The following is a 113,837-nucleotide window of genomic DNA, read 5'->3' on the forward strand; positions in this document are numbered from 1 at the left end:
GACCGAGCGAGGAGGAGCTGCAGCGACGCTGCTGCTGCAGCGACACCGACACTGCTGCTGCAGCCGAGAGGCTCGACGCACCGACCGCTCCTTCATCAGTCATCAAGTTTATTTATATGTTTTATTTATTAATTCTTTGTAATATTTCACTTGGTTATGTTTGCTTTGTTCTGGACATTGTTTTATTTTATATGCACCCCAGGAAGAAGTCAAGCATCCACTTTATGAAGTAAAGAATTTGTTATTTCCTACAGTCTCACTTCACTGATGGTAAAGAAGCTGTAAGTATTCACTGCAGACCACAGATCACACAACAATTAAAGCAGGAAGGATTTTCTACATTTAAACAACCTGCACTAAATGACTTGAGAACATCACAGCAGCTTCACGTGACTTAAAACAGTCACTAAAACATGTTAGATCCTTTAAAGATGCAACATTAGCGACATGTGGACCCCTGCAGCAGTCTCCAGAGGGGTGAGCTGCCTGGTTTGCAGCTGGCTTCTCTCTGAGCTGCAGGAGCGTTCAGATGTGGACTTTATGTTGGCGCTCTGCGAGGAAACAGATAAAGCATCGTTCAGCCGTCCAAACATCCCTGCACGCTGATTATCACAGCTCAGATGGCCTCGAGCTCACATTTATCTGCCTCGGTGGGAGCTGCTGCCTGAAGAAGGGACACGACGAGGACCGTCTGCTGCAACGTTGACATCTGCTGGCTGCCGGGCTGCAGCACAGGACGGCCGGACAGGTGTCAGAGCTGCAAGCTGCAGGTGGAACACAGAGAGGAGAGGATCTACGGAAGCCCTGAGGGACAAATGAGAATTCGTTTATTTTCTGGTGATCTATTTTCTCTGATCCAAACTGTTTTCTCTCCTGTGTTCATGACTTGAGGTGCCAGATAATCTTAATCTTTCTAAGATCCTTCATGAATTTTCCATCTGTGGAAAAAAAAAAAAAATGTGAGGAGAAAAACAATATTTTTTCATGTGTGGACCTGAGTTTTATTTTCCTCTAGAAAAAAAATCTGTCTCACTTCATAAAAAAAAATCTCCTGGCAAGTTTTTTTTCCACACTGAAAAAAAATGATCATGAAAAAAAAAAAGACTTACCCTAACCCTGTTTTGTTTGGGGGTTTTTTTTTACAAACATGGTAACGGTTGGTTGGATTTGTTGGCTGGTTGGTTGATTGGACTTTTTCCACATTCTTGTTATTTCCTCTGCGTGCATGTCTTAATAAAAAATAACAGGCATGTTCAGGTGTCTGGTATCTGTGTTTAATGTTTTTTTTATTGTCGTGTTCTCGTAGCTTTATTATTGGACAGGTGGATGGATGGATGGATGGGTGGGTGGATGGATGGACAGGTGGATGGGTGGATGGATGGGTGGGTGGATGGATGGATGGATGGATGGATGGATGATGGATGGATGGACGGATGGATGGATGGATGGATGGATGGATGATGGATGGATGGACGGATGGATGGATGGACAGGTGGATGGATGGATGGATGGGTGGGTGGATGGATGGACAGGTGGATGGATGGATGGATGGGTGGGTGGATGGATGGATGGATGGATGGATGGATGGATGGTTGCTCGTCTCTCTGCCTGTTCATGAGATCATGTTCAATGATGTGAGACAGAGCGAACATCTCCATCCTTCGGTCTGAACGTCGCCTGCAGCCTTTCTCTCTCTCAGATCCAGTTTGGTTTCCCTCCCAACCCCCACCAGCTTCCCCTCATCCCTCCACTCTGCTTCTATTTATAGAGCTGGTGGAAACACGTTATAATGAACAGGATTCCCAGCTCCCCCTCTGTGTGTGTGTGTGTGTGTGTGTGTGTGTGTGTGTGTGTGTGTGTGTGTGTGTGTTCCTGATCCAGAAACACAAAAGAGGAAGAAAATTGTGGGAATTACACAAAATATGTCGATGACTGTGTTCTGTCTGTCAGTGAGGAGACATATAAAACCATGTGTTTGGATGTGTGTGCTGTGTATCTCAGCTGATATTTGACTCATTCTGACATTTCTCTTGAGAGGACAGTCTGGTCTTGTTTCATATTAAAGGATAATTTCACCTAAATTACATAAAAACCATATGATCTCATTGACCTCTGACAGCAGATGGTTATATTTTAATTTGCTTGTATTTTGCGGCACGTCTCGCTGAGGTTTCTGCGTCCTTTATGCTGTTGTGAAATAAATCCACTTTACCTTCGCTGTGTTAGAGTTGCAGTAGAGCTCTTCGATTGATCCGTCACTATCAGTCACGCAGCTGGAAACACCAGAGTCAAACAAGAAAATCTGAGTTGTTGTGTTTTGGGTGAACTGACAGAAGTCGTATTCATCTCTCTCTTTTTATTTTTCTCCTTGAATAGCCGACAAATGAGTACGAGCTGACAGAGAGTTGAACATCTTCTCCCTGTTTGGGTCAAACAGTGACAACAATGAAAAGACGAGATTATATTTTATAATATTTGTATGTTTGAATTTGTGGTCTGACAGTTGGTTCAGTAAATCTCCAGTCCCCCCTGACTATAGATCGCGGCGCTGTTTATAATCTATCTTGCAGATATATTCTCAGTCACACAGCATGTGGAGATGTCAAGTATCTGCTGCCTGTGATTAAGCTCATCAGCATTCTTCTCCATATTTGGGTCACATCGTCCCCATGTACTCTCTTCATTTGCATAATCACAAAATACCATATCAAACCCTCTTTCTTTAGTGTTTCACCCTCATGCTCACAGACACATGGTGGTGTGTGTTTGAGTGTGTCTGCAGATTTAAAGCTGGAGTGAAACCATCAGTGAGTGTTTATCATCATGAAAACATACAGCGAGGAGCTCATAAACATCTGTGATCTGTTGCATCCAAGAGATTACCAGCAAAAAATAATAGATTCATGGTCCATCAAGAGTTAACTCAACTCATAAATCAACAGTATATTCAGTCATGAACATGAACTGGAGCTCTGTTCACTGTTGATCATCAGCCTAGTCAGCATTAACAGAAGTATCGTCAGCTGCTCTTCTCTTCTGTAGTTGTATTGTTATCAAACACAGACCTGCTGATCTTGTAGCAGCTCCAGCAGCAGCTGCCTCTGCCTGAGGTACCAGTGGGCCGAGCGCCGGGCCCTGAGGCGCTCCGGAGAACACTGTGTGATGTCATAAAAGCTAAAACACTGAATATGAGCACTGCTTGTTATCTCAAGATAACAAGAGGAGTTATAAGGACACGACAACAGTTTGATATCTTGAGATGAGATCAGACTCACAACAAGCAGAAGAAGCTGCAGCAGCCTGAAACCTGGTTTCATCCAATCAGCTGTGAAGAAATCTTAATCGCCTCCTAATTAACTCCTGTATGAACAATGACATGAAACTGACTCTGCTCTGATTTCACTGATATTGATGTCTTCAGTCGGGTCCCTGCCGTCTCCCTCCCTCTTTGTTCAGTCCTCTCAGTAACGCCGCCGGCTTCGGGCCAGAAGACAAAGACTCTTTCTCCGAAACGTCTCCCCGCAGAGTTTGTGCCGGCTTTGCATTTAAATTTGTTTGCGTGTAAATCCTCCCTGCAGGACGTCTTTCTCACTCCGACGTCTCAGCAGGAGCCGTCAGACAGCGAGACGCAGGAGACGCCTCAGATCTGAGTCTGACAACTCAGTATTAAAGTTAAAATCAAATTCTGACAGAGATACCAGGTACAGGATGAAACTTCACTGCACGGTGGAAGAAACAAAAGAGCCCACTGCATCTGAACGTATGAACATATGAACATATGAACATATGAACATGTGAACGTATGAACATATGAACATATGAACATGAATCACTTGTGAAAATGTAACTTTGTTATGTGGACATTTAAAAAACAGACTCGGTGTTGATTCAACTTCTTTACTCAAGTAAAAGTTATAAAGTACAGACACCTGAAAAAATCTACTTTAGTACAGTAATCAAGTATTTGTACTTTGTTACTTCTCACCTCCACCACCAAATCCAAGAACTTCTTCTTCTTCTTCTCCTCCTCCTCCTCGTTCTTCCTCTTCCTCTTCTTCTTCGTCATCATCACAGACTCGGCTGGAGACGTCCTGATGTCAGGACAAAAACCTCCTGACGTCTTTTCATAAATATTCAGTGATGTCACAGGTAAAGATGCTGACACAGACTCAGGCTCCTCTGACTGAAGGTTTAAGGACGAAAACATTGTAATTAAAGTGAATAAAACATGAAGTGAAGAGATTCTTGCTTCTCTGCTGTTTGAAAACACCTGTGGATTATATTTTCAGTCCAGTTTCCAACGTGGTTAAATTGAATAAAGAGTTTTCAGGCATCAGCGTTGCTGCAGCAGCGTCTGAACTCCAGCAGATGTCGGTATTTCACATGTTTCCAGCCGTCTGCTGATCTGCTGAGAGGAAACACTGAAGGGTTTCTTTTGTTCGACTTCACGAGTTTTCATCTGAAGATAAATCCGATTAAGTTTATTTTCTGCTCCGAGCAAAGAGCCGATCTGAGACACAACTTAAAAGGAAACAAACTGAACTTTTGATTTTGTCTGTAATCTCCTCCTGGTTTCTTCATCCTGCTCTCTGCTGACTGTTTGATTCTTTAAAGGAGATCTGAGACTGTTGCTGCAGTTAAATCCTCTAAACCTCTGAAATATAAGAAACAAGGTTAGAAATGTATCAAAAAACACAAAAGAAATCACATTTTCTACACAAAAAACACAATAAAATCCCCAAAGCAACTGTTATTTATTCATTTATTCTATGATTTGAATGCTGAATCTATATTTGTGTGGAAAAATAATATAAAAATCTGTTTCTTCTCTGGTCTAAAGAAGACAAACCTCGGCTTTAATAGAAAATTCACCTTGTTGTCTCCTTCAGTCCGGCCTGAAGCTTCACCTGCTGCTGCTGACACACTCGTGTTGAGGGTTTTGAGGCGAGCTGAACGCTTCACAGAGCTGCACTCAGTCTGCGTCAGCCCGGCTCAACCCGAGTCCCTGCAGGTGAGACGCCGGCAGAATGACAACACCTGGACTGAGTGAATCCAGCGAGCTGCAGAGGAAAAGATGCCGCACAGCTGAGGTTAAAGTACAAATACCAGACTGTGACATTACTCACTACAAGTCTTCTTTCAGAACCTCGCTTAAGAGATGTGGACTCGAGACTCGACTTGATGAGTGAAAGACTTCTGACTGTAACAGAGACGTGATGACTGGGACACGGTGCTTCTCTTTTTCATGAGCAACATTTGTTTACGAAATGGTTTGATTTTCATTATCTAGTTCATATAATAAAAAATAAAAATCAGTAGAAAACAGATGAATAACAGCCTGTTTTTTTCATATTCTCTGACTGGAGCTGCTCGTCCTGTAACAGTAACTAACAGAAGAAAGAAAGAAGAAAGTGGACTAAAGAAGAAAACTATTTGGACCTACTTGTTCATTCGGCAAACATTATACATGATTTTATTTCTTTCTTGTGTAAAAAAGAAAAGTTTCCGTTCATTCCTCTCTGGGTCAGAACCCACCTGTTAATCTCTTACATTATATTTTATAATATAGATCATTTATCTGTCTCGCCCTGACGTTAGTTGGGTTTGGGTTCGTTATTTTAGACTCGTGCACATCTCAGATTATAAAGCTGCTGTGGAGGACGAGTTATAATGAAATAAGATAAATGAGGAGGGATGTAATTAAAGATATAAACTGATATCTGGTCTGATCCATCAGCTGGCTTCACTTCCTGCATCTCACATCAAACATCTCGTTTTGCCCCTCAGAGTCTCCCTACAGGAGTGTGAGCTGCGCATGCGCAGTCCGCCTGCCAGCCGGCGGTGGTTTGAGGAAGTTTGGATCCACTTGTACCTGTCGGGTTGATCAGTGCGAGCTGAGCTGCGGCTACAGGTGAGTGAGAGGCGCCTCGCGCTGCTGCAGGTGCTCTGAAGCTGATCAGACACCAGATAATGTGTCTGGAGCTGAATCGATCACATTGAACCGTGTGTTTGCGCCGCGTGCCGCTGATGAACGCGCGTTCTTATCATCAGTGAATCAGCGCAGGTGTTGCTAAGATGCTAATTGTAGCTTTTTACCTGTTCGCTGGCAGCATCACCTGTGCGTCAGCTAGCTGAAGCTAAACTCTGCTGAGCGACGTCATGTTGTCTTAACTAACTTTATCAACGAGCTCAGGTCACTTCTGTCGTTTTATCTCCTCATTATCTGGTTTATTAATCCGATAATTAGCGTTAAATATCATGGAGCTGTGCGTGATGACGTCACGGGGCTCCTGTGTGCAGGTACCATCACGTAAAGCAACAAAACTGTTAATTTTTGGGTTTTAATTATTGATGCATTAATATTTACATCACTTTGATATTTACTTTACCTGACTGAAGCGTTTATTTTGTAAATTAATGCCACTTACATTTAAACATGTCTTTTAGTCCAGTATGAGGCACATTTCTTTACATATTCCTAATTATAGAAGTATTTCTATAAATATATAGTTGTTATTTATTATAGTTTAAAGGAGCAGTCTGTAGTTGTGTTGAAGAAATGTTAATGAGCTTAGAAAGATGTTCATTGGCTGATTGTTTTCTGTCTAACCAAACTAAATAATCAAACTGTCTTTGTGTTAATTTTCCAGTGAGTTGTTCAGGTAAAGAGACTTTAACTTCCAGCAGCTGGTTACTGGTGTTTAATGATGTTCAGGCAGCCGTGGATAATAAACTGCAACTCACAAGAGATACAGGCAGTGGGGGTATTAATTAATTAATTAATTAATTAATTATTAAGGATCATATTAGTGTGTGAGCGCTCTCCCTGTCTGTTGTAGCAGCTCGATCATCACTGAAAGTGTCCTGGAAAACGATCTCTAGAAAAGAGTTATGGTTTTATTCAAACACTTTATTTCTTATCTTCTTTATTTGATATTTTTCTTATAATTTCTCTATAATGTGACATTTTATTCTCAAAGGAGAAAATGTCACATAACTCAGTTTCTCTCTCTGGGATCAATAAAGTGTTTCTGATTCAGATTTATCTGCTGGTTATCAGTCAGTCCAGAACAACACATCATCTTTTATTTGTTGATTGTGTTTTGTATTGATCCGACTGCACAGTAATTAAAGTTATCACACAAATGTGGTGAAGTATAAAGTAACATGTGGAAATGTTCGAGTTAAGTACAAGTACCTCAAATGTGTACAGAATAAATGTACTCAGTTACTTTCCAGCACTGAAACTCATCTCATATTGATTATTGATTTCTTTCTTCCTCTGGTTTCCTTCGTGAACGACTGACATCGATCAGAAATGAGCTCGACAGCAGATCTGGAGCAGCTGGCAGAAATTGGTGAGTTTAACACTCAATAAATAAATAAATTATCATTCAACGTCAAAATGTTTGGTTAGTTTTGGTTTATGAACTCGTGAACTCAAAGTTTGAGAGCAAAATCAGCCTCAGTGGAAATTTGAGCAGTTTGAACTTTCTTATGTTTCTAATATCCAAAACATTTAAATCACTATTCAAAATAAAATGGAAGAAATGGATGCAGCCTCCAAAATCCAGTCAAAGCAGTTTTATTTCTACAGCCCACAATCACAATCACATTGCCTCAGTGGGCTTTACAGTCTGAAAGTGAGAGACCTCCTCTGATCTTAGACCCTCGAGTCAAGTGAGGAGAAACTCACTATACTGAAAATAAAGATGGAGGATCCCCGTCCCAGGATGGACACACAGGGAATAGATGTCAAGTTTACAGAACAGAACAACAAACAGTTTGAAAAGAAAAAGAAAAAAATGACAGTTTAAGAGTGTGGAGCTCCTCTCCAGTATGGGGACCTGGAAGAGGCCACACAACATAATTAACCATAAAGATGAAACGTGTAAAGATTTAAATTCTTACAGATATTAGGAGTAAAATGATAGTGAAGTTTAATCAACATCTCTGAAACAGATCATACAGAAACTGAAAGTTATAACCGTCATGAATGTGGCTTTGATGCAGCAGTTTAGTCTGAGCTGGTGTGTTTACTGTGTTCAGTTTATTTAAATGGAGACTGTTGTTGTTGGACCTCCGTCCCGAACAGAAGCAGCATTGTGTCCAGTTGTTTACATGTGGAATGAATGTAATCCAGAAGTCGAACACTTTCCTGGAGAAACTGTGGTTTTACAGTTTCTCCTCTCTCATTGTGAGTTTTCCTCCTCCTGAGCTGAGCCGAGCCTCTGAGCAGATCATTTCCTGTCTGTTATCAGAGCCGCGTCGTGTTTATAGAAAACTTCCCTCGCTGCTGCAGGATAAACATCGCGGAGGTTTCCACCCAGGCCTCCGGCTCGCCTCTCATCGTCAGTATGTTTAGGAGCAGTGAAACAGCAGATAAGGACGTAATGTGGAAGCTTTGGGTGGTGAAGAGGACGAACATGTGACTGAGCTGATGTTTCCTTCACTGTCATCATGTTTATATTTTAGACACTAAACTGTCATTATTAGACTTCATTCTCTCACCAGAAGCATGAAACTTGGTATTTTTGTGTAATTGTGACAGAACTTGTGAAGGAGGACGAGGAGGCTGAGGTGGATCAGAGGTGTGTCACAGACGCTCCCTCACTTCCTCCCAGCAGCACAGTCAGTCCTGACCCGTCTCACCCGTACTATGACGTGGCTCGACACGGCATCATCCAGGTCTGCGGTCAGTAGTCTGAACCACTTCCTCGTTTTAAATAAAAATCCAGTCACTTTTAGCTTCTGGTTCTGGTTCCGTCTCAGCTGCTTTCATGAAACCTCACCTGTCTCCTCTCCAGGTGACGACAACTACGGCAGGAAGCTGATCATCTTCAGCAGCTGCTGTCTGCCGCCGTCACACCAGCTGAACCACCGACGGCTGCTGGAGTACGTTCACGCTCGACCCTCGTTCGTACAGCGAACACGTGACGCGGACCTGCAGTCAGCGACTTCACCTGTCTGTGTTCTGTCTGCAGGTACCTGAAGTTCACGCTGGACCAGTACGTGGAGATGGACTACATCCTGGTGTACTTCCACCACGGGCTGAGGAGCAGCAACAAGCCGTCTGTCAAGTGGCTGCGAGAAGCTTACAGCGAGTTCGACAGGAAGTACGACACCGCGGTCACTCTTCTATTACTTTATTTAATTAAGTATTTACATAAATGTACTTAGTTACATTCATCACTGTAACTGTGTGTGTGTGTGTGTGTGTGTGTGTGTGTGTGTGTGTGTGTGTGTGTCAGATACAAGAAGAACCTGAAGACTCTGTACGTCGTTCATCCGACAAACTTCATCAGAATCGTGTGGAACATCTTCAAACCTCTGATCAGGTACAGACTCACCTGTCAGACTCACCTGCTGGTACGGAAGCCCAGAGGGGTCAAAATCTAAATTATTTTGCGTCTTGTGTTTATGACTTGAGAACCGAAGGGAAAAAAAGCTTTGCCATCTGTTTAGTGTCTTTTATTAGTATTATTGCAGGAGGAATCATTCATTCATTCATTCATTCATTTATTTATTTATTTATTTGTTTGTTTGTTTGTTTATTTTCATGTGTGAAACCGGAAAAAAACAAAGTCAGAAGGATTTTTTTACCCGGTTTAACACACTAAACACAGAATCTTCCTGGAAAAAGAATAATCTTCCCAAAAACATTTTTCTATCAGGTATCACACATAAAAAAAGACATTTTGGCTCAGCAGAAAAACGGCGTCCTCACTGGCCCCTCCGGGCTTCCGTACACTGGAGCTCAAACGGTCACATTAAAACAACTTCCTGTTTCCTGTCAGTCACAAGTTTGGGAAGAAGCTGACGTACGTGAACTACCTGGCTGAGCTGAGAGATCACCTGAACTACGAGCAGCTCGTCGTCCCCGCCGACGTCCTCAGGTCTGATCTCTGTTCTCGCTGCTAACGCCTCACACACAGGAAGTCATCAGCTGACGTTTGTGCGTCGTCTCTCACAGACACGATGAAAAGCTGCGAGCGGCTCAGAAAGGCGGACCCCCTCCCTCGGTGAAGACCCCCCCGCCTCGACCCCCCCTGCCCACACAGCAGTTTGGAGTCAGTCTGCAGTAGTGAGTGTTCACCGACGCACCAAACTCCACTTAAATTATCATCGTTTTAAGAGTTCATCAGACTGAAAGCTGTTTGTTTGACAGCATCAGAGAGAAGAACAGAGAGGCCGTAATCCCGCCGGTCATCTCTCAGACTGTCGCCTACCTGAAGGAGAAAGGTGAGTGTCACCTGATCCATGTGAGTCATTAAGACACACACACCAAGATAACAAGGATGAGACTGTGGAGGACAATAAATAAATTAATCCATTTAATTTATCAATTTTATTCATTCATCTTGAAATGAATTTATATCTGTGTTCTCTGTGTTCCTTACAGAGGCGAATTAAAACACAAATGTCAATTTATGTCACATTTTATAAATAAATGATTACATTTATTTTTCATTCTATTTTTGGTGCATCTAACGGCACATTCATTCATTTATTGAGCCACTTTTTATGTCTTTATTAATGATTTTGGCAGTTTGAGACCAAAGCAGAATTAAAAATGACTAAATAAAAGTGTTAAATGTTAAACTAATGACGACAGGAACAACATTACCTGACATTACTGATTGTTTTAGTGGTTTAGCGTCTCTTCTGGTGACAACCAGACAGTTTTCTAGACATCATCTTGAACTCTGGGAAACTGTGATGTCATCTGAGCACTTTTATAAACCGAACAGAGAAGATTATTGATGCGTTAATGTTGCTGCATCATCAGGACAGTAAGATGAAGGATGATGGATTATTTGTTTGTAGAAGGTAGTTTTCTGTCAGTGGGCACAGATGTTCCTATGGTGGTGTCTCTGGTGAAGTCAGAGAGTTGTGTGATGGTGTGTCTTTGTGTGTGTGTGTGTGTGTGTGTGTGTGTGTGTGTGTGTGTGTCAGGTCTGAGGACTGAGGGGATCTTCAGACGGTCGGCTCGTGTTCAGCTCATCAAAGATGTTCAGAAACTCTATAACCTGGGTGAGTGTGTGTGTCTCAGTGGCAGGAAATGGAGATCTGTGTGTGTGTGTGTTTCAGGCCCTGTACACACCTGCACAGGTACGTCTTCAAACAAAGCTCTCTCCTGGGTGAGGGAACACAGACTTGTCAGTGTTCACGTCTGCACGGACAGAAACAGATTTTTAAAGATGAAGTCATCACTGAGCTGTTTACATGTAAACGAGTTACCAGGTTATCGGTCATGTAAACATCATGATGTGATACACTATCAGATAAAAGCTGTTATCGGATTATGAAAAAAGTTATTCTGGCCAATATTTTCATTAATAATCGAATCATTTTGTCTATAAAACGTCACAAAACCTGTTTGTGTGACGACATTTCTGAATCTGAAAATGTTTGGCCTCTTTAATTATTAGATGACCTAAAAAAAAAAGCATTTTTGGGGCCTAATTTGTATATTGATTTTACAGAACATGATGCTGAAAAGATGTTTGGCATCATTTGTAATTATTAGTTATTAAATTATTGTTCATTTAGTCCATAAAGTTCATTGTTAAACTGCCTCTGTTACATGTCGTATGTGTGAGGATCAAAGAATGTGAGTTTCAGCAGATGTATTTGATATTTTCAGCATCTGTCCGGACTCACTGATGGTCAAACTGATTATTTCAGCATTAGTCACTGCAAAGGTTTTCAGTGGAATATTCCTTTAATGACCGACGATGTGACGCTAATAAAACAAGTTACAAACATGACAGAAATAAATAGACAGCGAACAAAACACCTGAGAATATAAATCCAAGAAATAAACCTTTTTAAATCTCTTCACTGTTTCTGTTGATGTCCGTGTGTCAATAAAGATTTGTCTCATTTGAACGTGTCCAGGGAAACCAGTGGACTTCGATCAGTACGCTGACGTCCACGTTCCCGCTGTGATCCTGAAGACGTTCCTCAGAGAACTTCCTGAACCTCTGCTCACCTTCAGAGTGTACAGCCAGGTGCTGGACATCCTCAGTGAGTACACGACGAAGGTCGACGACGTCATGGAGACAAACTTTTCATTTCCACTTCTGATAATTCATGATTCAAGTCAAACATCTCCTTCATTCAAGATGATGATGAAACTGAGACTCCTGTTAACTTTCGTTCTGCCTCGTCAGACTGATCACAGATCTTTGACTGAGTGAAATGACGTTGAAGTTCTCTGTGTGATGTCAGTCAGACGCTGCAGATCTCTGGTTGTCTCTCTGACTTGTGTCCTGTGAGTGTTGTGGCTGTGTGTGACCTGTGTTGTGTCGTCCTGTCTGTCAGCTGTGGAGAGCAGTCTGAGGGTCAGCAGGTGTAAACAGATCGTGGAAAGTCTTCCTGAGCATCATTTCATCGTGACAAAGTTCCTGCTGTGTTTCCTCCACGTGGTACGTCAATATTTCTGATAATGAAGCTTTTTCTCTGTTTCAAAGGAGATATTTATTTTCTGTGTCACAAAACTTCTCGTGTTCGTGTGGAGTTCAAACGTTCATCTCATCTCAGGTGGATTTTGTTTGAGTTTGTCCAGCACCTCAAACATCAGCACTGTGAGTTTTATCTTTTAAACACTTGAGATAATAAGGAATATAATAATAAACTTTATGTATACAGCACCTTTAAAATCTGAGTTTACAAAGTGCTTCAAAAATCAAGCATCAGCAGGAAACTCAGGACGACGATGTCACAGAATAACAGTCGAGCAAAACAAGTAAAAACACAAAGATACGAGTCATTACAAAATACAACTTCAACAAACAGGAGAGTTAAAATCTCGACAAAATCAAACATCACCAGATTTTAAAACTAAAACTGTAGAAAAATGTTGGTCAGCGACCTTTTTAAAGTGACGAGACGATGATGTCATAAAAACTAAGACATGTTTTGTTTTCAATGACGAGAAAAGACTAAAATGTTCAGACCAGGCGCGAAGAAGATATTCGTTACTGGTTAGTGGCACGAGTTTGATCGAGGTTTTTAATTTTTATTGGTGTTACTGGTGCAGCACCCAGCTGGGTGAATTTCAGCATCTGGAGCAAACAACTTTTAAGATGTGAATGCTGAGACATTATTGTCGGGATGACTGTTGCTGCTTTGACAAAATATGAAGAGACTTCTGATCAATAATCATCAGTAATGTGGATGTAATGACTCGGTGTGTGAAGACGAGTATGAGAACAGTCTAAGTGTAACCTACAGTCGATGTAATATCCACATCCTGCAGCTGAGTTGTTGTGGTGAGTCCTTCATGTCTCTGCTGTCTGTTGTCTCGGGTCCTCGGCAGGTGTCTCAGGACAGCATCGTGAACAAGATGAGTCCGTCTAATCTGGCCTGTGTGTTCGGGGTGAACCTGGTGTGGCCTCGTCACGGCTCCATCTCTCTCAGCGCTCTGACCCCCATCAACATCTTCACCGAGATCCTCATCGAACATTTCCACACGGTGTTCGGCTCCCGCTGCCCGGCTGCACAGGTAACACCCTGAAGCACCGACACCTGGAGCACACTGTCGCTCGTCCTCTGGACGTGCTGGTCCTGCTCCACCGGCTGATCGCCCTGCGACGCTCTGAGTAAAATATCTCGACCACAGTGCCTCGAAGTTTTCTGTGGATGTTTTCCGTCTGAATCTCAGTTTCTACCTGTGAAATATCCAAATCTAACAAAACACATTCCTGCTTCAGAGGATGAAGCTAGCGCCACCTTCAGGACAGTTTGTCCGTCAGGTTTCTAAAAGATCAGTATTCAATAAATGGTTTATAACACGTGTGATGTGGCTGTAAACACATCTGATCCTTTATTTATTTGTCAACAACTACAACAGATGATGAAGATAGTAATAAAGTTGTAATAATAAAAATATAGACGTTTATTATATTTCCTGACAAACACGGAACATTACACATTTAAAATGTCTTTAAATCTACAGACAGACACATTATAATCTGTTATGAACCATTTATTACAATAAAACTGCTCATGAATGTAGATATGAAGTGTTTTTATATAAGTGATGTAACGATGCTGAAGACGGTCGGACTGTACGGAGGACTGATGAGGCCAACATTAGAAAATAAATTGAGCAATATATAAATGTTACAATAAATGAATCAATCAATCAAAAGGCTGTTAAATGCACCAGAACTTCTACAAAAAATAAATCATGGTAATAGTTAAATTATAAAATGTGAAAAATGTGATATTTCTGTTTTTTTATGTTAATTTTCACATTTGTTTTCCCATTTTATTGATTAATTTTAAATGTATTTCTAGAAAAATGTTTTATTCTTCAAAACTCAAAGGGAAAGAACACAGAAATAAATGTATAATAAAAACATTTTGAAATGAATAAAATAATAAATACAAGTTAAATGGGAATTAATGTAAATACAGTAAATTAAAACAGAATTATCACTTTGTCACATTTGATAAATGAATCTCTACGTTAATTTTTTATATAATTTTTGTTGTTTTAATATCAAATGTTTATATTTGAGTGATTAAATTGATTGATTTTGGCAGCTCCAGGCCTCCATACGACAGTCTACGTTCACCTGCCTGTTTCTATATTTTGTATATTTTGTTTGGAGCTTCACTGCTGCAACATTATATTTAAATTCTGACTATAAAACACTTAATGAGACTTTTCAGATTAATATGGTTTTAATCTGCACAGATTTAAAAGACGTGTTGTTTGAATGTTACGGACAGGAAGTGATGTCACAGCTTCTTGTTACAACGATTCTTTGTTGATCTCGATGCAAAATGTAACAAGAGGAATCAATAAAGTCTTATTTTATACATTTAACTTAAACTTAAGTTGTTTTTGAAGAATTATGATCAGAACATTATAAAGTGTAAAAACAAAAACACTTCAACCAAAAATGGACTTTTTATTTTTTAGCATATTTCATTTTATTTGGATTTCAGACGTCTGAAGGTTAAATAATAAAAAATAATCACTTTTAAATGTAGAAAGCAGCTTTGTGTTGCAGAAATGTTTTTTATTCTTTCTAAATGTTTTATTTATATCACAACTCCAACAGAGTTTTATAAAGTATCCAAAAAAGTAAAGATGTGGTGTTAAAATGTTACTTTACTGGAGTTAAAGTCACTCCTATGAATGGTACTTGAGTATCTGATATATCAAAAGTAAAATCGGTGAAGTATCGTGTCTGACATCAAACATATTTCTGATCATCAGAATCAGGTTTCTATCCGGTTGTTGATAAAATAAATTTAAGAGACAATTTAAAAAAGTGACACTTTGGCTTTGATACAGCATGTAATCTGTAAAGTAACTTGTAACTAAAGTTATCAGACAAATGTAGTGGAGTGGAAGTGTACTGTGGCAGAAAATGTAAATACTCGAGTTAAGTACAAGTACCTAAAAGTTGTACCTGAGTAGATGTACTTAGTTACATTCATCACTGGATGCAGCATGTAATCTGCAAAGTAACTAGTAATTAAAGTTCTCATAAAATAAATGTAAAGGAGTGGGAGTATAAAGTAGCAGAACATGTTAAATACTCACGTACAGTACAAGTAGTTGAGTAAATGTACTCGGCTACATTGCGTCCCTGCTCCTGGACATTAATGAGACGTGCTTGAGGAGGAAACAGACGCTGGACTCGGACTCTGGTCTTGATTTTGTTTATTAATGATTCCATTTTTCGTAAGAACTCGGTACAAAAAAGTGAGACTACTCTTGAATCATTTTACCAACTTCCATCGATCAACTTTTTAATGCATCATAAAGAAGAAAAAACTACATTGGCATATTTAAGACAAACACTTTCCTATACACACTATCCACTGGACAGCCCCCTTATTAATGACAAAGAAAAGAACTTCTACTTCAACAGCCAACACACATTTTCATTTCATCTAAACGTGTCGTCGCCTCCTCGTGGCAAAATAATACATCGAACGTCGCAAGCTAGAAGTCAGAATGCAGAACTGGCAAACGATAGAAAATCCAAATGTTCTCTTTTCTTTTTTTTTTGCTCCTTGATAAAAGAATATAAAAATGTTCTTTTTTTTCTTATTTGTTCAAATGTTGTGTCGTGTATTAAAATAGATCTGTTTAAGCACTGCACAGTTTCTCCCGGAGAAGATCTCTAGAAACGGATGAAGAGGTTTTGGGGGGAGGAGGGAGGTTTGTTTCAGGGAGGTCTGGACGCGGCACGGAGCGCTGATATGGTTTCCATCCATCCTGCGGCTCTCGGTGAGGACTGGATATGCATCACGTGGTACACTCTCCACACTGATCATGATTTTATTCGTTTTAAAGGCAAGTCAGGTAAATGTTAACGCATATCTGCTGTTTGTGTTGCAGAGCCTGGAGAGCGTCTGTGCTGCGCTGTCTGTCCGTAAGTCTGTGTTTTATATCCTCTCCTAACACCTTCACACGACTTTATATCACCTGCATCAGGTGTCTGAACTCTCCTGTGAGCAGACGAGAAGAAAGGCTCAATAAATAAATGTGACGCCGTTAAATCCACCAAATGATATGAAAAATAAATGTAGGCATTAATTAACTCTAAATGTGACATAAACCGACATTTCTGTTTTTATTTATTTACCTTTTGTATCAAACACACAATCTTTTTTTAACTTTCCCATTTAATGTTTCATTTATTCATTCATGTTTCTTTTCTTTGTATTTTGCAAGATAATACATTTAAGTATTAACTAAATTTCCTCCTGTATTAACACGACTCAGAACTATTTAGGGATATTTTCGTGTTTCACTTGTTTATTCGGTGACATTCTGAATTTGTATTTTGTGTTTCGTGAATATTTTTTGTTCCCAAAAATAATGCGACACGTTTCATTTGACTTTTATTGCATTTCCATGCACATGCATATATTCACCCATATCCTATATCCCTAACTCATCCTGAGTGGTGTCGGTACCGTCCTACTGTTCCACTGATTTATTTATGTGTTATTTTGCAAAAAGGAAAGAATACAGAAAATAAAAACAGAAATATCAATTGATGTCACATTTGATAAATGAATATTTTTGGTACATTTAAAGGCATAGTTACTCGTTTATTGGGCCTTTTGTATTTAATGTATTTGACATGTATTGAACAGCCGTCCTCCTCGGACACCGACCAGGCTCTGAACTCTGATAAAGCGCATTATAAGTATATTTTAAATATAACGTGTGCAGCAGTGACACGACTTCATGACTGCGAGCAAACAAAACCACTTCTGAGTTTACTGTTAACAATGTTTCTCAGTCACATTATTGTGAAGCGATTTTCTTTTCGAACCTGATTTGAATCAAACGTTAATTTCTTCTTTATTAACTTTTATGTTACATTGATTCCCTCCGAGTGGAACTTGTTTGCTGCCACTGATGCACCGATATATTTGAGCGTTTTGTGCCGTACAGACGATGACGGATCTCTTCGGTATCTGTGATACTTCGGAGAGCGAACACAGGCGACCTGGATATGATTCAAACTAAAATAAATCCACCTCTTCTCACTTCTAACTGGACAGATTCCCTCGTTTTTGTCTTTTGATAAAAGGCATTTTTCTCTCTGAATTATTTGTTCATGTTTGTGCATTAACAGGTAGCAGAGAGCTGCACCTCGACTGTGTGGTGAGTACAGTATGATAATAAATAACAAATGGACTAAATCTATGTTGTAACACTTAAACTGAACCTTTCTGGACCAGCAGGAAGACTAGTGAGACAAAAGGACCGAGCGGGACAAGATGGCGCCGTCCTGGTTTCGTTCTCCGCGTTTGCTTTAATGACTTTAAACCAGGAGGACGCCGTCTTCAGCCCGCAGGTCCACCGACAGTCAAAAAGTGTTGTTGCAGTTTGACAGCTGTCCCGTTTCTGATTGACTGGTGTCTATAAAATGACGCAACAAAGACGAAAACCCTGGATTTGAAAGGATTTGTACTTGAGGCAGTGTTCATCTGTCAGACTAACAGGCTCGTCACCGTTAAAACGTTCATAAAACACGAGAGTAAAAAAAGCTCCAAAAGCGAAAATATAAAATAGGCAGGGAGAAAAAAAAAGCGCTATAGACATTATTGATAGATGAGCGATCCCAGTACAAAAACAAAGAAAAGTTTTTGGCATATTTTCGATACTGGTTGAAGAGGAACAGGGACTGAACGGATGCATCACACACCGACTGACGTGTTGTGTTTGAGTGCAGCTGTGAACAAACACTTCGCTCCCGTCTTTAGATTCAACTGTTCGTTCTCTGATCAACGACTGAAACACAAACGAGAATCACTGACTTCATTTTCTTTAAGATGCAGAAACAGAAACGACAGGAACACAGACGACCACGCTGAAGTGCTCACAGCTGATCGCTTCTCAGTCTCTGATATTTAGATTTGTACTTACTCAGCGTTTATAACAGCAAAATTCAAATGAACTTCCGAGCTCTACCATCCCTTCAGACAGCTGTTTCACATGAACCTGAAGCCGTTGTATTGGCTCCCTTCAAAGCCACCAGACTCCTTTTAAAAAAACAGTAATTTTACCTCACAGGAACTGTGGCTCTCCCGCTGCCTCGAATGTTAGTTTGTTTGTGTTATTGTGTAACGTCAGTGAATTTGAACTAAACTTTTAAAATACTGAAGTCACACTGACACAAAATCACTCACAGATTGAAGCTGCAGTGGAGCAGAAACTCTGGTGTTCTGCAAGATAAAATTCATGTTTTTTTCAAAGGAGTCTGGTGGCTTTGCAGAGAACGATACAACAGCTCAAGGTTCTTGTCACGACGAGCTGTTAAAAGCATCTGAAGAGGTGGAAATATTCTGAACGTAGCGAAAACCTCAAATGATTTCTTTAAAGTTTTCGTTCTTGTTTCTGCACCTTCCTAAAAACACACAGTCATATTCTGGTTTGTGTTGCTGTGAACAAGGAAACAAACAGTGAAACTGTCAGGGACTCACCTGGTCTCAGATGTGTGACTTCAGTAAAAAACAAAAAGAAACCTGCGATGATGATAATAATAATAATAATAATAATAATAATACAACATATGTACAGTGATCCCCTTGAATACTCCAAACTTACATTTATCAACAGGCATCAGCATGAAAATACTAAAATCTCCACTAGAAATGCTAATTTCTGTAGTTTTATCTTAAATACTTTTTTCTTTGACTTTAACTCTATTAATACTGAAAAAAAGTTATTCTCTGTTTTTGTTTGAAGGCTCGTATGCGTTTACATACACGATGAAAACATTTTCCTGAATTATTATGGCAAAAACATTGTTCATAGGAGAATGAGAACAAACATCTACTCAGATATATCATCACTGTACAGTCCGTCCCTCCATCGATCCTCCGGTTTCTCAACTACGACTACTCTACTGTTCTCTCTCACTATATGCAGAACAATAATTATACCTGTGTTTAAAAAAGGGAAATATCTTTTGGACCGCGCACAAAAACTCCCGTCGAGTCCCTGCGGCAGCTCTGTCGTCTAACTTTTTGTAATAAATACATTAAGGCCAAGAACATTAATAAATAGAAAAGAACTTAAAAAAAGAAATCTCGTAAGCACTGTAGGTGTTGGGTTTTAAAAAATACTTGAATCGAGTGGAGGATAGAGGCTCTTTTTTCTCAGTTTGTTGGAGAAATCATGGTTAGATATTATTCAGACAAAAAGAAATCATCACCGCCCCCGACAGCTAGTTGTTGGCGTCATCCTGGCTGTGGGCGTGGCTCTTCTGCAGGGGCGTGGCCGAGGGGCCCGGGATGGCGGCGGTGGCGGCTGCGGTGGCGGCTGCGGTGGCGGCTGCGGTGGCGGCTGCGATGGCGGCGCTGGTGGGTTTCATCCAGGACTGGGAGAGCAGGGAGGCGGTCATGGTGACCTGGATGAGCTGGTCGCGTTGAATCAGCCTGATGAGAGCTTTGAGGCGTTCGAGCGACGCCTGAGTGTCTCTCTGCTGCCCCAGCAGTCGCTCCCTCAGGTCCATACACTGCTGCAGACACAGAAAACACCACCGTCAACTTCTGCCAGCGACGTGTCGCCAACACTGATTCTTAAGATCCACGGATCGACCTCGTGTTTGTGCCAAAACAGCCGTGATCAGAAACTTTTAGAGCGCGGAGCGTTCTTCAGTGTGTTGTGTGTGTGTTGTGTGTACCTTCAGTGTGTTGTGTGTGTGTTGTGTGTGTGTGTGTTGTGTGTTCCTTCAGTGTGTTGTGTGTGTTGTGTGTACCTTCAGTGTGTTGTGTGTACCTTCAGTGTGTTGTGTGTGTGTGTGTTGTGTGTACCTTCAGTGTGTTGTGTGTGTGTTGTGTGTGTGTGTACCTTCAGTGTGTTGTTGATCTTCTTCTCTTGTTCTTCCAGGTGAGCACACTCGTTCTTCAGCTCGTTGTTTCGTCTCAGCAGCCGTCGCTTCTCCTCCTGCCTCACTGCTCACACACACACACACACACACACACACACAGTCAGCACATGTATGGACGTCATAGTAACACACACACACTCATGAAGACGTCAGCTGGTTCTCACCCGTCTTGTGTGTGACGTAGGACTGAACGAAGTTCTGCGGCCACGACAGGTTTTCTTTGTTCAGCACCTGCAGGTCAGAAACAACGAGTCAGTCACTGAAACTACAACATGTTGCTGAGTCCGACTGTCCCGACGGTCAGCGGTGGACGTCGTACCTTCTTCTGGCACTTGGGGCAGTACCAGGGTCCTCTGGGGGGGGTTTTGAGCGGCGGATGGAGGCAGTTGGGGTGGAAGGCTCTGGGGCAGTTGTGGCAGGGCTGCAGCTCGCCGTCCTCCTTACAGACGGCACAGTGCTCGTCATGCTCCAAGTCCTCCTGTAACAACAGCGGCAGCAGCGTCAGTGTGAGCACAGTCACCGAGGTGAGACGTTAAAGGGACACTTCACTGTTTCTCGCGGTTCATTGAGAGGATAAAGCTGTGAGAGCACAGCAGCAGTGGAGTTATGTTTTAATGGATTTTACATTTTTAAAGTTTTGTGACATTCTTTTCACATTTGTCCGAATCTACAAATGAGACTAAACTACATCATGTTTTAACCCCTCAGATGGTTCAGACACGTGTAACAGAGGCGTGACATCATCAGTCATGTGACCTACCTTCCAGCAGAAATCCTCAGTGTCTAGCATGTGAATGGAAGCAGAGCAGAGGTTAGTGGCAGCACACACACACACACACACACACACACACAGTGAGAGGTGAACCAGTCGGGATGTGGTTAGCTTAGCTTAGCATACAGACTGGAAGCAGAGGGAAAATGCTAGCCTGGCTCTGTGAACAGCTCTAAATCTCACTGATCAACATTCAAAATGTTTCTGTCAGAATAATCAGGACTGTGTGAACATGAAGATGTTTTTGATGTGAAGAGTTGTCTTAAGATTTGTGATAAGATGATTTTATAAACAGAAGAATTTAAAAACAGCTCAACTTTATCAGAAATCTGTCAGTGGTTCATCTTTCCCTAAAACTCTGAACTGTTCCTTTTAATAGAGTTTGACCTGATGAGCAGATTCAACAACACCAGGCGGGAAAACCTTCATGAACTGAACTGGAGGAGCAGGAACAGTTCAGATCAGCTGGAAGGTTTGTGTCATGTTGGTCTGTGTCATGTTGGTCTGTGTCATGTTGGTCTGTGTCATGTTGGTCTGTGTCGTATTGGTTTGTGTGGTGTTGGTCTGTGTCATGTTGGTCCGTGTGGTGTTGGTCCGTGTCGTATTGGTTTGTGTGGTGTTGGTCCGTGTGGTGTTGGTCCGTGTGGTGTTGGTCCGTGTGGTGTTGGTCCGTGTCGTTGGTCCGTGTGGTGTTGGTCCGTGTGGTGTTGGTCCGTGTCGTTGGTCCGTGTGGTGTTGGTCCGTGTCGTGTTGGTCCGTGTGGTGTTGGTCCGTGTGTCGTTGGTCCGTGTGTCGTTGGTCCGTGTGTCGTTGGTCCGTGTGTCGTTGGTCCGTGTGGTGTTGGTCCGTGTCGTGTTGGTCCGTGTGGTGTTGGTCCGTGTGGTGTTGGTCCGTGTCGTGTTGGTCCGTGTCGTGTTGGTCCGTGTGGTGTTGGTCCGTGTGGTGTTGGTCCGTGTGGTGTTGGTCCGTGTGGTGTTGGTCCGTGTGGTGTTGGTCCGTGTGGTGTTGGTCCGTGTCGTGCTGGTCCGTGTCGTGTTGGTCCGTGTGGTGTTGGTCCGTGTGGTGCTGCGGTGTTTTACCTCGTGCTGACAGGAAGAGCGAGCTGTTCAGGTAATGTGACGCCAGACGTTTACGCTGCAAACAAACAGAGAACAGTGTGTTTACAGGCTGAGCGTAGAGACGTGTTACTGCAGCTGCAGTCGCTTTAAACCCTCAGAGAAGTCAAAGTGAGTCGCGTCGTGTAATTAATAGGAAACTTATTTAAACTGGTAAACTGCTGGATCTGTGATCAGACATGTAGACGTCTCAACTGGATCAAGTTCTGAGTTGAGTGTTTTCTGACCTCGGGTTCGAACAGGCCGCTGTAGGCCGGGTTAGCTGTGCTTCGTCTCTTCCTCTCCTGCCTCTTCGTCTGGATTTCTGTTCAGAGAGAAAACAGCTTCAGGTTACAGACAAACATTTCACTGCTCTGATGTTTAACATCAGTTTTCTTTTGAACTCACCTTCCAGATGTTCTGTGGTGACGAGGCCGAGGGCAACCATGAAGGCAATTTTCTGTCAGAGACGAGAAGACGTTAAAGAGGAGGAGTAAGAGGAAGGGTGAGGAGTGAGAGGAAGGGTGAGGAGGGGGGAGAAGGGGTGAGGAGTGAGAGGAGGGGTGAGGAGGGGGAGAAGGGGTGAGGAGTAGGTTGGAGTAAGAGAGGAACGGGAAGGAGGAGGATCTGATGTTCTCACCTCGGGGTCCTCGTCTTTCTTCTGGGAGGGGGACTTGGGGGCTGGTGGGGCCTCCTGAGACGGGAGGTCAGCCTGGGCCCCCGGGGACCCGTCGGTGCTGCTGGGGGCCTGAGGCTGGATTATTATCACCTGTCACACAGAGAGGAAGTCAGAATACAGCTGATCAGCTTCATGCTGGATTAACTCCAGATGTGTTTTGTGTCGTACTGAATCTTCTAATCTGATTTCTGAACACAAACTTGTTACAGGATTAATAATCTGTTAATCTGATCTCAGTGTGGGCGGAGACACCAGCCTTGTTATCAGCGCTGAAGAGCAGTGGCTGCACCTTAACAGCCTCGCTGACGGCGGACACCCCGTTCCCGGTGGCTGGCGAAGCGGCGATGATGGCGTACGCCACGCCGGGACCCGCGGAGGCAGGGCCAGAGTCGGGGCCTCCCGACGGGCCGTGGAGCGGGGCGGAGGGCGGCGAGGCGTCGCTCTGGCCGTTGGGCTGGTGGTCGGGGCTGAAGGTGCTGTTGGCGGTGGGCAGGGTGGGGCCCTGGCTCTTGGGACTGACCACAGCTGTGGCCCTCTGCAGGCTGAGAGGCTGCAGCTCCTGACACGGACTGTGAGGGAGGCTGTCGGGGATCTGGGTCTTTGGCCTGACCTGAAGGAGACGAGGAGGAAACACCTGTCAGAACTTCAGTCACTTCCTGTCACCACCTTCATCCTGACACGTCGTTCTACAATATTCTGGTACTTTTTATAAGAAAAACAGATTCACAGCTCAATTACAGACAAAGAAATAAAGTTCTTCATTTTGAAGTCCATTAAAACTGAAGTCAGCTGGACAGTTTATGTTTCAGAGCCAATCAGAGGACAGAGGATCCCTGCCTGTCATGAGATCAGTCTGAGGGTCTGATGTGGTTTGTGCTGCCACCTGCTGGACGTCTGCAGACACAAACAACAACTCTAAAGTCCTGATGAGACTTAACACAAGTGACGGAGCGGAGCTGAGCCTCAGATGTCCCTCAACAGCCACCGTACTGACTGGTTTGGGGAACAACATGAACTTTCCTCTGGCGCCACCTGCAGGACAAAGTGTCCACGTCAGCAGCAGCCGGAGAGGAACGTCCCAGCCTCACAGGAAGTGTCTTCATTCATCAATCAGTTGTTTGGTCAATAACATGTTGATCAGTGTTTCGTCTCGTTTTATTTACATTTAAGAAGCTGGAATCAGAGTTTTAACTCTTTTTTTTTTTACCCCAAAAATGATTAACATTGATTTTCCAAACAGTCAAAATGTAGCTGAGTCATCAGTAATATCATAAAAATATCTTCATCTTATTGATCACTCAGATTTTATTTAGTAAGTTAAAGTTTAAACCGAGCTGATGAATGAAGACCTGATGTGAGTATTGATTTATTATCTGTGTGTATTTGTCTGTGTTATATGATATTTTTGTTAATATTATTTTTTGGACTTCCTGTTTTGTTTTGTTTTTTATTATTATTTCCCCGGGGAACCTTTTTGTACTATAATCATTATTGTCACAATAAATATAATTATAATGAACGATGTTCTGTTTTATTAAAAAACGTCACGTTGATTTTCAGAATTATTGGCGATTGATTTAATCGTTGACAACTAATCGATCAATCGTTGCAGTTTAGCATCTTAATACATTTCTACAGTATGATTATTGCTGAAGGTGGAGAACAGTAAAGACATTTAATGTCTTAATTTACATGATTAAAAGTTAATGAGTTAATATTTTCCTTCTTCCTACAAACCTGCCAACATCTTTCACTGATCAACAACAATTTAATTTAGTTTAGTCCACAACTCAAAGATATTAAAAAATATAGTTTTCATGTATGAAACAGTGAAAACAAAATGTCTGTGTGGATCCAGTGAAAGAAAATTTCATTTTTCAGTGTTTGTTTCTGTAATTGTAAAAATTGACCACTAGAGGCTGAAGTGCAGACTCCTGGTGTCCTGAAGGAGATGGAAAGCATCGACGATCCTCCAGGAAGTTTCATTTCTCTCTGCACTCTCAACACAAGATGCATCTCCGACGAGTTAGCAGGTCGTGAAACACGGCTGGAGTCTTTATTCTGGAGATGAATGTGTCATACTGCTGCTAATCTGCTGTTAGTGTCCCAGGTGCATATCTGGCACAGAAAACAGCTGTATGTGTCTGAGATGGAGGCTTCAGGTCCACACAGAACATTTTACGAGGGTTTTTTTTTGCAGTTTTATTCACTAATTATTTATTTTCACAAGACATTTTTTTCATTCGGTTCCAGAGTTTTTTTTTTCACAAGAAATATTTTTTTCTCCACAAAATACGTTTTTTCACTCAGTTCAACACATTAAAATATTTTTTTAGAGCTTTTAGAAAAATGGGTCACCAGAACTTGCCCCTCAGGACTTCCATATTTTTCTCATTTTTATTCTATATTTTAATATCACGTATTTTTTGGACCCTAATCCGATAAATGTTTCCGCTTCGGAGGTTTTTGTGGTTTTGTTTGGTTAACGTTACTGTATTATTATTATTGATATTATTATTATGATTGATGATGTTTTGTCTGTTTATGTTGTTTCTGTCGTTTCTTATAAAAAGACTCAAACTGATCAGTCGATTATAAAACGAATTGAATCCCAATAAGATTTCTACGTTATGATGATGAGCTGAAAGTGGAGAACGTTCATTAAATACCTTCTAATTTAATGAATGATTGAAATACATTTTTAACTCAGAACTATTTGGACTCAACTGATAATTTTTTCTGCTTATTTTTGTTTTGTTTGTTTGTTTGGTTAACCTTATGGTACAACTACTATTATCATTATAATCATTATCATGGACGATGACGTCCTGCTCTGTATTTGTTTTTTAAATACTCAGAACAGGTAAATTGATTATTGAAATCGTCGTCAACGATAATTGAAGTAATCCCTGGTGATTGATGGATGGATGTTCGCAGCTCTCAGTCACAGACTGCTGCTGTGTGATTGGCTGACTCCTGGATGTAAACAGGTCGGTGTGGTGATGTCACCTGAGGTAGCACAGTGGCTGCTTGTCCTGCCAGCCGGTGCAGGGAGCTGACTTGAGGTACCTTGATGGGCACAGCAGTGAGAGTTCCCAGCATCTGAAACACACATGAACGCAACACTTAGACCAGGACTCACTCACACACAACATGTGTACTGATGTTCATTACTTTATCATTGTGTACTGACAGGAAGTCACATGATGCAGCTCACACTCCTTTTATCACCAGTCAAACTGCTTATTCATTAACAGATTAACTGTTGTGTTTCTAAAACTTCTCATCAGTTTTCTTTTTTTCCCATTCTCTTTGATTTCTTTTGGTTTTACATGTTTGAAATATATATTAAAATAAAAAAATATATAAAAATATATTAAATCAACCAACAGAAGTTCTTCAGCTGTGACCGACAGTCACAAACACACAGATCGTTTCTCTACATGAGCCGACGAAAACCAGCAAATCCTTGAAAAATAACTTCCCTCATTAAAAGGTGACACAATACATTTATTTTCTGTTGATTGAGAAATTGATTGATGTGGACCACCTTAAAGGACCGCCGGCTCAGCTGACGTCCTCTGAAGAAGAATAATGAAACGCTGTTTCAACTGATCCAACCACTGAACTATTAACCACAACATCACCAGACTCCATTATCAAATCGTCTGACTTTAAGAGTTGTTGAGTTGGAGAAACTTTATAAACTTTCTCTGACTAATTCTTCATTATTTGTTCCTTCTTGTAAATTCAGCAGATGTTCTATATGAACTTCTTTCTGTCTGAGTGAAAACATGGTGTCTGTTGTCTCAGTGTTGTTCGTGTTTCAAACTCAATCCAGTGACTTATTTTCTTAATTTCAGTGCTGAAAGACGGTGACAGTGATTCTTAAAAACTGCCGCGACAGTCGAATGAAAGCAGAAACAGTTTCCCTCTCAGCGGCTGGACTGTAATGAGAACCTCCACCTTTTCATTAAATCACAGTCAGCTGCTTCACACACAGGAAACCTGAGCTGTAATTCACCTGCACCTCGCTCTGCTCTCATTAGACTTCAGCTTAATTAAAGCTGCCGTCTCTTCCAGAGTTTAAACGTCTCGTTAGTCACAGAGCGTCTCCGTTCTGTCCCGTCTCTCTGACTAACGAGGATGTTTCTGTTTCTACACGCTGAGGTTCAGGCTGTGGATCAGCTCACATTCACTGCAGCTTCACTCAAGGTCAAACCGGCGCCGACGTCAACGGCTGACCAACACGTAAACTACGGTGGAGGGTAGAGGACAAACGACAGCATGAAAATACTCACTTCCACATCTGACACTGATTGTTAAAGTTGTGTTTTCCTGTGTATTGTTTGTGTTCTGGCACCTGATTGGCTGCCGGGATGGTTTTCTCAGTGACTGCATTTCTTTCTCGTCTCGTATGGATGCTCTCAGAAGTCAAATCAAAATGTGCCTCAACTCGTCTGAACATTAAACCGTTTTCAACCTAAACTGCTGCGTCGAGTCACTTCCTGTCTCTGTGAGTCGGTCCGTCCACAAATACTTCCCCAACCTTTAGCGGAACCGTTTTCGCCTGAAGAGGCTGAAATTTGGCGTGGAAACGATAAAAGATACCGATAATTATCTCCATATTATTTTCTTTGACAGAATCTTAACAAATGCTGATAAAAGTTTGATATAATTACTTTAAACATTTGTCTAATAATTGTTTGAGTCATCTTCAGTTACATAATGTTTCTGTTAGTTTAATTCTGTTGAGAATAAAAAAGACTGAAAACAGGATTTTATGCATATTTTCATGTTGAAAAGTTTAAACTGTTTGCAGGAGCAAAAATCCTTTAAACAAGAAATAATGATGTATTTCTTCTCCCTCATCTCCTGCTGTGCGTCTCTCTACACACTTTGTTTTAAGTGTTTAAAGTAAAAATAACACAAAGTTGAGATGAGTTAAAACATAAATCAGACCCAGAGGTTAAAAACAGCTGCTGTTCTCAAATCTTTAATAACCTCTGAACCTGTGATCCTCTCCACAGCTTTACAATCTCACGTGAAGTGAACTTGTTCAGGTTGTTCAGTGGCGTCACACACTCGTCTTGTTTGGGCATTCAGGGGCGCCGTAGTGAACCTGATGACATCATCACGTTCTGCAGCAGTTATTCATCAAGAAAACCCAAAACCCATTTGTGTTTACTGTCTGAACTGTTTTAGACACATTAACATGGTCAGTAAATGAAATCACTGAAAAACACAGAGGATAATATTATAACATCCAAGTTCATCTTTTTAATTAAAACAACTACATTTCCTGAGTTCACATCAAAGAAACTACAAATCCTGACTCTAAACATTCTGGTGAAGTCCTCCACGCTCAGACAAAATAAATGATTCAGACTGAAACTTCAGCTCCTCCTGAATCAAACGATGGACGACAGCTGATGTTAATAAACCAGGACAGACAGAAGCCTAAAAACTGCTCCATGTGCTTTAAGGGTTAAATCAGGAGGCTGTGTAGATAAATGTTGTCACTGTAAACGCTTTAAATAAAGTTCATTTGAACGAGGCCACGGTTGAAAAATGGCAACCCCGTCAAACTGAAGTGAAGCTGGACGTTAAATGAAGCGTCTCTCCTGTCAGCGGCTCACAGATCAGAAGAAAGGGAGAAAGTTTCCTCCTCCTCCCCCTCTGGAGCTCAGCGGCCTCCCTCCTTTCTTCTTCTGTGAAAATCCCTTCGTTCCGTCGTATTGTGCCGCAGCTCGGCGAGGAGGAGGAGGGGGGAGGAGGCCGAGGCCTGTTCCCATGGCAACTGCAGAGATGAAAATTCTTGCAGTGCGAGGGCTTTCATTTTCCTAATTGCTTCCTCTTTTCTCCAAACCTAAGCACCTTCTCTTCAGGGGGCCTCGTCCTCCTCCTCCTCCTCTCCAGTGTGAGCAGTGAACACAACCTCGGACCAGTGATTTCCTCTTTTTTTAGTTAAAAAAAAATGCTCAAAATATTAAAGTCAGTAGCGTCGGTGAGACAGACGACAGCTCTGCAGCAAACACTGACAATCTTCCTCCCCCAAGTCTCACAAACTGCTGAGATCAACCAGGCGGGGGAGGAGGGGGGAGGAGGGGGGAGGCTTCGCTTTGTCCTCTGAAGATGTGAATGTAAACACTGTGGGAGTGGAAGAGTTTCCCTCTGCGTCCAGGCTTTGTGCTAAGCTAAAGCTAAACACTTGATCCTGTATCCTGGGTGGCAGCGTAAGGCGAAGATGGACGAACAGGTGAATTTAATCCACCTCAGAAGAAATGTGATAAAACATCAGATGTCTCCATACAGAAAACAAGAAACAGGAAGTTTCAGGAAGAAGGTTTCAGGACAGTTCTTCCTCACACAGAGACTCAAGAGACTAAAGAGCCTCTCAGCAGAGTCCATCCTCGGATCAAGACCAGACCTGGGACACACGTTTGGTCGAGCACCACTTAGATTCAGTCTGATCGGGTGGTGACATGAGGTGACCCACTCAGACTTCCTATCAGACGTCTGCTCTGGATCAGACCGGCTCTGACCGTCCTCAGCTGCCTTCCGGTCGATCTTGGTAGCTTTTCTACCGCTCAGTTTCAGAGTTTGAACCCCTGAACTCTTGTAACTTCTCAGTCTTCTGGACACACAACAGGAGGATTCCCTAAATTGTTGATTTGTTCCTTTAATAAACGAGGCGCTCTGTGATTTCCGGAGGAAGGACAGAGAAGCGAATGTGTCAGACGGCTAAAAATAACTTTCGAAACCAGATTCACAGAGTGACAATAAGCCGAGGAAACGGCAGCGTTAGAGATACGAATTCATCATCACATCAAAGTCAATCACTGAGCAGAAGTCTGAATGTTCTGAGCATCTGATCCCACACGTTTCAGAAAACAGTATTCTCAGAGAAGATGTCAGTCGACTTTGTGAGAGGATAAAAGGAAGTCAAGGTGGTGACAGAGAGAGGGAGGAGACGGAGGGATTATAGAGGAAAGTGGATATGAACTCGTCAGCTGAAGGTTCTGAGGCTCTCAGTTTGCCATCATTTGTCCTGTCATCACAGCAGCAGGAGGACGAGGACGAGGAGGAGGAGGAGGTGGAGGAAGTGCACACGCAGCAGTCGAGGACAAAACACAGCGACATGTTTCATCTTTTTCTCTGCGACTTCTCCGTCGTCTGAAACGTGAAGTCAGCAGCAGAGTCGACATGAAGGCAGCTCAGATTCAAGTTCATCAGAGTTCATGTTTCTATTCTGGATCACTTCACGTTTCCTGCTGTTTCACAGGAATGTACTGATCCGTTTTGTCCAGCAGGTGGCACGATTTCTCAGTTCTCTTTCAGAAAAACAAAAAAAGTCCAACTGAGGAGAACGAAGATAAATCACAAACAAAACAACATATTTCATCAGGTGTCCTGTTACAGCCCACTGAAGCCAGATGTTAGGAGGTGTGAGTGGGTTTTTATATGGAGGACTGAAACTGCCAAAATTAAAGATTAAATAAATAAATAAATAAACAAACAAATGTCGCACTAAATGCCGTCAAATGCACCAAAATCAATTCATTAAAAAACAGAAGGCTATTAATTTATGAAATGTAACATCATTTTACAAATTTATGTTTTGATTTATCTTTTTTATTAATTCACGTATTTATTTACTTTCTTTACTTTACCATTTTATTTTATAATCTTTTAATTTAAGTACTGAAGAAATTTATACAGATGTAAATAAGTAAATACCTTCATTTCAAAATGAATAAATTAAATGGGAAAATAAATTTTAAAAAATAGGGAGAATTATTACAAAAGTAAATAAATACAGACGCCTTTTTGGTGCATTTATATTATTTGCGTCAATTTTTTTTTACTCTTACTTTTTTCTTCGTACATTAAGAATTTCAGCCGTTTCAGTCTTCTGTAGATTTTATACACTTATTTATGTATTTATTTACATTTGTATTAATTCCCATTTATTTATTTTTCCTTTGTTTTACCATTTGATTAATTTATTTTTTTTTTGTATTTATTCATTATCTTACGATATACAAAAAGGAAACAGATACAATTACGTAAATAACCAAATTTAAGTTTTAAGTTTTTTAAAGTAAATAAAATAATAATAAAAAAAGGTAGAGGAATTAACACAAAGGTAAATAACAACAGAGGCAAAAAAGAACAAAAATACAAACAATGTCACATTTTATAAATTAAATAATGACTACATTAATTTTAACATATTTATGAAGCCATTTCTTTTTTTCTATTTTTATTTTGGCAGTTTGAGTTCTCCATAGCTTAATGCACTTATTTATTTATTCATTTATTTACCATTGCAATTCTCCACCTATTTATTTATTACATTAATTAAGTATTTATTTAAGTATTATAATTATAATACAAGTAATAATAACACATAATTATTATTACTGGTGTTGATCATTTTTGGTGCATTTAATGGCATATAACTTATTTATATAACTTATTTATAGAGCCTTGTTTTCTTTTCTCTCTCTTGATGTCAGCAGTTTCAGTCCTCCATAGATTTGTGCAGAAAATAAGCGACTCAACAACTCAGCAGTGAAAACTCGTCGTCTTCAAACAGAAGTAATGTTGAGACTTCAGATGTTCTCCTGTTTTAAACACGTCACACGTCGGATTACAGACATGAACTGAGCAGACGTCACCGTGAAGCTGTTGTTCCTGCAGCTGCCAGCAGAGGGTGCTGTCTGAAGCCCCGTCAGCTCGGTCATCTCCACCATGAAGAAGCTTTTCATTTCATTCATGCTCTGAGCTGTGAGAGATGAACTGTGCAGGATAATGAGGTGCTGCTGTGAGGAGACTCTGCTGAGTGTAAACAGTTCAGTTTGAATCCTCTGACTTCTTTTATTCAGTGTTTCACAATCAGACCTGATCCTCTTCACACAGCGTGGGTTTGAAACCAACCTCCAAGCATCCACATTAGAAAGAGGCGAAGAGCCGCTGCATCAGTCAACTTATCCACCTCTGACACGTCTTTCATCGCTGACTCTCTAAATATTGATGCTGAAAATTCATCTTTTACATTCACAGCTGCAGAGTGGCATGTTTTTATATTTTCATTCTCGTTAACTCTGATGATTATCTTCCTGGAGTCATCGAGTCGTTGTCAGAAATGGTGAAAAATGTTGATCTCAAATAACTTGTTTGGACCCAAAGATGTTCAGTTCCAGAGGAAATATTCACTGCAACAAGCTGCCGTCAGAGAAGTTCCTCTTCCTTTTCTTAGATAACTGCTCCAACCTGAACCTCTTCTCCTTCCGATGGAACTTCCTTACTGGAACATTATAAAAGGACCCTAACAGAACCCGTTCACTGTGAAGAACCCATAAAACCTCCTCTCCAGGACCACCAAAATTATTTTCATGACTTTTGTTCTACAATGCTCAAAACATCCAGAAGGACCTCCAGAACCTCCTCAAGGACAAAAAGAACCTCCCCAAGAATCCCTAACACCCTCATATGGACTCCTAGATTCCTACAAATAGAACCTTGAGTCCTCAAAGACCTGTAGAACCTCCTCGAGGAATCCTGGAAAACACTGAAACATGATGGCTGAAGCATCCAGACAATCCAGGGATTCATCAAGAACAACTACAGTTCTCTCCAGCTTCCTTCCAGAAACTCAAGAACATTGTCCACAAGCCCAAGAAACCTGGAACTTTCCCTGCGAGCACTGGAACTTGACTCTTGAAAGTTCACCAAAAACACAAAGTACCTCAAGACCAGAACTTTCTCCAGGTTCTCATACATCCTCCATAATCAATAGAACCTGTTGAGTGTAACGAACCTATAGAACATCCTCCTGAGGACCACTGAAATCATTTTCATGACCTGAAACATCTAGAAGGATGTTCAGAACTTCCTCAATGACAAAATAACTTCCTCCTCCTCCTCCTCGATTATCCTCAAAGACATTTGAACGTTCTCCAGGACCTGTAAAACTTTCTCCATCACCTTGAGAACCTACACAGGACAAGGAAAAATAAGCTTCCTGATTTTGTTAGATGCTGACCCCTAAATATCCTGGAAGTACTCTAGAACCAGAACTAGAGCCGAGTCCATGTGTACAGTGTTTTCTCTTCCTGTCAGAGCAGCAGATACAAGAACTCATAATTCATCTTCATGTTTTATTTCACTGTTCGTTGTTCACAGCTCTGAGAGGGAACGAAAAGACCATCTACCTTCCCCCGGCGTCGACGAGACTTGGAGGCGGATGTCGGAGATGACCTTGGCTGCTGTTTAAAGAGGATAAAGATGTGTTTGGAAGGCGGTGGTGAGATGGAGAGCCATGAAAGAGGCAGGATCAGCGTTAAAGCAGCACCCTGCCTCCTCCTCGCTTCTTTGTTCCTCTGCTTAAAGGCGCTAAACAGAACCGAACCTCCAATCAGTGGACAGGATTTTAACAACAGACATCTCATCTACCTCAAGGTGCTCAGTTATTAATCTCCAGCTCAGGATATCACCGTGAGTGTTTCAGGAAGACTTCTGCTTATTTGTTTCAGTTTATTTTATATCATAACCTTCATATTTCCATCTTTGACAGTGTGAGTATTGTTTTATTGTTTAGGGAGACGTCATGACTAAATCCTCGTTAGGCCTTTTTGTTGATCACGTGCGTAAGAAACAGGATGTTGTGAGCAGCTGTTGATTTTTTTAAATAATTAACTTCAAGGAACTTGAACTTAACTTTTATTTTATGGATAATTTCCATTTTTCGTAAAAAGAAAAGTTATTTCAGGAAGTGCTCTTTATAAACTTGATTTTCTTCAAATTAAATATTTAATGCAAAAAGATAAACACCTCACTCACTTTGAGTTATGGATCAACTTTCAACCAAACTCCATTGAAATTTGTTACATTTTTGGGGAAATTTCTGTTAACAAATCCTCTGAAAGCTGTAAAAAGTATCCAACAGTCATACTCGAGTAAAAGTAAAGATATGGTGTATTGTGCTACTCCGGCTCTGACACAGCATGTAATCTATAAAGTAACTAGTAACAAAATTTACCAAATAAATGTAGTTGAGTAAAAAGTACAATATTTGTAAAAGTGTAAAGTAGCAGAAAATGGAAATACTCAAGAAACTACCTCAAAATTGTACTTAAGACCAGTACCTGAGTAAATGTACTAAGTTACATTTTATCACTGGAAACCTTTTAGCAGATATTAAAAAAGACAAATATAATAAAGAAAAGTTGAGATAAAGTGTGAATGTGTAGAGCCAGCAGCTGTGTGTGTGTGTGTGTGTGTGTGTGTGTGTGTGTGTGTGTGTGTGTGTGTGTGTGTGTGTGTGTGTGTGTGTGTGTCCTCTCTGAAACAATGCAGCTATAATGTGTGCACTCATGCAGAGCAGCAATCCCATTACACCTCATTATTGATCTCCAAATTAGTGGCCAGGTGGTCTGAGGGACCTGCTCCCCCTCCACCCCTCCTCCCCCTCCTCCCCCTCCTCCCCTCAGTCCACACCTCTGATTGGCTGAGCCTTTATGACTCTCGATTGATGGAGGGGAGAAAAGCGTGGAGGCCTGCGAGGGGTTTTTCTTTTTACAGCAGGCAGCTGTGTGAAGAACACCGTCGGCCATAAAGAGCCCGGAGACAATCCTGCTGCCGCCTGACCCCATCACCTCCACCGCCACCTCCACCGCCACCGCCGGCAGGAGGGTGGAGGAGCAGAGGGAGGAGGGAGGAGGAGCAGAGGGAGGAGGGAGGAGTGACACGGTGATGAAACGCGGCAGCGTTATCGCAGCAAACGTCTGCGTTTGTGTCGGAGCCTCAGACCTGTTCTGCATCCCAACCAGGGACGAGACGAGGAATCAGCCAATCAGAGAGCTCCGAGGGGCGGCTGGCTCCTCCCTGAACCTCAACAACCATTTAAATACACAAATACTGTCAGAGTACTCTCCTCCACTACTACTACTAATACTACTACTGCATACTGTGTATACTACATACACTGCACACACACTATATACTGTATTGTGTATATTGTACTGTATATTAATCCTACCAATGTATTTATACTTTATATCAACATGGCTGCCAGAGATGATACTACTACTACTACTACTACAGATACAGATACTACTACTACAGATACAGATACTACTACTACAGATACTACTACAGATACAGATACTACTACTACAGATACTACTACTACTACAGATACTACTACAGATACTACTACAGATACTACTACAGATACTGTCTGGTTCTCTCCTCCTCTGCGACAGTAAACTGAGTCTCTGTGAAACAGCAGAACTTCTGAGGACGTCCATGATCAACATGTTTTTCTGACATATTACAGACTAAACTAATCGATTCATTGAGAAAATAACTGACAGGTTTTTCTTGCACGTGTAACTGAAGGAGTATTGATCGAGCCCTGTTGCTACCTGCTGCTCATTGTGACGGACTGTGAAGATGTTTTGGTTGAAACCTCTCGGTCACGCTCACAGTAGAACTAATAAAGAGAGATCAAGCGCCGTCTCTTCATGGAGGTTTTAAAGTTCACGAGTCTCTGCTGAGGATCTGTCTGGAGGTGTCATGCTGACAGACATGTTCCATCTTCTTTAAGACATGTTGATGGACGGACAGACAGAGGAATCATAAAGCCGGAGCCCGAGGGCCCCGCGGCTCGGCCCTCCTCCCTCTATGGGGCCGTGCAATTACAGTAATAGTGTGGAGGCTGCCAGTGTGGAGCGTGAAGCTCTGATCCCCGGCTGTGTGCTGATGGAAGTGATGGTGCTGAATACAGAGCGTGGAGGAGACTGTGGCCTGAATCCTAACAGACACTCAGAGGAGACGGACTGAAAATACAGCAGCAACCTGCTCCTCTGTTACAATACACAGCAATACACAGCAATACACAGCAATACAGTATGTGTTTCACAGGCCACAGAAAATATACTCCACTACTAGTACTGCTGATACTACTACTGATACTAAAGATACTTCTACTACTGATACTAGTACTGTTTATATTACTGATACTACTACTACAACTATTACAACTACTATTACTATGGATACTACTACTTTTTACAACTCCTGCTACAATAATCAATAGTTACTAGTGTGACCTCTCCAGTACTACAAACACTATGTCACTACAAGTATTCCTCCTATGACTATGTTTAATATTACTGCAAGTTTTTTTACTATTACTGCCGCAGACAGCTACTACAGACTTGTGTTTTTTTTTATAAATAGCTTAATTGAATCTATAATGGAGAAGGAATGACTAAATTAAACAAATGTACGGCCCCTGAATCATGTAGAAGCTTGTGTATCTAGAGGCGTATTGGATCCAATCAAACAACAGCACAACATGTGTTTCACATGTCAAAGAAAGTCCAGATTTATGCTCTCAGGCAAATAAGGTTTTTACAGTTGACACCTGGAATCAAACACGCTTCACTCAACTATATCAAACCATTTCAAACCGAAGAAGAAAGGTACAGGAGCATGAAGAAGACACCAGGAGGTCTGGTCTGAAAGCTTGTTCATCAGAGAAACTGCACTGAACTTTATCGTCCTGCAGTGCTCTCACTGGCCCCGCCCCCCACACAGGTGTTCCAGGTGTTGTGATGTCAGAGGTTTTTACCTGAGAGGGAGGCAGCTCTCCAGCTCTCCTGCTGCTGAACAGGTGGACTCCGGCCGCCGCCGCCCTGCCGCCCGTCTGGAGGTTGATGGGGGACGTCTGCAGCGGCTCCGAGCTCGCCGCCTTCTGTCCGTTAATATGTGCCGTCACCATGGAAACGGGAGCCTTGGCCGGCACCACGGAGATGGCGATGCCCTGGCTGGGAGGCTTGATGAGAGACAGCGGCTTCGTCGTCCCTACAGGACAACTTCTGACTGCCAGCTTCTGCACGGAGACATAGAGAGACGTGTTGACAGTATTTGTACACAGAGCACACTTCACTGCTGTAAAAGGACTAAAGGACTACAATACCCATCAGTCATCACTCCTGTCTGTTCACAGGAAATAATAAAGTTTGTTTTGAAGCAAAGAAAAAACAACTGATGAACTGAAACCAACGATCAATGAATGAAAAGAGAGAAAGACGAAGACGAGGTTAACTACTCCTGATATTATTACTACCAACAGTACTTCTACTACTGATACTACTACTACTACTACTGTACATTACTACAACCAATACTACAGTATACTACTACAACTAATACTACTACAACTAATACTACAGTATACTACTCCTGATACTACTACTACAACTAATACTAAAGTATATTACTCCTAATACTTCCACTATTGATTCTACAACCACTACTAATAATTCTCTTACTGATATTACAGCTAATACTACTGAAACCACTACTACTACCACTACTACTACTACTACTACTACTACTACTGATACTGCTGCTGCAGATACAGCAACTACTACTATTACTTCAGATGATATTCCTATTACGACTACTTCTGATACTACTGCTCATACCACTGGTCCTGCGGATACTACTGCTGATACTACTGAAGTTACTACTGTTAATACCACTAATACTTCTTACTATTTCTACTTTAAAAACAGACTAATTAGATGAGTCCTGCCTTTATGAACATGAACATGTGTCAACTGAAACCACAGCTGATGTCACTGTTTCTTGTGTCAACGCTGCAGTAAGAGAAGCAGCTCTGCTGTCTGTGATGTGATGTGAAACACAATCAGACACACTGCTGCTGCTCCACTTGTCCTACAGTCCTCCCCACCAGACCGGCCTCATCATCATCATCATCATCACACACACACACACACACACACACACAGTCAGACCCCTCCCCCACCAAGCCATCCTCCTCCTCAGCCTGGAAAAGAAAAATACATCTTCCAAAGCAGAGATAAGTACATCTCGCTTTCCCCTCCGCTTCACCCTGGCACTACTGAAAAGAAGAGGCTCTCTAAATATTTTATATTCCATCCCACTGCCCCTTCTCATCCCGCTGCTGCCTTTTTCATGCTCTTCTGCGGACTACACTGGGTCTGTGGGTGAGGGGAGGGGGAGGGATTTCTTTTTCTCTGGCAGAAGCAGACAGTTTGTGCATCCGCTGAAGAAGAAAATAAAGGATTTGTGTTGTGTGCAGGCGACGTGGCTCAGTTAGAGTGTTTTCAGACCTCAGTGTCCCTCCTGGCTGCAGATATTATCTTTAAATGCATCAGCAAAGAGTCGCTTTGATAAACAACATCAAATGTGGAGGAAAAAGTAGAGTTTAAATATGATTCTCATCACAAAAAGTTTCACAATCTCGATACGATTCATCCAAACGAGCTGAATTTATTTTTCCTGAGAGGAAACAGCCTCACAACCGGAGCTCCCCGTTATCCACCCAGAGTGCTGAGAGGGGGTGAGGGGGTTTACACACTCATTTAGAGACACTGCATTACCAACAAGGAAGTCCTCCTTAAAACACAAGCTGGAGACTGCAGCTTTAAGGTGGACTGGAGGTGTTTGTAGAGGAGGTGGAGTTCATTCAGGAGCCACAGTTTTCTTCTCTAAGGACAGTTTCAGTCATGTTCCTATCTACAGGTTCCTGTTCCTCAATTCATCACGGCTAACATGATAAGTTCATGTCAGTTTACTGAACGCAGTTTATAAAGGATGAGGTTGTCTTGAATAACAGCGTGCTCTTATTCTGAAATAAAGGCAACACAAGTAAAGAGATTAAATCATTTGACTAAAGTATAATTCAACTCTTCTCACCTTCCTGAACGTATTCCAACTATGACTTGATGCTCTGAATCAAAAGATTACATTTATCAATATGATTTTAAAATGTTTTTACAATCCCAGAACTAGTAACACTTTATGTACACCAATGTGTACTTGTTTTATAAAACAGCTGCCAGGAGTAGCTGCCAACACTTAGGGAGTCTGGGGACTTTCTCCACGGGGACAAAGAAGTCGCCATGTTTAGACACATTTGACAAGTTTAGTGTCAATAAAATGTTTCTTCTTTCGATGCTGCCACAAACTGTCACTTTTTACAAGGAAACAAACAACTTCATGTTTTGATTTAATGCTGAATTTACAAGAAGGAGACAATGATTTAGAAAATTTGTGGTGAAGATCTGATATTGTGACAAACTCTATAACTACTGCTGACTTCCTGTTAGTGCTCTCAGCAACAAGCCCATTGGTTCTTACTGAAGGTCTTTAAAAATGCCTCAAATATAAAGTTTCAAGTAATTTCCTGAAACAGCTGCTCACTGTAGTTTGTATTAAACATACAGGAAGAAATAGTGCGTTTGTTGGGGACTATTTTCAGCAGTGGATTAATTCACGTGGCGTTCTTGTAAAGATAAAGAAAAAGTCCAAATAAAGTGACAACAGCAGTCGGTTTTTGGTTTCCAAAGCAACTATTGGCTGATGTATCACCATCATCAGCCATCATACGACTCTTTAGTCACACATCTGAACCTTACGAAGGATTTCTTCATGTACCCGACTCGGACAGCAGTCCTGCTACATGGTAAATGGTTATATAAGTGTGTCTGTAAACCTGCTGACTGTGTGAGAAGTAAAGTAACCCAGATTCTCTGACAAAAGAAGGGGAAACTCTTTTATAACTGAGCAGACGACTCCACAGTTCAGTATTAAACCCCCTGCATTTATTCCCATGTTGTTATTTATTAATTCCCCTCAACAATGAGCGTGGTGGGCCCCATTGTTTCAGGGGATCAATGTAATCCACAGGCAGCCCGAGCAGCCGCCTGCATCAGGACCCAGGGGCCGCCGCTCGCCATTCAGCATTTGTTCGAGCCGGGGCACCTCTGATTGTCTCAAAGGTCACTCATTTAAAGCCTCTCCAGGCTGGAGAGCTGAGACTCGTCCCTCCTGGAGAGAGCCGAGGAGAAAGTGAATGAAGGGGGAGACACAGAACGAGATGACAGCAGGTACCAGAGAGCGCAGAGAGCTTTTTAAAACCACCTGGAATTAGAATAAAGGAGGATTTACTGAGAAAGACAGAGAGTATGCACCAAGATTCACCAGAGCTGCTCTGAAGCAATTCTTTCCTCAGAAAATTCAAAGAAGTGATGCATGTTACTGCCACAACAAAGCAGAGAAAGGATGAGAAGCTTCAAAACGTCACAGAAAGTCCAAAGAATCTGCTCACACGTCTAATTGAATATCTAGAGCAGGAGGTTCAGGGCACAAACAACCCTCAGCACCGAGGATGGAGATGAAATAAAACAAGGTCTTCAAAGATTTACAGGTTTAAATAAGTCAACAAACACTGAACACAGAGCTCAAAATCCAACCAGTCTCTCTCTGAGGTTTGATTTTGTTGAAGACAGACGTTTGCACAGGAGCTATAGGTTAGAGCTGATAATGATGTCATTAACGGACTTTTACAGGATAATTAATGGACTAATAGATGGATGTTAGTTTAAGGCTGTTATTGCCTACAGTAGTGTGAAAGCGATCCGTTGATTTATATTTTAAAAGAGTCTTAACTTGACTAAATCCTAAAAGGTTTCTGCCTCTTATCCATGCTGAAACCCCTTTAATACATTTGATTAATTAACCATTCATGGAGGTTCAACCCCAAGGAAAAAAAAAAAGCTGCTAATTAATATTGCACCTTAATTGAAAACATAATTTAAAAGGGCAAATTCAGAGGTGTTTTTCATGGTAATCGGGGGGGGGGGGGGGGGGGGGGGGGGGGGTGATTTAAAGCCCTGATTGTCTTCAAAAAACAGAAATTTCTTGGATCTTGATCAAAAGTTATGTATTCATGTCAAAAAATGAATATCGAACAAATGATTTAAATACTATCAGTCTCAGATACTCAGTGTCCGTTTGGAAGCGGTCACAACTGGTCAAACCGGCAGAAAAACAGTGTTATTGTGCAGCTTGTGCAGATTTTTTTTTTTTTTCATCTGAGTGGCTAAAAGAGCCTTTGAGGATCCTGGAAGCCGACAGTAAGTGCTGTTAAATGACCTTCTGGGATTTTCAAAGATAGTCGGGACTCATCTGGAAGAAAAGTGGACAGTAAGGGTCTGTGAATGTAATGGCATGTCTCTGTCCATGTCTTCATGTCAGTCTCATCTGACTCTGGGTAAGATGGCTGACAAGAGTTTTCTACAAAATGTCTGACTGGTATTAACCTGCGTCTGAGTGACCACACCGCTCTACATGCAAATAAACTTCACTGTTACAAACAGACTCCATGTTTCTACACAAAGACAGAAAGAAGTTCATGTAGAACATTTGCTGAATTTACAAGAAGGAACAAATAAGTCAGAATCAGTCAGAGACAGAGTTTCACACAGTTTATAAAGTGTCTCCAACTCAACAACTCACTAAACTGACACATTTGTTAAGGGAGTCTGGGGACAAAGAAGTCGCCTATACTGGTTACTGTTTAGTGTATCTGTAAAATGTGACATGTTTAGATCAATAAAATGTTTCTTCTTTCATAAATTGAGTGTAAATGGTGAAATCAGTGTAAACAGTGTGTTCAAACAGCTGCTAAATGTTGGCAGGTCAGACTTTAGCACTTTAGACACAGAAGCAGACAGGCTGGTGCAGCCATGCTGCCACAAACTGACACTTTTTACAAGGAAACACACAACTTACTGTTTTCATTTAATGCTGAATTTACAAGAAGGAGACAATGATTCAGAATCTGTCGCAGCCATTTCACAAAGTTTGTTGAGTTTCTCCTCATGAAACAACTCTTAAAATCACTGTATTTGTTAAGGGAGTCTGGTGATGTTGTGGTTACTCAAGGTTACGCAGAGGACATCAGTTGAGTATGCGCTCCTTCAATGTGGCCACATGTGCGAACACACTGCTTAAAGAAAGAAACGTCCTCAGTGCATCTTGGGGACATTCACACCTGTACTTAGAGCTGTCCACTTGTGATCGGATCACTTAGGTTTTGATGACATTCGGGCCGGCTGCCAAGCAGTGTGGTCCTCGTCACCTCCAGGCTCACACAAGTGCCTCTGAGGGAGGAGCTGATTGCACATAACGTGCCATTAAAGCCCCTCAGGTCTGGATTTCAGAGCCTCTAATGCACACAGGGTGCTAAAGAAAACACCACGGAGACAAACAGAGTGCCTCTAATTCTGTAACACCGACAGAGGAATCGGTTAAAAGGTGCCTGACAGATAAAAGACTCAGGTCCAGGGGAGCGGTTTTATATATTGTTGAACAGATGTGGAGATTTCTCGTCCGAAATCAATCCACATGAAGCTACAAGGACGGCAAATGACTTTCATTCCAGAGCTTCTCCACTGGTGGATCACACTGACAGACTTCGGGTCGACGGTTCCACCAGATGGGAAACAATCTTAATGACGTTATAAAGGGCAGCGTCTTAACGAGCTCTTTCCTCCATATATCTGAGTTAAATTAGACGCAGGCAGCGGTGGCTTTCATCAGCGTCCGCTCGCTGCTCACCTTTCATCCTCAGATGCTCTAATGACGGCCGGACACCGTGATGATGGGAAATGGGTTTTCTGATGCATGCCCAATTTTCTGCAAATACACGCGTTAACCCGGCTTTGAGAGCTGATGATTCACATCGGCGTATTGTCCGACTCCGAGCTGGTGAACATCAAAGTGGAGCAAATCACCTCCAACTGTGTGTACATGAGTTTCTAAGATCATTGTTTTGTAGTTAAACTGTTGGTAGATGTCTTTACTGTACAAATACCAATCTAGAAAAGCAGAGATCTTCCAGAAAAATGTCTTAATTTTTATTTCATTTCTTCAGTTTCAATTTGCTAGAGGTTGGGTTTATGAACTGAAGTGGAAATTGAAGGGTTTTTTAAAATGAGGGTTTGAAAGGTGAGTCAATACGGCAAAATCTTAAAGGAGCAGTGCATCCAAAAATATAAATCCAGTCATTATCTTCTCCCCCTATGCTGATGGAAAGTCGTAGTCGTAGTCCACAAAACATTTCTGGAGCTTCACAGTAAAACAGCATTCTGCTAAACAACTGAAGTAGCTGGAGACTTGATTTAAAACAGTTATCTGCTGTAATCCAAGCCGCATTTACAAGAAGACCTCACATTTTACAGAAGGCTCATGTTTGATGTTCCACTTGGTGTTAACAGTTAACAATCAACAAAGAATCCTAAAAATGCAAGATTATTAAATGGAGTTTGGTTAGATGGCCCCCACACAACAAATCAAAGAAAAAGAAAGATCAAATTTTAAAGATGAAAGCAGAATTTTTGAAGAAACATTCTGGGGAAGATCACGTCTGGTTTCTGCACTTTGATTTGAGGATCGGAGTGGGAAAGAACCGATCATTTGTTAAAGTGAATTCAACCTAATTCCAAATTAAACTGTAGAATTCAAACTTTGTTTAATGTTGTCATCAAATGTCTGTTTGTGTTTTTCTGATCGTTTAGTTTCTGATTTAAATAACCCATTAGTTTTCTGCTGTGTTTTATTTGTACGGCAGCTTGTTTAGCTGCTAAGCTAAAAAGCATTAGCGTGCAGCGACTGCACATCCAGGGTGTAAATAACATCAGATCAGGTTGTGACCTCTTCTCTCCTGCAGACTGTGATCACAGCAGACGAGCTGTATGGAGACACCCGATGTTTAAATCAAGTCTCCAGCTGCTTCAGGTGTTTAGCAGAATGCTGCAACTCTGTTTCACTGTGAAGCTCCAGAAATGTTAAGCAGTGTTAATGAACTTTCATTTTTGGGTGAACTGCTCCTTTAAGATGCTTTTCTTTATAAATGTTCTTCTCGTTGAGTGGAACACATATCAGAGGATCTGTGAACTCGTCTGGCAGAATTTAATTGAGAACGCCGCCACCGCTTGACGGCCACCGTTAAGGTCATACGTCCGCTGTTTACTGCAGCTCCAGCGAGTGGACAGGATTATCCACACTCATTATGTACTCTGTTTTGATAGTGTGCCTTTGAGATAACGGGGCCGCTGGAAAACGCATTAGTAGCTGTTCAGATTTCCATCAGTGCAGCTGCCAGACGTTTTCTTTGTTTACACTCCATTTACCAACGAGGCCCTTCAGTCCTGAAAGGTGCCGAGGAGACGGACGGCTGCAGTTTGTCCTCTTTCCTCCCAGTGATGGAAGAGAGGCTTAAATCCTTCATTGTAGTAATACGACAATAAAGAAACGCTCCCTTTAAGGATTTTACCTCGGTGAAAGGAGTGAGCTGTGAAGCATACTCAAGTATTCAAGGTGAGAGTACGATGAAAATCTTTCCTCCGAGCTGACAAAATCACTCCAAAGGTCCTTTTAGTAGCAGTTCTTCATGATCGATGGATCTCCTGGAATCATTGGTGTTCAAATTTACATTTTTAAGACATTTTAAGAGCTTATCTACAATTTCATAAACATGAACAAAGTGCATCTGCTGAGGAAGATTCTGGAAGGTGAGAGCAGCCATGAAATGGACCGCGTGGTGAGATTGTTCGTCAACGGCTGCTTTCAAAGCTGACAAAGAATTTTGAATCAACTTTTATTGTCAGATTTGAGAGTTTTCAAGAAGTTAAAGTTAAAAACGAAAGATTTTGACTGGACAACAGTCATATTTATCAACCATTCTCTGCAAAGAGGAAGTTTTAAGTTTCGCGATAAAAAAGAGAAATGCAATTTAACTTCCATTTTGGGCCGATATCATTACTGTTGGTGTCTCGATTTGGATTGTAAATCGACAAACAATCAAAATTAGCTTTCAGTTTTGATCATTAAACTCAGTATCAATGATAATAAGACAGTTTACTTGTAGAAGAAGAACTAACATGATAACATTACCAGAGATCCTTTATTGATTTGTCTGTGAAGAGGGTTCACTCTGGACAGAATTGAGAAACAGAACTTTGAAACAAACTGAATTTCCATCTTTATTTTAGGTGAATATTATTTGACCTGCAAACAGCCACCAGGATAAAGTCGAGCTGTTGTTGTAAAATCGTATCCCACCTTTTATTCAAAGAAGAGTTTGTCGGGACATAAAACCAACCATCTGTTGATCTTTGCTGATTGAGATGTGTAACGATTGCAGAGCAGAAAAACAATTAAATCAAAACTCTAATTGAATCATGGATTTGGGAATCGTCACCTCTTATTATAACCATATCTTGGCACAACAGTTAAAAAAGCTGATAATAAACAACCAAAAAGCTAACTGATAATAAATCCAGAAAAAAGGTGAGCTTTGATGTTCTCCACACTGATTCTTCATTTAATCTGCTGATAGGAAAACCTCTGCATGGAGCATAAAATCCAAGAAAATGAGCAGAAAGTCTCAATAAAAGAAAATATTCAGGTGTCAGAACAACTGAACTGATGTTGGGTGACAGTGTTTGACTGAATGGACTCTTCCCAGTTCTGTGCCAGACTCGTACTGGCCTGCTGTAGTCTGGGACTGATTTCCTGCGGAGGTGAACCCCCTCTGGCAGAGAGACAGCTTATCAACAGGGGCACACAGGACAGAGTCTGGCCCCTCGCCCAGTTTGGCACAGAGGGGCCATGAGGGACCGAGGCCTCGCTGCCCCACATGTGGAGGTGGAGGTTCAGCATGGAAACACACTGTGGCTGTGAGCCAGCAGGGAGACTCTCCAGAGGTGTTTCTGGCTTCTGGGGACACCGACAGACTGTCGCATGTGTCATTGCGACAAAACCTGCAGTATCCATCCATCCAGGATCTGATTGTGAGGCAGTGCAGGTTGGAGGATGATCTAATTGTGACTGTGCAGCGGGACGCTCAGATCGAGTTGATGCTGAGCCTCCTGGGACAGAGACGAGCTCAGGAAGACAGGTGTGATAAAGTCAGATTCATGTCCTGAACTCTCCTGAGCTCAGATGAATGTTTCAGTAATGCAGCAGAGAGATATCAGCCTTTTGTTAAACACTGGATATCAGCTGCTGGCCGGAGCCACGCTTCTGTGGGTCTGGACAATCTGAATTTCAAGACTTCAGCAAACATGAAGCTACAAACTTCTGTCAGACTTCAAACTTCGATCAAATAAACTAAGACTGTTGAAATTTCCAGGTGCTTCACTGTGATGTCAATGACATGTTAGGTCTCTGTTAGCCTGCCAGTGTTGGCAGCAGATGTTTGTGAACACACCGTCTGTTTCATTGAACTAGTAACCTCAACATCACCAGACTCCCTTCACAAATGTAGTGATTTTAAGAGTTGTTGAGTTAAAACAAACTTTATAACGTAGTGAAACTCTGTCTCTGACAGATTCTGAATCATTGTCTCCTTCTTGTAAATTCAGCATTAAATGAAAACAGTAAGTTGTGTGTTTCCTTGTAAAAAGTGTCAGTTTGTGGCAGCATGGCTGCACCAGCCTGTCTGCTTCTGTGTCTAAAGTGCTAAAGTCTGACCTGCCAACATTTAGCAGCTGTTTGAACACACTGTTTACACTGATTTCACCATTTACACTCAATTTATGAAAGAAGAAACATTTTATTGATGCTAAACATGTCACATTTTACAGATACACTAAACAGTAACCAGTATAGGCGACTTCTTTGTCCCCAGACTCCCTTAACAAACGTGTCAGTTTAGTGAGTTTTTGAGTTGGAGACACTTTATAAACTGTGTGAAACTCTGTCTCTGACTGATTCTGACTTATTTGTTCCTTCTTGTAAATTCAGCAAATGTTCTGCATGAACTTCTTTCTTTGTGTAAAAACATTGTGTTTGAAACAAAATGCAGCGTTTCAATATTTACGCTAAAAACTCACTGACTTGTTTTACTTTCAGATCTCAAAGCATCGAGAGAAATTCGTAAAAATAAGTTTATTTTCTGTAGCAGTAGTGAAAGCCTGAATAATCAGCTGCAGTAAACATAATGGACAGGTTCATTTGCTGAATCTAAACAGTCACCTGTTGGTAACTTCTTCATATAAATTCAGAAATGATATGACACAGAATCAATAAAGCTCAAAGCTTCAGACAATCAGCTCTGTGTTGTGGGTATTCAGCCTCTATATGAAGTGTTAATTGTTAGTACTGCAGCTGCTTTGCTTTGTCTGACAGCAAATAATGATCACATTAAAATGTTCATTACGCAGCCAAACAAACACACGAAGGCGTCCGGCTGAACTTTGCTCTCACTGTTACATTCAGGCAGCAGAATTAAATCCTGACTCCTCATTTCCTCTCACAGGAATAAATCTGATCATGGTCAGTCTCCGCCCGTCACAATAAATCCATTTAAATGCAAATCAAACGCGCCCCGAGTCTAATTTTCTTCATGTGAAACAGAGTTCATTGGAATGTGACACACGGCGTCAGCTGCTGCATTGAACCAACGGCAGGAAATGTCCACGAACCAGCACTGAAACGATCAATCGATTTATTGATTAGTGGATAGATGACAGCTCGGATAGGTCATTAAACATTTAACAGATGTTTAACTACAAATAGCTGATGGATACAGATCAAATGTAAAGATAGTCTCTGTTTAATGTCACTGTTTTTGACTATTAGTTATGCTTCACCTGAAAATGTATGAAGAATGATCCTCAACGTCTCTCAGTCCGGACAAAGTGAATTCAAAGCTGTTGTTGAAACATTTGGAGTACAGACAGGGTTTGTTCTTTAAGTGCTCCTGTCATTAATCTAGAGGAGTTTGAACACACTGAAATATTTATTTTTTTAATGAAAATAAAGTTGGAAGATGAGCTGCAACTGCCTCTATTAGCTGGAAAACACAATGAGTCCACATCATGTCGTCTGACATGGTCCAAGTTCAAATTTAACAACAGTATCACTAAAAATGAAAGTTTTTCTGAGGAAATATTCAGGCGCCTGGTAAAAAAAATGTCATGTTATGTCCTCAGAGTCTTCCTGCCTGAGAGTAACAGCAGCATTAAACTCATTACAGTTCTTTATTTCCTTATTCACAGTAACTTTGTGGAGATAAAAGATTCAGAAACAAGAGCTGAGCTGGAAAAACAGACTATTCAAAGAGCAAAACACAGAAAACTACATCAACCTGCATCATTTTCAAGTTTAGACATTTGAGAACTCAATTATACTTTATATTGCTAGTTTTTAAATTTTATTGTCTACAAGCGCCAAAACCCAAAGAGAAAACCTGCTTGGTAGAGTATTCTGTCTTCAAATTGGCAGCCAACAAACCAACCAACCAACCCAACAACTACCAACCAACCAACCAACCAACCACCAAACCAACCAGCCAACCAACCACCAAACCAACCAACCAACCAACCAACCACCAAACCAACCAACCAACCAACCAAACAACTACCAACAAACCAACCAACCAACCAGCCAACCAACCACCAAACCAACCAACCAACCAACCAAACAACTACCAACAAACCAACCAACCAACCAGCCAACCAACCACCAAACCAACCAACCAACCAACCAAACAACTACCAACAAACCAACCAACCAGCCAACCAACCACCAAACCAACCAACCAACCAAACCAACCAACCAGCCAACCAACCAACCAACCAAACAACTACCAACAAACCAACCAACCAACCAGCCAACCAACCACCAAACCAACCAACCAACCAACCAACCAAACAACTACCAACAAACCAACCAACCAAACAACTACCAACCAACCAACCAACCAGCCAACCACCAAACCAACCAACCACCAAACCAACCACTTGTACACGAATGAGAACACATCCTCGTCCTAAAATTAAATGGCCTCTACTTTTCCGTACATCAGTGTTTTCATCACATTTGGACTGCGACTCAGGTTTTGCCACTTCAGAAAAAAGTGAAAATTATCTTCTAAAATAACTGAAATGATGTTTATTATCATTTCCTAATGTTTCCAGAGTCAACAGTAGTCTGACTGCACACAAAGAGATAAAAAGCAAAGCTCTGCTGACTCAAAGACACAAACTTTAATTACAAACACAGAATTAGTGACAATGCTCCTTCAATCGATCAATGCCCTAATCACTTGTTTGTTTTTCTGCTGCCTTCAGCTTCTTTGATCATTTTTGGAGGAGAGGATAACACAACATATCACAGCAGCAGCATCAAACTCCCGTTTGTTTATCATCAATTAACTTTTCAGTAAAGTGCCCAGAAGAGATCTCGCCGCCTGAATGCCAAAACAGAAACAAAACTGCCTCTGAGCCGAGCCTGCTGCGACTCTCCAGCTATCATCGTCATCATCGCCCAGATCTCAATCGCCAATCTATGCTAATTAGGTTTTCAGAAGTGACAGAGCCGCCGCGCCGCTTGGATGAATGGAAGTTGATAAAAGATGTGAGTGTGGGCTGGAAGGGTTGAAACACGTCTTTTTCTACATCTCCAACCTGTTTCAGTCCGTGCCGCAGAGCCAGGACGTGTTGATTGGTTGCGAAGCTGAAATGTAATGGAGGGTGTTGTGACACGCTGACACTGCCTGCTGTTCTCACCGCAGCTCCTCTCAATAAAAAATAAATGATCAAATGTCCCCTCCTCTGCTTTTATTACCAGTTTAACAGCGAGTCAGCCGGCTCGTGTCTGAATCTGTGATTAGAGACTGAAGTGATGTTTGCTCAGAGGCTGAAAGGACGAGCCAGAGAGGGACGTCTGTCTTTATTTCACAGCCTCACAGAGGAATGTTGCTATAGAGACTCCATCACAGTTGCAGCTCGCAGCCCACACAGCAGGAGAGCCGCTACGTAAATGAAAACAAGCAGAGCAAAATAAAACCAGTGAAGAAGAAGAAGCCTGATTTGACACAAGCCTCTCGGGGTTTGTCATTAAAAGCTCAGTTTGTGTTCCATGTGCACGCCACGGCCGCTTCCTGTCACTTCCCATCAGCCTCAGGGAGAGAGGCGGGGATTCACCTCGCCATCGACAGCCAGGAAGAGGCCCAGCTGATGCTTTTACACTGAAGGGAGGGTTGGTCTTCCTGTCTGAGCAGGCTGCTGTCCTGTTTGATTTCCTGGATCAATACAGTGTAAAAGCTGCGCTCTTCTGATCAGGTTTCACACAATTCTTCAATTCAAACATTTATTCATCTAAATGAAACTACAAAAATCTAAATATGTTTTACTCCAGAGAGGAGGGTTTGTATGAGAATCAGACATTTACATTCAGATAACTTTTAACCAAATTCAAAAACTGTTTTGATGTTTTTGCACGATGACGATTAAAGACTTGAATCTTGAAAAAGGCAGAATCAGAAACTCTGATTCCAGCTTGTTAACTGTGAATATTTTCCTCCTCTGAGACAGTAAACTGAATATCTCTTGAAGTTGTGGGCAAAATGTTTCACCATTTTCTTACTTTTAATGCTTTAATTTTAGAAAACTGTGTTCGTACAACTACAGAAGAGTCTGTGTATTTCAGTGTGTGGTGTGGATACTTTGGCAGGTACATGGAAGGAAAGGTTGTGTGAGAGTGGATATATTTGGGTTGTAAATAATCTGGGGTTGTTATTTATTTAATTAACTGGGTGGCAAATAAACTGTGGATAGTTGTTTGTATATTAGTTGTAAATAAATTTGAGAATTTGTTGAAATAATGAGTTTAAAGAAGAAAAGTGAGAGAGGGGGCAGGTTTATCAGTTTTACTTCTACCTACACCTTTTAGGACACCAATTAGTTTTGTTTTGTTTGTTTTTTATTATGTTGTTTTCATTTTTGGTTCAAAATAAAGTCATTCATTCATTAATAGTTGAGAAAATAACCAACAGATTAACTGACAGTGTAATTAATCGTTAGCTGCAGCGATAATCTCTAAAAAGTTTGATCTCAGAAAATCAGTTTCAGCTGCAGGTGCAACAGAGAGAGATGTGTGTCAATGAGCAGGTCTGAAAGCTCGTCTGGTGTTCATTAAGACATCAGAGACGACGCGTGGAAACAGGCAGAGTGTTTTAAAACTTCTCTTTAGTGTGGACGTGGTCGACCGGGCCGACCGGGCCGGCTGGGTGTCAGCGCGCCAACCATCCATTTAATCAGCACCAATAACGTCTCCCGCTGCTCTTTCTGCCATTTTTCATCCTGTGATTATCTGCGATTAGGAGACGAGAGTGGAGATGATCAGTGCACGCAGCGGCAGCTCTATAATTTCTCCTCCACTCTTCACTTAATATAGAGTTTGACCTTTCAGCAGCTTGTGATTGTCGCCGCCGCTGGTCAATATTCGCCGCTCTCGCTGAAGGTGTGTGAGCCCGTCGGCTCGGCAAATAAATGTCTTCATTAGAGCGGCGGCCCTGAGCCACGTTCCTCTCCATGATGTTCACATCATTTCTGCTTCAGCCGGTGATTTGGTTTGGCCTCAGATAAACGCTGAGGGAGCGCCATGTTTCTCAGGCGAGGACAGATTAAAGACGCAGGTGAGCGATTTAAAGCAGCTCTCTGAGTCCGTGAGGGGAAATTACTGCTGCCTTTATTTAAAGGGAGACACCAGTGTTTTTCAACATGGACCCTATTTTCTCATGTTTTTGTGTTTAACTGATACATGGTGAGAAAAAGTTTTGAACAATGTCTTATTGTCTTCTCTCATTGGTCGGATTACTGCCACCATTCACTCAGCTTCTGTCCTTTAAGTCTCTGTTTTCACTAATAATGCATCAACATGTCCGGATGATGTCACCGTGTCGTCTTTGGGACGCAGGTCGATGTTTGAAATGAGTATTTCTTTAATAAATTATTCCTTCATGTTATTCATTCAGCTCTGTGCTCAGTTAATTGACTTTGATTCCTCAATTTTGTGGTCTTTACCTTTAAATTATGTACCTGATCTTTAAATAATTGGTGCCATCAAATTTAATTAATTCCTTCAAATTAAAAGTGTATGATATAACTTTCAGTCCATTTGTCCTTGTCCCCTCTCGACACCCTCGCCTTGGGACTCTGATTGATTCTGACTTTACTTCTATTTCAGTGGGTTCAACACTGAGATGTATTGTTGACACGCGTTAAAACAGCGTTAAAGGATAATAGATGGTGATACTGTGATACATAAAAATCTCAGCTTCAAGGTTTGGATCTCATCATGGCTGAGAGGAGGAGGACGAGGGGTAAATGAAGTCATTCCAGACCATGATTTAGTCATCTGAGGGCACAAATTATTAATTTGAGGGAACGAATCCAGTCATTTGAGGGTATGAAGTACTAAATTGAGGGAATAAAAAGTTATTTAAGGGGGTGATTTAAAATTTGAGGGGACAAATTACTAATCTAAAGGAACGATTTATCACCTACAGGGCTCTGTTGTTCTCAGACGACTGCACGAGTGTAAAACAGGGATTTTACTGAAGGTCGTAAATGCTAAATGGTCATTTCTGAGCAGCAATCAGAGCGGTGGTTTACACTGGTGCAGCCATCGTGACGAAAGAGAGATGGATTATGGGCCTGAACCAGACCAATCAGAGGAGAGACCATTATTTTGAAATTCATCCATTTAGCGTGTTTTCCTGACGGTGTTAGACGCTGTAGAAGGAGCCATAAATCTAAAAAGTCAGTTCTCCCTCCGTCATAAAGAGCCTCACATATGGCCGCCGAAACAGACACTTTATTAATTCAGCCTCTTCTTGGCAGAGTGGCGCGGAGCTGAGAGCACTAGACCAGGACCAGAGGGGGTCTAAGGGAGTCCAACTGGCCTGTGGGAAGCCTCGGTGCCAGGGTCGGCGCCCCACGCTCGCTGCAGAGAAAACAACCGTTTAACATGTTGGATTAGCCGGGATTAAGGACATCTGTTGAGCAAAACGAGACGCTTCTGTTGGTTTTATCTTTCCTGCTGCGACGGCGAAGAGCGAACCAGGAGGCACGAGGAACGAGAAGTCAAAGTCTGGAAGTCACCGGGGGGGAAATATTACAGCTGAGGGAGATTTCAGGAATTAGTTTCAGTCGAGTTTTGAGTTGTGTGAGAGTTTAACTTCTACTCTCTTATTCATGTGAGACCTGTGTTTTATAATAGAGTTGGTATGTTAAAAGATCCACAAATAGAAGATGGGACTTGAGTTTCAGCTGCTAAAATGCAAATCAAATCATATCTAGAGTTGACTTGAGTACTAATAACTTCCCCAGGACTCCCAGTCATTGTTTATGTTGAATATTTAGTGTTTTATTTGGTTTAGGAGGATCCCACTGGCTTCACTGACACAGAAGTTAATCTTCTGGGGTGTGAACGACACAAAATGAGATGCTTCTGTTGGTTTTATCTTTGTGATGACAAAGAACGAACCAGGAAGTCATTAAAGTCAGCAGGAGGAAAATATTACAGCTGAGGGAGATTTAGTGACTCTGGAGGAGGTTTTAGGACAATTTAAACAAAATGTTTGGTTGTTTGAGGGTCTAAACTTCTACTTCACAATATTTCTTGAAGGGAGCAAATCATCTTTTGCTTCTAGTCTCAAAGTTTCAACTGCTAGAAAGCACATGATTCACAAACTGAAGAAAGTACGATAATCGTAGTCCACAGAACATTTCTGGAGCTTCACAGTAAAACAGAGTTGCAGCATTCTGCTGAACACCTGAAGCAGCTGGAGATCATTTAAAACATCAGATGTCTCCATACAGCTCGTCTGCTGTGAACACAGTCTGCAGGAGAGAAGAGATCACAACCTGATCTGAAAAGATTTACACCATCGATGTGCAGTCGACACTTTTAGCTCAGCAGCTACAGTGAAGATTTTAGCTTTAAAACGGTGTAAATAACGTCTTTTTGAACCAGTTTGGGATCTCGGGGCTTCTGGTTAATATTAATGTTTGAACTCAGTATTGTGTTTCAGTGGCTGCACCAACAGTGAGGTGTGACTCTGGCTCGCGTTGTTACAACAGAAACTGCCCCCACCCATCACTCAAAACCCCCCCAGAGGACCCAGAGGACCCAGAAGAAGGTATGAGCTCTGATCCAAACTGAAATACACGCATTTTCTTTCTGAGAGCTGGATGAGAAGAGTGATACGACTCTTAGCTTAGCTTAGCTTAAAGACTGGAAACAGGTATTTTACGACATTTTAACACCAAACATTTACAACAATAAAGATTAAAATGCCCAAAATGATTCCCTAAAGCCTGAGATGATGTTTTTAGGTGTTAGACAGTGTGGCGACGTCAACTCGCACTTTATTTTTTTACTTTTTTATTGTTGTAATTGTTTGGTCTACTAAATTAATTAAAAAAGGGCCGAAGACAATTCACCAAAGTAGGAGTTGAAGTCACCAAACTGTCCAAAGCCAAAGAGTAATTCAGTTTATAATCAAATTAAAACCAAACATGATGAACTCAGTTTCTCATCTTGGGTTTTAGAGAATTATTTGGATCTTTGTAAACTATTTTAGAACAATAACAAGTGAAAACGGACCAAACAACAGTTCCCTAAAGCGTGAGCTGAAGTCACCAAACTGTCCTGAACCTTAAATATTCAGTTTACCATCAAAGAAAGCAGCAAATCGTCACATTTGAGAAGCTAAAACGAGGAGTTGTTTGACATTTTTGGTCTTAAATTAAGTAAATTAATCATCAGTCAACTTGAAATTTCTGCTGCAGATTTCAGACAGTGAAGGAACCTCTGTCATTTCATTCACCTCTCTGGTTATATTACTTTCTACCCCCTCTGGTTAATTTATGCACATACACAATGATGTTATTTACTGTGTGCAGTTAAATCAAATGTAAACTGGTGACAGAAGTAGAAATAAACAGAACTCACAGCTCAGCAGAGGAACCCGGCGTGTGTTGATCACTGACGTCCGATCTAAAGTGAAGTGAACTAAAGGCCTCGTCACCTCTGATCAACCAGCAGCCTGAACACTGAACATCAGTGATGAGGAGGAGGAGGGGGACAGCTGGAGAGGCTGGAGAGGCTGGGGGAGGAGGGGTGAGGCTGGGGGAGGAGGGCTGAGGCTGGGGGAGGAGGGCTGAGGCTGGGGGAGGAGGGCTGAGGCTGTGGGGGAGGAGCTGAGCTGGAGGCCAGCAGATGGACCCCCGCAAACAATAGAGGCAGACAGATGCAGCCACAAAGAGCAGCGACCACACACACACACACACACACACACACACACACACACACATCAACACACAGAAACCGAGAGACGACCTCTGAACGTGAGGCTGCAGTTCATCAGACGGCCACCAGGAGCTCAAACACAAACTGAAAACTTCCACCTGAATATTCAAAGTCAGCTGATTCAAACTGCCGATACGGCCTTTAGATTATATCTTCATATTTTCAGGCTGTGTTGCATCTTTCTATATATTTTGACTGGGCGACAAATCAAGCATCATGAGATTTTTGACCACATACGGACCAGGTGCTCAGAGAAATCAACTTTCTTGAATCAAGAAAGAAAAGTGCAGAATTACAAAAGTAAGAGCTTGTTTTAAGAGGAGACCCGACAGGTGGAAACATTATTTTGACATTTTGGGCTGTTTTGCTTCAGGAACACGTCTGTGTTTATTTGAGTTCAGATTTCTCTTCTGGAGATTTTCATATCTAAACATAAAACTTGTAATAAAGACATTGTTATTGTGATATCTACTAGCTAAAGATTTAACCCAAATCACCATTTGTCTGGTTTGTTTGGTGTAATTTGTAAAAAAAAAAAATGGCCAGAATTTTAAGGTACCTACAGGAGGCAGCATAACTGCTAACTGCTGCTCACTGTACTCTAGCTGCCATAGCAAGTAGCTCTGATAGCTGACTGGAGTCATGATCCCATGTTACTTACATCTTTTGTTATGTTCTGATTGACAGTGCTGGTAAAAGGTTAAAAACCGTCCTCTTGTTTTAAAAAATGAACCTTTCACGACTCAGTTAAAGAGAAGCTGATCAGATATTTGTATGCAGAAGCAGGAGCGTCATCAGTGTGAACATCTGCTCTCACCACAACCTCGCTGCATCTCTTCTGAGATATTTGAGAACTTCCTGCAGGCGCTCAGGGGGCTCTGAGGGGACAAAGGGAGGGTGTTTCTGTCCCTCCCCTCCTCCCCCTTCAGTGGAGGGGCGACGCAGCCCGAGGCGGAGAGGAAACATCCCAACACACTCATCCGTGCAGGAGGAGGAGCCTCGTGATGTAACATGGAGGCCTGGCGCTGAAACACCGCCACAGTTCACATGAATCTCAAATCAAATCCATTTTATTGATAAAGCCAAAAATCACAGTCACCTCACGTCAGTACAGTGAACCACATCCTCTGGATCAGGTGGAATCAGGAAAAACTTCCCTTATTGGGCAGAAGAATAAAAAAGATGGAGGAAACTCTCCAGGGACGGACGGACAGACAGGAGGTAGATGTGGTTGGTACAGAACAACACAACGTGAGGGAACATCCTGCAGCAGCCTCGAGCCTTCAACGCTCCACAAAGTTCACCTTTGTTTCAAACTCAGCGCACCAGTCAAGCTGCTGGAGCTCTGGCACCAGGACACAGGCGTCTCAGCGCTTCTGGACTCTGAGCTTCTGGATATCAAGTGTCATAACCTCATCATTTCATCCTGTCAGACATTTGAGTCAAATTTTAAAGTAATTATCACATGAAATCTTGAGTTAAAATGTGTTGTGTGAGGTCACAGTGGCCCTGACCTCTGACCTCTGATCACTTCTCATCAGTTCATCCTGAGTCATAGAGGACATTTGTACCAAATTTGAAGAAATTCCCTCAAAGGTGTTCTTGTTTTCCTCCATCTGTCCACTGTGATACAATTAATTTACAGAACAAAATAATTATCTGATACTGTATCTCATGTCCAGAAAAGTCAATCAAATCCTCACCTCATGCTCAGGATTGAATCATCGTGACGACAAACGGCTCATTTCTGATTAAAAAATGATTTAACATATTACTCATCGAAGCTTCACTTTCCTCTTTTCTGACTCGTCAGTTAACCGGCCGACAGCTCCAGCTCGAGGTACGATCAAGAATAAAAGATGTGTAACTCCTCATGTTGGGATAAAGGATGGCAACGTATATTTTAACGACACTAAAACTCTTTTCTTTCTTGAGATAAGAGGAACATGGAGCCTGAATTCATTCTCAGATTTGTTCATAAACATTCAACAACAGAAGATTAAAACACATGAGTGAGACTCCAGACAGCAGACCAGGACCAGCGCAGCCAGAGACGCTGTCCACTCCGTGTTTTAAAGATGTATATTTATGCAGCCTGTCACCGCTCTTTGTTTCCTATTTACTCAACCACATCTTACAATAACCTCTGACCGCCGGAGCCTGACTGAGCGCGCTCCGTGCCAGGATGTGTTGAGGACAGATAGTCGAGCTCACGACGGCCAAAATGTCCGTCCAAACGGAGAGACGGCGGAGTAATTTTACACCGAGTCAGAGAAGAGGCTGAGGACCTGAAGACACCTTTTCTGTTTCTGTCATTTATCCTCATTTCTTTGGTGATCAATCACTGGATTGTAAATACTTCCCTAGTTTTAAAAACAATATGTATCATTTACTTTGAAAGAAACAGGAAATCCTCAAAGCCAAGACAACAAAGAGGAGACACAACAGGTGAAACATTATTTTGACATTTTGGGCCGTTTTGCTTCAATAACACGTCTTCAGTTTTTCATATATAAATATAAAATAATAATAATATAGAAATAACATAATGTTGTTATAGTGATATCTATTAGCTGTCTGGAACTGTATCTTTAAAGGTGTAGTTTGTAAGAAATGGCCAGAATTTGAAGGTAGCTCCAAAACACCAGGGGGCAGCATAACCACTAACTGCTGCTCACTGAACTCTAGCTGCTGTTAGCAAGTAGCTCTGTTAGCAGGGGAGCTAAGTGGCCCTATAAGCTGACTGGAGTCTCAGACATCCATCAACGAGAGACGAGTCGTCCACCACAGGATCAGTCCAAGTCAAAACATCTGAGTCCGAGTCAAATACGTAACGTCAACACTTGTTTCTTCACGTCAGACACCAAACTGTCCAGTTGTATTCCTCTTTATGTTCTGAAGGGTTTTACAGAGCGCTTTGTTCATGTTTCATTCACAGCCTGATTTATAGAACAATTTATTCCTAAAAATGACGGCTGTTGACAATATTTTCTGATTTATGGAGCAAGATGTCCAAAATAAAACAAGGATTTTGATCCTGGCTTTACCCGACGTTCCTGTTCCTGTTCCTGTTCTGGGAATGAATGTAAAGTAGATTTCTAGAAAATGTCTCATTGAAATACAAAAAATAACTGAATGTCAGTAATCAGCTGTTGAGGTTTCGTGTTGACGTCCATGTTCACCTGTAGTGTCTCCTCTTATGAAACCTCCTCATCACAGTTTATGGAGGAGGTGTGGAGCAGAGCGGCTCTCTCTCCACCTCCCTCCTCCACCTCCCTCCTCCTCCTCCTTCTTGCCTCGCCAAGTGTGACGACTTTCAATATCAGTGTATTTGATTTGAGGCCAGCGGGTAAATATTGACAGAGTGGATCTGAATGGAAGACGCTCTGTTTCTGCAGCGGTGCGTCTGAGATGAGTTTTCCTCTGCCGTCGGAGGAGGTGGTGCATCGCGGCGGGGCTCGCCGGAGGAGGATGGAGGATATTCGGGCGGCGGCGTGGGGCTCTGGGAGGCTGCCGGGGCCTCCCGTCAACACCAGCCATTTTCTTTCATTTATTTCCCCTCTCTACATCCATCCCACTGACTGCTGCCGCCATCAACTCAGCTGGTTGTGAACCATCAATTCCTCTCTCTTCACTCCGTCCTCTCTCTCGTCTGGTTCGAACACGACGCTGCAGCTGCAGCTCTGATTGAATCATGAAATACAGGAGCGAGCACACAAAGTGACCCTGACTTCTGCTTAAACTAGTTCCCTCTCCAACTCAATGATTCACTCCATACAGCCAATTAAAGGCGCCCTTAACAACGACAGCCATCAAAGCTGCCCCCCCACCCCCCACCCACCCCCGACTCTTTTCAGCGCCATTATTGCTCATCCGCAATCACTTCAAATTAGATCTACAAGTCAATACCAGAAGTCAATATTTAATTTGCTCATAGCAGGTGGTGATTCAGTCAGAGACATGGTGGATCGCCGACACAGAAACCGTGTCCTTCATACAAAGCACTGACTGGGCTGAGAACAACAGACAGGAAACTGGAGCTAATAGTTTTATAGTTTCCTCTAAAATACGTTTATATATTAGTGAAAGCAGTAAGTTACTTTGCAGTAATCAGTACTGTCTGAGTAGAGTTGTGCGTTACTGATTACACTACTTTTGATCACCGCAGAAGTACGACTAGCATGTTGTTGGCTTGAGTCTTGGACTTCAGCCCACAACAGATGATAATAACAAACACAGATGTTTTTGCTAATATCTAAAAATCACAAGAATGTATCCTCTGGGGACCATGAATGTCTAAATCATAACATCCATCTTTACTCAACAGCATGTCGCGTGTTTCACTCCATACGTCCTGAAGATGATGGTACATTTCATAGACAGACAGTTGTATCTGGACCTGTAGACAGCAAAGACTGCAGCTAACTTGGAAAAACTTTAAGGTTGTTTTTTGTACTTTGTTAACCAGATAAACATGTTTATATTTTCAGACTTCAGCTCTTTATGTGGCAGTGAACACACCACCACAACTATGTATGAGTAAATGTAACTATATGAATCTCCTACAAAGACTCTCTCAGGACCAATCAGTGTTTAAACTGTTCTTAATGTGATCGTCTGTACATCCGTCCTGGTGTCTCAGTGCATGCTGGGACTTACTGTGACCCGAGGATGAAGCAGGGTCAAGAGAGCTCGCTCCGTCCTAAACGACTGTTTTTAAGGATGAAGACGGCGGCCTGCCTGCCTTGATGTTGACTGGCTGTTAAACACTTTAGTGAACCCTCCAGAGAATAATCGAACAGCTTCACTCTGTGTCGTATTATGATGTTCACGATTGATCTCCCTCTTCGGCTCTGTCTAATTATGCCTCAGGGAGGTAACAAAGGAAGGTGTTGCTCAGCGGACTCTTCATTACTTGGCTGGAGGAGGACCTCGGCAGCGACTCGCTGAGCAAAAACTGGTGAGGACTCGTGTTTATCTGGTGTGCCAACGTGGCCGACGGCGGTTTGTTTCCACGTCAACGCCTCTGGGGATGTTTTTGTTCTGCAGGAATCACTCAGAACTTTTGTGGGTATCGTTGAAACGGCAGCGGTCGACTCTGGAGGAGCGGTTTTAATTAGCTCCTCTGGTTAACAGCAGCAGGAGTAAAAGTACGCTGATAGAACACGTTTTACAACATGACCGTCATGCCGCGTTGAAAGCTGCTCAAACTGACAAGAGTCCTGCCAGAACCAGCTGAGGAGGGAAAAAATGCAAATCTACCCATTTACAAGGTAAACCTGTAAAACAAATTCAGCCTCAATTACACACGCTGATGCCTCGCAACAATTATCCACCCATCACGGAGCGCACAGTTCATTTTAATTAGGTTTTTTTTTTGTTCAGGGCTCTTCTGCATCACATGCACTGTGAGGGCCTGCAGAAAGAAGAGCTGCCACCATCGACTTCCACTCCGTAATGAATCGCAGCTCTGAAATTAAACTGACGTGTAATGAATCTCCATCCTTCTCTCTGTTTTACTCCTCTCTCTTCAACTCATTTAAATTCATCAGCATTTTCCTGCAGCCACAGATGCTCACTGTGAGGCTGCCCCAATGCAGTTTCACTGAGAATGTCCACTATATGCTATACTTTCCTCAAGCTTGTCAACTTGGGCATTCGAATCTCACTTCCTGCTCTGTATGATAAACAAACCCGTCCATCACTGGGACAAACAGACTCCATGTTTCTACACAAAGACAGAAAGAAGTTCATGTAGAACATTTGCTGAATTCACAAGAAGGAACAAATAAGTCAGAATCAGTCAGAGACAGAGTTTCACACAGTTTATAAAGTGTCTCCAACTCAACAACTCACTAAACTGACACATTTGTTAAGGGAGTCTGGGGACAAAGAAGTCGCCTATACTGGTTACTGTTTAGTGTATCTGTAAAATGTGACATGTTTAGCATCAATAAAATGTTTCTTCTTTCATAAACTGAGTGTAAATGGTGAAATCAGTGTAAACAGTGTGTTCAAACAGCTGCTAAATGTTGGCAGGTAAGACTTTAGCACTTTAGAGTTGATCAGTTTCTCCTCATGAAACAACTCTTAAAATCACCACATTTGTTAAGGGAGTCTGGTGATGATGAGGTTACTAGTTCAATGAAACAGACAGTGTGTTCACAGACACCTGCTGCTAACGTTGGCAGGTTAACAGAGGAACAACCTGTCATTTACATCACAGTGAAGCACCTGGAGATGAGACTGTGTGTGATCCATTCTGCCTGTCGTTGGCGTCTTCATTTTTATGTGCACAGGTTTTGAGACTAAACTTTTTCAGTGACCCAAAGTTTCCCTCCTCTGTGTGTGTGTGTATATATATATATATATATATATATATATATATATATATATATATATATATATATATATATATATATATATATATATATATCCCATCATCAGTGTGCTGTACACAGAGCTTCTCCTCACCTGTCCGTTCTGAAGTTCGTTGAGGCCTTTGCACAACGTCTGATTCTGCAACAGAGAGGAAAAGAAAACAGAGTAAATAAAACGTTCAGGCTGAAACTGGAATCGTATCAATACAGACTCTTATCGACATTTTATACATCAGTGCGGTGACATTTGTGGAAGTTCAGAAATCCTGATTCAGATGACTGTTTTTGGTTAATCCAATCATTAATAAACCTGATAAATCAATAAATCTCATCACACTGACTGAAAATTCAATGAAGACGCTCATTGATTTGAAACAGTGACCTTATGAAACCACAGAGAGCAGAGGGATTGGAGGGACAGTATCGATGGTAGCTGACACATTGTTATGGTCTCATACAGAACAGGGTTACATTATTTTACAAAAGCATATTTACACTGTGACATAAATAAACAAATCACTCAGAAACAACCTGCTAACACCTGAACAACAGCCTCAACAATGACAGCAACGTCTGAATTCCCATAAGAAAAATGTGGATTTGAAGGCAGCGATGGAAATGTAGATTAAAAGTTTCATCCTCTGGGATCATGAATATCCACAGCAGAGTTCATGGAACTGGAGTGTAACATCTTGTCACACAGTGGAAATTTTGTTTTGAGTTCGTAGTTTCCTCAATGGAAAGGGTTCATCCTCTGGGGACAATTAATGTGCTCAGTGAAATTCATTATAATCTGACCTGAATTTATTTTTAGTAGAAATTTTGGGTAAAGCTTAAGAAATTAGTAAATTCATCAAGATTTATCCCCTGGGGTCACCCAAATCTTTGAAAATTGTCCTCTTGGGACTATGAATTACCACAACAAATGAAAATGTAGTAATAAGCTTTTAAAATATCTTGTCATAAACCAAAATAACAACTTTTTAGGCTGAAAAGGGCACTACAGGAATGGTCAGGGTTCAGCAAAATGTTATTGACTCATCCTCTGGAGACCATGAATATCCACAGCAGATTTAATGGAAATGTAGCAATTAGTTTTAGTATTTAGTTTTTTTCTTGTCAGATAAAAATGTTGGTCCAGCAGAAATTTTCACTCTTCATTGACTTTCCACAATTAGTTTCCAAAATGGAAAGGGTTCATCCTCTGGGGACAATTAATGTGCTCATTGAAATTCACTATAATCTGCCCTGAAAAAAAATCATCAAGAGTCATCCTCTGGGGGTCACCATTTTTTTGGATTCATCATCAGGGGACCATGAATATCCACAGCAGATTTTATGGAAATTAAACCGTTGTATTGTATTTTGATGTAGCACAAGTAGAGTAAAGGTTACGAAACCACTAAATTCATCAAGATGTATCCTCAGTGGACAACGCATATTCACAGGAGATTTAATGGATGAAGGTGGTGCAACAGAAAAGGTGAAGGGTGTTATTCATTAATCAACGTCAGCAGCTGGTCGACTTCATGCTGCAGCGGATGCTTCTCCTCGCCCACCCTGCTCTTTAACAAACACCAGTGAAGCCTCAGGAGACACTGACAGAGGCATGCTATCACAGCTGGACCGATCCGAGCCGGCAGAGGAAGATCTGCGCCTATTTGTCATCTGTAATCTAACATAGAAGAACGTCTGGGGACTGCAGCAGAAAAACTGAAGCCCGGTCGCGAATCTTGATTTTTTAATTTCCCTCCAGCAGGGCAGGTGGTTCGGTGGAGTGAGGAGTGTGTGAGGATACTCGGATAGATAAATAGAGGCGGATTCATTCGGTATGCATTGCTTTTCACGCTGGGGAAATTTATAAGCGGAGTGCTGATAGTTTCCAGATCAGGTGCACTCGGGAGTTGAGCGGCGTTGCGTCAGAGAGAGATTACTGCACCGTTTTACAACGCTGTGTTTGACGTTTTACTGTGTCACCATCACCACCTCCGCCTCAGACACTTCAGCCAGTGTTACTGCAGAGCATTTCTGCACAGATCAGTCTGAGGTTACTACAGCCATCAGCAGGAGGAGGAAGTGAGGACGATGACCTCTGCTGTAACAGTACAGAGGCTGGGGAGGAAATATTCAGTGTTTCAGAGAGATTAACAATTTAAACACACTAACAGGTTTTTCAGGAGAACACTGCTGCATGAATAATGTCAGTGTTTTTCCTCGGTTTGTTCAAGGTCTAGCTGCATGTATCTGGCGTGATGTTTGGGGGTCGTCCCTGGAGAAAATTAAATGTTTTTCAATGAAAATAGTATTAACGCCTCTCGATTATACATGTCTGTGTACCGGTAAAGTTGTTGCAAGTTGCAAGTTTAGCAGAACATGATGTCACAGTGCATTTAACCTTTTGGATATCAATCATAACGTCATGAATTCTTGAGTTATGGCCAAAAATGTGTTTTGTGAAGTCACAGTTCACCAAATTCTGATCACTTCTTCCCCGAGTCCAAGTGGACATTTGTTCCAAATCTTAAGAAATTCCCTGAAGGCGTTGTGGAGATATGGCGTTCACAAAAGTGGATGAACAGATTATCCGAAATATCATGGAAAAAATGGATCATAAATAATCTCCACCCATAAATCTTAAAGGAGCGAGTTGACCTGACTTTTGTGAGGAGAAAGTCAGGTCAATATTTTTCGGGTGAAGTCTCGTAGTCCACAAACATTTCTGGAGCGTCACAGTAAAACAGAGTTGCAGCATCCTGCTAAACACCTGAAGCAGCTGGAGATGATTTAAAACATCAGATGTCTCTGTACAGCTCGTCTGCTGTGATCACAGACTGCAGAAGAGAAGAGATCACAACCTGATCTGAAAAGATGTGGGAGTGGGTGCACGCTAACAATTTTAGCTTAGCAGCTACAGTGAAGATTTCATCTTAATAAAAGGTCGTAAATAACATCTTCTCAGATCAGTTTGTGATCTCAGGACTTCTGGAGACTTGGATCACAGCAGACGAGCTGTATGGAGACATCTGATGTTTCTTTGGTTGTTTTGTACGCCAAGTCTCCAGCTACTACAGTTGTTGCTATGAAGCTCCAAAAAATGTTTTTTGGAAACAAAACTTCACTTGACGACTGCTCAAAATGACAAAAAAAAAGCTTTTGCAACAGCACCTTGTACTGCTGAATTCCTCTTCAGTTTTGTGACTTGCTTATGAAGTTATGAGAAGAAAACTTTTATCTAAACCCATTTTCTGACATTTGAAAATTGCATTTATGCAGAGTTATTTTGTCCGATAGTGAAAGTGAAAAGTGAGTTGTGAAGGGAAAACAAAAACAACAAGGCAAGAAAAAAACCTCGTGGTTGTTCCACAATGACTGATGCTTCTAATTTGTTCGATTTAAATGAGCAGAGTGAAACTAAAATTCTACTTTTCTGAAACAAAAGTGCACATCAAGGTCATGACACACTATAAGGGAAGATGCTGATTGGACACAAATATAAGGCGCCGTGCTTATTGGCACATTTATGCAAAGTTTCTGTATTAAAGCCGGCCCACTGTTTGCCCTTCATTCCTAAAATACAAATATTTGGTTCACAGGATAAAGATCAGCTCGCTCAGAGAAAAGGACGGACTGAATTTGCTGCTGACTGCATGTGAATGACTGTTTTCTCTCAACACATAATCCTCCCCCTTCCCCTGAATGCAACAAAATGAAAACAAATGGCATTCCCCCCCATATTTACAGCCAGAGCATCTGTTCAAAATGCACACAAACACAGCCGGCTTTTGCTTCCTTGTTAGCATTTGGATGGGGAGGCTTTCTGGGGAGAGCATTAGCGCTGTTTGGCTAACTCTGACGGGCTTCATCTCTCAAAGCTGCAACCGTGGAGCCTCGTGGGAAACGACGGCCACCTGCCCAGCTGCCTCCATCGCAACACTCCCAACTCTCTACTGTCAGCTGCAGCCCAGCCCCAGATTTAACAACCGCCAAATATATGAAAAATATGTCTTCTGTGGTTTAATCAGCACGCAGCAGCTGCCAGAAGTAGTTAGAACTTTTTAAGGTGATTATGTGTGAAGGTCAGGGTCAAAGGTTACAGAAAATTTAAATAAAATCAATCGTGACTGAAAACAGAAAGATAATTTTCAAATATGGTGACACAGCACGAGGTCACCTTGTAAGAAATGTTTGAACAAGATTAAAAAGTCAAGAAAGGCAACAATTATCCCAAAATGAGCCTGATGATGGCGAGAGCTATAAGTGTGGAAATGAAAAGGGTTCATCCTCTGAGGATATGAATGTGTTTACAGTCAAGTTGTTGGCAATCTGAACTTTACTTTCTTTTAATTTAGAGTGGAAGCTAGAAGAAAGAGAAGAAATGTTGGCCTATTTGTGGTGCTAAAGGGAAACGTAAATTTATAAAGATTCATCCTCTGGGACCATGAATATCCAGAGCAGATTTCATGAAAATCCAAACATTTGTTTGATGAATATCTTGTCATAGTTAAAATGTTGAGCTTTCAGTTTAATGCTGACGCTAGAGGAAACAGGTTGACAGAAGTTTTGGGGAATCATCCTCTGGAGACCCTAAATATCTGAGGCAGAATTCATTCAACTCTGGCCAGATGTTGTTGAAACATCTCGCTGTGGACCACAAATTTGGTGACAATATTTCTGCATGTTTATTGTTTTGGCCAGAGAAGAAAATACTCCTGCCAGGTAGCCTGATATTAGGACACTGGCTGGAGTGTTAGAGAAGCCAATCACAGGAGACTGGAGGTAAAAGGAGCAGGAGGAGGTGTGAGGAGGCAGAGGGACGGAGGTCCGGAGGAGGAGGAGGAGGCCTGGTCCCGGGTGTGACAGCAGCTGATGGCAGCGTGAGGCTGAAACATGCTCCGACATGCCAGTGTTCAATTAGAGGTGTGGCTCTCACATATTCACAGCTCCAGCAGGAAAACAGCCACTTAGTTACAGTGAAAATGACTGCTGGAGCATCATTTAGGACGCCTGTGGATACTGTTTCTACATGTTAATTAAAAGAAGCTCTTGGAAGCTCGATTTACCAGCTGTTCTGTCGTTTTTAGAGGAAAAAACATTTTTCATTGCAGCAGTGCTGCTTTTTGACCAGGCGGGATTCTCAAACAGCAGCTGCTCCACGTTCAGGTCCCACCTTCTACTAACAAAGTGCACAAGTTGCTACTGCTTCTGAACTGTTCATATAAAGATCAATAAGTAGACCAGCAAAGAAGTTTTCACAACCTTGTGTTTAAGTTAGACATAAAGCATTAAGGGATAATTTATGAAACATTAATGAAAGACATTTACAACTGATAAAACCTGTTTGAACTATGTTAAATAAAAGAGGACCAAGCTTGATGCTACATGTACAAAATATGTCCCTTTATCTGGATCCACACCAGAAGTTAATGGGATCTATTCTGGGCCGACCAACCAATCACTAAACTAACCAAACCACCAACCAACAGACAGACATGAGTGAAAACCTCACCGGTAGAGGTAGAAAATCAACGAGCATATTTATGCAGATGACACTCAAATGTACGTTGTTATGTCACCAAGAGAAAACACATCACAAATCAACAAATGACTGGATTTTACTTTTCAGGTGAACATTTCCTTCGACTAAGATGATGTGCTGGTTTCTACAGTGTGGCAGATAGAATCTGATTTACTGCCACTTCTATAAATCTCAACGGTTCAGGATCGTGAACTTTTCCTGCACCTGACTGGACGAACAACAAACAAGCGGCTCGCTGGGCTTTTATTGCTTTTTACTTTCAAAGGATAAAAACATGGCAGCTCTTCAGAAAACGTCCGACTGAAAGTGCCTGCACAAATGTTTTATTACAAATTTAATATGATAAAGAGGCCGTGAATCCTGTACATTTAGAGCAGCAGCCGTTTATCTTTCTTGTTTTCATCCTCACAGTTTTCTGATTGGCTTCCATTTTTCACCATCACAAACTGAGCTTTGGAGGCCGACACTGAGAGAGACTGTTGATAGTCGGTCTCTAACAGGTCACTGTGGAGAAAATGATTGAGCTGCAGACGTGGCGTGGCCTCTCGCTTTGCCTCTGGGAGCTGCCGGCGACACGGCGTCATCCATTTCTGCAGGCAGCGCGAGTGTGTGTGTGCGCGTCCCACTCCATCTCCATGCGATCACACAACACATTGCCTTTTCATTAGATGCAGGTAAATGAAATTGTCTTTCGTCTTCTGCGGCTGCACATGTGAGAGGAAGTCGTCCATGTACAGACACAGAATCTAATCCTCAGCTGACGTATAGAAACAGACTTAAACAGCACCAACAAATTCATGTAACCATTACATAAAGAAAGCCAGACTAAATGTCTACATGCGACTCCTCTTCCTCCCTCTCACCCTGTCACAGTGACTAACGCTCCACCACACAGTACCGAGGGGAACCAGCAGTCCTCACATTTATTTGGACGTGAGCAGATGAATATAAAACGCACAATCGACTCCCAACACACCCACCTCGTCTGCTGCTCAGTCTGAGAAGAAAATCCTGTTCTGTGTCTTCAGGGTCTCGATTTATTTTTGTGCAACATAAATTCTTTCACTTTTTAGCCAAGTTACCGACACTGACCGTGATATAAAAAAACAAAATAGATACTGGATTGTGCTAAATATACACGTGAGATAATATCATGGACATCGAGCTGGGGTTGGGTACCGACTGAATTAAATGAAATCAAACGGTTGCAGTTATCAGTGCTTGAGAGTTCATCTTTAGAGTAGCGTTAGATAGAAAGAGAGCAAACGAGATGTCACAAAGCTGAACAAACCTGAGGAATCACCGGTTCAAACATCAAATACATCTAAAGGCTGAAGAGTGTATATGTTTGACAGCCTGAAAGCTAGCTGATGTTAGGGCACCTGCAGCCAGCACTGCGCTCGTTAACAGAGAGTTGAACCCTCCTCCATGAACGACGAGGCATCAGCATCTTCATGTAATTACTTATCTGGCTGGAGGAGTTGTTGTAGATAACTGTCTTGGTTCACAAAGACATTACAGACGAGACAAACCACTTTATGCAATTTGAAGAGAAAAGTCCGTAACGCCAAGAATGGCGGTTGTGCGACACACATCCCATCACATCACTGGCATTGCTGCACTGACGCCAGCGCACAGTTGAGATTCACAACAGGTTAAATTGATTTGGTGCAGACGGGTCAATAATAAGCTGTGTTGTGTATCTGTGCACATGTGCAGTAGAAGCGTTTTCAACTTTATTTGTTAAAAAGTCATCAAACTTTTGAAGCGTTTCTTATCTCATTGAACAGGTGAGTCTATACATGCAGTTTTTATGTCCTGTTGACCACTGAGAGGCTCTCTGCACTCATTTAGACGGGGGCTGGTCTTGCCAAGATGGCTGCCGAGTGGCAAGACTATCCTAAAAGGACTTTGACGTTATCTTAGCATTTTTACTGGTGTCAGCTAAAACTCTGTACTGTATGAAATTCCTTACCAACATACTGTTGAGTACACTGAAACACTGTGAGGTTTTTGTAGTTTGTCCCAAACCTCATTATGTGAACTGCATTTTATCTACAGGGAGATATTACAGTAACCTGTTGTAGTGACAACATCATAACAAAAATGCTGTTTCTTCTACTTTGGATGAGACAGTAGATGCTGTAACATTGTATTGCTGCCCTCTACTGCTAGTTTTTAATGTTCCCTTTGACAGTTATTTATATACGTTTATATGGTTCAGTACTGGTTCAATACAGTAATATTCCATCAGTTTCTCCAGGTCCTACTTGAAGCACTGCCGGTTGTATTTGCTGATTTAATTCTTACAACTGTAATAACAAAGAGAGTGAAGTACTGAGGAAAGGTAGCATTGGATACCTGTGCTAAATTTACCACCACCGGTATAGGTTCACATGTGAATGGTACCAAATCCAACTGATAACATCTTTTTTAAATTTTCTACAGATATCGTGATATTATCATTATCGCAAATTTGTTTGGTGTCGTGAAAATCTGCTATCATGCAGCCGTCCTATGTAGTAAAATCGATAAAGATATCTTCACCTCTGCTGCTTTGATTCAGGTTCTTTCTCTTTGAAAGTCTTGATGGAAGTGTTAAATTAAATCGACGTCCACACAGGAGGAGCACAGCAGAGGTCAGCGACGCCTGTGCTGTATGTTTCGTTCACCTCTGAGCTGATAAAGGAAGAAAAAACAAACCCAGCCTCACGTCTGTGTGAAGCAGCATCAGCCTTCATTTGAACGACATGCTGTAAAGACTGAATACCGTCAGAGAGCGAGATCAGGCCGGAGAACAACCTCAGCAGCGCTGTGTCTTTATTTGTATGTGAGCAGAAGCCTTGTTATATTTGGCATGTTGCTAAGGAAACTGGCCTTCATTTAAGAACTATTGTTGCCTCTTCCACGAAGGGTGGAACAAACTGTGCCGAGGCTTTTCTTTTCATTTCTGAAGTATCCCTTTGACACGGAGCTCAGGTACAGCAGAGTTTAGTGCCACGCTAAAGAGCATGAACAAAAAAAAAAAATCTGTGGCAAGCAAGTCATTATTTTTCATTAAGCAAAGCCGCACAGTAATCACTCTTCAGTTCAGGGCCCAGATTCAGCTGACCGCTGAATAATGTGGAGTGAACACACACACACAGAAACACACACTGGTAGCCAGGAGCTGTGGAGAGACATCATGGATATACAGTCCTCAGAAATAACACAGCGCCTGTGGGCAGCAGCAGCACTTCAGCTCGCTCCGAATAATTGGGTTAATTTAGCCGTTTAGTGTGATGACGCCCCAGGACGGCGCCCAAAAAAGTCCACAGCAGCTCCAACAGTTGTGACAAAAATAAAAAATAAAAGCAAGGCAGCAGCAGCAGCAGCTAACAGCGTCCGTACCGTTTCTGCCTTTATCTCTTTCTCTGGGGCACTTCTGTCCAAACCCCATTTATTTTTAATTGCTTTTGTCCGCATCTTTGTTTACGTCTCTGCGGCCTCCGATAAGCAAGGCAATAATGGGAAATTAATTTGAATACATTTACAGAGGTAGCTAAAATGTCGGCCTTTAAAATAAAACTCATTGCTGCAGAGAGCAGCACGACATGAACCTCATTCTGCTGCTTTCATTAGCTTCCTGGGCAGCGCTCAGATTTCCATACGCGTGCTAACAAAGCAGCTGGTGTCTCCGACAGGCGACATGTAAACACAATGTATGTCAGAGGGCAAGGAAGACGTATCACAGCCGTCTGGACGGAGGGTGAAATCAGTCGAACAGAGGCTGCAGAGCGGTTACACAGATACTGATAGCAGAGTCAGACTGTGTCAGGGCCGAACATTAAGAGGAAAAATCTTTTGTGGATCTGTGAGCACCAGTTTAGTGCTTATCAGGAAGTGAGGAGAGCTGAACTGAGGCAGCTAAGAGCTGGTTTCACTTACAAACACCTTCAGAGAACTGAAAACATGGCCGACTGGCTCCCTTCTTATAGATTCTTTTGAATTTTGTCATTCTTGTCGTCTGAAGGCCCAGTTTTAAAGGACAAACTGGGAGTAATGTAGTAAGATTAAAGATGTACTGTATGTTAGTTTGTTTCCAAAACAGAGACCGAACAAGGAGAAGCAGACCAGACCAAAGGTATGCCAGAGTAAGCATAAAAGGGGTGTCCACATACTTTTGGCCACATAGTGTATTAAGATAATAGTCTTGTAAATCTCCCACAAAGCGTCTTTTTAATCACGTGACCTAAACTCACTCCCAGCCTCAGAAAATACTTAAAAACTACAGAAAACTACGTTTCTGCTAAAGCCTGCTTTTTTTAGCTGAGGTTTGGTGTGTCGGATTGCTGTTAATACTACAGCACCCATAAGCCTTATCTGCCTGTTGCCATGGAGACCACAGAGCATCTCAGCAGCAGGTCCTTCTCGTCTTCAAGCCTTCTTTCCTACTGTCTCGATGCATTCATGTGCAGTAAAATAAAATCAGAAGAACGACTCTCTGAGCAGAATCACCTTGTAGATTTGCCGTTTTTAGCCTCTACAAACACAGTGGCGTAAATTGAGGCCGTTATCGTCCCCTCGTCACATTTCCCTCCTCTTCACTCCAACCCTACATCCCGTAGCTGCCTTTCACCCATCACTCACGGCGACCTTGTCGAGGAAAAACAAATTAAAGTCCCATTTATTAAACGGTGCTCTTTGTTAGCGCCTGACTGGCAGCACAAGGACGGCCCCCGCCGCTGCTAAATTTAACCCCAAACCCAACAAACACTCTCTACAGATGATTCAGCTTTTATTTAGCTGGTTTTGATGAACTGTTCGTGGTTTTATTAACACAATAGTTCATCTTGCTCCTGTTCCGTCTCTCTGGGAACAGATGACACACGCACACACAGATGAATGAATCAAAACATTATTTTTATTTTATTCAGGAGTTCAGTCCTGAACACAGCGGGCATGCTTCAAGACCACTTTATCCGCCCGCCGCCCTTCAGCTCAAGGTTATCATAATAACCAAACACAAACCTCATGAAATGTTCAGATTTATCAGCATTTAACTGCTCCTGTCTTACAGAAAGTCTTTCAAACAGTCAAAAGATAAATCTGGTGCCAACAAATCACACAAAAAGATGTAAATCGAGCACTGAGGCGAGTGGACGCTGGAATAAAACTTCAACTCAACAGAAGTGACGGTTTATTCAGATCAAGATATTTCAAGATGAATCCAAAATAGATTTCATCAGTTTAGGCCCGGTGTACGAGTTTAAACCAGTTTGATTTTATGCACGGGAATATGTCAGATGTACGTGGAACGCGGTGGAAGCAAGCAGCTAGTTAGCAGCAGCCCTGGGATAGCTGATTAGCTTAGTGCCTGAGTGTCACACGCTACAATATTTAAAAAGGGGCAGTTTGTAAGAATTGTCCACCTGTCAAATTCACAGTCACAGTAAGGCAGAATATCACCACAGTAACCGCTAACTGCTGCTAATAGTAGCTGCCGTTAGCTACTAAGTTCAGTTAATCGTGCAGCTAACAGTGATAGCAGATGATTCTGCCTGGATTTGGAAGTAAATGGCAAGAAGCTTGCTGGTTAGCATGCTAACGTCAATAGATATCTCTGCAATACAATACACAGACATCTTCGACATAACATCAAAACTTTTATCTTTACATTTTGCTGATAATTATTCATTTCTGAATGTTTTAAACTAAAATTCCTACAAATCACACAAAGCCTCGTTTTGATCTGCTTCTGTTATATATATTTTTTTTTTTTTATTCGAAAATAACTTACCAAGCCTAGCTTTAATACAAACACTTCCTGTATCTGTTTCAAATTAAAAGCCCTCTAGAGTTTCAGTGTACAGAAACCCTTCATTTCTTAATAAGACTTTTATTGTGAAACATTTGCAGGAAGGTTATTTTCAGATTAAACTTTAGAAAAAGATAAAAGTTCAGTTGTGAGAAATAAGTCCGCGATGTGTAGCAGTTGTTCTGATGGATGTAGTGCTGCACTCAGGTGTTTAGACGTTAAACACAGATTTCATATCAGTTAAAATATGATTAATGAAGTGAACTACTCGTGTCTGATTTTAATATGTTTTACATTTCTTTGAGCCTGAACAGAACACAGCAGCTTAATTCAGGCACGTTTTGGTGGATGTATATTTACATAATCAACATATTCTCATTAAAACAAACGTCACAGCCCGCTCAGATCAGCTCTCACTGCTCGAGTGCAACTGATGGTGAAAGTCAGATTTCAGTGTGCAGAAAAGAGGCGGCACAATTCATGAGTCAAACGCTGCACGTAGCTGCACTCAAGGACATTTCTGAGGCCTTGAACGCAGATATTCAAAGACGTCCTCCTGCTGCTTTTGTTAAATTATGATTCTTAAGTCGACGATTTCCGCTCCACTTTAGTTACCAGGCAACTTGGCTGCACATTTTAAGTGAGACGTGATTAAGCAAACATATTATTCTCCTCTCTGAAACACATTTCAGCTCGGGCCTGTTAGTCTCTCTGCTCCTGCTTTTAATTCCTCACATGGAGCTCTTTATCGCAGCGTGTCACTGCCTTTGACAAAATTGGGCCTGGCGCTGCTGTCCCACAGACATGATAAAAACCTGGGTGAAAAAAAACAAAAAAACAGCGCCCTGCAGCAGAAATCTGTCAGAAAGTGGTCCTGGCAGAGGAAAGGTGACACATATGCAGCCTTAAATCTCAGCTCGAGCCAGGAAATCCCTTTTCAGCTCGAATCACAATCATCAGCCTCTCACACAGTCACAAACCGTCGTGCTGCTTTATGTGCCTGTTTGCATTTCTGTGCTGTTTTCCAGAGCGAGGCCCGGCTTGTACAGTTGTGTTCCCTCCCAGCGAGCAGCAGTTTATTTACAGACTCACACACACTCGTTTTAAAGCATGGCAGAGCTATTAATAGCGTGGCAGCAGCCCTGATCTGTAGCTTGAGAGGAGACTGCATACGAACCATGCCATCTTCTGGCTGCAGCAGAGAGAAAAGAGAGGAGAGGGAGGAGAGAGAGAGAGGAAGAAAAAAAAAACGACAAATCACCGTCGACATCCAGCCGGTGTGGAAGTGGAGACAGAGATACTGCTGCTCACAGACGATAACAAACCAGAGATACAACGTAGAGAAGCATCTTATTTAACATCACGTCTCCTGACGACACTGAAACAAAGGAGAAGCTTCCACTGCATCATCACTATGTTTCTCTGGCAGGTGAATCCTTCAACATGTCCGTCTGTCGCCGCTTAAATAAGTCAGAATAAACACAAACAAATGACTCATCTGGACATCACTTCACTGAGATGTATCAGGCTCCGTTTTCTTTTTGGTCTGAGGCCAAAATTATTAATAAATTATCAGAGCTGGGTACTGAAGCTCAAACACTAACTGTGTCTGCAGCCCTGAGTGTAGAAAACTGTCACACACTGAATTTAAAGTCTAAAATCAAGGTCTTCTTCTTTAGTTTGGAAATGTTACACTGTGATTAATTAAGTTCTTGTACAGAGCTGTCACGGCTCTCCAAACCCACGACTGGATTCGATTACAACAAGATCTTAGATGTGTATCTTGTTCAGTCGAGGTAACATCTTGTGTTTACAAGATAAAGGACAGATATATATTTACTTATTTACTATTTCCTGCCGCGGAGCCTCTCAGCTGAGGGATTTCTCACAACCGGAGTGACAATATCTTCAATCTTAGATCAAAGCTTAAATATTTTGTTTACACGCAAGATATTTGATTGCAGGAGATCAATATCTCATGTGCCCAACTAACATCTGTCCATAGAAGATAACTCTGTGTGTGTGTGTGTGTGTGTGTGTGTGTGTGTGTGTGTGTGTGTGTGTGTGTGTAATATCCACACGATCCATGTCATGTTATCTCGTAACAACTAAAGCAGTGTTCATTTTGACAGACATTTTAGATTTAGTCCAAGTCTTCAGACGAAAATGCCTTTTAGTTTCAGTCCTCTGTCATTTTTATCCTTCGTAGTTTTAGTCGACTAAAGCTCAAAAACATTTTAGTCAAAATATATAAATATATACATGCACACTAATACTATCATTAAAATCACACTTGTGCTGAAACTGAGCCTCCCTGAGCTCAGATCACACACAAATATCTTACAAATAAACTGAACTGCCGTGTAACTGACTGTAAAGAGTGAAAACACATCGAGCATAATCACAAGCTGCAGCAGAAATCAGAAAGGCAGGGAGCTGTGATTACAATCGACAGACAGACTAGACTCACCATTGTGGGGAAAGATTATTCATTTCTTTGACTGTCCAACAGGACACCACAAACATTTAAGTCCCGTCACATCGATGAAAACAAGACACACATTTCGTTAAACTTTTTGTTAGAAGATCTTCTTTCAGCTCGTCATCGTCATGAAAAAAGGACGTTGACCAACAATTTCCATCATAGTGTTCATTAACAAAATTAACACTGAACTACAGAGAGCTCGATATTAGATTCTTGTCTGCGTGGTTTAAAGTTTATGACTAGCTTAGGTTTTTAACCACATGTGGGTCCAATATCGTGCAGTTACATGCTATAACTGCTGTATTTCTAACATTTCTGGTGCTATACGCTGCCTGTGCGTACGAAAATACAGGTCTGTTATATTGTTGAGGGAATTGGTGCCAAAGGAAATCATCTACTGCAGGTAACACTGACTAGAGACAAGAACCTCATACAACTCCAAATAAAAAATACCCAAACTATCCCTTTAAAGTTGCTGAGAAGTCAGAATCAAAGCTTTAATGTTTTTAATCACGTCTCTCACCTTTACGCCAGAATCCGGCCCAACCGTGGCAGAAAAACTCACTTTGTAGTTATTCTTAAAAGGTATTTTAGAGTTTGAATTTCCCTGGAAAATGATAAAAAATGTTGATGACTCATAAATAAATGTCCTCTTAATTTCTACGGTGCTGGCCTGGATGTATGAAGAGAAGGAGTGTTTCTCGGGACTGGACCTCACAGATTACTGCACAAAAACACATTTATAACTTGGATGATGTAACGTTTGTAAACACCAATCAATACCCACGACCTAGCAGCCAGTTTTTACAGGAAAAAACGTGGCCATGCTGAAGCGAACAGCTCTCCACTCGCTGTTTCATTTGGACTTTAAAAAAATCCCCAACACCTCTCTGCTGTCAGCAGAAGGCAGCCATTTTGTTTCAGGCCTGTGAAGTTGCTGTAGCTGTCCCAGCTCTGTGTGTTGTACTGAACCTCCCCCCGTCTCTTCCTGCTTTTCCACCCGTCCTGTATCAGTACAGTCTGCTCCGCTCGCTCCCCTGACAAACATCATCTTCTGGCGGTCACGTCGGCAGGTCGGCCCTGAACGCCGGCTGCTTCCAAACCTCTCCAGCTGAAGCTCTGACTCACAGGTCAGCGTAACCCGGCAGAGAGAACAGGATGGAGGAATATGGGTGATATTTTTAGGTGAGTGACTCACACAGACACACATCTCTCTCTTTTCTCCACGCTTTCGCTTCTTGACTAAATGTCTTAACAGAGTGCCTGAGCAGTAACGAGCTAACACAGCAGCGGGATGAAAGGGCCCCGTCGCCGCTGGATGGTGCGTTTTCATTATGTGAAACTGCAACCAGGCCTTAATTCTGCTGTTCTGAACACGGCTCAAAATAGCTCCATCGAAATCAGGGGTGAAATTAGAAATACCTCGTGTGGCACCTCCGTCACTATAAAGATCTGTGTGAAGGATGAGACTTCATTTAAGAGTGTCGGATTAGATTTCAGCTACAGGCCTGAGCTGAATACATTTTACATCTGATTAATACGTGTGATGCTGCCATTTATTTATTTTTTAAATAGCAGCATCACATATGATATTTTTTTATGTTCACGATTAATAAACGTGGTTTCAGATTCATTCTGACCTCCTGTTCTCTCCATGCAATTCTAAAACACCATGAAAGATACAGGAGGTGGTTCAGGAAAGACAGTTTTCACCTGAAACCGGATCTGGACCGAGAATTATCCACCGTGGCCTTGTAGTTCTGGTTCTACAAATCCATGAGTCGATCTGTTTTCATTGATGGCTACACACACATCTGGACTAGTAACGATCAACAGATGGTTGGTTTTATGTCCTGACAACTGTCATTTACATTTTCAAACCTTCCTTTACAAAGATAGGGGGATTTTATAACAGTTTGACTTTATCCTGGTGTCTTTTTGACAAGTTCAAATATTATTCACCCAAAAAAAAGACGATTCAACTACGGACACCAGCCTTCTGTGGTTCAACAAGAACCACCAGAGTGAACCCTCTTCACAAACAAATCAATAAAGGATCTCTGAAAAACACTGAAGTGATTAGACACTCACACACTGACACACACACACACACATGCTGCCATGGTTACAATACCATGGAGTAAAATATATATACACACATCCCTTATATGGATCACTTCCTTGACCGTTCATGATCAGCACATAGATTTAATATTAGTTATCTTTAGAGATTATATAAGGCAGAATATAATACATGGGGTTATTTTTAATTGTTCAATTCCCAGAGAGGTTAACTGTTTCAGTGCCACTGGAGACAATAAAGTTTATTGTTCAACTGTTAAGTGTCCTGCCTCCGTTACATATCTGTGTCGCAAATGTTTCATCACCACATTTGAGGGATCGACGAAGTAAATACGTGTATAAATGTCGATATATTGATATTTTGGAATGTTTTACTCCATCACATCGGTCTGACTCCAGTGGAAATTACTCGTCACCTATTCTGCTGTTCAATCGCTAAAAAGTGATAATAAAGTTGGAAGTGGCTCAGATGTTCTTGGTTAGATCACACCTGCTGCACCTTTAAGATCTTTTGTTGTTGGATGCCATCAGAGATTTAAAACTAATTTCACAATCCAAAGTACAACATGTAGAAAAACACAGTTTTTTTTTTTTCAGACAGTAGATTGGTGGAGAACTGAAGGTGTAGAGGTAAAATAAAATAAGGTTTTAGTATGCTGATCTTAAAACTCAGTATGTAAGACATTAAAGAACCGTTCCTGTTATTGTTCCTGACTGTTTTAACTGCCTGCAGACGCTCTGCAGATTCATTTTGCTTTCAAAAGATGTCGGCGTGTTTTCACAGTCAGGACACACTGTCATTGTTAGCTCAACTCTTGGCAAACCTTTGGGCTCCGTGCGGCAATAACAAATCTGGATATCAATGCTGAATTAGCGAGCGGAGTCTGTTTTACAGTTGAATGTACCTTTGTGACGGCGCCCCGTCACAACTTCAAAGCACAGAGACTTTTGAGGCACAAATGTCCCCAACTTTGAAGTTGATCAGGGAGGCTGCCGAGCAGCGGCTGACAGTGGGAGGGGTCTGGATGAAGGCTGAGAGCCTCCCTAGAGGTTTCTCCACCACTGCGAGAAAGAAAACACACTTCACTTCAAAGCACAGCCGCTCCTCCATCGCTGCGACTCGCTATCTTCACTGCTTCTGCAGCCGGAGCCGCCGCCGCCGTGCAACCAGTGCCTCCAGTTCTATCATCCCAGTTTCTATGTGGGACGACAAAAAACTGAACACAACGACCAGCAGACAGTCTCACAGTGGAGGCTGCCACACTTCTATAAAAGCTGGATATTCATGGTCTCTCGGTTGTGGTGACCCTCTGACCTTTCCCCAAGAGCCAACACCAGACCAAGATTAATTCAGTCAAGTAAAATTAATCAAGTATGTAAAAACGTCACATTTGACAGCAAACTCTTCAGTGACCCACCTCCATCAGTGGACTGGCTCACATTGCTTCAGCTTTAGATTGTTGCTGCTAATCTCAGGTAAATCATTTTGACGTCCCGTGCCGACAAGCTGGAGAGTCCAAAATGGAAGAAACTATAAACTGCCCCAGAACAGTTTGTCGTCTTTCATGAGACAAGAGTTCGTCCTACACACGTCTTGTGAATAAACACTGTTAACGTCCCATTTCAATGAGGTGGCTATCAGTTAGCAGGATGACAGTTGTTTCTCTTTTACTAACAATGGCAGCTTCTTCCACTATTTTCTCAAAGTTTGTCTTGAGAAAACAGGCATTTTGTCAGATTCCTGTATGTTTATGACTTCGGGACAATCTGCACCAATCATTCACCGCTTCATGATTAAAAGACAATGGATATTGAAATAACAAGGACACGCTTGTTTTGACTGACCAATAGTCCAAAAACACAAAAAATCTTGATTTACTGTTGCTGACAACAAAAGCCAAGTTCTGCTATGAAATAACATTTTTCAATAATCCTAAATATTATCTGGCAATTACATACCAGACTGTGAGAAAAACAGAAAACGCATTTTCTTTTTAGCATGCTGTAATATCACAAGGTATCATTAGTTCAGAAGACTCATGTTATGTTTAAATAAGCTTCAGGCTATATGAATTATTTCCAGACACTGAGGAGGAGCAGTGTACAGACAGCTTGTGTAAATGTAAAGATTATTGGGATATTAAGAACCAAATTGAAACAGAAGCCATGACAATCTTCCTCGTGTTGACTCTGAGGATGCTCACAGATACCCACACATGTTAACAGAGTACATAAAGAGTAATAATGAGTTAATTTGCTCAATAGAAATGAGCTGTATTGTTCCTGGCGGCTCAGGCAGAGGTAAATTTAGCCTGCCACGTCACACGTGAGCAAGAGAAAAGGAGGGTAAACTCTCTGTAGCATTAAGTCTTTACTCGGCCCTTTTCCAAGGCAATGTTTGTGTCACTGCTGCTTTGATTAAGGGGATTTCCAAAGATTATATTCCCCACAAACTAGAAAGGCATTATCAGTATTAAAGCAGCGATGCCTTGAGCTATGCTGGAGATCTGTGGATGAGATCAGATTTGAGAGGGATGGCAGGATTAGACGCACAGAGGCGTAGACCTGACAGCTCATCACAGCTTAACACAGGCTCGATCCCCACGACACCGCCGATATCCCTCCGTCTACTAAATATTTGGACGCGGGACCGGATACAAACTGCCAGCAACAACAGAGGAGGAGGGAGGGTGATGCTGCACTGCTCAGGAAAAACTTTTCTAGTTCCTGTTTTGTTAAATGTGTCAGAACAATCAGTGGGATCCCATCACTTTGTGGAGGTTGTCAGGGATGCACATAACAGGGGTGTCAATTCAGTGTGACTTTCCATTTTAAGGTCACGATTCGATTCTCAAGTTGATCGGTGGTACTGCCTTTGAATTTGATTATTTCTGATTTCAGGCAAAGAGATATCTAATAAACATCTGATGGGCAGATCAGTATGGCCCTGGTTTTTTGGAGTCATGTCCTCCAGAGGATGAATCAGTCCCGAGTTGGCTCTCAGAGTAAATTCATCATGTGTTTGGTTCTTTCGGGGTCAGTTCAGTCGAGCCATTCGTCGCCGAGGTAAACATAAAACAGTGGCGAAGCTTCTCTACAGCAATATTTTCCTTTTAGATTTCTGCCACCTCGATACGGCCCGGCGCCACATAATGAACGACTGTGAGGGCCCTGCATCATGTGACACATTCATCTTCTTCCTCTGTGCCACTCCCACCCTCCTCCTCCTCCTCCTCCTCCTCCTCCTCCTCCGTTGCATCATGGGACAACAGGGAAGTGTTTAGTAAATCAGGACGAGTCCTCCTGGGCCCAAACAAGAGCATCTCTCTCCTTCATCACTGCTGCAGCTCTGCTACTACAGTCACTGTGAGTTGCTTCCTGAAATATTTCTCATCTACGTTGACATTTTTGAGAGTTAAGTTTGGAGTAATGACGGACGAATAAAGATCTGCTCACATCTGTGGTTCACCAGTCACCTTTTCTTTGTTCTCATAATTCATTTAACAAGTATATAAGGTGATTATTTGCCCGCAGGCATTTCATGACTGTTAAACAACTGCACGGTCATTAAGGTTTAATTAGATGGAAGTCATAAAATGCTAACGAGACCTTCCTGCGGGAAATAAGGCTGATTTTATTTAGCATTTTAACACATAAATATCAAGAAATTATCGACAATTTCTGAAGAAATGTTTCATGTGCAAAATCATTTTAAATAGTTTTAAGTTGCGTCTTTAAAGTAACAAACTGCGACTTTATTACGAATTAATGTAATTGTTTTTTCAATTAATAAATCAATCATTTGGTCTAAAATGTCGCTTTACGCGTGATGAAAATTGTTAGCATTTTAAGAAATTATTGATAGTTTAGTTCTTCAACTGAGAAGGAAATGAAGACTTCTGTACAACTTGGCCAACTTACACTTAAAAAGTTAAGATGTAAAGCTATATTCACCTTTTTACTTTTCTTTTTCCCTATTTTTTATGTATTTTGATATAGTTCATTGATTTTAATAATCAATAAATTGTTACAGTTGGTTTTTAGGCAAAAACAGCCAACATACTCTGGTTCACGCTTCTTAAAAGAGTTTTATATCATCGTTAACTGATAAATTTGGACAATTGAAGATGATTTTTTCACAATTTTCAGACATTTTATCAATGAGATCACAAGAGCTATTGATCCAAGTAGCCATGTCAGCAGTCACTAACCTGTGTTATTGTCACTAATATGTAAAAAAATAAATAAAGATCTTAATTTCCACTGATATATCTTGGATTCATATTTTGATAGGACTCCTAATAGCAGCCTAAAATCCCCCCAAAATACTATTATAGTTCTCTGGTCACTTTCAGAACATAAAGGTCTTTGTAACTCAGATTAAAAAGTGCTTTATAAAAAAAGGTGACTGATTTAATATAGCAGAACACATGTGGGGCAGATCAATGGGTAAAGTCACCTGATCGTCCCTGTTCCCCTCTAACAAATGACACCAGCCTCCTCCTTCGACCAGGTATTTATTGGCGGCCCCTGCGATGCAGCACATGACGTATAGTGTGGTCTCTATTATCATCCGGGTGATGTAGTGTGACGTACGACCCCGTGACCTTCCACAGGGAGGACGAGGCTCAGGAGGAGGCGTCACGGACTCAAACAAACCAGACGCACAGCGGCCTCCGGCGTGGGGTGTCACTCAGATGCTGTGGAGGACAACAATGGGCTGATGGGACTGATGACACAGCTGGGACATCACTGTGGCCCGGGACAGACGCTCAGACTGGACGTTGGACAGGTCAGACACCTGACTGACAGTCGTGCCATCATTGATACAGTACAGTTATGAAGCGTGGAAGGAAAAACATTTAAGTGATAAAATTAAAAATGATAAATGTCAGTTAGGCAACAAGTTTATCGCTCATAACCTCCATTTTTATCATTTAATTGTCGTGTCTTCCACCCTTCATAAACAGAAGTTAAAAGACTGACAAACAAAAGATTCCTATGACTTTTCTTCACTTTGCTGCTTCTGAGAAAGTACTGACTGAATATATTACAGAACAACATGTTGTCTTAGTGTTTTATCATCTGGCTGTGTTAACGAGAAAAACAAATCTATATCCTCTGAGTTAGTACATGATGTTTTAAACTGGAAATATTTGTTTTGCTTTAATGTATCTTCACTGCATTTTCAAGCTATTCCAGCCAGAGTTCACACCAGGCTTCTGCACTAAGCCCACATTAAAACATCACATTAAACTTCAAGTCTTTTCAAGGATTTCCAGACCCCATGTGAACCCTGGAATGTGATTAAACAGCTGCTTTAGTTTGTAACTTCATATTCCTTTGTTGTTTTTAATGAGTTGAAATCAAGTTTTAAAGATAAACCTGAGCAGTAATGTCGTTACCATGGAAAATTTACAGTATTATCATTTAGGTTAACTGTACATCCTTCAGTGCAACGCTTACAGGAGGAAAAATGAAGATTTTACAAAAATCAGCTGAGAAACAAGAAGGATGTGACCTCTGACAGATGAATAATCATAAAATCATTCTTTGTTTTTTCTGTGTTTTGTGTCGTGAACCCGATGAAAAGGCCTCGGCCTGAGATCTACTTTAGCTACAAGCCCACCTGATCAATTTTTCAAAGGGTCTTTGAAGTCACCCTTGTTGAATACACAGCCCTACTTCCTTTTATGGCGAGGCCTCTTCCCCTTTTAAGGATGCCACTAGGAGACTCAATAATGCATAAAAAGCAGGGCATTGTGGGATGCTGGCCTAGAAGGAGTATGTAAATGACTGCTGGGTAAGAAGGCCAAAAACACAGGCCACTCCCACACATTGTTCTGATGTAAATACACAAAAACACACTGTTTTTCTGCAGTTTTAAGATGTGAGCTTTTCTTTTTAATGTGTTTGGACCCGACTGGAGGAGAGCAGCAACTCCAGCAGGACAAAATGTTCCTTTTTTTTGCATCATGAGAAGCTCGAGGAGTGAAGAGAGCAGAAAAAGCTGCAGCGTTTCACATTTTCATAGATGTCAGACGTACAATCAGGCCCTGATGTCGACAGCAGGAGACCAATTTCTCTGAGCCGGAGTACGAAATGGTTTCCATAACAAAGACTAATCAGACTAACATTTGAGAGTTTTTTTGCTCTTTGTTAGTGCTTTTCCATAATTGACCTCTTTCTGCTGATGTCTGTTTAGCTGGCTGACTGAGTCCATTGTTTGTTCCTAAAAAAGCCTTGACGAACGAACCACTTCCTCACCCACACACACACACTCACATATATATACAGAGGCAGGAGACGGAGGGAGAGGCAACAAAAAGCTAATCAGAGAGCAGTGAATGAGGCCTGGACAGCAGGGGCTGAGAAGGAACCAGCTGCTGTGGGAAAGACAATAACATTCCTCTCTTTTCTCTGCTCGCTTTCTCACAAAGACAAAGACCTGCGAGGACAAATACAGCTCCTCTACATCTTCACAGCCTTATCAAAACACATGTCTGTGCTTCAGACCTGTTTATCCTCAGTGAAGTGCCGAAAAAGTTACATTCTGGTAGAATAACACTGACTAGAACAGAAATAATTACATGCACACTAGTGTGCTCAACCAAATGCCAGAATACATCAGTAAGTAAATAAGTACATTTCTGCAAAAACAGAGATGTTGCAACTTTAAGTTTCTTTAGGCCCAATTTTCAATTTTATCTTGTGACAACACTGTGCTTATAGTCTGGTTAGGTTTAGTCACAAAATCACTTGGTTTTGTCACAAAAACACTTCTTAAAAATATTGAGATATGTCAAAAATACCTGGTTTTGTTGCTGAACACACAGCAAGGAAATGTCCCGAAGTCTCGTCAAAAATATCCCAATTCTGTCGCCGCAAACACGGCTGAAAATATCTCGGCCTCTCGTCAAAAATACTCAGTTTTGTCAACACAAACATAGCTGACAGTGTCCTGATATAACACCAAACATATCTGGTTTTGAAACATGGCATAGTTTTGTTGCCACCAACGTGGATGTAAATGTCCAAACATCCTGTCAAAGATAACTGGTTTATTGCCAGAAACACAGCTATAAATGACCCGACGTCACATCAAACATATGTGGTTTTGTTGCCACAAACATGGCTGAAAAATATCCAAACATTTCTTTAAAAATATCCTAATTTGTGACCACAAGCACAGCTGGAACGATCCTGACGTCTCATTATAAATATCTGGTTTTGTCACCAGAAAAACACGCCTGAAAAAGTCCCAACCACTAGTTACATTAAATACGACTGAAAATGTCCCGATATCACGTTCAAAATATTCCAATTTTTGTTGTCAAAAACACAGCTGACAGTGTCTCGATATCATGTCGATCGTACCTGGTTTTGTTGCCATAAGCACAGCTGGAAATGTCCTGACGTCTTGTCAAAAACTAATATATGAATATGACTATCTGAGATGTCAAACACCAGTAAATATTAATATAAACCGGGTCGCTCCACGTGTCTGGAACGGACTGAAATATAGGACAGAGGTTCACATGTCGCTGTATGAGGTGGACTCTGATTGGATTTCCACTGCAAACACTTAGAACAACATCGTAATTGATACGCTGCGAGTCAGTCCACAGCAGTTCAACAGATCAAGTAAAACAATTAATAATTTGCTGTGAGCAGTCATTCAACATTATTCATGGAGCGGCACCCCTGGCCTTTCCATAATTACCCATTTAACAGTGCCATCTGAGCCAATCAGAGGTCAGGACGCTGAGGAGGGGCTGATTCAGCAGCTCTGGAGACGGAGCCCACGCTGACTGACGACAGGCCCGTCACACTGGAGCTATTAATAAGCAGTAGTTTAATTACAACAACAGACTTCTTCTCCTCCTAATTGTTTATTTCAGAAGTTCATCCCTATAATCTCTGCACACCACCAGTCAGTTTCAGTTTAAAGACAAGGATCCAGACTGGAGATGAGAGGGATTGTGGGGCACTAATCGACGAATCACAGCGCTGGGAGAGAGATATCCGGTGATGGCAGGCGTCAACGCCCGGCAGCAGCAACAACAACAACAACACGACTTTCTGCCTCTGTCACTTCTTCTTCTCTCCGTCTCTTTGTAAACTCCCCAAACTGCAGTGCTCCCGCTCAATGTTTAATCAGGATGACCTCTTTAGTTCAGAGGATAAATAAAAGATTACAGAGCAGCCCAGTTAATACAAAAGCAGGAGACGGGGGAGCTCACAAGCTCACTTTCAACTCCCGACTTCTTCAGGCCTGTGCCAGTTAGTTACCAGCTACTCTCCTCACCACCCAGAACAACAACGACAACGACAACAATGACGACAACAACCGTCTTATGAAACTGCCTAAACAGAAGTATTTTGTTCCCTGAACCAAAGTATTTCTGTTCCCTGAACCAAAGTATTTTGTTCCCTGAACCAAAGTATTTTGTTCCCTGAACCAAAGTATTTCTGTTCCCTGAACCAAAGTATTTTGTTCCCTGAACCAAAGTATTTTTGTTCCCTGAACCAAAGTATTTTGTTCCCTGAACCAAAGTATTTTGTTCCCTGAACCAAAATATTTTGTTCCCTGAACAAAAAAGTATTTCTGTTCCCTGAACCAAAGTATTTTGTTCGCTGAACCTAAGCTGAAAACTAAAACAGGGAATAATATCTCTATATCTTCGCCCACATTACATTGGGACATTGTTCAGGTTCAGTTTTGATTCTGCTGAAGAGGAAAGAAAGAAAATCCACAACCACAGTTGAGCTGTCGGATGAAAACCAGCAGGCGACAGTTTGGGCAAACCGCAAACCTCCCAACACATCATCAAGGTAAGAAACACGTTTTCCTGCTGTTTGGAAAAACAGCTGCAGGAATCCCAACGTGACAAAAATTCAATGCAGCTCTGTCAGGTTCAGGGAGTGAAGCTCCTGTGTTCACTAAACCGCCTCTCTCCGTCTGACAGATGGAGGTGAAGTGGGTTATGGGAGCAGCAGGCTGCTCCAGCCCATCATCCTGTCAGTCTGTGTGCAGGGCGTTCACCTGCCCATACATGTTTCCCTTTAACTGATGAAAGTACATCGGAGACACTCGTCACTCAGACCTCACTTCCTGTTCGGGGGTCATCGCTCGGTGGGAAACAGTGAGGAGACAAAGATTTAATTCTGAAGGTCAAGTTTGGTTTCAGACGGTCTGTCAATCAGCTCAAGAGCTTACAGAAATTTAAACTCATGGTATAGTTGTGTAATGATTTAAGGTGGTGCTCCTAAGGTGGCCTACTTCTTGTTTACAGTTTTTTTTCCATCAGTGTTAAAGGAGGAGTTCAGATAAAAATGTAAATCCAGTCATTAACCCTAACTGAAGTAGCTGGGGACACAAACTGATCTGACAAGACGTTATTTACACCCTCGACGTGCGGTTAAGCTCGTGCACCCATTTCAGACGGGATACATGCTAACGCTTTAAGCTCAGCAGCTACAGTGAAGATTTCAGCTTCATTAAAGGTGTAAATGACGTCTTTTCAGATCAGTCTGTGATCTCGGGGCTTCTGCAGACCTGGATTACAGCAGACGAGCTGTATGGAGACAATTTTTCCTGCAGATGTTTAAAATAAGTAAAATTAAACTATTAAACTATTAAAACAATGTTTATTTAATAAAGATCACCACAGAAAAACTTTTTCTTGAACCTTCATAAAACTTTATTTTCCACCTCTCCAGTTAATGCAGATTAAACTGTTTTTATACTGAGGTCTTTATATGAAAGTTTATATAGACAGTTTTTGTCAGTTGAGAAGTTTAAGGACATCTCCTCGTTGAAATCTCGCACGAAGACATTTCAGATGCTGCTGTCATGGTAACTGTCAAAATAATCTGCCATACAGCGGGGTTGAGATGCTGCGGCTCAGCGTTTGATGATAAAGTGGGTCTTTCTGGCCGGGTCCCGCTGCTGACTGTGCACAGCGGCGTTGTCAGCCGGTAAGCTGCTGACCGAAGCCTCGGCCCGCCGCTCCGCTATCAACACAGAGACGAGCTGGAAAACCTTATCAAGGGAAAAGTCAATACGGCTGCCTTTCCTAATGCTGTGCCCTTTACAGGAAAGAAAAATGCTTCAACAAGGACCCGATTCTAATCTCTGTGAAAAAAAGTCGAGACTGTCCTTTAAATTACAGCGTTCAAGGTGAGTTCATCGAGCCTCTGCAGCAGGACCGGTGGGTCCAACCGTTTTATTTCACTCTTTAAGAAGTGTATTCACATATTTTTATGTTTAGGAAGAAAAAAAGTTCCATTTTTGTGACACCTTCACCTTTTTAACCACTTTACCCCTCTTCAAAAATATTATTCAAAATCACAGAACTTTATTTCACATCCTCGTGCAGATCCCAAAGTTAATAAATACCCAATCTGTGGGGCTGAATGTTGGGGGAATGTGGATAAAATTATGCACAATAAAAACAGCTGGAGTCTGGCTCAGACTGTAAAAATGAAGCACTACAGCACTCAGATATGATAATGTGTATTTAAGAGATTAAAACGTTAAAAACACCCGACTACATCTTTAGCTTTAGTTTCTAGAACAATAACACGAGTTTGGTCCACGACTGTCCTCTAACTGACACGTAAGTTGTGACTCAAGCCTGAGCTCAACTGTAATCTGTTATGCATGAAAGCGCTCACGTACACGAGTCGCTTCGATGTCAAGGAATTTGCTCGTGTCTCATCGATGTTATTCATGGTGTCAGTCAGCTGGACGGCCACACCGGTGGGTGGAGGAGGAATGAATATGAACGACTGACGAACAGAAACCTTTTTATCATCACAGCGACTTCTCAAAACCAAGAGTCTGCTGCTTTTATTCTGAAGGTGTGAAGAGGCTGTTCCTGTTCTTCTATTCTTATTCGATCCACACACACACACACACACACACACACACACACACACACGAGGCCCAGGTGACTGGACGGTGATAAAACGTGTTGCTACGATACCGGGGTGAGAAAATGTGAGGAAGTTCATTAAGGGTGAGGCCGCTGAATGGAGCTCCACCGAGAGAGGAAACAAATGAGTGCAGCTTTTGTCCCTCCAGCTCATCACCGAGCCGGCCGAGCAGCCGGCAGACTGAAGACGTTCACATCTGACAGCAGAGATCAACCACAAGCTGCCGTGTGCTCCCTCACAACACTCACAGCGTTCATCACACGGTCGACCTCTCCGTTAACTCATAAAGAGCATTAAAGGGATCGCATCGAGAGGAACACGTCCACTAGAGCCAGAACACAAACATGATGATACCTGATGAAACGTCAGCCAATAGAGAGCAGCGGTCACGTGACAAGCGAAGCGGTCTGAAGACATCACTTTGGACGATTTGTAGACTTAACGACTGATGGACTGTGAAAACGACTGCAGGGCTCCAGACTCACTGCTCCCACCAGCAGCTCTGGTGCTCCTTACTGCAAACTTTAGGAGCACCACTTAAATCATCGAGAAACGCAATACATTTGCATTTTCAACATTTTAACTGCTTTGAGAGAAAGTCATTTTCCATTTAAGCAGCACCTCCTAAAAGCAGATAACAACCATCAATCAATAACAAATGTCTGAAGTGTTTTAAAACTAGAGTGTTTCCTCCTTTCTTACTGGGATACAGGCTATGAAGACCATTTTTGTCCCTGTATTATCATAAGTATCAGTCCATTATTAGATTCCTTGTGATGCTGACTCCATCACATAAAAACAAGTGGCACTGTGTAAAAACATGGTCACATGTGACTATATGGTTGCAGTCTGGAGCCCTGAATCAGCAGATTATCTGCAGTTAACTCTGCAGTGGACTGAGATCAGGAGTGGATCATTTGGACTTGCTTTAACAGGTCAGTATCCCCAAACATCAGCACGTTAGCCTCCAAGCTGTCCTGATTAATTAGCATCAACCTGTAGCTGCGCGTCCTGATTTACCCATGAATCTATCTGAACTCCACCCCTTCAGATACTCCCATCGTCGACTGGACGAGGATCAGGTTGAACTTTGTAAATATCAAACATGCCGATATAATTGACTGTAACTTTCCGCCTCCTGAAGTGTGTGTGTGTGTGTGTGTGTGTGTGTGTGTGTGTGTGTGTGTGTGTGTGTGTGTGTGTGTGTGTGTGTGTGTGTGTGTGGATGGTATTTGAGTGCAGCAGAAAGTAGTGCAGTGAAAACACACTGATGTCCATGAAACCGCAACAATTAACTTCAGGTCTGCGTGAAATTGAGCAATGATACGGACTCGTGCTGAAAATACCGCCACCACAAAGGGCAGGAGATAGCTCTCATAAACAAAACATGCAAATTACTGGAGCACTTTGTCTGCGCTACACAAACACAAATCTTCAAAAAGAAGAGGCTCTGTGCACGATGCAGGGAGGCAATTTTTGAATTATTACAGCAATTTTCACGGCTTTTTGAGTAGGATAATCCGAGCTCTGCAGCACTCCAGCACACAACTCTCTCACTCCCTGAAGGGAGAACCAGACTGAAGATGTTTCCACCTGCCGCCTTCAAAACTCACCACAGAAGAAGAGAGGGAAATGTTTCCAGGCTTCTTCTTTACTAATGAAGTCACATCTGAAGCACCAGGGCATGTCGCCGCTTTGCTTCTGTACCTGACATCAGGCTTCCTCTGAGGGATCACACGCTTGTTAACATGAACAGACTGTATACGAGTTTACATACGATGCAGCGTTACAGCTGCTGTGATGGAAACTGTATCAGACGATCTCAGAGAAAAGTTGTCATGTTGGTAAAATGGTGTCGTAATTCCACAGAAAAGTCCAAAATGATCAGATAATTCAATTCAATTCAATTCAAAACACTTAAGATAAGATGCACATTTATGAGATGCAAATTCCAAAAACTACGTCATAATATTACCAGAAAGAGGCCATACACAAGAATAAAGATGGAACATTACAAGAATAAGTTAAAATATCATCAGGTTGAGTCCTAACTCTACTAGGAAATCTTTATCTTATGAAAATGTTGATGAAGTAAAGAAGAATGAGACGAAGTATCTGAAATAAAGTCAAGTAAGTTACAGGAAAAAGCTGATCAGCATCATATCTGTAATAAAAATCTGTATTATCATTATAATGTTGCAGTTTTATGAAATAAAGTCATGATTTACATGACTAACGTTGTGATTATGAAGATAAGATGTACAATTATGGAAAAACACTTCATAAGTGTATAAGAAGTCATAATATAAGAAGAAAGAGAAAATGGATGAGAATAAAGTTGTGATATTAAAAGAATAAGTTGAAATATCATCAGGTTGAGAACTTTACAAGGAAATATTTAACTTATGAAAATGGTAAATACAGTACTTGTCAAAAGAAGGAAGTGATTTTTATTGTTTTTTTTACAAGAAAATCTATAACGTCATGAAAATAAAGTCAAAGTTTCCCAAGATATGAGGCATTGCGAGAAAAAATAGAAACAATATCATGAGAGGTCCTGTTTGTACCAGAACGAGTCAAAATATCATGAAATAAAGTCCGAACTTTACAAGTAAAAGCTGTAATATCATAATAACTGTATGATCAGGAAAAAAAATGAAATTTTGAAAAAGTTGTAAAGACACGATAAAAAAATCTTACTTTTATGAGGGAAAGATGTCTACAACAAGATGAAGTTGTAGTTTTACAAGAAAAAGTTGGAATTCAACGTCACGAGATTATGGTCTTAATTTTCCAAGAAAAAAGGAAATTAGGAGAAAAAATGACGTTAAATCACGAAAAGCTTGAGGACAAAGTTATTATACGACCAGTTCAAGCTGTAATTCTACCAGAAAAAGCTTCATCATAACAAAAAGCCATAACACCATGAGACATAAGTTAAATGATTAACATTGTAATTATGAGAACAGTTATGTCATGAGTTAAATTAAAATGTAATACGAGACAAGACAACTTTTGAGGAAAGATTATTAAACTACGAGATCAAGCTACCTAAATAAAAAAAAACATTTCCATAGTTTTGATGAAAAGCTTGGAGTAAAGGCTGTGCCGGCTTCTCTCCTCTCACCTGTGATCATCACATGTGAATTAAAGTGTGCAGAAGGTGAGTACAGAAGCCCGGACGGGACAAAGCAAAGAACAAAGAGCGGCGCAGCGTTTCCTGAGTCTGTGCAGCAGTTACAGCTCGCAGCCGACGACTTGCCTCATGCTCGCAGTCTTTCTATCGATTTCACTAACTTGCGTCTTTCATTCTTCGCTCCACAAAAAGCCGTTTTCCAAACCAAACTCTCACTCATTATTTATTATTTCCTCTGGGATCGGCTCCAAACACAACAAATAAAGAGTGTTGCTGTGAACAGAGGAAGTGATGAAATTTAATGACTTTTTCTTCTTTTTGTGGACCTGCTGGTGTTTCTCACAGAGACTGTAACTCTGCTGCTGAATGAGCCTGAGGGAGGCGTCCGTCCTGCTCTCAGAACAGACTGTAAAACACAGCCTTTATCATCTGTGTCGTTCATCTGCCTCGAAAGAGCAGACGGACCCCCACTGCATCATGGGAAATGTATAGATACGTTAGCAATGGTTTTTCCTCTAAATTATTTTCTTCAACGCTTCAGAAACAACAGGTAGGTTGGATTTTGTGTTGAAAATTGTTTGTCTCGGCACGGTTTCAAGGTCTACCGTGCTCTGACACTGATGTTTGTTGTACCGTGAACATTTGCTTATCTGCGCTGTTGGATTCAACTTTATTAGTGTTATCAGAAATAAGTAATATTTCAGGTCTGTATCAAGTTTAATGGCCATCAGAACTAGGGGTGTGGCGATATACCATTACTGACAATAATTGTGATATTTAATTCGGCTAGTTCACCAAACTTTACGAACACAGCAGCAAACAGACAAACGCCTCAATTTAATTGTAAAAATATGCCATGCAGTCTTAGACAGCTCAGATTCTCCTGATGCTGTTCATGCGAACCATTTCAAGCTAAAACCACATCAGCAAGGTACAATCAACAAGCTAACAAACTAGCTAACAAACTAGCTTGTATGCCAACACACCAACAAAGTGTGTTTCAGTGGAGCATCAACAACATCCGTCTTCTCTCATTCCAAAACGTCCACGAGATCCATCTCAGTCACACATTTAGTCCAAAACACATCGTTCATCATTAAATGGAGACGTGATCCTAAAATGGCCGCCATTTGATTGAAGAGAGAAAAAAAGACATAATTTTAAGTGATATTGTTATCAAATTGTGTGTGTTTTCCAGCTAATAGAGGCAGTTACAGCTCATCTGCAGGCTGATTTCAATTAAAAAATAAATATTTCAATGTGTTCAAACTCATAGATTAATAACAGAAGCCCAACACCATGTCTGTCTCCAAATGGTTCAACAACAGCTTTGAACCTACTTTGGACTGGACTGGGAGAGACCTTTAGGATCATGTTACTTTCCAGGATTAAGAACAGGTTCAAAATTAAATATTGATATTGTGTTAAAAAATACCCTTATGATAATATTGTTTAATGCATCAGCTCTTGAATCATTTCTGTTTCTGCACGTTCTCACTGTGAACTGAGGATTTCTTTGGACCAAACCAGAGGTGACTAGGAGACAAACCAACACTGTTCTGGTTCTTTGATTCAGTTTGTGTCCAGTTTGAATGAAGTGTGTTTTACGATGGCGATGAAGCTCGTCTTAGTTCAGTCAAAGAGAGAAACTTGAACTCAGACGGTGGACGGTTGTATTTTTCTGTTTAGAAGGAAAATAGATGTCAAAATATTTCCTTTCTTCACATTTAGTGAGTTTATTTTGTTGACTTATTAGACTCAGTAGTGAACTGGTTGCTTTGACATCTCCCAGCTGAAACTACAGGGCTATCAGACTATCAGAGACGGGCCGGGCCGGGCCGAGCTGGTTAGCATGCTAACTTCAGTAGAACACAGAACATAGACGTCTTTGACAGAACATCAACGCTGGCCACCTTCTACAAACTGCTCCTTACAAGAAAAATAGTCTGCAGATTCATCTATAACATAATAAATACATGACCATATTTATCAGCACTAAATTATCCACCTTAACTATTTTTCTAGCTTTTTTTAGGCCATTTCAAGAAACATCGCAGTTTGAACAAAACAGGAGAAAAAGTGTCTCCGTTTCCATTTCATGTCTGTTGAGCTGTGAAACTGGAGAGCTGCAGGAGCCCGATTTAATAGGATGCAGCTAAAATATTTAAAAGAATAGAGTCAGTTTGTGTAGATAAAAAGATAAGTGTGAAATAAAAGAGATGATAATGGATTTCAGTGTTTCTAGGATGTCCAGTGTGAGGACTCACTGAGGTGAAAAGGATGAAAAATAGAAATGATACGCAGATCTGATGTCAAAGATTAAATCTGTGTTGTGAACTGATTTAGCATTGTCTGATGATCTTAAAAGCAGATTTACTGCTGCTCCGTCTTCACATTACACACTGTTGCTGTGTGAAGAGAGATGACAGAGTGTTTGAGAGCGAGCAGCAGCATCATGGCAGTCAACATGGGTTAATTCATCGCAGCCTTTCTGCTCCCTCTGCCTGCCAGCAGAGCTACATCAGCACTTTTCTGTGAGTCTCTGGAAATGACTGTTTGCTGTTCGGTAATAAGAAGCCGTCAGACGGATCCACGACTGCAGGATGATACAAACCCGGCAGAGCAGGGGGAAGGGAGGCTGGGGTTTTCTAAGCATAGTTGTGAAACATGTACAGGCTCAAAGTGGCCAACAACACTAAAAATTAAATAAACATGCGGTTCTTCAGGTTGTCGTATGTGGCTGTCTTACTTGCCGCTTTCTCACAGATGTTACTGTTAATCCTTGTAAAAGTCTCAAAAAATACAGGCAAAACATTGAAAAGGTTTTTTAACTGTCCAATTAAAAAATGTGACGTATAATTTTGACTTTATTTCATGTTTTAACTCTTGTTCATAACAAGAAAAAGCTGTAACATCATAATAATGATGCATTTTCATTAGAAAAATACTAAAAACTGTATAATCAGGAGAAAATACTGATATCTTACTAAATAAAGTCATAGTCTAGTTATGATGCCATTCGTAATAAATGCTGTTTTTTTTTTTTTTACTCAAACTTTTCACTTTTTTATTCCCTGCAGGTGTTAACAATTAAAAGTCCAAAAGGAACAGATGGGATTATGTCCTGTTTGCTGCTTTGAATGTGAAACATCAGTGCAGGAAGTGTTGAGTTCTACCTTTAAGAAATATCTTAACAGACTCATCGCTGAGATGAAACTGATATCCACCATCTCATCTCTTGAAATGGCAAAAAAAAAAAGAGGATTTCCTAAAATGTCAGACTTCCTTCTGGGCCGATTCAGACTAACTCCAGGAAACCGTCACGATTCCATTGATGGCTTTAAACACCGATGCAGACAGCCTGGCGAGCTCCTCGTTTTTAACCTCACATGAAGCAGAAATCACCTTTTTACCCAGAAACAAACGTGCAGGCTGTTCAAGGCCTCTGATTGTGGTGAAAAGAGTGAAACATAAAGCTGCTAGACAGACAGCCCGGCCTCCCTCAGGAAGAGTCATCACAGGGTTTCCTGCTATGTTCCTCTTAATTAAAGCCGAGCGTGCCTCCAGTAACGAGTACAAAGACAAAACAAAAAAATGGGGACTATTCTCTGCAGCGTCAAGAGCACAAGGACGACCGAGGGCAGATTTATAGTCCTGTGAGACTGAACTGGGATCTGCTGCTGCGTGGTAGTGATATGTGGCTGCCCTTTAGGTGGCCTGTCCTACTAAACACACACACACACACACACACACACACACACACTTCCATTTGTCTTACTACACTGAGGTTCTCAACCTGTGAGGCCACAATTTTCTCTAAAAGATTAAAGCCTGGACAACATCCACAGCAGTTCAGTTCGACCAATCAGAGAGCTACAGGAAGTGTCCAACCAATCAGAGAGCTACAGGAAGTGTCCAACCAATCAGAGAACTACAGGAAGTGTCCAACCAATCAGAGAGCTACAGGAAGTGTTTACATGATTACAGTTTCCTCTAAAACTTCAGAATAAATGTTTTCCATATAAAGTGGAAGCCTGATCGTTTGACATACGTCCTCAGATGTCCTCTGATGACAGTTAACTGTTGACCCTGGAAACAACAACATAGACGCAATATCCACTCAAGGTCCACTTACTAACTTTCAGCTGTACCACAGTCTTCATCTGAGCATGCTCAGTACTTACAACTGTAGACATTCTGTCAGTCATTCGTGGTACAACCTTCTTAAAGTGACAAATGAGAGGATGTGGATCTGGTCTCTGACGTCCACGCCTTCATTTCTCTTTCTGTCCAGAGTGATGGGACTAGAGTGTATCCCAGCATGCAATGAGGCAGCCTGGACAGGCTTCCAGTTCATCACAGAGTGAAGAGACGGACAGACGCTGCGCTTCATACTGATGGACGAGTTAGTGACCACAGAGCAAACTCCTGAGAGACGAGCAGGAAATGAAGCTGAAACACGTCCTGCAGAGACTCTCACCGGGCTGTTACATATCGTACACTACACACCGTGTCCTGATGCTGCCTGTGTACTAGTTTGGATTAAATTCATGGAGTTTATTTTAACAGAAAATTATAAAAAGACAAAACTCCAAAAACTCCCACAATCCAGATCAGAAGGACGTGTGAGAGAATCTCTCGTCCTTTAATCTTGTTTGTATTGGCAGGAGTTTAATAAAGAGAATATTTAAACATCTGGAACATAAGTTGATTTGTCTTTAGTCTCATATGTTGGTAAAATCACAGACAGTTGAACAGAGAACAGAGAAAATCCATCACATTCAAACAGCTGCAGACAAAATCCTCTAATTCTGCCTGAAGACATCAACAAAGTCCGACTTCTGAAACGTGACGATTTGCTGCTTTTCTGTCTTTTCTGATTCTTTGGGTTTCGGACTGTTGCTTTGACTACTACTATTGGGGAACGATGATGGGGATTGTGATGATCGTTTCTTTTATATTTTATAGACTAAACTATTGATTTATCCATAAAATAACAGGCCGATTAATAAATAATGAAGATAATTGTTAGTTGTACGGAAACACTGGTTATTGGATCTGATATTTTTCAAATTATGGGAATTTGTCTTTTTTTGTCCACTTACCAATAAAGTCAATCAATCAAACAAGAAAGTCATTAGAGTGCATACCTCCGCCAAGGTACTGATTCATAGATACAAGCCACCTAATACACACAATTTTTTCATCAAGAAAAGAAAATCCTGGATCCGTCCCTTTGTCTGGATCCACACCAGAAGTTAATGGGGTCTATTCTGGGCCGAGACTCATCCATGCAAGTTTGATGGAAATCTGTTTAGTAGTTTTTGTTTAATCCTGCTGACAAACAAACACATTTTTCATTTATTGGTCATCCGTCTCCTTAATTACTAATAATCGATATCAGTGGTTATCTGCAGGCCTATTGTCAGTTTTTTTACACGCCGTCTCCGACAACACACAATCACGCCTGATTTCCAAAGATTTGGGGCCAAATACGACAATTTTGATCCATTTGAAAACAGATAATAAGAATGTGGAGCTGGAGGGCAGACATGTTGTAGGACCTGGTTAGTTTGAAGCATGCTGAGTCCTTTATTCTCTGCTTTGGTTGCATTGTGAAACAACAAGACGCTTTTAATACACATTTAGTCATTTTCCACTGTGAATCTCCTGCACACTGAAAAACCGTGTTAGAAGAAGAAGAGTGTATTTTGCCATCAGGTCGTGAAGGTACAGTAATTATCCAGTTAAAGCTTCCTTCAGTTTTGGAGACAAAAGAAGAAAGGCAGCGGGGTGAATTCAGGGAGAAAGTTGTTTAAAGGTATAGATCGGCCTCTAAAAGAAAAGCCTGGAGGGAACCCGGTCCTTTTCACCACTCTGCTCTGTAAAACCACGAGTTAGTCCAGCAGAAATCCCTAAACCTTCCTCTGGTTCAATCAGCTCTGCAGGAGGCTGTAATGAGACGCTGTGGGATTAGTCCGAGTTTGGTTTGAGTTGCTGGGAAAGTTCGCCTACTCGCCGGCCTCCGTACGATGGCTGAGACAAAAACCCTGTCCTCTGTCTAAACAAATGCGACCAGCACTCCCTGAAAACCTTTAGCCCGGCCCAGCAGGAGGAAGCTAGGGATGGAGGGATGTATGGATGGGGGCGGGGGGCCTCTCTGCCTCCCACCAGAGACGACCAACAGCTTCTCCAGCCTCTCAACTGTCCAATTACTGAGCAGGGCTGATGTATGACACAGTCGAGTCTCAGCAGCGCGGGCCGACCGCTGACCCTCGCTGACTAATGTATGTGCAAAGAGGAAATTAGTGCAGAAAAAAGACACAGTGTTGTCTTTAAATGGCTTTTAGCTGGACTGGAAACAGTTTCTGAACAAGTTACAGCCGTTTTAATGTCACCTGCAGAGCTGTGAGAGGACAAACAGCCAGGTTCACTAAGTTAAAGTCGACACTTAGCAAGACCTTTTTAAAATACCACACAGAACACAATCTAAAACCTGTTTCACCATCACAGCAGCCACCGGAAGCAAATTATATCACATTTTAAGATCACACCCCAGCAGTTAATAACTATAATGTCTGATGATATAATTAGTGATATTAATGTGAGCTGGACCAGCAGCAGAAAATGGATTTAAGAGTGCTTTTCTGAGAAGTCATTTAGAGCTGGGTTAAACATCCGTCCTGAGCGACAAACTTGTGTTTTTCACATAACGACAGAAGTTCATGTAGAACATTTGCTTAATTAACAAGAAGGAACAAATAAGTCAGAATCAGTCAGAGACAGAGTTTCACACAGTTTATAAAGTGTCTCCAACTCAACAACTCACTAAACTGACACATTTGTTAAGGGAGTCTGGTGACAAAGAAGTCGCCTATACTGGTTACTGTTCAGTGTATTTGTAAAATGTGACATGTTTAGATCAATAAAATGTTTCTTCTTTCATAAATTGAGTGTAAATGGTGAAATCAGTGTAAACAGTGTGTTCAAACAGCTGCTAAATGTTGACAAACTGACACTTTTTACAAGGAAACACACAACTTACTGTTTTCATTTAATGCTGAATTTACAAGAAGGAGACAATGATTCAGAATCTGTCAGAGACAGAGTTTCACAGCGTTATAAAGTTTGTTTTAACTCAACAACTCTTAAAATCACTACATTTGTTAAGGGAGTCTGGTGATGATGAGGTTACTTGTTAAATGAAACAGGTGTGTGTTCACAAACGTCTGCTGTTAACACTGGCAGGTTAACAATGAAGCACCTGAAGATCAGACAAAAATAATAACATAATAAAAAATTCTAACTTTTCTGTTTTAAATGACCCTGATGGCCATTCGACTATTGATTTCTGAGTTTAAGAGGTGGCTTCCTGCCCCAACCCTGACAGTCATTGTGTTTGGGGATGTACAGTCCTGCTTCATCACGCGACCGAGTTTTAACCCAGTTTAAATTATTTCACTCCTGTGTTTATATGTTGCATTTTAATTAATGTGTTTAATCCAACAAATCTGGGCCAGCGCATATATAGAGTTGAAACTAAAAAGGAAAATATAATAAACTGACACAAGCCCCAGTCTAGTTATTTGCTTTTTTCCACAGAATAAAATCCAGAAATTTTAAAATAAAGTGTGAGACGTCTTTGACATCACACCTCTGAACTACACATCAACAACAGATTTACTCCAAAACTCTGATCCCAGCTGTGAAAGTGAAAGAGGTCAACCTGAAACCAAACTGTAGCTTCCTCACCAGCTCTGACTCACTTTGTCATCCAGCTCCTCCATAAGTAGCTAAATGAATTCTGAGTGGTGATCTCTCATTACACAACTTACTATCGAGGAGCTCAGGAGAGAGAAAAAGTCAGATTACAGAACAATCAGAGACACAGCAAGGAGGTAACGGACTCAAAACCTCCGATTACCAGCATTAAACATCTCTGGGACTCTTCCTCATACATTATGTATATTAACTACATGATGTTAAAGTTGTTTTACACTGATATGATATAAAGATGGCGTGTTTGATATAATACAGCTCACAGTTCACAAATCTAACACCATATACGGTCTCCTGACTGTCTTCACCAAACTCAAGCTGAATTTTGTTCAATTTTGACCAGAGGATTCACGTCTGCAGAGGTCTTTATTCTAGCGATCACACTGGTTTGTAGACGATGCATCACTTCTTGTACACTAACAGAAACATATTAGTACATACTGTAGTGTGTACTTCACAGCCTCTGTAAACAGTATGGAAATGGGACACACAGCATTAGTCATGACCTTTACACACAGCAAAGTCCTGAATATCCAACCATCCAGAAATACACCGTTTCTCATCACAACAAACCTGATTAAAAACATCTGAATCTACATTATGAGCCGTCTATAGACCCACCGTTTCCTGTCCTAAAGTACAAATACTTCATTACTGTACTTCAGCAGATGTTTCAGGTATCTGTCCTGTACCTGAGTATCTCTGAGACTTTCCCTCTCTACATCTGAACACAAACATCTGAACTTTCTCCTCCTCACAGCTTCAAAACAGCCTCGTTACTTTAGTTTGATGCATTTGAGGTGAATTATGGATTATTGTTATTTGGCGTCATCGCACGCCGCCTTCCCAACATCACCAGACTGATGTCGACCTATCAGAGCACATCACGCACGGCAGACGCAGCGAGACGAAACAAAGAGGTAAGAAGACGTAAACAGACAGAGAGGGAGGCTGAATGGGGAGAAAAGGCGTGTTAGTGTCTCGTATCTGCAGAGAGTTTCTTATTTTCTCACTTTGTTGCTGCTCGGAACGCTTTACCAACCCAACATGTGGCTGTTTGACGTCCTGGGAATGAGACTCAACAATCAACTATCTTTGTGGTGTGGTCCTTTATTGGGCTTGTTTCTAAAGTATATTTGCTTCTCCTGTCTCTCCTGTCTTATACAGCAAAAATGCCGATCTTGTCATGTTGTAGGATCCGTCTACAACCCTGTTTCCTCCACCAACACAAACACAGGTGACATTTTAAAGAAATTAATGGAGTTGTTTTAGCTACTTCCCTAACAATGCCAGGGACGAAGTGGGTGAAATCTGGGAGAAAACGTACCAATGACCAAAGTGAGGATTCGACTCGATATTATAAGTTTAGTGTGAAGTCTTCACCGGTGATGACGCTGTACTTGATATAGTGAGTGTGATATTAGCATCAAAATCCAAAGTCTTGGGTTATATTACTTTGTTACTGTTCAAAGTGATAAATTATTGTTACATCAAACCTGGTCCGTTGATTCATTTCTATTAGTTGTTTGAACTACTTAAGAGTTCAAAAGAAAAGATATGAAATTACAAGCAAAATGCAAAATAAACTGATCAATTAGCCTCTCACATTTGGTAAAGCTGCCTGTTTGGCCTTGTTTTATAGACCCGGTTGCTTGTTTCTCTCGCCAGATCTGGCAACACTGACTACAACTGTGTCTCGTCATTACTCCTCCAATCACTCCCTCTGCACTCGCACTCCTCTCCTGTGGATCTCATTTTAGAGAGCACTACTTCTCTTTGCTTTACTGCTGTTCACATGTACACACACACATACTGTGTGTATATATAGCAAAATGCACTCCCTGTATACACGTCACTGTGTGAAACTTTAAAAAAAAAGCCTTAATGAGGAGCACAGGGTGTAAGACGCAGGAGTATCCATGGTTACAGATGCTGTATTTAAAATGACTTTACTTCTGTCACTGGGAATCTTTCAAGTCAAGTAGCTGCGGTCTTTGTTTCAAGTTAAACGCAAGACTGGAAACACTATTTCTACTCCAGAAATGGAATGAATAGAAGAGTTTAACGCCCAGGAGATAAATCCACAGAAGCTGATCGATGGTGATCTGCTTGAAGAAATAAATAAAGACAATAAATGGAGCAGAACTGTCTAAAAGGAAGAAAAACAACTTCTCTCCACCTGACAAGTCAGTAAAAAACTGACGCCATGATGCAACAGAGAGCAAGTGGAGCAGAGTGGAGGAGAATCAATGAATCCATTCTTCTTCAAGGACTGAAAACACGGCTATCAAGGATAAAGGTAGTCGATACAGATGTTATAGTGGAGACAGACCTTCACACTGAGTCAGGATACATGAGGAGGAGGATAAAACCACGGTCAGATTCATAAATGCATCTCATCTGTTCTGCACTTCTCCAGTTAAGTTATTTTTATTTTCTAATCACTCCTCGTTTGCATTTACATCCGTCAACCGCAGAGAGCAGCCTGTTCCCCCTCCTCTGATAAACACTGGCTGTTTTCTGGAGCAAAACAGGGTGTTATTAAAACGTGTTCCTATTCACAACATGGATGCTGAAGACAGACTGCGCTCCCTATTCAAAGCTCAGCTCCAAATTAAAATCCTCCGTCTGATTATTGGAGGCTTCTCTCTCAAACTTCCGTCTCCAGGCCTCAAACTGTGACCATGAAATGACCTCCAGGCTTTTCTTCCAGCCAGGAGACAGTCTCTCAATCCTACTAATAAACACTTGTGCGGTTATCTAATTATTTCTGCTTCCATCCGATAAAAACTTGCTCTCTTAGCAGCTTGAAGTTCACGGCGAGTTTATTTCTGGACATAGCAAATGTTGACACAGCCTCAAAGTGTGCTTAGTTTTAGCCAAGATCATCATTAAATCTCTGTTGGAACAGTCCTGTGTGGATGTATAATTTAGGACTAATTTGGTTTAAGAGAGAAGCAGTGCTTCATGTGTGTGCAGAGGAAAAGTAAAGGTCACATTTTGCTGCTAAGGAAGAAGAAGAAAAAAATCAGTATAGTGTGTTGTGATTAAAAACATCGCCGTGCAGTGCTGACTGGGCTTTCTGTCTCTCTTTTCCCTGCCACCCCTCCCCCCCTTCCAAACCAAAAACAGCATCAAAGCAATCAAAATGGTAATGTTAGGCATGAATGGGGCCCATCCCCCCTCCTCCTCCACCTCCTCCTCCTCCTCCTGCACGAAACTCTGCAGACTTTTTCCCTCTCCATGTTAGAGGGGGGAAGCAGCCACCCCCTGCTCGCTCTCAAAATGGAAGCTTCCACTACCAAACTGAAAGAAGCAGAAGAAGAAGAAGGGGAAAGAAAATACACACAGTCCAACACAAAAACAAGGATGTGGAGTCAGGATTCAGGCCTGCACCATGACAACAAACTGGATTCATAACTCTGGCCGCTGTGCTGCTATGTGGCTGTTTTACATACAGCAAGTTTAATGGGTTTAACTGCAACAAATCAAGGCGCTGCTGCTCCAAGTGCTCACAAACTGCATTCCACAGGAAATGGGATCGATTAAAGTCGGGCAGAGGGAAAACAGGCCCCTAACAATTCAAATAAAACACAAGGCGAAATAAAAATCGACCTATTTTCCTTGAATTCTTCTTCTTGCTAATGTGGGGAAGTTGTGTACGCTGCTGTCGGGCTGGGACCGACCGGCGGGGCGGTGCAGCGGCAGCCGGAGGAGCCTGGCGGAGCCCGGAGGAGCCGGAGGAGCTGGAGGAGCTGGCCGCGGTGCTGAACACCACCGCTGCCTCCTCCAGCATCCATCCATCCATCCGGGCCGTGTAGCTCCAACACCGCCCGCTTCAAAGTTAATATAGGACACCGTTTGCTAACCATAAAGATAGTAGAAAAGTGAAAGCGTAATCGTGGGCGAATCAAATGCACCGCTGCGGTCATGTGACCCACAAGAAATAATAGCAGCAGACTAAGTATAAAGTAACGGAACCGGGCCGTGCAGCGGTGTCAAACACGCCTAAAAAGCAACTCCATGATGATGTTTACGGTTCCTTTCACCCACACAACTTCAACTATTATTTCCAAAAAGTCTGAGCCGGATAGTTAGCCCGGCTGCTCCTTTATTAGCCTCCGCCGTTACTCTCCAGAAACATGTCGACCTACTCAAAATGGACGCTAACATTTTTCAACATTACACAACTTTGAGTGGCGAGAATGAAGCGGGGCGCGGAGTTAAGCTAGCGCCGCTGCCCGCCGCCGCCGCCGGTCCGCTCTCACATCACCGGGCTGTTGTGGCCGCCGGTACCGGGAGAGAAGCTCCCACAACGGGGCACAGAGATGGCAGAAATAAAAGAAACAGTCCAGACGAAACACATCGGAGCTTACTTGTTTATCGCTCAGGGCTGTTATTCTTGTTTGCCTGTCGTGCAGCGGTCTCTTAAGCTCTCCGTCCTACAGCCGAACACAAAAACACTGTCAGTTGGAAAAAGACCATTTTGTGACACAACAATGAAACTTCACACCACATATGACGGGATTTTTTTTTTTTTTTTGATTTTTTTTTTCCAGCAAAGTCACGATGAGGGAAGCTAAAGCTGCCAGAATAATAAAAACAGACAGGCGTGCTAACTGGTGAAGCTAGTGGTGTTTAACCGAGGAGAAGAGGAGATTTATGCTGATAAAGTTTCTCGCACACTCCCCGATCCGCCCGCTGCCCGGATCGTTTGGCTCAGAAGCTTTCGGGAAAATATAACGTTTACCTGTGGGTCCTGCTTCATCTGTGCAACTAGTTTGTAAACGACGGAGGAGTGAAACGGGAATTACAAAAGTGTCTCAAGTTTAGTATGTAAGGGAGGAACAAAGCGGTGCTGATCGCCACAGCGACTCAGTTTCTTGCACCTCATAAATATTCAGGTCGCGTCCTGATCGCCACACAGCACCACCGCATTATCACTCACAATTCTTGTTGCTCGCAGAAAAACACCTACGACAATCGGCCAAAGTACCGTGAAAAGTGCACTTAATCTGACTTGGAAGTGGCCGATGTGTCGCCGGCAGACATTAGCGGCGACATGTCGCATAGTTCTCCCCTCGGAGTGTTCACCTCTCATCCCTTCACATTTCTCCCTCCTGCTCTCACTTGCTCGTAACACCAATAAGGGAAGAATAACACGATGTTTCATTTACCTGATGACATTGGATTTCTACTTTCAACGCCTCTTGCAGGCCTTGTAGTTCCATGTTCCGACCAGAAAAGCACTTTTCTCCCACTTTCGACGCGACCGAGACGAAGTTTAAGTGAATTAAAGATTTTTTAAAGCGACAATAACAATTGAAAGAAGAACTACTCAGGCTGCAAAGCAAGTTCTCGCTTCTTTTCCAGGCTAGGACTCATCACCCACTTTCCGCCCGTCTCAAAAAGTGCTCCAAACCCGGCAGAAAGAGCTCAGGCCCCGGACGGGTCCTCTCCAGATGACGGCCGAACGTCGACGGGTCCGACAGGGAAGCGGGTTCGCTTTTCTTTCGATAAATTTAAGTTGAAAAACGGGTACTATATTTTGTCCGAGTCCGCGGCTTGATTTCACTTTGCCTGGGGAAAAGTTGCGCTTCGGCTGTCAATGGTAATTCTGAAGTTCCCGGATGGAGCAGAGCGAGCAGAACCCCCCCACAGACGGCGCATGCGCAGTGAGCCTGTGGGGCCACTACTTGAACACAGTGAGGAGGGTTTCTGATAAAAACTCGTGTTTTCACTCTATAATGTCACATGAACAACATGAAACATAAAGGTAGAAAGTATGCATCAAAACTAGACTTATTCTGCATTTATTGTGAGTATAGGAAGGTATAAGAAGGGACACACACCATATGTGAAAACAGAAATCATACAGTCATGAATAAGATTACCGTACACACAAAATTAAAAATACAATATATATACAATATATCATATATCATATACAATATATCATTTAATATCAGGTGCAGTATTACTTTTTTTTTTACAACCTTCTTGTACTTATCTTACTTCTGTTGTTGTTATTAGGCACTGGTTTTTGCTTTTACTCCTTGAATACTTTACGTCTTGTATATTTCACTAATATTTAATACTATATAATAATGTTGTTGTTTTGTTTTTGGAGCAATCTCTGACACAAGTATTTCCTTCTGGATTAATAAAGTTCTATCCTATCTGATCTTATCTTATTGTATCTCTTTAGACTGCTTATAGCCAAGGTAAAGCAATTTGATGTATTCAGAAAATTCAGCCTGACATGTTGTGTATCTTTGGAAAATTTTAGCTCTCCATTAAAATCTGAAATAATTTTTGTGAGTTTGAATGATGTTTGAACAATGAGTTTATGGTAAATAACCTTCTGGTGGGTGCTGCTGGTTAAAATACAGTATTAAAATTTAAATGTTTCTATTCAATGATACTAAATACTTGAACACATTTTTTCTTACTTAAATACAATTGCTTTCATGATTTTACTAGAAAATATTACCATAAATGCTCAGTCAGTCAGTCAGTCAGTCAGGTTACCTACATATTGATATAACTAGAAACTGGTGCACTCCTCTGAACTTAAGTCGTGTTCTGGGTTACAAAAAGATCTCTTTTTTTTGGCTTAAAATACCCGTTTCAGTCGCCACAAACATGGTCTGACTTCCCCGCAAAAATTTCAGGTTTTTGTTGTTTAAAAACATGTAAAATTAACATGAAATGACACTTTTTTTTATTTTTTAGACATGTCAATACAGTATACTATGATGCGTATAAATTTGAACTTATCTGTGGTTTGCAGAAACTGTAAACTTTGTATGCCAGCGAATAGCACTACACATGTCTTAGATCGTCCCATTCTTTCCACACATGCGTTACTTTTGTATAGATGAGAAACTGCTGCTACTCTTTCATTTAATAAAATACAGATTCATATATACAACTACAGATTTTCAATTGATATAATGAACATTATTTCACATGCTCAAAATCTGTTTGACGCTTCTATGAGGCCCAACGGTCTGTAAAGTCATTTCCAGTGTCCACAAGTTAAATTGTGACTATCAGTAGGATTAATACCTTTGTGTTTGCAGTATTAAAGTTGGTTTAAGCCGCCTTTTTTACATTTGCTTGTCATCCTAAACGTTGAAGCAAATATAAAACATTTTGGCTGTTGTAAAAAGGGCTTTAAGGACTATATTCATTTTTTTAATCCATTTTCTCAATTAATTGTTAGGTTTAGATTAAAAAATGTCAGGAAACAGTGCTAAATGTTTTCTTTCTCATGTGTTATAATAACGATGACCTGTAGTCTATCCACCTATTCATTTGCATTAAGGTTACAAACTTCTAATCTAAGTTCAGATTCTTTTCAAACTGTTTTTAAAAGTTATTCAGTTCTCTATAACCTTAAAAGGCTGCAGTCAGACACCTGACATTGTTTATCTGCTCTGGATTCCAGCATTAACAACAACAGCAAAAATGGCAGCAGCAGCAGCATCCACAGCTACAATCACAAGTAAGTGAGCCAGGCAAGGAGAATGTGGAGGATTAGAGAATATAAAATATGTCGATACATCTAAAGCCTCCGAGCAAATCTGCCCAGTTGTAGTTTTTGCCTCTTCAAACACAAAGAGGCCAAATGTGGCAGTTTGTCCTCACAGATCCAGCCTCTTCTCCCCCATTGCTGTCAGCCTGGCCCCCCCGCCTCCTCCTCCTCCTCCTCCCGCCCTTTGGACACAAGCCGAGCCGCTATTGGTCAGCGCTGCTGGTTCAGAGCGCGAGGGACGAGAGGGGGGGCGGGAAGGTCGAGCCAATCAGGAGTTGCGAATGCGGAGCGACGGGACGGGCAACCAATGAGAAGACGTGAGGACTCGGAGGGGGCGGGGCTGCACGCGTGAGTATGTGATCGGAGAGTTGATGAAGAGCAGAGATGGCAGTTAGTGTTTGACTTTACTGTTGACTCGACAGCGATTAACTTCACCACAGTCTGAAGCACCGAGCATCCCACCGCGAACATCCGCGGTGGAGGAGGAGGAGGGCGGGTGTCTGAATGATTTCAGTGCCGGTGTTTAGACGTGTTGAACACAGAGCAGCACCATGGACAGAGGCAGCAGCTCGAGGGACTCACAAACGGACATCACAGTTCTTTCGACGCTGCCGTGGAGCCATTTATTCATGTCGGCGGCCCCGCAGCGGCTCCACCGAGTCTGTCCATACAGCACTAAAACCCCGAGGAGGGATCCAGCAGCCCAACATAACACAGGCCTAAATCCCACACCAGCCCTCACAGTAAAGTTGTAGTTTGTAGTCAGCTTGCAGCGCTGACAGAAAGTAGTCCCTCCATCCCTCCTCCCCCGCTCCTCGGCCGCCCGCTGACTCCCTCCCCCACCCGGCAGGTCTGCTGCTACATCAGCTGCTACTTTTCATTTCACGGCTCAGCGGTGAAACTCTTGAAGTCTTCTCTGTGGCGGCTCTCTGCTCCAAGCTGCTCCGAGTTTCTCAGCAGACTTCACATGTACTGTGGCTGCTGCTGCCTCCATGTTGGTGTTGGTGGGTTATTATTTCAGGCTCTGTGTCTCCAGGGCCGCAGCTCAGGTTTCACTGGGGTCAGTCCAAGGCCCCCGTGTCCCCCCACCCTCTGGGTTTCTATAATTAGTTGGATTATTATGATGTAATATGTTTTGTTTAACTGTATTATTTATTTCAATATTTTTTTTAATGTTGGGAAAATACATTACCAAAGGGAACCACAAAATACTTTTAAAAAAACTGTTTTAGCGACGTAAGTCTTTCTCTAACATATCGTTTGTTTAAATTACATACATTTCATTACTGCACTGATGTAGAATTTTGACATACTTGTACTTGACTTGAGTATTTCCATCCTCTGCGACTTTATACTTCCACTCCACCACTTTTATGTGATGACTTTAGTTAATAGTCACTTTGAGGATTACAGATGCACCAGAGTTAAAGGAGTAGGCCCCACATTTATTTTATTGGAAAATCGGATTTAAAAACACTGATTTCAATAGTCGTACAAATGCTGAATATCTGAACCTATGGGTGGTATTCATTGGTACTTTAACTTGTACTTTTGAGACTTAAGTAGCTACAATTTTTGCCATAAATTACTTTTGATATTCAAGTATATTTAACACCAAATACTCTAAGACTTCTACTCAAGTACTATTCATATGGGGGGTGTCTTTTACTTTTACCAATATTTTAACACCTTATCTTTACTTTTACTCATGTATGACTTTTGAGTACTTTTTACTTGATGTGATTCTGACAGTCCATTCTTCTGGTTTCAGTGTTTCCAGCAGACCATATAATTTCGTCTATGAGGTGTCCTTTAAATGTCAAGATTAAAGTGGATCTAACAAGGTCATTTCTGTGTATTTGGTACATGAAGAAGAGGGTTTTCATAATAAATGACACAACCAGCTGATTCATCCACCATGAAGTCACGCACAACACTTAAGTGCCTCGACAGATGTTTATACTGTTTATCCATCACATCTGAATCATTTGTATCTCACTAATGTCTGTAATAACATGATGAAGCAAGTAAAAAGTTAAAGTAATGATATGTATTCAAATTCAATGTATTCAAAATGTGATTTAAGTAAAAAGTATTAGCAAAAAGATAACGCCCACTTAAAGTACCAAAAGTAAAAGTACTAAATGGATGAATGGCTAAATTCAAGATAAATATATTATTATTGTTGAATTATAATTATTGATGGAGTCATATGGTTATGGCTAATGTTGCATCTTGTTGGGATGGATCTACTTTTAATTACTTCATATAAAGATCTGGGTATTTTAATTCACCATAAACATAATTTATTTGTTGATTAAGGTTATCACATTAAGGTAGTGGTAGTACCATATTTCTCTCTGAGATGTGGTAGAGTGGAAAGTAGGAAATACTCAAGTCCAGCCCACCTTAAAGTTGTACTTGAGTACAGTAACTTGAGTACATTGACTTAGTTACTTTTCAGCATTACAAGAAAGTCACAAAACCTCTCAGGAGAAGTTGACAAAATATTTTCCCCACAAGTTACGTTAAGTAGCAGTTCTGCAGCGTTCAGTCATCAGATCACATAAAATCATATCATGACTTTGAATGAATATGAACATCTGCAGTTTCACTACAGCCAGCTGATGTGTTTGTTGTTTGATTGGTTGGTTTGTTTGTTGTTTGATTGGTTGGTTTGTTTGTTGTTTGATTGGTTGGTTTGTTTGTTGTTTGATTGGTTGGTTGGTTTGTTGTTTGATTGGTTGTTTGGTTTGTTGTTTGATTGGTTGTTTGGTTGTTGTTTTTTTAGCAGGATTACACAAAGAACTTGTACAAAACTTGGTTGGAGGATGGGTCTCAGCTCAGAACAGACGCATTCATTTTTGGGTGAATGTACGGATCCAGGATTTTTTCCCCCACTTTGTGTTGGGCCTTGGCTACAGGGTGCTATTCTCGTTGTTAATGTAAAGCACTTGTAAGCTGGTTTTATTAAAGTGCACTATAAATAAACGTAGTTACTACTAACGTGCTGACTAAATGTACCTTGTGGTGAGAGTATTTTGTCAGCTGCTCTTCTGGAGGTCAGCAGTGAACTCTCAGAAGATCAATAACTGAGCAGGTCTGCTGCTTTTCTACAACTTGATTAATTTTCATTTATCTTCATTTAATGTGCAGTCAGAGGAAGACATGCAGGAACTCAAACAGATTTGATATCAGCTGGACGTTAGTTTTATCTTATAGTCCACCTCAGGCCAGGCCTGGACCGGCCATCTGTCAATACTGGCAAAACCCAGTGAAGCCTGGCCGGTCCTGGACCAGCCTGGGTCGGCACTCGCAGGAAATGTTTAATGAGGGATATTTGGAAAACAAATAACGTACAGCAGGCTGCTCAACTGACTGTAGAAACTAAACTGCACAGCTTTATTTTGGTGGTTTGTCAGGGAGGCCACAAAGAAGTCTCAGAAGCACAAATGTCCCTGAACGCAACACCACTAAATAACGTCAACCCCTACAAACAACAGCCAATGATATTCAATCAGGAAGAAGTATTCAGATCTTTCACTAAAGTAAAAGTACTGTAGTACAGTCTGCTTCGTGTAGTAAAGGTACAGTCGTAGTATCAGTAGTAAAGTAGAGTAGTAGTAGTAGTAAAAGTACAGTAGTAGTATCAGTAGTAGTAGTAAAGTACAGTAGTAGTATCAGTAGTAGTAGTAGTATCAGTAGTAAAGTACAGTAGTAGTAGTAGTAGTAGTATCAGTAGTAAAGTACAGTAGTAGCAGTAGTAGTAGTAAAGTACAGTAGTAGTATCAGTAGTAATAGTAGTATCAGTAGTAAAGTACAGTAGTAGTATCAGTAGTAGTAGTAGTAGTATCAGTAGTAAAGTACAGTAGTAGTATCAGTAGTAAAGTACAGTAGTAGTATCAGTAGTAGTAGTAGTATCAGTAGTAAAGTACAGTAGTAGTATCAGTAGTAAAGTACAGTAGTAGTATCAGTAGTAAAGTACAGTAGTAGTAGTAGTAGTAGAAGTGGTAGTAGTAGTGGTGGTAGTAGTAGCAAAGTACAGTAGTAGTAGTAGTAGTAGAAGTGGTAGTAGTGGTAGTAGTAGTAGTGGTAGTAGTAGAAGAAGTAGTAGTAGTGGTAGTAGTAGAAGTAGTAGTAGTAGTGGTAGTAGTAGAAGTGGTAGTAGTAGTGGTAGTAGTAGAAGTGTTAGTAGTAGTAGTGGTAGTAGTAGAAGTGGTAGTAGTAGTAGAAGTGGTAGTAGTAGAAGTGGTAGTAGTGGTAGTAGTAGAAGTGGTAGTAGTAGCAGTGGTAGTAGTAGAAGTGGTAGTAGTAGTAGTAGAAGTGGTAGTAGTGGTAGTAGTAAGTGGTAGTAGTAGAAGTGGTAGTAGTGGTAGTAGTAGAAGTGGTAGTAGTGGTAGTAGTAGCAGTGGTAGTAGTAGAAGTGGTAGTAGTAGTAGTAGAAGTGGTAGTAGTGGTAGTAGTAAGTGGTAGTAGTAGAAGTGGTAGTAGTGGTAGTAGTAGAAGTGGTAGTAGTGGTAGTAGTAGCAGTGGTAGTAGTAGAAGTGGTAGTAGTAGTAGTAGAAGTGGTAGTAGTGGTAGTAGTAAGTGGTAGTAGTAGAAGTGGTAGTAGTGGTAGTAGTAGAAGTGGTAGTAGTGGTAGTAGTAGAAGTGGTAGTAGTGGTAGAAGTGGTAGTAGTGGTAGTAGTAGAAGTGGTAGTAGTGGTAGTAGTAGAAGTGGTAGTAGTGGTAGTAGAAGTGGTAGTAGTGGTAGTAGTAGAAGTGGTAGTAGTAGTAGTAGAAGTGGTAGTAGTGGTAGTAGTAAGTGGTAGTAGTAGAAGTGGTAGTAGTGGTAGTAGTGGTAGTAGTAGAAGTGGTAGTAGTGGTAGCAGTAGAAGTGGTAGTAGTAGAAGTGGTAGTAGTGGTAGTAGTAGTAGTAGTAGAAGTGGTATTAGTAGTGGTATCAGTATTAATTACTCCCCTCTGAGTTGAGAGACTGCTCTCACCTCCAGGTCACTTCAGTAACTGCTCTGGAGCTTTCAGTCACATCTCAGTTCTTCAGAGTGACTTTTGTTGAATGTGAGGATCAGTTTCCTGAAATACTTGAGCTGAAGTAGTTTGAGGTTGGACGAAGTCGTCACAGATGGTTCTTATTGACGAGCAGCTCTCAGCGAGCGATGACGAGCCGGAGGTCCAGATCAGAAGCTTTTTCATTATTTGTCCTGAATATGTTCTGCAGGAAAATTGAGAGCTGATAGAGAAGCACGTAGCCGTGAAGATAAATTAATATGAGGAGAGAACTCTGGTTGTTTCCCTACAGCGCTTCATTTACCTGCTGCTTTACACAGTGTACTGGAGTGATGCTCTGAGTGTGTGTGGTATAAACAGCAGCAGCAGGTTGACAGTTAAATGTGGCCCAATATCAGCAGAGCCTCTCCATCACTGAAGTGGTGCTCTGACGCTTTTATTTGGTCTTCCAAATGGATGGTTGGCAAACAGCGTCGCACCACGCAGACGGAGCACAAGCCAAGAACATATCCTTCACTGCTGATGAAAAGATACACTGACATTTGTAAGGATTGTGTCTTTGGGCTTATGAGAGGTTGACATAAATGTCAGCCAAGTGCAGTCAGAGAGCTGGCAGCTGAGATCAGAGCAGAGAAAACACTGCATTCCTCTACCTACAAAAACACAGACGCTTCAGCTTCAACCCCACATCCACACACGCTCAGAACCATCAGACCTATATGTACCTGATATATATATATATATATATATATATATATATATATATATTTATGGTAAAATTACAGAAATGTACTGTGTTTTCACGTTAGATTTTGCTTGTTAGCATGTTAGCCTTTACGGTTATACATGGACATTATGGTTAGCATGATATGAGGCTATATATCACTGTAAAATTATTACTGCAATTTTACAGTAAAATACTGGCAAATAATTGCGGTACATTTACAGCAGTGTACTGTTATTATTTTATAGTCATAATCACAGTAATATGTTTTCACAGTAACAATTCTACTTTGAAAATATGATATTTGTGTTATGATACTGAAATAAGCATCTGTAGTTTTTAAAAAATACAAATTTACAGTAAATTTACATTAATGTACTGTGTTTCATGTTAACCCAACCATATTTTTTTTATTAGCACATAAGCCTGACATCACTGTAAAAAATGGTTACTGTACATTTACAGTTAATTACTGGCTAGTAATTAAAGTAAAATAACAGTAGTATGCTGTAATTATTGTACAGTAATAGAGATGAAAATCACCAGTAATAAAAAATAATCTGTAATAAGGATCTGTAGTTCTTATAAATATTCAGATTTACAGTAATTTTACAGTGTTTTCACGTTAACCCAACCAGATTTAGCTTTTTAGCATGTTAGCTTGTCAGGTTATGTGTGATATTATGGTTATAATGATATGAGACTTTATATAGTCGTAGATTTTGGATATGGTTATATGTTGATATGTCATAAGTGTGGTTGAATTATTAATAATCATGACTTATCATTTCAATAATAATATAAGTATTGAAGTGGTACTGAAGGAGCCGGGGACTCGTTTTAAAATGTAAAAAACAGCCAATCAATGGATGAGCTGTTTGGAGACATTTAATGTTTTTTTGGTTGTTCTTCACGTTTTAAAACGAGTCCCCGGCTCCGTCAGTTGTTTAGGAGAATGCCGCAACGCATTATTATTTCATTTCATTGTTGAAGGGCAATAAACAGAAACATTTCTCAAGAGCGATTCCTGAAAGTACCGTTCACATCACAATAAATCTGCTCATATTGACAACTGCAGTTCTGTGAAAGGAGAGTTGGTTCTGGTTCAGTTCTGTGAGCAGCTCTACAATGTTTCAGTTAGGGGTTTTGGTGAACGCTCAACGAGACAACGTCGGAAAATTATCTTTTAAACTGACAGACATCATCTGTGTGATTCATGACACAATTCAAACAGGATCAGTACATTATCTGTCACTTCATTCACTACCAGACAAACGTTTTATCAAATAAGGTCTCATGAGGGAAACAGGAAGGGGCGGGACTTCAGCTCTCTGTTATGAATCCAGTGGATTTTCCAAATAAAACACCCTGCGCAGACTGATCTACAGCACAATATTCACAATACACACATTTTAAGAAAACAATTGAACAACACAGCCCACTCAACCATGATTAGGAGGCTCACTATAAAACTATGAG

The 113,837-nt window shown here is 41.4% G+C and overlaps 2 protein-coding genes and 3 long non-coding RNA genes across 5 annotated transcripts; 4 read left to right on the forward strand and 1 right to left on the reverse strand.

The window, feature by feature from the left end:
* Positions 1-5,832: 5,832 nt before the first annotated feature.
* Positions 5,833-14,847, forward strand: LOC141008627 (rho GTPase-activating protein 8-like). Its single transcript, XM_073481071.1, has 13 exons — positions 5,833-5,911; positions 7,317-7,358; positions 8,552-8,695; positions 8,808-8,895; positions 8,985-9,116; positions 9,252-9,338; positions 9,798-9,896; positions 9,974-10,084; positions 10,169-10,242; positions 10,957-11,034; positions 11,902-12,030; positions 12,328-12,431; positions 13,325-14,847. Exons 2-13 carry the CDS (start codon positions 7,319-7,321, stop codon positions 13,520-13,522), a joined length of 1,284 nt encoding a protein of 427 aa, XP_073337172.1. The 5' UTR covers positions 5,833-5,911; positions 7,317-7,318; the 3' UTR covers positions 13,523-14,847.
* Positions 14,848-15,671: 824 nt separating this feature from the next.
* phf21b (PHD finger protein 21B) lies at positions 15,672-104,523 on the reverse strand. The gene is made up of 15 exons (XM_073481083.1): positions 104,265-104,523; positions 103,464-103,529; positions 61,426-61,470; positions 36,578-36,838; positions 25,942-26,034; positions 23,222-23,542; positions 22,894-23,022; positions 22,662-22,713; positions 22,502-22,578; positions 22,239-22,293; positions 21,148-21,170; positions 20,707-20,865; positions 20,552-20,618; positions 20,348-20,451; positions 15,672-20,015 (listed from the first exon to the last, which is right to left on the reverse strand). The coding sequence occupies exons 1-15, from the start codon at positions 104,316-104,318 to the stop codon at positions 19,722-19,724; spliced, it is 1,800 nt and encodes a 599-aa protein (XP_073337184.1). The 5' UTR covers positions 104,319-104,523; the 3' UTR covers positions 15,672-19,721.
* On the forward strand, positions 16,372-20,773 carry LOC141008640 (uncharacterized). Its single transcript, XR_012180095.1, has 3 exons — positions 16,372-16,406; positions 17,625-17,653; positions 20,387-20,773. It is a non-coding gene; the product is annotated as an uncharacterized lncRNA (long non-coding RNA).
* LOC141008638 (uncharacterized) lies at positions 21,004-22,746 on the forward strand. The gene is made up of 3 exons (XR_012180093.1): positions 21,004-21,198; positions 21,539-21,631; positions 22,669-22,746. It is a non-coding gene; the product is annotated as an uncharacterized lncRNA (long non-coding RNA).
* On the forward strand, positions 23,450-24,451 carry LOC141008639 (uncharacterized). Its single transcript, XR_012180094.1, has 2 exons — positions 23,450-23,631; positions 23,742-24,451. It is a non-coding gene; the product is annotated as an uncharacterized lncRNA (long non-coding RNA).
* Positions 104,524-113,837: the final 9,314 nt, after the last annotated feature.

This window comes from Pagrus major, chromosome 14 (genome assembly GCF_040436345.1).
Source record: "Pagrus major chromosome 14, Pma_NU_1.0".
Lineage (NCBI taxonomy): Eukaryota > Metazoa > Chordata > Actinopteri > Spariformes > Sparidae > Pagrus > Pagrus major.

Coding starts and splice junctions, on each gene's coding strand:
- LOC141008627 (XM_073481071.1), top strand. CDS start 7,319: ATGAGCTCGACAGCAGATCTGGAGCAGCTGGCAGAAATTG. Junction 8,896..8,984: donor AACCACCGACGGCTGCTGGA/GTACGTTCACGC, acceptor TTCTGTCTGCAG/GTACCTGAAGTTCACGCTGG. Junction 12,432..13,324: donor TGCTGTGTTTCCTCCACGTG/GTACGTCAATAT, acceptor GGTCCTCGGCAG/GTGTCTCAGGACAGCATCGT.
- phf21b (XM_073481083.1), bottom strand. CDS start 104,318: ATGGAACTACAAGGCCTGCAAGAGGCGTTGAAAGTAGAAATCCAATGT. Junction 36,839..61,425: donor ACGAACTTCAGAACGGACAG/GTGAGGAGAAGC, acceptor GTCTCCGTGCAG/AAGCTGGCAGTCAGAAGTTG. Junction 22,579..22,661: donor CACCACAGAACATCTGGAAG/GTGAGTTCAAAA, acceptor CTCTCTGAACAG/AAATCCAGACGAAGAGGCAG.